General features: G+C 36.0%; 1 protein-coding gene and 1 non-coding gene across 3 annotated transcripts; both read left to right on the top strand.

Annotated features, from left to right (window-relative positions):
- The first annotated feature begins 16,967 nt into the window (after nt 1–16,967).
- LOC129063612 (small nucleolar RNA U3) lies at nt 16,968–17,183 on the top strand. Its single transcript, XR_008528384.1, has one exon. It is a non-coding gene; the product is annotated as a small nucleolar RNA U3 (small nucleolar RNA).
- Nucleotides 17,184–66,863: 49,680 nt separating this feature from the next.
- WASL (WASP like actin nucleation promoting factor) lies at nt 66,864–138,629 on the top strand. 2 transcript variants are annotated; one of them, XM_054564262.1, is made up of 12 exons: nt 66,864–67,267; nt 100,697–100,831; nt 102,872–102,958; nt 104,170–104,266; nt 111,016–111,039; nt 119,659–119,827; nt 120,977–121,019; nt 121,965–122,118; nt 122,982–122,999; nt 126,477–126,997; nt 131,311–131,419; nt 135,990–138,629. In XM_054564262.1, exons 1-12 carry the CDS (start codon nt 67,157–67,159, stop codon nt 136,049–136,051), a joined length of 1,530 nt encoding a protein of 509 aa, XP_054420237.1. In that variant the 5' UTR covers nt 66,864–67,156; the 3' UTR covers nt 136,052–138,629. The 2 variants fall into 2 exon arrangements, with proteins under 2 accessions (XP_054420237.1, XP_054420238.1); XM_054564263.1 differs by lacking the exon at nt 122,982–122,999.
- Nucleotides 138,630–144,179: the final 5,550 nt, after the last annotated feature.

Genomic DNA, 144,179 nt, shown 5'->3' with positions numbered 1-144,179 from the left:
AAGGAGCGAAGTGATTAAGAGCAGCAGCACCCCTAACCCTGCCCCCATGGACGTCGCAGAGTTTGCAGTTTTCACTGTTAGAGCTGTCTCCTTCCACGTAAGAGGAGGGAAGAAACCAGACGTGAGGGAGTTAAATGGCCCATTAGTGTTATAGTATACAATGAATAACAAACTCATGGTGGTGTTTAAGTTGTTTTTTATGTGGCAGACGTAATTTTTAAAAACATTTGTAAGATATATGGATATCTAGGCCTAATCTAGAGTTGCAGCTGAACAAGGGAAGAAAATGAGGCTTTTCTTAAAAACTGGAAATGTGAAAGAAAAATTCAGTAAATAAAAACCAAAGTAAATTTTTCACACAAACCCAGAGATATGCAAACTGGTTTTTATTTTTATAATTCTATCTACATGGATCTAAACCATCCTATATTGACAAGTTTTTGCTTGTATAGGGAACTGGAAAAAAAAGTATGAATGGATTGCCATATCTCCTTATTGAGGACTAAAAAAGTAAATCCAGGAACATGTCCTGTTGGAAATTAGCAGATATTGACATTTGAACAAATATTAATAAATGTAAACTTATTATTACATTTATTATTATATTATTTTATTTATTACATTATTATTATTAATAATGTAAAAATATCAAATGGTACTAACATTAAGTAATATCTTGCTTGCTATTTGAAATGCACTGACCTCAAAGGTTTGTTTCTTCATTGGTCTTTAAAAGACAGTATTTATCCTTGGAATTAGCACAGGCTGAAATAAAAAATATCTATCTAGATATGATATTAACCTGCTGTTGATTATGAATTTGGGTGCTATCATCTTTTCTCAGGTACATAAATAAACCTAAAAACATATTCCTTCTTTAACTCCATGATTTTCCCATGAAAAAAAATTTGGACTGTATTTTCACCAGTTAAATTCCAAATGAAACTTAGCTCTGTAATTATGTCCCTTCTAAATAGTTAGTTGAGCCAAATCCTGCCAAAGTATCTGCCCAGAACGCAAAGACTGTTTAATCATTGATGCATTGCAACCAAGAAAATCTCACCCTGAAATTATTAAGGTTCAAGTTATATGTTGAAATAATTTTATTATGTACATATTTTTTAAAATAAAAGAATCACAGGTTTTTCCCTGATGTAATAAACTCAGTGTCTTTTTAAGAGTATGCATTATTTTTTATGTTGTTCTTGCTGTCTTTATTCAATATATTAAATGCAGGAAAAAACACCAATCAAAATCATATATTAACTCTTGCAACATAAGACACCAGGTTTGTTCTGAAACTTGAATAAATCATGGGCTTTTCTATACACTGAATTTTTAAATAAACAACTTTGCATGATAATTTACTCTTTTAAATAAAAAAAAAGTAAATGATTGAGGCAACTGGCTTCATGAGGAATGCGTATTATGTCATGAGACGAACCTCTAACTCATCAGAGATGGCTTCGCTCCCTTCACTCTTCTCCAACCGTGAGATCATAATGAGATTCCCACCCCTGCCCCACCCCCAAAATAAAAGCAAACCTTTTTCTTATCTTTGTCTGGTATGCAGAGAAAACATTAAGAGCACCCACTATCCATAAATACTACTCTTTACCTCTCTCTTGTCATGACAGCATGTGTGGTATATGGACATATGTATAAAATAAGTTTTGACACCCTTGGAAAAAATATTTGTTAAACATCATACTACATCATCTGTTTAGAGACAAACATGCTAAAAATCCAAAATAGTATGTACTAATAAAACCCAGTTACAAGTTACCTTTTCTAGAAGATTTTAATCGTGTTTTTATGTAAATACATGTTATGGACTTCCAGCCAAGATGGACACATAGGTAGATACATTTTGCCTCCTCACACAACCAAAAGAAGGACAACACAAATTGAAAAACAAAAAAAAAAAAATAAACAGAACTGCCAGAAAATCCAACTGTATGTAAGTCTGACAACCAAGGAGCTAAAGAAGAAACATTCATCCAGACCAATAGAAGGGGTGGAGACAGGCAGCCGGGGTACAGAGGATGTGCAGAAAGGCGGTGAAGGAGGACTGGGCAGGTGAGGCGGCCCCTGGCAGATCGGGTGGTCCTGCATTTGCATGTGGATAAACTGGAAGAACAGCTGGGGAGTGAAACACACCATGCAATCCAGGGTTCCAGTGCAGGAAAAGAAAGCCTCTAAACCTCTGGCTGTAAAAGCCTGTGGGGGTTGCAGTGGCAGGAGAAACTCCCAGCCTCACAAGAAAGTCTGTTGGAGAGACCCACGGATAATAGAACATACACAAACCCACCAGAATCAGCACCAGAAGGGCCCAGTTTGCTTGTGGGCCCAAATGAAAGAACAGATCAAAGTTCCAGAAATGGAACAAAGTGATGAACAGATAGCCAACCTATCAGATGCACAGTTCAAAACACTGGTAATCTGGATGCTCACTGAATTGGTTCAGTATGGTCGCAAAATGGAGACAAAAGTCAAAGCTATGCAAAGTGAAATAAAGTAAATATACAGGCATCCAACAGTAAAGGAAAGGAAACTGGGACTCAAATCAATTATTGGGAGCAGAAGGAAGAGATAAACATTCAACCAGAACAGAATGAAGAAACAAGAATTCAAAAAAAATGAGGAGAGGCTTAGGAACCTCTGGGACAACTTTAAACGATCCAACATCAGAATCATAGGGGTGCTAGAAGGAGAAGACAAAGAACAAGAAATTGAAAAATTATTTGAAAAAATAACCAAGGAGAACTTCCCCAGTCCAGCCAAGGAAATAGATTTACAGGAGATCCAGGAAGCTCAGAGTCCCAAAGAAGCTGGATCCAAGGAAGCACACACCAAGGCACATCATAATTAAGTTACCCAAGAATAAAGATAAGGAGAGAATCTTAAAAGCAGCAAGAGAAAAGGAGACAGTTACCTACAAAGGAGTTCCCATAACACTATCAGCTGAGTTCTCAAAAGAAAACTTGCAGGCAAGAAGGGGCTGGCAAGAAGTTTTCAAAGTCATGAAAGGCAAGGACCTACATCCAAGATTACTCTCTCCAGCAAAGCTACCATTCAGAATGGAAGAGTCGACAAAAGTGCTTCCCACATAAGGTAAAGTTGAAGGAGTTCATCATCACCAAGCCCTTATTAAATGAAGTGTTAAAGGGGCATATCTAAGAAAAAGATCAAAAACTATGAACAGTAAAACAGAGGGGATGGGGAGAGGGAAGAATGGGAAAAAAGTTACAGGGAATAAGCAGCATAAGGAGTAGGTGCAAAATAGGCAGAGGGAGGTTAAAAATAGTATATGAAATGGAGAAGTCAAATAATTTATATGTACAACCCATGGACATGAAATAAGGGGGATGGGGGAATACTGGGGGGTGGAGTGGTATAGGGTTGAGGGGAATAAATGGGAGAAAAAATAAGAAGAAAAAAAGAAAAACAAATTCCTGGGTCTGAATCGCACATCACTATTGTTAGCATTATCATGGTGTTAATCTGTGTTTGCTGAAAAGCAAGGAACAAATTGGCTGCCTTGTGGATTTCTGCCAGGAAATGCAGGTAATCCATGGTGGCTGCTGGGTCCCCAGTAGATCTGGGGAAGGATATGAAGAAAAGAAGGAGTTGTTTATTAGTTAGTTTTTAAAAAAAATAAACTCAATATATGCACCTTCAAAAAAACAAGTTACATAATGTTATTATTATTATTATTAGAGAGAGGGGGGAGAAGGGAAGGACAAAGAGAGGGAAAGAAATATTGATGTAAGTGAAAAATATTAATTGATTGCTTTTTGTACATGTTCTGATCAGAAACAGAACCCACAACGTAGACACGTGCCCTGACGGAATCAAACTGGCAACCTTTTGGTTTATGAGATGACACCCAACCAACTGAGCCACTTTGGCCAGGTCATACAATATATTATAGTCTCTTGGCTATGGAAAACTTTTTACTTTGGTATATCTTGGTTCCCAGTACGTATTTTGTAATAAACTTCTACAGTAACAAAATTATGCATTATGAATAGTATGAATTTTTAAATATAATTAATTTTCCCCATGATATTTGTTTTTTATTCAACAAGTCTCTACCGAGTAGCTGATATGTTTCAGGTAGTGAGACAGGTCTATAGATGCCAACATAATTTTACACATTAGAAAAGTTGCAGATTCCTAAATGCAAGATAAAAAAAGAATCTAGATGACCCAGGGCATGGCAACGACTTTTTAAATAAAACATCAAAGACATAATCATTGATAGAAAGAATTGATAAACTGAGCTTCATTAAAATTAAAAACTTCTGCTCTGTGAAAGACAGTGTCAAGGGAATGAAAAGACAAGCAACAGGCTGGGAGAAAATATTTGCAGAAGACATTTGATGAAGATTATCCAAATTCCATAAAGAATACTTAAAATTCAACAATAAGGAAATGAAACACCTTATTAAAAGATGGACAAGAGATCTGAACACACACCTCCCTTGAAAAGATATACAGACGGAAAATAAGCATATAAAAAGATTCTCCACATCTCAGAAATGATACCAGGAAAATGCCAATGAAAACAACAATGAGAAACCACTACTCACCTAGCAGAATGGCCAACATCTGGAACACTGACAGCACCAAATGCTGCCTGGGACAGAGAGCAACAGAAATTCTCATTCTTTGCTGGTGGGACAGCAAAATGATACAGCCACTTTGGAAAATAGTTTGGCAATTTTTACAAAACTTATTATAGCAATTCTATTATAATATGATGCAGAAATTGTGTTCTTTAGCATTTAACCTGCATAAAGATATTTGTAGCAACTTTATTTACAATTGCCAAAACATGGAATCAACCAAGATGTTCTTCAGTAGGTGAATGAATGAATAAACTATGGAAAACATCCAGACAATGGAATATTATTCATCCTTAAAAAGAAATGAGCTATCAAGTCCTGAAGAGACATGGAGGAAACTTAAGTGCGTTTTATTAAGTGAAAGAAACCAATCTGAAAAGCTCCAACTATGTGACATCCTGAAAAAAAAGCAAATTTATGGGGACAGGAGACAGATCAGTGTTTTCTCCGGGGTTTGGAGGCAGGGAAGGATACCAGGGAGAGCGCATAGGATTTTTAGGGCGGTGAAACTATTCTGTATTATACTATAATAGTGGATTCATGACACTATACACTTTTCAACACCAACAGAACATGCAACCTCAAGAGTTAACCCTAATGTAAGCTATGGACTTTAGGTGATAATGATGTATCAATGTAGATTCATCAATTGTACAAGTCTTATCACCTGATGCAGGATGTCGTCAGAGGAAGAGACTGTGAAAGTCTAGAGGCAGGGTGTATGTGGAAACTACTTTCTGCTCAGTTTTGCTGTGAACTTAAAAATTCTTGAAAAAATAAGGTCTTTTTAAAAGCGGGGGGAGAGTTATAGATACAATTGTGATCACTGGAGCCATGTTTGCAATAAAGAAAACTAGAAAGAACATATATATGATTTTTTGAATAAAAAGCCACGTGTATGTGATTAATAAGTGGTTTGTTAAGTATATTATGCAATATATTACAGTAATTCCATCAAATAATGTGAAATAAATATTTTTCCAAGTTTCTAATTTTTTTAACTTTTCCTTATTTTGTCATCAAAGCTCCCATAAGACAAACGTCAGCTTTAAAGAGCCAATTGTAGATCGATGCCTCTCAAGTAATCATTTCCTGCTTCTCGCTGCAGCCACTGAGGTCTGCACTGACACCCGAGGGGCCCCCAGCGGCCTAGGAGCTGGCGGGAAGTGCCTAGAGAAAGGGGAGCAAAACACACCTCCATTTTCTCATGGCAGGTTTGTTCCCAACAGATGTATGCCCGAGGGAAAAGAAAAGAGTTAAATTTTTGTTAAACTTTGAATCTACTTTTATAAAGCTAGTGACTAATGTGTTAAAATCTGGTCATGGTGAGTAGGGAATGTGCAGACGAGCGCAGCTGTGAAGCCTTTGGTTTGATGTTCGTTTTAATCTCATGGCACGTGCTTCAATAAATTGGCTTGTCCAATAAGTTGTAAATGGAAGAGCAGTTTTTGGAAACAGCAATGAGGAGACACCTGCTCCTTCCCTGGCCAATGGGAGGTGACAGGTGAGAGAGAAAATAACCATCAATTAAGAAAGCCGCAGGGGGAAAGGTCCTGAAGATGGATAGCAGAGATAATCCCTCAACAGGGTGAATGTCTTTAATGCTACTGACGTGAAGATTTTAAAATGATTAAAATGATAGTGTTATGTTTATTTTACCACAATTTTTAAAAACTTTAAAAAAAAGTGCTGCGGGGGAAACAGAGAACAGCCAGTTTTCTGTTACAGCAAACAGAAGTTTAAATAAACTCCTAAAGAGGCCATTCAGAAAGGAGGTGTATGATCGAGGGGATTTTCTTGATTGCAGATTTTAAGTCACAGAGGACATAATGGGCAGGTTTGCTAGGGCAGGGAGGGATGGGAATTTGGTTCTATGAGAGGGTAGAGAGAGGAAAGTACATGTGATAAAAATAACCTGGGTGTTTGAGCTTTCTGCTTTAAAGTCATGATGGAATGAGTTCTGATGGATTCTTTTTTCAAATTTTATTTTTCAATTACAGTTTATATTCAATATTATTTCATTTGAGTTTCAGGTGCACAGCATAGGGCATAGACTGTCATATAATTTACAAAGTCATCCCCCAATATTTCAAGTACCCAGCTGGCACCATGCGTAGCTGTGACAGTATTATTGACTATATTAAAGGGAGGTTAATAATCAGTTCCAATTATAACCTCCTACTTGTAATTGGTATTTTAGATACCTTGTAATGAAAAGTATCAGGGAGTGAGGACATCATTTTGCCAACAGCATTTAGAGTTCTGTGAGCCCCATTTTCAATTCTGTCAAGGACAGTGTCAAAGGTGAGAAAGATACGGTTCTACCATGCTTTTCACCACACATTGTTCAACTGAATTGTGAACCAATTAAGATGGTTCTAAAGATGTGTGTGTGTGTGTGTGTGTGTGTGTGTGTGTGTGTGATTACATATAAGTTCAAATTCATGCGTAATCAGGAATTTCATTCTTTCCAGTCAATGAGAGCAAATGTTGTGATGTCTCCAGGACATCTTTTATATATAATGAGGATCCAGCATAAAATCACACTGGAGTTTACAACTTTAAACTAGCAAAGGTTTCTATCTATACCATACAGCCTCTTACAATGTGTTGTGGTGCGTTCCAGGCAAAGATGAAACTTTCTCTCAAGGTAGGTCCTGTTTACATGAAAGTTGGAGCTCTACTAAAGACACCCAGCACTAATAGAATTTTTAATCTGCAGCTTATTTATGGTTTTGATTTTCTCAGAGAGACAGAGACAGAGAGAGAGAGAAATAGTAGGTTTCTAAAAAGAAAGGGATATGTTGATTAAAACAGATTTGCCTTAAAAAAAAAAACAGCATTTTGCTCAAATTCACCCATATATCCAATATCTAATGAAATGATAAGCCAGGTCAAATTCAAATTATTTAAAATCCCCTACAAAAAAAGAAGCAATAAAAATTATTTTTAAAAGCTTATAAGATTTATAATGTCTTTAGAAATAGTAAGAAAATTGCTATTTATCATATAGGCTTTAAGTTGGGGGGGAGTACATGAACTGTTAAAGATAAACTGAGATATACTAAAATTTTTAAGAGTTTATTTGAGCAAAAAATTGAGTCAAATTGAGCTGCCCCAAAACAATAGTGGTTAGGAGCACTTCATTCACAGGCACTGGAAGAGAGACTTTCATACAGAAAAGCAGGAGAAAAGTAAAGAAATTATTAATTAGCTATAGCTTAAAATCTAGTAGCCTATTTGTGACTGGTTGTCCTTAGGTTTCAATTTTCTAATCTTGAGGCATTTACAGGCTTAGATTTAGGTTTGTTTACATAGGCTGCTATATCATTAGAACCACTTCAGTCTAATGACCTCTTTGTTTAATTAATTTAACAACATTAATATTATTTTCCCCCCAAAGGTCCAGGAGCAGAAGGAACAACCCCAGGACCAGCAAATAAAAGACTTCCTATGCAATAGCTGGGCTACACTAGTCCCTTACCCCGTAAATACGAGGAGCACGTGCCTGAGGATTTTACACCAAGCTGAAACCTTATAACTGATCAACTAAAAAGCAGTGGACTGAAAGTCCCAACCCTCTAATCACATGGTTGGTTCTCCTGGCAACTATGCCCTCATCCTGATATGCAATCCAAAAGTCACTTCACTTACCTAACAAAAGGCACCTTTATCACTAATATCACAGGAAAACCACAGGGTTTTAGGAGTTCTGTACTGGACCCAGTATATATTTCTCATTATAAATCACAGTATCTCAGGTGGATACATACTTTGGATTTCTATGTCTTTCTAGTTCATTGCTCCTTATATTTTATATAATATCCCTCTTTGCCTTTTATAATACAATAGTCCTTTGCTCTCTATGGTTTTGCTTCCTATGGTTTTAGTTACCCATGGTCAACCAAGGTCTGAAAATACTAAATGGAAAATTCCAGAAACGAACAATTCATAAGTTTTAAATGGCATGCCATTCTGACTAGTGTGATGAAATCTCCCCCTGTTCTGCCCCATCCTGTCTGGGACATAAACTATCCATTTTTCCAGCATCTCCATGCTGTATACGCTCCCTGCTCATTAGTCACTTAGTAGGTTATCAGATCCACTGTTGTGGTATAGGAATGCTTGTGTTCTAGTAGCTCTTATTTTGCTTAATTAGTAATGGCCACAAAGCACTAGAGCAGTAATATAGGCAATTCACATATGCGAAAGAGAAGCTGTAAAGTGCTTACTTTAAGTGAAAAGGTGAAAGTTCTAGACTTCAAAAAGAAAGGAAAAAATCATAAGCACTGAGCCTGGTAAGGTCTATGGTAAGAACAATCCATTCATGAAATTGGGAAGGAAAAATAGTAAAGGGTTAGTATAGTACAATAAAATATTCTGAGAGACCACATTCCCATAACTTTTATCACAGTATATTGTTATAATTATTCTATTTATTATTAGTTATTGTTGTTAATCTCTTACTATACCTGATCTAGAAATTAAGCTTTATCATAGGTATGTTGGAATAGGAAAAAGTACAGTGTATACAGGGCTTGCTACCACCTGCAGTTTCAGGCATTCACTCGGGGGTGGCGGGTCTTGAAACATAAGAGACTACTCTATGGATAAGGGGGAACTATGGTGTATCTTTCCCAAATCTTTTACTTCAAATCTATCTGTGTCATTTTATTCGAAATGTTTCTCTTATAGTATCATATAGTTGAGCCTTGCTTTTAAAATCCAGTCTGACCATTTCTGCCTTTTACCTGGTATATTTAGTCTGTATACATGTAATGTAATTATTAATATAGTTGATATTAAGATGTTGATATTGCTACTTATTTTCATTTTATATCTTCTTTTTTGTTAATCTATTGTGTTTTCTTGCCTTTTGGGAGTTAATTAAATTTTTTGTTGTTCAACTTTATTTCATTCACTGGCTTCTTAGTTATACTTCCTTTTTCTGTTGTTCATTTTAATTTATTCCAAAAAATATAAAAAAAGAATACAGGAGCAAAAATAAACAATGATACCCTGTTCAGACTACACTGGGGAAGAGTAGTGAGAGAACACTTCTCGCATTCATAGCAATAAACCTTGGTCAGTTGTCCAACAGGAGAGAAAATATGAATGAGTCTCTGCCACTTATTAACACACATGATCCCATACGAAATGTTTTCTATAATACAAATCCCTAGGAACATGTTGTTCATGTTCAGCAAAGGCAGTCTACCAAAATATATTTGGAAAATTCATAAAGCTTCAAATGACCAAGTTGTATGAATTTATACTAAGAAAATAGTACCACTCACAAAGATTTAACTCTAAGGATGTTCATCTTTGTGCTGTTTATAATAGTGAAAAGATGGAAGCCATATACATAATCAAGAATAGGGAACTGACTTAAGTATTTATATTCTGTCCATATATTAGATGATTGTGCTGCAATTCAAATGGTATAGATGTTTCTCATTGATATAGAAAATTATTTGTGACCTATTTTTAACTAAAATAAAAGCAGGTTATAAAAAATTAGCATAGTATGACCCCAATTGAATTTTCAAAATATACACACTATAGGTAAAAAATCTGAAATCATAATAATACCACAGTGTTCACAGTTGTTTGCTCTGATGTGATTTTTTTCTTTTTTCTCTTTTTTTAAGTATATTTTATTGATTATGCTATTGCAGTTGTCCCAATTTTTCTCCTATTGCTCTTCTCAGCCTGGTACCGCCCCCTCCCTCCAGCAATCCCCCTCCTAAATTCATGTCCATGAGTCACGTGTGTAAGTTCTTTGGCTTCTCCCTTTCTTATACTATTCATAACTTCCTCCTGTCTATTTTATTCCCACCAATTATGCTTCTTATTCCCTGCACCATTTCCCCATTCTTCCCCTTCCCCCTCCCAGCTGATAACCGTCCAAATCATCTCCATATCTGATTCTTTTCCTGTCCTGGTTCTTGCTTTGGTTTTGTTTTTGTTGCTTTTTTTTAGATTTAGTTGTTGAGAGTTGTAAATCTGTTGCCTTTTTAGTGTTCATAGTTTTAATCTTCTTCTTTTTCTTAAATAAGTCCCTTTAACATTTTCTGTAATAATGGCTTGATGGTGACTAACACCTTCAGCTTTACATTGTCTGGGTAGCGCTTTATCTGCCCTTCCATTCTAAATGACAGCTTTGCTGGATAGAGTAATCTAGGTTGCAGGTCCTTGATATTCATCACTTTGAATACTTCTTGCCTATCCCTCGTTGCCTGTAAAGTTTCTTTTGAGAAATCCGTTGATGGTCTTATGGGAACTCCTTTATAGGTAACCTTCTGATTGTCTCTTGCTGATTTTGTGATTCTCTTTATTTTTAGCCTTTGGCATTTTAATTGTGATGTGCCTTGGTATGGTCCTCTTTGGGTCCAACTTGTCTGAGATTCTTTGTGCCTCCTGGGCTTGTATGTCTATTTCCTTCACTAAAATAGGGAAGTTTTATTTCAATATTTTTTCAAGTAAGTTTTCAATTTCTTGATCTTCCCTTTCTCCTTCTGGCATCCCTGTGATTCAGATGTTGGCATGATTGGAACTGTCCCAGAGGTTCCTAAGCCTATCCTCATTTTTTTTTGAATTTTTGTTTCTTCTTTTTGTCCTGGTTGAATGTTCATCTCTTCCTTATGTTCTAAATCTTTGGTTTGAATCCTGTCTCCCTTCCCTTCTTTGTTGATTTCCTCTGGATTATTCTTTATTTCACTTAGTGTAACCTTCATTTCTTCCTTTCTTTTTCTTTTTCTTTTTCTTTTTTTTTTTTTTTGTTTTTCCATACTCAAAGGGTTCCCTGAGCATCCTGATCACCAGTGTTTTAAACTCTGCATCTGATAGGTTGGCTATCTCCATTTTGCTTAGTTCTTTTTTTCTGGGGTTTTGCTTATGCTCTTTCATTTGGGCCATATTTCTTTGTCTCCTCAATGTGGCAGCTTCCCTGTGTCTGTTTCTGTGTATTAGGTAGAGCTGTTTTTACTCCCACTCCCTGTCTTAGTCTGATGGCCTATGTAGAAAAGGCACCTATAAATCATGTGGGATGGAGCCTTAGGTAATTGCCAGGACAAGACAACATACTTCACCACTTTACTTTTGTGTGGGAGGGCTCAGAGAGAGGACAATGCCACCATCTGGCTGCTGGTGGTTCACCTGGCATTTGTCCTATTTCTGGTCACTTCACCCCCTTCCCGTGTGCAACTGGCACCCTTCCAGCGGCTGCCTTGGTGGTGAATCACGGAGTTGGTGGGTTTGCATACATTCTAAGACTGTGTTGGCCCTTTAAGCAGTGAAAACCCAGCAGTTTCTTCCATTGCCCCAACCCCCACTGGTTTTTACAGCCAGAGGTAATAGGGATCTATCTTCTTGGTGCTGGAACTCTGGGCTGAGTGGCCTGGCCTGGGCCTGGGATCTCTTACTCCCAAGGTATCCCTCCTTTTCGTTCTGCCACCACACTGCCTCTCCACCCATCTCAGAGACTCCAACCCTCCGACCCTTCTGGATGAATGAGTCTTCTTTAAATCCTTGGTTGTCAGACTTCCATACATCTTGATTTTCTGACAGTTCTGGACGTTACTAATTTTGAGACCTGGTTGTAATTCTTTCTCTGGTTGTGCAAGCCGGCAAAGCGTGTTTACCTACACCTCCATCTACACTGGAAGAGTTATACTTCTTTTTATTATGTCATTAATGGTTATTCTAGGACTATCAAAATGATTACTTAATTAATTAATCTATTCACAGTAAATATTGTTGCTATTCACACTTCACATTTCATACCTGACACTTTCTGCTTCCCATATTTTAACTTTCATTTTATATTTTATACTTTATACTTGACAAATGCAATAACCTTACAATAGCATACTTTCATTTACTCTCTTTCTTTTACTAATATAAGAATTAGGAAAAATAAAGTTAAATGGCCATTTTTAGAAAACATATTGCTTACATAGAAAACTCAAAAGGATCTATAAATTATTTGAAATAATAGGAGAGTTTAACAGATAGCTAGATATAAGATTAGTAGATAAAAGTCAGACATATTTTTATGCACTAGCAGCAAACAACTAGAAAGCATAATTAAAAAGAAAATTAAAAACTTGTACAAGACCACGACAAAGGAAATGTATTAATGTTTATTAAAATATAAGAGACCCAAGTAAATGGATTTCTGTCTTCTCCACATTGCCAGTTGCTTCACAGCACTGCTCCGGCTGCTTCCTGCTGTCCTGAGGCAGGAGATTAAGGAGTGGCTTGTCTCTGAGACCCTGCTTAGGAAACTCACCGTCACCCTTGGAAGTGAGACTAGATTGCATTTATAATTTGTAAAATCGTTATGCGTGAGGCAAAAGAATTCTAAGTGCTCGGTAAGAATCCACTGATGTAAAGAGATCAATGTCTCAGCTAAATCAAGTACCTTAGTAAATTCCAACAGCTGTAACAAAGTGCCATAGACTGTGTGGCTTATAAAGAGCAGATTCATTTCTCACAGTTGTGGAGGCTTGGAAGTCCAAGATCAGGAGGCCACCTCGGTCAGCTTGTGGTCAGGGCCCACTTCCGGATTGCAGAACGCCATCTTCATCTGCTTGTTGTATCCTCACAGGGAGAAAAAAAGGAAGAAAAAACCCTCTCAGGTCTGTTTTACAAGGGCACTAATCCCACACATGACCTAGTCACCTCCCAAAATCTCCACCTCCTAATACCGTACTCCCATCTCCAAATTCATACTCCCAATATATGAATTTGGGGGAGGGACACTACATTCAGCCCATTGGACCAAGATTTATAGAGATCCTAACACTATGATTTATTTAACAAACATTGACAGTTTAACACATTCTCGGCTCTGTGCTTGAACATCCCCTATGCCTAAGAAGCTCAAAGTCTAATGTGTATAGGGGGGTGTATGTGCATTGTATGCATCTGTGTATGCATATACTCACACATCTATGTGTGAGTGCACAGAATGGGGATGGAGGTAGGGCAAATATATATATCCTAATTAAAATACCAGGCAGAAGGGCATGAGTGCTATTTTTGTTTGTTTGTTTTTAAAAAGAGGCTGTTTTTAAATAAAATTAATCAATGATAATTGCATTAAATATAGAAAAATATAAAGAAAAATTAAAATTAATTGTATTTTTGATTACCCAAAAAGTAACATTTTTCTGTGAGTCATAAGGGCAATTCTCCACATGCACGTCCGTGTTTGTAGGGGTCAGAGCAGAGACTCTGCTCCACCAGAGGGGGCATCAGGCAGTCCAAACAGCTAGGCTCTGTGATTTCCTCCTGAAGATCCCTACACGGGAGAATGTTCAGGGACACTGGAGGGGAAGTCCAGACTACCATCTGATTTTCATGGAGCCCAGGGAGAAAATGTGAATCTTCAGGTTCCCGGAAGGAGAGGGGGCTGGAGGGAGATTACTGGAGGGAGATTACAAAAGAAGTGTAATATTCTTCACAGGTAGGAAGATTGAGCTCTAGCGTCCAAAAATTGGCAAGAATAGGTACCAGTGTGAGACTGGGCTTGACAATCTCCTGATCCCTCCATGGCAACTCCTTTCAAGAGCCTGTATGCTCGGGATAAAAGAGAACTGGGATATAGAACAAAGCACTTTCTTTCCTACTGCTATAGAGACTTACAATTTCCTCATGGAATTGAGAGAAATAGCAAGCTTTCCAGCACTTGGGTTGGGGGGCGATTAAGAGGATTGTATTAAGTGGTCTGAGGTAGGTTGGTAGCCACAGAGAAAAGGGCTGGAACAAAACCATTTAGCTCACCGTGACAATGGGTCTCAAAGCAACAGCAGTAGACACCTGGGCCGAAAGGCTGTAAAGTTCTCATTAAATGAGAATATTCTCCCTTCCTTTAGGACTCCACAAAGTAAAATTTGGAGATGGCAATTAAGTCAAAAACTTAGACTTCCTGCTAATCACATGTGAGGGGTCTCCACTGGGATTTGTGGTATTGCTACACACATGAAGCATTTATCCTCGATGGAGGGTAAAGTCAGGCAACATATGTGCATAACCACACTCACCATACATTTCTTTAAAAAAACTGTCGTGTCATATATGCCATGTATTACTGTGCTTCACATCTAGTGGTGGTGGTTTGTGAGGATAATCAGCCCAGTCACAGAAGGCAGACAGTTATGGTTTTTTTTTAAACATAGATACTATAGTAAGTGGGAGTAAATTGTGAACTATATATAAAGATAAAACAGGCATGAAATAACCTACACATCATAAGGAGTAAAATCTGATGCCCAGATATACCCAGAGTGTCATGTGAGTTCAAAACATGAAGACATCAAATGTGGGTAAGAAAATCTGGCTAAGCTTTAAGCTGGAAGTGATATTTAAGGCTTGAAGTATAAGCAGAAGTTGAACAGGCTGAAATTGCAAATGGATTCCAAATGGGATGAATGACAACAGGAAAGATATGAGGAAAAGGACAAAGGTTCTGTCCAAATGGTAACAGACTTTACTTTTTGAGGGGTAGATATACCAACATGGAAATGCCTAGCAGGCAGTTAGAGATTTTTCTAGAAAATGTAGAATTGGGAATCTGGGTCGAGGGGTTGGTTGATACAAATGAGGAAATGACTGACAGAGAAGAAATGAGAGAAACTTGAAGAGAGAAGTTTGAAAATCACTTCTAATTTAAGGACAGAAAATATCCAAAAACAGAAAGAAAAAACAAAAGTCATTGAGAGAATTGGGAGGAGAGTACGGTTCTTAAGCAACTGTAAACACTTAAGGAAGACGATGCGCTGTGGGAGATGAGAACCAAGACAAGACAATTTGCCCAAGACAGTAAGATGCTGAGCAATGACTTTCAGTAGAGCAACCTCAAAATACAAAGGGATTTCTGAGTAAATCAACTTAGTGAAGGTAGCATTCTTTAGGCTCCAGTACAGCCTCTGCGCCCTCTTGATATCTCTCTCCAAAGCTACTTCACCCAGAGTGGAGGGAGGATTCCTCCTCATCAGTGGATGCCCAGATGGAACAGGCCTCCCATCGTCAAATACTCAACTGAATTTACCCCTAAGAAGCTCAAAGAACAGACTGATACTAGCTCAAAGCCATAGTAATAATCAGGTGTAGATTTTGGTGTCTTTTAGCTCTGAGATACTAGGCGGGTCAGTTTTGACAGATTTAAGAGATGGGGTAATGCTGGCTACTATAATAGTATACAATTGTAGATGTTTCATAATCTAAAAAATATATTTGAAATGATACTGTATCTTTCATGAGTATTCATTAAACCATATTTTTTCAAGCAATTGAAAAATAGATATTTGTTAATATTTACTTTTGCTTTTAGCATCTTTTGTTTCTGTCTTGAAAGTTAAAGATTCAGTGCCATAGAAAGGACTATAACGTACTCAAAAATAACATATACTTAAGCTGTACTCTTTTGTAAGGAAGTCTTAAAAAAAGAAAAAAATGAAACAAAAACTTCCCAAGTTGGTCTTTAAAATTTGGGTGAGATTTTAAAATATAGATTAATAATAAATATAACACAAGAATATATAAAATAAAATAGATCCAACTTGATTTACTATCTAATAGATGTTTATTATCTAATTATTATCTAATAAAAGCACTATGTTAGTGGATGCAAAAGGGCAAAAGTTCAATTTAAATTTAATTAAAGAGAGGATTCTCAGAAAAGTCATCTTTAGATGATACATAAAAATGAAAAGAAGGCTTTCCTCTTTTTTAAAAATTCATTCTACCTGGAGATTATGAAAAGATTTACAGTACAGGGAGCCACAATGAAGAGAAAAATATGTTTAAATTTAATTTTCCAAAAGTCCATATGGACATTTAAAATTAGAATTATAGGGCAAAAGAAGTGATGATTGTTTTACATAATACCAGACATTTCTGCAACAAGCACCTAGGGAATCTTTATTTTTGAAAATATCAAGCATTACATTGGCTGCTTTGGAGATTACATGCTCTGTTTCTTTTCCCAATTTTACCGATCAGCTAAGTTACTTTGTCCCCAGGGGAGAAATTGAAGAGGCAGAGAAAAGATAACTACAGCTGCTTCTTCCTTACTATGCTTTAAATTCCTTCCCCTCCAGGACACAAAAACCACAGGGGGAAAAATGTATTCTCTTACCATTTATCTGTTGGGTAACCAAACATTCCAGTTTTCTGGGTACAGTCACGATTTGTCTACATGCCCTCAGGTGATTATTAGTACAGCAACTTTTAATTCTCAAAGCTTTCCCAATTAAGACAATAGGTTATATGGACACCCTACATATGTAGCAATTGGCCTATGTAGACTCTGGAAAAATATAATACTAAAAACAGAAATTTCAAGGAATCATTTCTCTAGTTTGTTACTACAGAAGTTCCTCCGAATGCATAGCATACTAGAAACCACAAGGAGGAGGAAGCACAGCGTTCTTCTCTCCTGAGCGTGAAGCTGGTTCTTGGTGTTGCTATTGCAGCCGCCATTTTCATTGGTGATCCATCTTGTCCTGCTCTGGGAGAGCAAGAGGACGAGGACACCATCTGAGTAAAATTTTAAAAAAATAGAAAAGAAAGAAAAAATTCATATTTCTATTTAGCCTATAAAATGGAGAAATATGAAATTTCAAAATATACAAAGTGTGTCAAAAGTAGGTTTACAGTTGTACATATGTAAAATAATACAATATTAATAAATAATAATACAAGGATGAACCCTGTGTTTCTCAAACTCACAACTGTAAACCTACTTTTGCCAAACCCTTTGTATTTATAAATCAAACATGCAATAAAATTGGTGATGTCAAGTAGAGATAATACTTTGATTTGTTAACATTGTGGACAAAAGATGGGCCACATATTAAACCCGAAAAGCTCAGGAGAGGCTTGTGTGGCAGCCTTACAAACTTAGAGACAGAAAAAAAAAACCACATAGGATGGTCTGAGCATTAAAATTCCTAAGTAAAAGCAGTCTGTCCAGGCAGTCACATCCTAGACCTGTAGCTTTCTTGACTAACAATCTTTACCTAAAGTGAGCCTTTCTATTGTCTTTTTGCATCTAAGATAACAACATATCTTTGAAATGTCAGAGTAATCTCCTCTTCTAGAACCCTCAGGGCACATACGCCAGGACACAGACCACAGAGCAGCTCATTATTTTCTTCTTCGAATATCATCTCTAACTGCTGTAAATGCTAATTATTATCTATTCTGTACCCAGCAATGTAAAAGAAGCATCCTTATACAATCTCAGAGATTTTCTCCACTTTGGTTTCTCCCTAATCTACCACCAATAAATATCATGTAACCCCCTTTAATTCTAATGTATAAAATAAGCTGTAAAACTGCCATTGTATGGAGCATTTTTTCAATTCCTTGAAATTTTGCTTCCTGCCATTTGTTGTTAACTTGGCTCAAGTAAATTCATAAAAATCCACTACAGGTTTTGGATGTTTCTTACATCAGTAACTTTATTCTTTATATATGAGAGCTAGTTTACACTGCTTAGTAATAAGAGTAGGGTTTTTTTTTTTTATTTAGTTGTAGAATTCTAATCATCTTCAATAAACCAATTTGTATTTTTTTACTCTTTCTCCCCATGAAAGGAAAGGGTTTTGGATAATCTTTCATTCACACTAACAAATACACTAAAATATTTAATCTATACTTGAGAGAATATTGAAGTCCATGTATAGAAAATAGACCAAAATTCCTTTTCTAGATTAATTTCCAACATTATGCACACCCCACTCAATTCTGCTTACAATAAAAAAATAATATTTTTAAAAATTTTAGTAGGTTTAATAAAATTACTTAAAGTGCCTCCATACAGAAACCAGAAGTGATGAGAAATAATATGAATAAATGCCTAAACTTATTTTATTCTCATTATCCAATAATACTTAAGAAAATGGGTGGTGGGTAAAGGAAAATTAGTGAAGCCTATTCTTCAAGGAATTTACAATCTAGTAATTGAAATAGACATAAATAACAATGCTGAATAATTATATTTCAAAATAACATTGAGATTTAAAATGGATAACTATTACACTAGAAAGAATTTAAAATGTAGAGAAAAGGAGTGATTGCATTCTAATTAGTTCATAGCAGATAATAGATTTATCTGATTTTTAAGTACCAAAAAAAACCCCACTATTTTTATTTCATAATGAATTCATGTACCAAAACAATATTCAGAAAAAATTCACAAGAAAATTGAAGTCAAAGAAAGACCTAGATTAGAAGATAGGACATTATTTGTAGAAAAAAAAAAGTCTGACAAAAAGAACAACAAAAACAACAAAACATAAAGCCAAAACAAATAAATGAAAAATGTAACAAAAGGATTCATAATTGGCTTTCAAAGTATTTTAAGTTCTAGGAAAACGAGCCTGCTGATAAGAGTTGGGAATTGAAAACATTGGCTAAAAAGAAGCTATGAAAATAAATATTTTTTTCTGTATTGCTTTTTAACAAGAAAATGTACAATGGAGAAACAATGTCTTCACATCAGGCAGTGAGGGAAATGAAGAGAATACACTGAATGTGAATTAGTCAGAGAGAAATAGCATCACTTTGGTATATGGCAGCCAGCATGTGTGCCTCCTCCAGAGACTCAAATAGTGAGAAGGAGGATGACAGATACCTCCCCTCTCTTTGGGTTCCTCTCACTTAAGAACTCCCAGCTCTAAGCCAGAGCAAACAACCAGAGAGGGAAAAATGCAGAGATTTATTCCCTTCACTCTCACTTTCTCACTCCCCTCATTTTCCCATAACTCCCACTAGTCTGAAAAGGAGTGTGTTTTGCCCCAGAGAGGCCCTGGCTCTCCCAGCTAGAAGCGGTGACAGCTGTCTCTCACCGAAGAGCTGTTTAGCTGAGTTTTGCTGAACTTATAAAATTCCTTATTGCATTAGAGTGTCTTGAATAAACAGAAGTTTGCAAATTTAAATATGAATACAGGTACCTCAAACCTACTGTAAGGAGTTCGTTCAGAAGTTGTCTTCAAGAAATGTAAGGAACTAGCACCATCTGCTGGGTGAGAACAAAAGAAAAATGTAAAGAATTGTTTCTTGAGAAACGTGTAATTGTGGGCACTTTAAAAATTATAATTGTCACAGATATATTCAAGTTTCCAAATAAAAGCTTTTTGAGAGATTAGGAAAGGAGACCTGAGGAATGAAATCCTTCTCAAAAAACAAAGACAAATAGAGCGTGTATGACTTTTCATAATACCATTTCTAATTGATGGCTGCACACAAGAAACCCAAGTGAATTGAAGTGACCTTTGGGAATAATGCCAGGGTTATTTACCACCTGAAAACTATCATTATCAAAGAACTGACTGTCTTGGTAATTTAAGAAAGTTTACACAGGCAAAGCCAAGGCCCTGCCTATAGGCCTCCAATTCACTTAATACTTAGTAAATGGCCAGCAGGGGGCCCACCCGTCATCACAGCCATTTATTGGCCAGTGTTGACACAACAAAAGAAATGTCCAAACCTGTATGTTTTTGTTTTGTTTTGTTTTGTTTTAGTTTACTTGAGCCAAAATGACAACATATGCTGGGAAGCAAAATCTCAACAGATTTTGGAAATGCTCTGCGCAATGGCAGTTTTGCAGCTTATTTTACATTAGTATCAAAGGAAGCTTGAGTAGGGTTGTATGTAATCCATTGGTGTCAAGTTAAGGAGGCAGGAGAAAGCATAGGAGAAAAATCTTTAGGATCGGATGAAAGGCAAAGTGCAGGCACACATACATCGGGGTCGGGGTTTGAGATAGTTAACAATTAACATTTACAGCACAGAGGTGGAATTAGGGAACAAGATAACAATGCGGGGAGGGAGGGTTCTGTGCTCTCCTGCTCTGTTGGCAGTTGTGCCTTTGAGGGATAGGAAAAGAAAATTATGCTGATATTTCAGACATTTTATTCTAGATACATTAGGACAACAGACAGAGCTCACTTAAGGTAAAGATTGACCTTTGCTAAGGAAGCTGTAGGCCTGGGATAAGACCACCCACCACAGCCTGCCCATTTAGAAATTTATGATCAGACCATCCTGTGTGGTTACTTTCCATCTCTGAGTTTTGAACCTGCCACGTGGCTCCCTTGTGCTTGTCAAATTAATTGCATAGCCCCTTTTTCTTTCGCACTGGCTTCAGAAATCAACGGCGAGATGTTTTGAAAAAGGCAAGAAAAATGAAAGTTTTCTGCTTTTCAGCTTTCAACTATATGGAGCACCTTTCACCTAACTGAGATGTTTTCAGGACATGAAGATTGTTTCCTTGAGAAATTAAGTCTGAAGTTCTATTTGGCCATTTTTGAAATGTTAACTTAGTGACATAGAACAGCAATGTAATGAACGTGTTCTTGAATCCCACTCTGACATCTGTACCCCAGCTTTGTCTGTGATGGGCAGCAGCAATGAGAGAACGATCGACCTGGAATGTACAAGAACACTCAGCAGAAACTGATATTGAAACCTCTTACAACATGTTACCAATCCATTTATCATCGAGCCTCATTCAGCCAGGCTTCTTCACGGGATTCTTTTCACCTAACCTTTTTCCTCTCTGGGTATTAAAACCATATTTATTTTATATTGTACTAATCAGTAGGTTTATGTTGTCAATAAAGATAACTTTAGGCCCAAAAGTTAAGAGCCCAGACTTTTGAAGCAGATTGCTTGATTTTTTTGATTGTTTGTTTGTTTTTTGAGATTCCATTACCCTCGCCCCCGCCCCCATTTCCCATTCCTCTCACCCTGGGAAACCACTGTGCAAACCATTGTAAAAAAGTTAGCTTGGCATAAAGATAAAATGTGTTTTATAGTCAACGTCTAGCAAGTATGTCAAATTTTTTTTTTTTTTTTTTTTGCAAAGCAAAAAAGACAAAAAACAAGTATTACATTTACTGAGAGTTTATTGTGTGGTAGACACTAGCTGCTTTAAGAAATATTTTTCACCAGGTCAAGGCTGAAACATGATTTGATGTCTTCTGTATGCCCCTAATATCACAACTTCCTGTCACAGAATGTTCCAGGAACTTTGTAGCCCTCACAGAATGCACTGAAACACCACAACGGACACCAGACGCATACCTTGCATGGAACTCAGGATATCTGTAGAAGAGACATGAAATCTGGTCCACATATTCTGTTCAAGCATCTACAACCAGTGCAGGGGACCAAGAGTCCCTGAAGGAAGTTGGCTTAGAATGGCACCTCAGAACCTGTAAAGAGATGTGGAAGTTCAGGTCTGGTTATTGATTATTGGTTATTGAATATTGTCTGAATGTCTGTGGGAGCAGTGGATTATCGATTACTGCTTGAATAGCAGAGGGAGTCGTGGTAGCAGGAGGCTACACTTGAACTTCCCTGACATTGTCCCCTGCCCCCTAAGCTTTAGCGTATTACAGAAGGAGAACACTGAGACGTAAGTGACAGATCTGTTTCTAGGGGCCTAGCTGTTGCAATATCTCTGATCATGAGACTCTAAAGAAGTTTTCCTACTGGCCAGATAGGGAGAGAGGCATGACATCAGCAGCCTAGGGGTAAGAGCAGAGAACATGAGAACAAAAGGCCCAAAGGCAAATGTCACCCCTGAGGCCTCCTGAACATGATAAATTAATGAAAGAAGCTGCTACAAAACGACCAAATTTTCTTCTAATCAAGCAGCTGTGGACTCAAAGCCTTGAGATTCACATTTATAATATTCCAAATATTATAAATGTGAAATATGTACATGTCCTAGCAGAAGATGCCTAAGACTGTATGGGTTCTGTGCATTTAACCTTCACAATTAACTTTACAGAAGAGCAGAGGCTGGGCGAGAGGTAATTTGCCTAAGTGCGTGGAGATAATTGGCAGCAGAGCCAAGTTGACACCAGAGCTGTCTGACTCCAAAAGCCAGGACCTTTCCCCTAAACCTTAAAACTTCTCAAGACATGGGAAATAAACTTCTCAATGGTGCATTATCAATAAACATTTATACTCGCAAGGGTGTCTAACCTGTGGCCCGTGGGCCACAAGTAGCTCAGGGGGGCTATGAATGTGACCCAACACAAAATCATAAATTCAGTTAAAACATAATGCGATTTTTTTTGTGATTACATGTCACAATGTATTTAATGTGTGGCTCAAGACAACTCTTCTTCCAGTGTGGCCCAGAGATACCAACAGGTTGGACACCCCTGATAGTGTTATAGTGTTTCCAAGACTAAGAATAATAAACATTTATAGATCTTAAGTGATTTGACTGTGCAAAAGTGTAATCGACTGAGAAATGTATCAGTATCTTGATATTTCTTACATCCTGTTTTTATCTAAGAAGGATGTCCAGGCCCTATGCCCTGCAGATTTCCCTAACCCTCAGAGTGAGAGTTCAGAGGAATCACCTCAAAGCCCTCAGCCAATCAAGGGATTAAAATGCAGTCCCAAAAGGGATGAAAACAGGTGGCTTCTGGAAAGTGTTCTGGGAATGTGGGAGGTATTTGTGAATTTGTTCAAGTGCTTGGACTCAACATGCTGAAGGAGACAAGTCTTTATATGAGAATGAATGTTTGAATACCTGTGAGAATAGACCTTAAATTCCGCTTCTTGAGCACCGAGTGGAAGATGCCTGTGGCTAAACTAAGTCAGCAGAGAACACTGTGGATAGATATCAGTCAGCCCACCCAAGGAGGCTTCTCCAGTGTGTGGCACAGAAGCAGTGCTGAACCACTGCTGAGCATTTAGAAGGCTGAGCTGCCATCCTTTTTTGTGAAGGTTGTATACTCAGGGGCTTCGCGTATCGCAACCAAATGGATCCAAGAGGGAAATGGCCATTGCTGTTGACCAATAACCAGGCCTTCCCCATTTCTCTTGGAAAATGTACAGCCCAGGGATTTTATAAACTCCTATGAGGATATCCTTAGTTAACAACTGGTATAAGACTTATTGTTGACCTTGATAAGCTGTGATTTGGAGATAGCTTTATATAGAAAATAAAAATCTGTGGCACCTCCTGCACCTTTCTCATATCTGTTATACATGCAGTAACCTACTTTCTATTCACACAACACATTACTAAAGTTTAGTATCATTCTCTTTTTATTGGTAAAGAAATTAGTTCTTAAAGGAGTTGAGTGACTTGCCCATGTTCACACAACTCATATTAAGTCTTTCTTAATATGAAGAATTGGGGCTTTTACCCTGACCAATCTTATAAAAATCACTGCAACACACCCTTACCCACATGCCCTGAAAAGTAATTCAAGGAGTCTGTCACCACAAGCTATATAAACAAATTGTTATTCAGCATAAATAGGATGTGTAGTAGAATCATTCTTAAAAAATACTTATTGATATTTTATTATGATAGAACATAACAGGGTCTTATGTAAACAGGTAGATCTTAAAATTTAGTTGGAGAGATAGAACATATTGATAAAGGAATATTTAAGTTTCAAGAGAGTGTTATAGATAATGAATAGTGGGTGGGGGGAAGATGGTTAGATAACACGACATCAGCTCCAATTCTGACATCAACTGGCCACTTTTAACTTCTTAAATTTTAAGATTCTTAATTTCTCTGTGCCTCGGATTGGCAGTTAGAAACTATTATTGATATTATTTCTCTTTTTTTCTCACAGGGTTTTTAACATTGTATGAGCAAAAATGTTTACAAAACTATCATGAACACAAATGAAAGATACTGTTTTCCCTCTTTTTATTAGTGCCGTATTTTCATGATTCATGATAACTACGATGATGAACTTTAGGTGGCAATTTGGCTAGGTTATAGCACCCAACTGTTTCATCGAACAGCATCTAGATGTTGCTGTGAAAGTATTTTTTGAATGTGAGTAACATTTAAATCAGTAAAGCAGATTATCTTTCATAATGTTGGTAGGATTCATCAAATCAGTTGAAGGGCTTAAGAGAAAAAACTGAGGTTCCCTGAAAAAAAATAAAATAAAAAAAGAATTCTTACTCCAGACTGATTCCAGACCCAAGACTACAACATTAAATCCTGCCAGAATTTCCAGCTTATTCATCAGCCCTCCAAATTTAAGACTCTACATTCCCCACAATCACATGAGCCAATTCTTTAAAATTTGAACTCTCTCTCTTCAACACACACACACACACACACACACACACACACACATATCCTATTGGTTCTGTTACAGTAGGCAATTAGTTAGATATTAACCAAAGGGGAGGAAATGAAAGGAACCAGATATCTGATTAAGCCTGATTAACTTTTACAGTAACCCCAGGGAGTTTGCCCAACTAACAGGAGGAGGGAGAAAATGGCACAAAGGAATTTCTTTCACTGAGTGCTTGTGCAGTAGAAGCCAAATGAGGTTGCAGAACTATGAGGGATATGCAGGTGACCATAAAGGGGGAGGGGACTAGCGTGGGAAAATCTGGGGAAAAGATCACATAGTATAAGGGCACAAGCCCCCAGGAAATCCAGGAAAGAGACTGGATGAGGGGGGGGCACCAGTTCAGGCCTGGGAAAAGACAGGAAGAGACTGGGTATTTTGGGGTGAGGGGAATCCTGCTCTTTTCCCAAACCTAAGGAAATGCATAAAAGTTGAATAAAAGCCCGTCTGTGGCAGCCTTGTGGGCTGGAGCACAGTGCCAATCACAGCCCAGATGCCGTGGAGCCTTGGTGGCAAACATACAGATGGGGAAATGAGGCACAGAGAAGTTAAGTAACTTACCCAAGGTCACATAGCTAAGGATTTTGATGCCAGCTCAAAGCAGCGACTGACCTAAACTACTGGAGCCTCGGGGGCTGGGGATGATGGCACTGCAGCTCCAGACCCTGACCCTCCTTGGCTTGGCACGGTCCCAGAGGCTGGACTTCTTATGCAGTGAGACAGAGCTGAACCATCTGGTCGAGGATGAGGCCCTGGGCATGGTGTGCCTGGGGGCAGGGAACACATTCTAGCCGCTGAGCGCTGGGGAAGCACCTTGTCAGTGCAGCAGGCAGCCTCTGCAAGGGCACCGGTGCCTGCACACTCTCCTTGAAGCACATGTGTCCTTGTCCTGAGCCATGCTTTTGCTTTCCTTTCTTCTAAACTCTAAGCATCCCCATGAGACTCGCAACCAGGGGAGCAGTGGGCCTTAAGGACTCTCCTTTTGCCTCTGTAACTTCCTTTCCTGAGTCTCCGCAGCCCAGTCCAGGCTTCCTCCCACTGTTGGGATCTGGCCTTTGTCTTTACTCTAACGAATCTTGCTACTATCACTTAAAGTCCTTCCACGTGTGTGTCCCTAAAATTTTGTTCTCATGGCACCACAAGAACCTATTTCTAGATCGTTTTATGCCAGACCTACCTCAGTCCCCATCTTCCGCTGGCAACAGTTCTGTGCCTGGAAAACCCTAAGACAATAGCTGTCCTTCATGAAGAACTTACTTTGACAAGAAAAATGTGGAAGGCAATCAGAAGAACTTTAGACAGTATAATTTATTCTCAACATATTTTCTGTTGGTCATTTTTTTTTACAGGAACACTTCCTGACTTTCCAGCTAAATCATGTCCCCAGCTAAATAAATGCTCTAAAAACATTTCATAATTTTCCTTCATAGAACTTATTACAACTTATAAATACATTTGTGTGATGCTGAACAGTCAATTTTTGAATGTTTATTAAGTAGCAAATAATAGAGTACGTGTCATAGTAGGATCTTCCATTATTCCAATGAAATATGTCCATAATATACCCAAGGAATAAGTACAAAGGAACAAGGATGTTTGCTGTTGTTTAGAATAGTTGATTTGCCTTGTGTGGCCTGAGTTTGTGCCTTTGCTCAAGGTTTTCCTTCCCTCCCAGTCATTTCTTGTGCAAATGGCATGTAGCCTGTTTGCTAAAGCAAAGTTTAATGATCCTTCTAAGCTGAAATGCCCATTTCCTCCAGCTCCAAGAGGTCACTAGTTCTTTTGACTCTGTTTCTCTTTCAGTAGTCACCACTTTATGTCCCGAATTACAGCCATTTGTGAGCTTGTGTTGTTTCTACTTCTCGAAATAACAATCTTCTTAAGGGTAGCAGTTACTGATAAATTATAGTTTTCATCAGAGCCAGCTATAGCTCCTTGCCTAAGATGACTTATTAAATATATGGTGAATAAGTAAATCTTTATGGTCATTTTTGTCTCTAGAGTTTAAGCTCTTCTTTCTAATTGTGCTATAACAAGTCCTATAATAATTTTGATCAAAGTGACTATAATCCTTTATGAATGGGAATGGTTTGCTAGTGAATATTTATTAGATAAGAAATGAAAACTGGCAGCATGAAACTTTAGCTATGAGCTTGAAAATTGGCTTGAAATGACATTTTAAATGAGTAAATTTTATAAAGAATGATAGGAAAGTCACACAGGCTTTCACGTGTACAGTGATGACTGTACAGTAACCAAGGTACCGTTCTCCTGTGAAAAGTTCTGATAGTTATTAGTAACGTAAAGTTACTGCTAAATAAGTAGCAAGAGCAAAGTACAAGTATCTGTATACCCATCAAATATTTCACTTTCAAAGATATTCCTCAGCCCTCAGTGAAAACTGTATACCTTTCATCTAAGTTCAGAACGCTTGACTAACCTCACATGACTTGAATAGACACAGTGACACAGAGGCAGAATGATTTTCCAGGGGTAAAATGCAAACTGAAACCTATTTTAGATCCCAGAATTTTAAAATTTTAATTTAGCTTGTTTGAAAAGCAATATTCCTTGTAACTCTAGGGGAAAATTCATCAAAATGGTATGGTTGGAGAACAGGGATTTGTTCTTGAGCTCTCTTCAACTTGTTTTCCATTTTAATGAATCTAAAAGTTCTTAAAACTAGAATTATTTTAAAAGATAAAAATAATAATCTACAATATACTCACTCAGTTTATTGATATAATATTTATTGATTGATAGATAATGTCCATGAAGAAAATATTGTTCTAACCATTAAGGAAATTACTGTCTTTTTGAAGGAGGTGGAAATACAGACAAAACCAAATCATAAATCTTGTTGTTTAAGGTTAGTTTTTGATTTCCCTGATGTCAATTCACCATAGTCAAATAAATGATCTCCTCTCTTATCTTGGACATGAAAAAGTGAGATCTGGTCTCTTTTTATATTGCAGTTGCCCCTTCCCACTAAGTAAACACAAAGAGAACTCTTCAGAAAGAAAGCTGAATTATTTGGGATTCACGCTGACTGAGGAAGTTTATACTGGATTACTGCAGAAGGGGAGTGAATAAAAGTTCCTGTTTGGAATTGAAGTGGAGGGTGACTGGGTCCTAGAGGTGATTTCCTGACCTGATTGGGTAGAGACTTGGGTTTTATTCCCACTCAGACTCCCAACAGGTGAGAGGAGCTCTGACAAGGAATGCATATAGGTGGCTGGTGGCTCACCCTCTATTGCTGAAGCCTTACAGGCCTTTGAGAAGGCCCCTTGCACTGCTGAGTTGAGCATGGAGGAAAAGTACTACACTAGCAACTGAGTAGCCTGCTTTTAAATAGGCCTACATTTAAATTGGGCTTGAACAATGGGCATGACAACTAGGCAACTAGATTCAAATCAAGAATCCTTTCTTCCATGATGATATAGGATGAACTATATTATGTTCCCCAGGAATCATGAGCAACCTCAAGGAAAGGCTCTCTAGTAATTAATACTAAACATGTTGACAAAGGTGTTCAGAGTGAGGTTTATTTTGATTTTTTTAAAATAAGATAATGTAACTTTTGTTTCACCCAAGTCTCATGGGGCAAATTCATGTCTCTTACTAGAGAACATATAGTGTGCTAGAGATCCTAATAGGAGAAAGCAACTACTGAATTTCTTTTATTTTAAAATTTGTTTGAACCCTTTAGTGTTTATCTACTGGAACATGTCTTAAAACACATACATATCTTTAAGATTCTACTTGATTTGCTTTTATTTTTAAGGAAAAAAAGCTAATATTTTAGCATCAAGAAAATATAATAATTCCTTGTAAGGAACTAAGGGTGAAAGGAAGACATCATAGAGAAGTCAATTTTTAAATTAACTCAAAAGATATGCGGTAAACAAAGTCGAGTAAAGACAGAATGTGTGTAGATAGAACTATGTAGAAAAAGCCTAATAAGTGCCAGAAAACCAGAGCATCCTTGGTAGGCAAATATTTTAACACCTCTTTTAGTCAATATATAAAAAATACTTGTCAAGCATTATCTAGAGGATATGAAAAATTATATTACTTAAAAAATGTACATAGAAACAAATTCTTTTACTGATTGACTGCTATTAGTCAAATAATAGCCAAGATTCTGGAAAAAAGGTGACCACTTTGTGGGACATATGTTCACAGATTAAAAATTTAAATAAAAAGATGGATCATGTCCTTATTCAGCAGCATTGTGACCTGCATTTTGGACTTTGGAATTTTGTAACTGCTTGTTTGCAAGAAAGCTCAGTGTAGATAGCTAATTCTATTGCAGCAAAGAAAGTTTCATTTGTATTTTATTTCTCTTCAAGGGCTTGCTCCTTTTGGAAGAAGTGAAACCAAAAATTTACATTTTGCCAAGGACAGCAGGTCAAAGCCACTATTATCTGGTGTGTGTGGGGGTTGGGGAGATGGCGAGAAACTTTCCTCTGTCACTCTAGGACCTTTTGGCTGGCCTGATATCAAACAGACATGAGACAGAGTAACAACAGAAAATGACCAAATTGATTTACATATATACATATGGGACCCCACATACAGGAGAGTTTCAGAGACAGAAAGTAAAAATGAAGTACATATGGCATTCTAAGCTAAGTTCAAGATATGGTGCCTTGGGACTTCAAAGGGAGAAAGGTCGTTCACAGACGATAAGGAAAGCAGATGTTCAGTAATTCAGTGTTTGCCCTGCCCTATAGATGGATCACACAAAGTTATTTCTGGTGATAACTCCTACTGGACAAGAATCCAGTTTACATTCTTTAAGGGAGAGGTAAAAATTTCCTCTAAACCCACAAAGTCTCAACTGCCTTCAGCTCAAAATATTATAATTCTTGAGCCAAGGTGGCATATCTTGGAAAGGCCTCTTAAGCCCTTCACTGGCAACATATTTTTAATGACATTTAGGGCTGTGCGGCACTTTTATAGGTTGGCACCCAACTGGGTTCATGTGGCCCACATCTTTATTTAGAGCTGAGTTCAAAAAATTTTGAGAAACAAGGATGTGTTCGTGGGAGGGATGGGGCATGAGGCACTGGAACAAACTACCCCTCCTCCTCTTAACAGGGACTGCGACTTTCTAATTCAAGGTAGAGATTCTTTTGTTTGTTCCAATAAATTAATATATTTAATTTTTAATAATTGTATATTCCACAAATATTAAAGTGAGTAAAAGAATGAAAGTAAACCATCCAGCTGGATTAGGTTAAAAAAACACATTATCTGCCTAGTTTTTATACTCCACAGAAAGGCTCCTATACAATGAACATGCTCTTAGTTGTTAATGGCGAAGGCCACAGCTCATATCTGACCCCTTCTAAGAGGTGAACCATAACAAAAGGGACAACCACATGATTGGACCCTGTGCCTGCAGGGCCCCTCCCACATCCTGGAAGGCTTCGGGTTTTCAACAGAGTTGGTAGCTGTTGTGAAAACTGGCGAATTCTAATCCAAGCAGTTATAGAGTTAAGGTAAGCACATTTATTTGTAGCAAAACACATGTAATGAAAGTCCTTTGGGATAAACATTCCTAAATAAAGTTGCTGAAACACTGTGGATTTTTAACCACAAAGTAATTCCCTGGTAATCAGTTTTGAATGCTGACAAGATTGTTTTCTTCCTGGTTTCTTATTTTTGACCTCTTTAATTCCCTTCTTTAGCAACAGTAAGAATATTCCAAAATAATTCTTTCCAAGGACACTGTCAGCAGCTGTGGAAGCTCTAAACTTCTGTTTTTATTTGGCATGCCATGAAGTGAGGTCAGGGTGGGGCTTATGTCAAACTTCCTAGTTGAATTAAGCAGTTTCTCAACTGGTGAAAACTGTAATATTTTCAATTGCCAACATCCCAAGAGTTTATAAAACTTACTAGGATATTGCTACTATGAAGTACTCAAAAATTCTGTGCTAAATTTCTGACTAATATGAAGGTTATAAATAGTTTGAACTCATTTATTTGTCAACTTATTTTTTTTATGTGTGTGTATTTTCTCTTAGTTTTTCTTGCTATCTTATTTTAACAATGACTTGTTAAATTCTTTAACAAATTAAAGAATTTGAAAAAATCAAAGCTAGGCATACTTTAAAATACCAAGATAATTATTTATTATACAGATGGGAAACTAAATAACATTCAAACCACAGAATTAAACCCTTTTACGAATAGACCTTTGCCATTACACGGCCCCCGGACATACACACATGCAGCAGCAGCAGCGGCAAGGTATGTTCCAGCAGAAATTCTTGCTAAAAAAATAAGATAAGTTCATATACACAGCTTATGACAATTATTTTATTGAAAGGGAGTAACCAAATACTATGTGCACAATGGTGATTCAGCATATTTTATTTCTTCAATGAGTCTTAACACACCTATGGAAGTTCTTCTTTAGGATCTTAAACACATGGCTGTCCAACACTGAAGTGTACTCACTCATGTCATAAAGTCATAGTAGTGAAAATCATAGGGAATCTCTCCAAAATCCTTAAATAGTATTTAAAGAGGTTTCATATTTGTTTCTCAATTATCTGTTTAAACCTGTATTTGTCCCTTATTACCCTAACCTATCCCCAGCAGCAGAAAACATGGACTTTTCTGGCACTGTTTCTTCATCCACACAATTCTTTTTGCTTAAAAATACTTCTACCCATTTGTGTCTATCAGCATTTTAATTTTCTCTACTCACATAGCTCCTCCTCAGTAAAAATCCTTTTCACTGACCTTGAGAACAACGGAGCAGTTATCCTCTCTGTTTTAATACCACTATGTTTGTGTTACAGCACTTAACGCAATCATGTGTGTTCCACCGCTGGATTAACTCCACCATCATTTATAGAATGTTGGAACTGTGACAAGAACTAGAAATACAATTTCAATACAACCAATTAACCAAAAATAAGGATAAAGGCCCTGTCTAGAAGAGGCAAACCAATCCATATACTTATATACAACTTAAGGATAAGAATCATGTCTAATTCATTTTTGAATTATCAGTAGTAGGCCATGGTTTGATGTATAAAAGACACACATGAATATTTATCAAAATTAATCAAACTGAATCAGAATCTCTCAGGGCTGAATCTCAGATTCCTTGATCATGAAGAAAAGAAAAACATTTCCTTAAGCAGGTATCTGTTAATGTCACTGCTAAACTCTAGAAATAAAGACAAAGAGGTTTATTACATAAAGATTTCATATTTATTTACATATGATAAAAAAGTAATTGCAATAATTAGCTACACATCTGGCCATGAAAAATTCAGAGTATGGTTGAACTAGTTTTAAGTGCATTCTGTAGTATGCTAATATGTATTGCAGGGATTAAGGAGTTCCACAAGGAATTAAATTTAGGAACAACTGAATTAAACAGAGTTAAACAAATTTCTTTATTTTATGACTTCTGATATTCTACAATGTGTTGTAAATGAGAGGGGGATGGACTATAATTAATTTCTCAAATTTATTTGACCAAGGTATCATTTCATCAATGAATACCTTATAAAGGATGATGGTGTAAATTATTCCCCAAACTGGGACACTTTTAAGAGTAAAAGAGAGAGCTGTTGATAATTATGCCAGGACAATAGATATAAATTGGGATTATGCTAGGCACTAGGCAAGCCAGGATGTATGGTCACATTAATCTTATGGGATTGGTTTTCTCTTGGACTATACTTTGAAAAAAAAACTAAATTCATATGGTCAAAGGATAAAATTATTTGTATATTAATATGCATCCAATATTAGCATTTGTGTTGGTAATAACAGCAAAAGGAAGATCATAAGACTATAAAAGGTAATTATATATTTTTATTTTTACAGCACAAGGATCCTCACCAATTTTATATCTATTTCCTTGAAATGGTATAATTTGAATGATGGTGGTGAAGATGTAGTTGTTGTTGGGGAAGAATGATACACAGTGGAATTCCTCACTTAGTTGAAATGACGACTGAAAAATGTTGACTTCTGTCCATAAGGCTATCCCACCCCAAATACTAGGATGCCGTAGATCAACAATGTCTTCTTTCTTCTACATTATGGGTTTTGACCATATGGTAAATGATTTCAACTATGGAAAGGCAGCAGTCTCTCAGGCTTTGGTGTGAATGGGGGAAAAAAACAAACAAACAAACAAAAAACACTCCCTAAGTGAGTCACTGTTTATAAAGTGACCCAATTTCTAGAGCAGTACTGTCCTTTAAAGTGTAATGAGAGCCACTATGTAATTTAAAATGTTCCGGTAGCCACTTATAAAATGTTTTAAAATAACAGGTAGAATTAGTTTCAATATTTTAAATTCATAGTAATATTATTTCAATATATAATCAACATACGAATGTAAATGAAATATTTTGTCTTTTGTCATACTACATCTTTAAAGCCTGGTGTGTATTTTACACTTACCATCCATCTTCATCCTTACTAGACACATTTGAAGTCCTCAGTAGCCACATATGGGTACCATTTTGGAGAGTCAGTGCTAGAACCTCTTAGATATTTTGTGTCTCACTGTCCAGATGATTTCATATATTCTTAGGTTATAAGTCTAAGAATGTTTTACTACTGAATGAATAAAAATAGGTAATGAAAATAATAGTAGCTGGCATTTCTTATTTTCCTATGTGTTAGCCATTGCATCAAATGTTATACATGCATTATTCTGATATCACCCTTGTGCCATCACTGTGAGATAATCACTATCTGTATCCCTATTTTATAAAGAGGAAACAAAGGCTCAGAGAGATTAAATAACTTAACCAACGTATTTAGCTGGTAAAATAAGGCAGTGTAAATATGGTGTATAAGAGCAAGGATGCTGTTCAGTGCCCTAGCCTCAAATTCCTGTTCAACCCATTATAAAATATGTTTTGGGACAAGTTATTTATAAAATAAACATAAGTTACTTTATATTATTGTTGGCAGGACTCAAAGACTACACTGAAGTAAGGATGTAGCCCAAAAATTGTCACATATTAAGCTCAATAAACATTGGCTTTGTTAGTATGTATATTATTCTGTTATTGTTGATGTTATTATAAAAATTATAAAGTAGCAGGGCCAGGAATCAAATTCAGGTCTACCTGATTTTAGGGCCTACACACTTAATGAGAATTTGCAATTTACATTCAAGCAACATATACTGTTAATTCCAAAAATAAAATAAAACTACTTTGTATGACAGTTTTCACTGTGTACTCAATGTGCTTTTACCATTTGCAAACTTTGAAAAGATGTTTCAAATGGTCAAAGAAATAGATAATGAATATTCATGTTGCCAAAACTGGCTAAAGTATATCAGTTTGAACTTTTAAGGAAAAGAGATTGCACATAAATCCAAGAAATTATAATTAACATGTTTCAAATAATTATGATAATTCAGGCAATTAAGCTTGATTCTCTCCTAAATCCTTCCATTAAAACTAAGTCTAGGAAATCAATATAACGGAGGAGTAAATAGAAGTCACATTGACCTCTTCCCAGGACCAATTTGGAATTACAAATAAATTGTGGAAAAATCACCTGGAACAAACAACTGAGCAAAAGCTAGAGAGGAGCCTTATAACCTCAGACAGACAGAAAAATCAGCATTAGCACAACCTAACTGGTAAGGAGTGTGGTATAAACTCAAGAAGGTGGGCGGGGCACCCACGGACAGCAGCACCAGAGCAATATTGAAAGCGCCCATGGGATCCCCCTGAGATGACCAAGGTCTAAAGCATAAGCAGGGATCTCCAGCCTAGAGCATCAGAGCCAAAAAAGTACACAAATAGCAGCCAGCTGCAAAAAGTAGCAGGGCTGCTCTCTGCCAGAGACAGGCAGCTGGAGACACAAAGAGCCTTTTAAAGGGCCAATGCATAAGTTTTTATTTGCAACCCCTTACCTTGGTCTCTGGCAAAAGCTGGGCACAGTGGGCTAGAGATGCCTGAGAGGAGACTAAGGAAGGAGGCTTTGGGGAAAGAACAGAGAGAGTAGCCGGTGGGATCCCAGTGCTGACTCATCCCCAATACGGCAGCAGCCATTTTGCTCAGGCAGACCACTCCCCTGAGTGGCAACAGTGTGAGAGGACACAATAGCCCCACCCCAGGAGGGATGCTTCCTGGCCCAGTGGTGCTAAAGTCTGACTGCTGAGTACAGAGGGGCAGCCACAGATAGTATATCTGGCTGAAAGGGGTGCAGAGTGGTCTAGAGACACTTGAGGAGAGACTGGAAATGGAGGATTTGGGAAAATACCTGAGAGAATAGCTCGAAGGATCCCAGCGCTGACTCCTCCCCCATACAGAAGCAGCCATCTAGCACAGGCAGATCACTTCCCTGAGTGGCAGCAGTGTGAGAGGACCCAATTATCCCACCCCCAGGAGGAACTCTGCCCCACCCTGACTGCTGAGTGCAGAATGACTAGATTAACAGCTGAAGGAGATAGTCACAGACAATAGATCCCTGGAAGTCTCAAACAGACTGCCTAAGGTCAGACAGGGTCACCATCTGACATCATCAGAGGCAGATCCAGAAAGAAAAAACAGGTCTCCTACCATAGAAGTTCACGCCACAAAGTCAGGAAATCAAGACAGGTCAATTTGAGGAGCAGAAGCAAAAGAGAAGAGTTTCACAAGTAATGGGAAGGCAAAGAAACACCCTCCAACTGAAGGGAAAGGAGGAATCCCCACAAAGAGAACTAAATGAAATAGAGGCACGTAAACTATCAGATATTGAGTTCAAAACAATGGTTCTAAGGAAGCTCAATGAGGTCAGTGAGCTCAGAGAGAATTACCAAAAACTACAGGAAAACTACGAGGAACTTACTGCAAACTATATCATCATGAAAAAGGACATAGAAACTCTCAACAAGAGGCAAGAGGAAATGAAGAATACAATTTATGAATTGAAGAACACAGCAGAAGGAACCAAAAGCAGGCTAGATGAAGCTGAGGGTCAAATCAGCGAGCTGAAGGATAAGGTAGAAAAAGCTCCCAGAAGGAGCAAGAAAATGAAAAAAGACAAAAAGAATGAAGAGACATTGAGGGAAATGCAGGACAACTGGAAACATAATAATATCGGTATAATAGGGATACTAGAAGGAGAAGAAGAAGAGCGAGGGATAGAGAACCTGTTTGAAAAAGTACTGATGGAAAAATTCCCTAAATGGAGGAGAGAAAAAGTCACACAAGTCCAGGAAGAACAGATGGTCCCTTTCAAGAGGAACACTATGAGGTCCACTCCAAGACACAGCCTAATTAAAATGGCAAATATCAAAGACAGAGAATCTTAAAGGCAGCAAAGGAGAAACAGGTAGTAACATACAAGGGAGCCCCCATAAGGCTAGCAGCTGACTTCTCAGCAGAAACACCACCAGCCAGAGGGAGTGGCAAGAAATATTCCAAGTCATGAAAAACAAAGGCCTGCACCCAAGACTGCTCTACCAAGCAAGGCTCTCAAAGTGGAAGGTGAAATAAGGAGTTTTCCAGACAAAAGAAGGCTAAAAGAATACACCTCCGCCAAACCAGCATTGCAAGATATGCTAAAGGGACCGCTTTAAGAAATTGAAGAAAAAGAGTCTATGAATACCCACTTCCTTTCACAGTCACCAATACTTGATATCACCAATATTTTTAATACTTATTATCTGATTGTGACAATGATGTGTTATTTTAATTGTTCCTTTATTATTTGTTGAAACTAAACCTGTTATTGTATAGTTCTTGCCTATTTCTATTATTTTTAAAAGCTTTAAATGACTTTTTGGTATTCTTTATCCATTTATCGATTAAAGGTTTGTAGAATTTTTTTCCTTAAAGAAAAACTATTAACCCTTTTTTAGCTGTGTTGCAAATACATTCTTATTCTATTACTTGTCCTTTAACTGTTTTTATACATATATTACTGTATAGTCTTAAGTGTTTAATATAGCCATATTGTCAATATTTTACTTTATAGCTTCTGCACTTGAATATTTTACTTCAGAGTGAGAAAAATATTATTTTAGGAGAAAATATATTTTCTCCTAAAACTTTTTAGATTCTAAATATTGATTTTTAACTCACCGAAATATCATTTGTATAGTATATGAAATAGGGCTCTATATTTGTTTTATTTCAAGTAATAGTAGTCCATGCACCTTATTTGTTGAATAAGCCTTATTTTCCCCATTGATTTGAAATATCAATTGAATCCTATATGACACTGTTAGACAGATATACACGGTTTTTTCTAGAATGCTCATTTAATTTCATTGACCTAATTGATTATTTATGTGTTGGTGTCATGTTGTTTTAATTGCTGATACTTTAGAATGGATTTAAATATTTTATAATGGATTTTGACATTTAAAAAAATAAATAAAATCAATCTGCAATTTAGAAAAAAGGGAAAAAAAGAAAGAAGGAACTCCTACCTTATGCGACACCATGGATGGAACTGGAGAATATTATGCTAAGTGAAATAAGCCAGTTGGTGAAAGACAAATACCATATGATTTCACATATAAGTGGAATCTATTCAATAAAATAAACTAATGAGCAAAATAAACCACAGGCATGGAAATATGGAGCAGACTGAAAGTGACCAGAAGGGAAGGGGGAGGAGGACAATGGTGGAAAGAAGTGGAAGGGACTAGACAAAGATCGTGTATGAATGACCCATGAACAACAGTGTGGGAATTGACTGTGGGAGCAGGTGGGTGGGTGGAGGAGAGGTGGGAGAGGGCAAAGGGGGAAGACTTGAGGCAACTGGAATAGAATAAACATGATTTTTTTAAAGAAAAGAAAAGAAAAATATATACATTAAAAAATTAAAATCACCTTTGAAAGGGAAGAAATTTCAGACCACCGATAAGATTCAGGAAAATATGATGGGGCAGCTGATAGTGGTTGGGAGAACTGTGTGAGGCCCCAAGTGACTACTTTGAAGGGGACTGATGTGTCATTGTCCTATGTACAATGTTCTTGTATCTTGTGTCTTCTTCAATAAATGCTTCTATTTTTCTTTTTGAAAAAAGTTTATTTAGAGATGAATGCTTTAAAAAACTTTTATTTTGAAAATCTTCAAAAATACTAAAATTAGGATTTTATACTGAAACCACAAATACCCATTATGCAGTTTCAACAATTAACAGCACAATTTCATTAATTTATACCCTCCCCACCATTGCCACCATCAGCGCCACTGTATTACTTTAAAACAAATTTCAGAGATCATATTATTTTACTTTTAAATATTACATACCTCTGAAAGATAAGAATTTTCTGTGGAAAAATCTCAGGCCTACACTGAAAAGTTCAAAAGATAGACTTAATCTAGGAATCTCACTTCCAATTTTTCCTCATTGCCACTGTTCTAAGAGATTTCCAGACTATAATACTGATACCAGCAGTTCATTTGGTCATGAATAATGGTCCTCAAGCTTTTTGTTCTTAAGGCCCCTTTACACACTCAAACTTATTGAGGTTCTCATAGAACTTTGATTTATATAAGTTATAACTATTGATGTTTATGATGTTAGAGATAAATATGAGATTTTTTAGAAATATTAATTTATTTTAAAATAACAAAGTTTAATTAAATGTGGAAATATAAATGTAACATATTAACATAAATAATATATTTGCATGGTAATAGCTTTATTTTCCAAAACAGAAGCAAACTAGTGAGAAAAGGGACATGGTTTTGCATTTTTACAAATAGAATTCATCTGGATTTTCATATCTATTTCTGCATTTAATATGTTGCAATATATTGTTTCTAGTGGAAGAACATGAAGCATAATTAAGTCAGGTAAGAATCATCATTATGGGCTAAAAATGTGAGAGAAAGTTTGAAGAGGGATAGAATATATAACTAGTCAAAATATCTCCCTTTTAATTATTTACAAATTACAAATTTGTATAAAATGGTAATTATTACAATTGCTGTTGTAATTTTACAGTGTAAAAACCTAGTGGACACCACCTTCAGCAAGGTGACATCACCAAAGTGGAAAATGACATCATGTTCCCCTGACACGATGCCAGAGAGTGTCAGAACATCATTTCTGTTGTACTCCTGTCAAAAGGTTGATAACCTGCATTTTATCTCTAGGAAATGCACATCAAAGGACACATTATAAAACAACTGGCCCGGACTCTTACAAATATCACTATAATGAAAGACAAGAAAAAAATGTATGGGGAAGTGCTCTGGATTAAGGGCAACCAAAAAAGACATGGCAATTAAATGTAATGCATGCTTCTGAAGTGTACCCTGGATTTGGGGGAAAATAACATAAAGACAATTGGCAAAATTTAAACGTGCATTTTGTAATAGATAATTCATGTTAAATTTCATGAATTGGAACATTGTACTATGATTTTATAAGAGAATGTCCTTGTTCTTAGGTACTACTAACTGAACTATTTTGAGGTAAAGAAGTATATTTTATGCAATTATCAAATGGTTCATGAAAAAATAACATGCATAGACAGATGACATAAAGAGGAATGAAGCACATGTGGCCAAACAAAAACAATCTATAGATTCAATGCAGTTCCTATCAAGATTCCAATGACATATTTCACAGAACTAGAACAAATATTTCAAAAATTCATATGGGACCACAAAAGGCCCCATAGAGCAACAGTGATAATAAGAAAGAAGAACAAAATTGGAGGAACCATGCTATCTAATATCAAACTATACTATAAGGCCATAGTAATCAAAACTGCATGGTATTGGCATAAAAACAGACACATAGATCAATGGAACACAATAGAGAGCCCAGGAATAAACCCACGCCATTATAGTTGATTAATGTTTGACAGAGGAAGCAAGAACATACAATGGGCTAAAGATCATTTATTCAATAAATGATACTGGGAAAATTGGATAGATATGAGCAAAAAAATGAAACTATGCTACTTCCTTATACCATACACAAGAATAAATTCAAAATGGATTAAAGATTTAAATCCTAGACCTGAAACCATAAAAATCCTAGAAGAAAACATAAGCAACAAAATCTCAGACATTGTTTGTAGCAATACTTTATCAGGAAACAATATTTTGTTTCCCTAGTCAAGGGAAACAAACAAAAAAATAAACAAATGGGGGTATATCAAACTTAAAAATTTTTGCACAGGAAAGAAAAATATTAACAAAATAAAAAGGTAACCACAGAATGGGAGAACATATTTGTTGATACATCTGATATGGGCTTACTATCCAAAATTTATAAAGAACTTACAAAACTCCACACCAAAAGGCAAACAACCCAATTAAGAAATGAACAAAGAGCCTGAATAGACAATTCTCCAAAGAGGACATATAGATGGCCAATAGACATGAAAGGATGCTAATGTCACTAATCATCAGAGAAATGCAAATTAAAAGCACAGTGAGATATCACCTGACACCTGTCAGAATAGCTATCATCAATAAGTTAATACACAAGTGCTGGCGAGGATGTGAACAAAGAGGAACCTTTTGCACTGTTGGTGGGAGTGCAGATCTGTGCAGCCACGGTGGAAAGCAGTGTGTAGAAAACTCAAAAAAATAAAAATGAATCTGCCTTTTGACCCAGAGATCCCACTTCTGGCAATATATCCAAAGGAACCCAAAACACCAATTCAAAAGAACGCAAGCACCCCTATGTTCATTGCAGCATTATTTACAATTGCCAAGGTATGGAAGCAACCCAAGTGTCCATCAGTAGATAAGTGGATAAAATCAACTGCGGGACATTTACACAGTGGAATACTATTTGGCTGTAAAAATAGTAGAAAGTTTTACCCTTTGCAACAATATGGATGGACCTGGAGAACATTATGCTAAGTGAAATAAGCCAGGCAGAGAAATACAAATACCATATTATTTCACTCATATATGGAATCTAATTATTCCACTGAACCAATGAGCAAAATAGAGACGGACTCATAGATAGAGAGCAGGATGACAGCAAAGGGGCAGAGGCTGGGGGGGAGGGATTGAACGAAAAGGAAAAAGGACTCACGGACATGGACGAGAGTGCAGTGACTGGCGGGAGGGGAGTACGTATGCGGGGACCAGATGGGAATGGGAAAATGCAAGAGAAATTATTTTTTAAAAGAATGTTAATAACCTGGGCTTCATTGTCAATAATCTGGAGGGTAATGAAAATATTGAAGGAGTTTTGAGTGGCTTGTGGAAAGATCTTATTTACATTTCAGAAAGATGCTATGACTGCAGAGATGACTGTGAATCAGAGGAAGAGAGAAAAGCATTTTTAGAAATAGACGTTCTTTTTGGCCCACTCTCCCGAAACGAGAATATTGAAAGTCATAATGCATGCAACTGGAGTTTTTATCTTTTTTTCAAAATCTACCTCTTCCTCAATCTCTTTCTATTATTGGAACTACAATGATCTTTCTCTCCTCCTTTACCTTACAGTCTTTTACCTTAAGCCCTTATATTCAATATATTGCTAAATCCTGTTGATTCTTTTCCTAGTATATTTCCCCATGATGGCTTTATAACAAGACAAAGAATCTCCACTGTATAATCCATTTTAAGCATATTTCTAAAATAAAACATTTATTAATCAATTATTCCTCACATTTGATCATGTAAATTTCTCACTCAAAACCATTAATAGTTCCCCACTGTCTACTGAATAATCGGACCCCAATATATTCCATTGTCATTGCTCAACACTCCTCTACCTGACTAATGTACCTCCCAAACAGGATTACAGCAGTTCATTACGTGATACACCCTGCTCTTTCCAGTCTTCATGCTTTTGGCCACATCGTTCACTAAACCTGAAATCTCTTCCCTGACTCATCCTACCACCTAGTTTTCCAGAACTGCCCAGCTTTAATGTTACCTTTTCTACAAAGTCATCCCTGGTGTCCTACAGGGAACTTCATAGTCAATTTTTTAAAAATATCTGACTTACGGTGCTGGTTCCCAAATGCCAGTCCACAAACATACTATTGGTGAAACAGGTCAGGATGAAATGAGATACAATGTGGCAAAATTTTATAAAGATAAATTTATTTTGTTTAAACTGCTGACCTTTAGTCTGATACCGTGTCCATCCTAACATTTAGTATTAAAATACCTTGTCTTTTTAATGACTATTTTTTTAATCCTTTGGAAGAAGGAGGAGGAGGAGGAGGAGAAAGAGAAGGAGAAGGAGAAGAAGAAGGAGGAGGAGAAGGAGAAGGAGAAGAAGAAGAAAACTTTATGTTTGTCATCTCAATTTTTAAGGGAAATTTCATTGGTCTATAAATCTAAAAGTCTGCATATCGCATTTGACCCTATGTGGTCACTTTTTTTTCCTTCAATCTCTTACCCTTATGAACACCAGTCAGTGATTATTACTGCATGAGACATGGTGGACATTGCAATGAGTCACCCAGATCATCCTTCCAGAAGGACTTGTTATCCCAGCTCCTGGGACAGATGTTGACAGATAGCGTACAGCTGCCAGCTCCTTCAAGATTGCTCTGACAATAGTGAACCAGCTTACCTTAGGTGATGGCCCTTTACCCATGGTTCATATCCAATGACCAATTGATGTCATCTTGGGAATATTCTGAAGGTCCACTTTAGTTCCAGAGGTTTTCCTGGGATGATCATAAACTGTTGTTGGGCCTTTGTCACAACTCAACTTCTCCTTCTGCCTTCTTCTGCTTCCTTCCCCGTCTTCGACAGATGTGGATCCCACAAATGCTCCTATAACCTAAACACTAAAACTCCATCTCAGCATTGTTTTTCTGTGGAAATCAACCTGCTTCTTTAAGTCTTCAAAATCCAAAACTATGATACTAGTCTTTGTATCCTCCTGAGAGCCTTACACTGTATCTTGAACATAGCAGATATCTGAACCAGTAAGGGAGGTTAATTAAGGTAGGCATATTTGATTGAACTTATAATTCTCCTTAAAAAGAAAAGAGGAAACAGACATAGGTGATGAACTAATCATTTGTGTTTCTTCACTGTGCCTATATCACAAAAATTTTTCCTTCAGTATTGATAAATTCTTATATTGGATGTATAAACTGATATGAGAAATACAATTAAAAAGGTTAAAATTATATGACATCCAGTTAGAAAGTTTCATAGGTCTCTAAAAAAAGAAATAAACTTTAGAACACATAAATTAGTGAAAGAATGAGGAAGCTCATAGAAACTTTACACAGGACAGAAACTTGGGCAACAGGGAACTAATGGACAATTTCCTCAGCTATGAATCTCCTCAGAATGAATCAACTTTTGTTTTGCTTATGGAGTAACTCCTCTTGAAACTCAAATTTCAGGGAAGAATTGTTTGATGGCCTGGTTTAGGTTACATGCTCACCTGTTCAAAGATGGCAAGGCACCTAGACTGACCATCCTACCAAGACTACTTACAACAGGAAAAGATATAGCTTCTCAAATGACAACTGAAATACTGTTAATAAAATAAGGGTGGTATAGGCCGGTGAACATGCCTGACATATACAAGTCTGTTACATGACATAAGCAAAATCCATCCTGAGAAACCAAGAGTCTCAGGATGAATCTAAGAAATACTGTAGCAGACAATGCTCAATAAATGTAAACAATATGCCCTATAGTTTCATACATGCAGACATGCTAAATAAGTGGAAATATATTAATAAGATAGATTTTTACCTTAAATAAACTAAAATATGAAAAATGTAGGTACTTAATGACATCACCATCAACAAAATAGAAAAACAACCCACTGAATGGTCAAACATATTCACTGAGGATATAGCAAGAATGTTGGTGGGAATGCAGCCTCTGTGGAAAGCAGTATGGAGATATCTCCAAAAAATTAAAAATAGAACTGCCTTATGGCCCAGCAATTCCACTTCTGAGAATTTATCTGAAAAAACCCAAAACACTAATTCTAAAGCTTGTATGCTCTCCTATGTTCACATGCTGCACTCCTATGTTGCAGCATAATTATAATCACTAAGATACGAAAGCATCCCAAGTGTCCATTGACAGAGGAGTGGATAAAACAACTATGGGACACTTACACAATGGAATACTACTTAGTCGTAAAAAAGAAGAAAATGTTACCCTTCGCAATAATATGGGTGGACCTAGAGACCATTGTGCTAAGTGAAATAAGCCAGCCAGAGAAAGACAAATACCACATGATTTCACGCATATGTGGAATCTAGTGAACAAACTGACCTAACAAGCAAAATAGAGACTGACTCAAATAGCAGGCTGACAGCTCTGGAAGGTAATTTAGGGGGAAAGGATTGAGGAAAAAGGACTCATTGACATGTACGACATTTACATTTTAAAAATTTAAAAAGTCTATGAAAATAAAATGAGGGCAGATTGCTTGAATTATTGAGATCATTATTTAATTTTTTTCTTTTTGATAATAGAAATTTGATTTTAAAATATGCTATTTTTATTATAGCAATGTAATATTTACAACACCTATGATTCTGGATGTGTTAAGTGGCTAATATAAGACTACATCTTATTTCTCTAAAATGAACCTTAATCGTACATGCTTTGTTCTTTTTCTATTGAATTTATTTACATATCTTTATGTAAGAGTTGCCAGGTAAAATACATAATGCCCAGTTAAATCTTTATTTCATATAAATAACAATAATTTTTTAGTACAAGCAATTCCAAATATTACATGTTATATACTTGCTACTTATTGTTTATCTGAAATTCAAATTTCACTGGGTGTCTTGCTTTTTATTCCCCTAAATCTGGCAACTCCGCTTTCCAGTGTACAACTGATGTTTTGTCCTATCTGACACTCATCTTCCCTACCATTTGTGTCTTAGTCAGTTCAAGCTGCTATAACAAAGTAACATTGAATGGGTGATGTATAAGTGGCAAAGATTTATTTCTCCCAGCCTGGAGACTGAAGTCAAAGACATATGCCAGCATGGTTGAGTTGCAGAAGGACCGTCTTTTGGGTAGCAGAGTGTTGACTTCTCTCACACAGAAAGAGCATGAGAGAGCTTCCTGGGGTCCATTTTATAAGGGTACTAGTTTTATGTATAAGGGTTCCACTCTCACGACCTAATTACCTACCAAAGACCCCAACTCCTAATACCATCTCATTGAAGGTTAGGACTTTAACTTAGAACTTGAGGCAGAGGACACAAACATTGAGTCCGTGGCAGCTGGTAACCCCATTGTTTTTCCTTTAGAAACTATCTACCTACAGTGTACACGATGGGGGTGGAACTGACCCATCACCCGCAGATGCATGATTCGAACTTTACTAATCAGAACACTGCAAATTCCACGCCACAGTGATTAGTTAAGTAATAAATTCTGATCAGGGCAGTGAGAGCCATACCTAAAAATGTTGCTATAGTTGTGGGAAAGAGAAGTTTGTTTGCTTTTTGCTGAAATTTATTTTGAAGCTGATAGGTGATAAGTCCTAGGGCCGCACGGAGCCAGTTACATGGAGAGAGCATACCCAAGAACTGTAGCTATGTAGAAATAAGGTGAAAAGTGAAAAATAAAAGGCTGAGACCTACTGACATTATTGACTGTCATTGTATGTGCATAAATGACCTGCTGACATTATATGTACATAAATACTTTGCATTTGATATCTACCACCTTTGGTTGAGTCCCTTTTAGGAAATATTTTGAGGCAACAAGAGGCATGTACAATAAAGTTATTAAATAGAAAATCTGAATCAAATATAGGGGAGCAGCATAAGCCAATCTTAAAAGTTAATACAGTTCAAAGGTTTTCAGTGTATAATATATGTACATCCCTGGGTAGTATGTGAGATTGTTTTATATTTATTTTAATGTGAATTAAAAATGTAGCTAGCACATCAAAACCAACTGTTTTTTAGAAAATAAATTTGTTAAGCACTGACCAAGTGGCTAAGTTGGCTGTAGCACCGTCTGTACACCAAAAGATTATGGATTTGATTCCCTGTGAGGGCACATACCTAAGTTTTTGGTTCAACCCCCGGTCATGGTGCATATGGGAGGCAATTGAACAATGTTTCTGTCTTCCTCTCTCTCTCTGTCTCTCTCTCTCTCTAAAACCTATGAACATATCCTCAGGTGAGGATTAGATAATAAATAAATAAACAAACAAACAAATAAATAAATAACTTTGTTAAGGTAAAAAATAATGATTTGATTAAAATTAGAATATAAACTATTCTTCTGGAAGTATGATGAAATGACAAACATCATGAAGGTATAATGCCAATGCCTGAAATTTTGAAAGCATTGATGTCATTGATATGATTGATCATTACATTTTACTCTGAGTATACTGGCAGCCTGAGGTAGAGCACATGGACCAGGTAGAAGTATGGGAAGAGAAGTACATTATTTTACAACTATCATGAGAAAAGAGAAACCATGTCAATACTTCTAGAGAGCCCATTCTCTACAACTAGATTCGGAAAGAAATTTCTCATTTAGCACTTTTTATAGAGAAACTATTAACTTATATTATTTAATAAAAATATCCTGAACAGTAGTTTTATAATCAATATAAAAATGAATTCATAATATATTTTCTTATTCTTCTATTAAAGTCAAGAATTTTTAAACTATAACAATGTATTTGATTCTACAAGAAGCTTACATTAATAAGTACCACCATGCAGCCTTCCAGGAATCTAATTTAATGAAAAAATAAAAGTTAGGTTATGTAGGGGTTTCAATGGAGAGCATTTCTATTGAAAACTTTCCTAAATCTCATGTATCTTACTGGGTTTTGAGAGTAGCTGAATAGCAAAAAAATATGGTTAATGTTCTCTGAGGTGGTTTTGGAACGCTGGTGTTCTATATGTCTAATTGAGGGCAGACTCATATGCTTTGAAAATCAAGGGAACAAAAAGGATTTTTGTTATTCAAAGAGTTCTATAGCAACTACAATTAGGAACTTTCTGATGAAAGGTAAGAGATCAACATAATGTCCCTCAGAACAGAATGTAAGTTATTAAAAATCCAAATTTAGTAGGCTTTTTCAATTAAGAACCGTAGGAATAGAAGTTGGAGAGTGAAAAATAAGAATCTATTTGTTGAAGAAAGAATAAGTAGTACAATGGAACAACAGCAACAACCAAATGAGAGAAACATTAGGAGCTGGCCTTAGAAAGCATATCTTTGAATGAAAATTCAAATAGCTTAAGGAAGGGTGAAATGATTAAAAAAACAAAAACCTGACTTAATAGGAGAGAGTGATAAACCGTATCCAGAAAATAAACCTCTTTGGGACAACGTTTTTCTATACTAAGGAAGCAGGAAGAGTATATTGTTTGCTATTTTTAAGTATGAAATATTTTCAATCATAGCCTTGGTTTAACTGAACATGAAGACTAAAATGAAAACTAGCACTGTTTCGGTAGCAAATGAGTTGACGAAATGCTGACCAGAGAAAGATGAACTACAAAAGCAGCTGTTCCTTTAAGTCTTAGTTTCTGATCATTTAAACATTTAAAAGTTATTTTTTCTTTTACTTGTATAAATATTTCCCATCTAATGGATTAATTTTGAAAAGACAAACCATTCATTAGCAGATATCATTTCTGAAAAAAAAATTATGAAAAGAAAGGGAATGAAGAGCAAAATATTAGAGTAAGAGGCCAGAAGTCCCTTGCTCACCACATTTCCCATAGAATGAGCAGATACTCAATACCTTTGATGTGCAAAAATCCCTAACATATTCTGTCCCTGCCAATTGCATACTGTCAGTTTCCCCCTTTACCTGCACTGAAGTGGTCCCTCTTCCCTATCCCTGCCCCAGCTTTCTTAGACAACAAGATTGTTCTACATAGGCAATATCATCCTTGGTTATTATCTTTCTTCACCTCAGAGTGACAATTTATTTTCATTATTTATCACTTGTAACTTTGTTAATTCAAAAGAAATAAAATGCAAGAACTTCCAGAAAAATATGTATTAATTTTTTTCTTGAGAAACTAACATTTTTTATTAAAAGATATTTTGAAGGATAAATAAAATGTTAAAATGTTTTGCTTCTAAGTATTTAATATTGCCTTTTACAGTAGAATAGTTTGGGGCAAAGCATGTTTAGAGTTGTTCACATGGCCTCATTTGGGGCACAGGCAGAAGAGAAGAAAAAGAGGTGACGGATAGAGAGTTAATAGGAGGTAAGATTGACCAGATATGGTGATTGGAGATTAGAGGGCAGGGCAGTGTGAGAGACAGATCAGGATGGTTTTGTGGTTTCTGATTGAAAAGAAGTAGATGGCAGTGTTATCCACTAAGATAGAGAACAGGGGAAGAGGAAAGAGGTGGATCAAAGATCGTGAGTTCAGGTTTATGCAGGATGACTTTGAGAGCTTACCAGTTGGAGCTGTAGCTCTAGGCCTCAGGAGAGAAGCCTGGAGAGATTTATAAATCACAAAGGTGACAGTAAAAGCCATGACCACTAATAGTGTCATTGATAAGGGCATAGGCTCTCTGACAAAAGACCAAGGTTGAATTCTTTTCTCTCACTGACCTTGTGCAAGTTGTGTAAATCTGAAAAGTGATGTTAACAATACCTCCTAGAAGGCAAGAATTAAATTAAATGAGACTATAAGGCACACAATAAGGTGTCCAGCATGTAGTTAAGTGCTTAGTAAATGCTAGCTTATATATCCTTATGAATAGGATTGACAAATTAGAATTAATCTATTCACTAAATCTTGTTAGGTCTATCACTATATTCAACACCAAAGAGGCAAAATGATAAAACTCTGGGTGGATCCATATTTAAGATGCAGAGCCCATAGAGAAAACAGTGAGTGAATGGTCACATAAGTAGGAGAGAAAGACAATGTCTTGATTGATAGTAGAGAGCCTTCAAGGAGGAGAAAATGTCAAATTCTACCAATATGCAATAACAAATCAATGTTTTGGGGGATTTAGTAATTACTAAGTCATTTGTGAACTTAGTCATTGAAATTGTGCTTGATGAGTGAAAGAGAAAGAAAAAATATAGGAATAATGAATGTAGATTACTCTTTTTAAAAGTATGGCTGTGAAGAGGAGAGATACAGATTAGTAACTAAACAATCAAGGTAGTTTTAATTTGAGAGATACTTGAGCATACTTATACACTGATCAGAAGGAGATGATGGAGAAACATATTTAAAATATGGAAAGGTAAATCATTGGTGGAGCAAGGTTACAGAGACCTATAGTGTACTGCAAAGCAGAAGGCTTTAGGAAGGGCAAAGCGCTGGGTGTCAGTGAGCACAGAGATACCAGACCTAATGGGTGCTTGAAGAATCTTTACTGTCACCTGAAGAATAGAAATCCAGTTGTCTGTTTTGTAAAAAAGTAAAAAGAAAAAGAAACATCCTAAATTCAATGATTCTTTTAAGAAAATTACAATACAAGAACCAGTGAATTTCTTCAGTATAAGTGATTTTAGTGGTCACCCTCTACCTCATTACGAAGTATTTAAGACACTATAATCAATAAATAATTAATTCAGCAATTCTGGATAAAATAATGAGCTTCACTTATAGCTGTCTCACTCCTACAACTATCCAAGATAGTTTTTCTGTTACTTTTTGAATTATCAGAGAAGGTCCCCGAGTATGAGTCTATGCTTTCAGAAAGAAATTTATAGTTTGTCGTTCTCCCTGGTTAATTTATCCAATGTTATCTAACAGTTTTTGAATTTCTCATACCTTTATCTGATGACAAAAATATATGCAATTACCTAGAGCATTGGTCAGAAAACTTTTTCTCTAAAGAGCCAGATAGTAAATATATGAGCTTTTGTGGGCCATATGGTTTCTTTTGCAACTATCAGCTTTGCCAGTGTAGCTTGAAAGTACTCAGAGATAACATTTAAACAAATGAACATGGCTGTGTTCCAATAAAACTTTATTTACCAATTTGGGTAACAGGACAGGTTGAGCCCAAGCCGTGTTTGCTAACCTCTGCCCTAAAGCATTCTCTAATCTCAGTAGATGCCAGATTTTTATTTTCTTTTATTTTTCAATATTATATTATTGAATTATAATATTATATTGGTCTCAGGTATACAACATAATGATTTGATATTTACATAACTTATGAAGTGATGCCCCTAATAAGTTTAGCAGCCATCTGACACCATGCATAGTTATTACAATATCGTTGACTATATTCCCTATTCTGTACTTCATATTCTCATGACTATTTTTATAACCAGCAATTTGTATTTCTTAATCCCTGCACCTCTGTCACCCACAACCCCAACTCCCTCCCATCTGGCAATCATCAATTTTTTCTCTGGATCTATTAGTTTGTTTCTATTTTGTTTGTTCATTTATTTTTATTTTTTAGATTCCATGTGCAAGTGAAATCATATGGTTGTTGTTTTTCTCTGTCTGACATATTTCACTTAGCATAGTACCCTCTAGGTTCATCCATATTGTCACAATAGCAAGAATTCATTCTTTTTATGGCTGAGTAATATACCTTCTGTGTGTGTGTGTCTATATATACATACACCACATCTTCTTTATCCATTTGTCTAAACAGATTCTAGATGTTAATAACTAGAAGCAATGTAATGCTGTTTCACTGCTACTTCAATCTTGAATATGAATAGCAGTTTCACTATATCTTGCCTCGTCACAGCCAGATAACCAATTTCAAATAATTCAATTTCCCTGATGATCTGTTGCCTGCAAGCACATTCAGGATACAAATTTCAGACTCACCTAATGTTTCTAATTCCAAGCAACAGAAACTGACCCTGGACAACCAAAGCAAGAGGGAATTTACTGGGAGGATATTGTGGGACTCACAGGTCAGCTCATTTCTCGTGTAGGTCAGCTCTCCTAGACTATGTTCCATTCCACTTGATATCATACTAACTCATGGCATAAAATAACATCACGCTGAAATGACCTGAGACTAGGGAGTTGCAAGTATTCCAGGTGAGTTGGTCAGATAAATGAATACTTGGGGAGATAAATACCATCAAATACAGGAGCCTGATACTTCAGGGATGCTTCTGGGGGACATGTAAAAAGGCCTCCTTCAAAATAAATTACATGTTACTATTCCTTTTGTGTCTTTCTAGTAACAGTGAGACTTGGTGGGCCTCTTTGAATTCTTATGGCTGTAAATGTGAGTGCCTTACTTCAATCTATTTCAAAACTATGTTGGAATGGAGCCAAGAATAAAATAAGTATCTCTAGTAAGTATAGGCTGAGGTAAAGTGGTCTGTCAGTTGTCCCTTATGACACAGTAGATCCAGTGGCACTTGGAAAGTCTGAGGAAGACTGGAATGCCGTATGGATCTGCATTAAAACAGGAAACTGTGACAGGATGGCACATTCTCCTTATGTGTGTCAGATCATTAGCATGTGTTTACATGAAGATACCAGCATTATGTAAGAACTGAGTCAACATGCCAAGTCATTTTTGATGCTTATTAGTTTTCCTCTTTCATTGATTCAAAGTTCCAGTCTAACTGAACATAATTTAAACATACAATAGCTTCAGTATAAAGAGTATCCAGGTGAAAATAAAAGTCCTACTATTCCACTGCTCATACCTTCATAACCATCTGTAAAGAGGATAAGTGGAAACATGAGAAAGCAAATACTTAACTTAATTTTTAAACCACTTATTCAAAGTAGTTTAAATGTTAATCAAGGATCTTTCTGTTGCAGGTAATAGAAATTCCCTGGAAGAAGCCAAAAAAGAGGATTTTATATAGAATTACAGAGTATTTCTCCGAATGTAAGAATAGGAAGTGAAACTGGCCTCCCAAAAGATGGAAACCAGGAATGGGACGGCTAGCAGGATGCAGGCTACTCTTCCTGTGCCTCTCTCTCTCTAGGGGTCATGTGGTCTCCCACAAATGCCTCTTTCTGTAAAGGTGCTTCCTTCTAATTTTTCTCTGTGAACTGTTTTACCTTTTCTCGTGTACACAGCAGAAAATGGCCGCCCCACATTTCTTGTGTTTATATCTCCTTAGTTCATGCAATGAGCATTCACTTACATCTAGAACATGTGATTCTCAGATCTCAGGAGACAAATTCAGTTGGCCTAGCAGACACTAGGTACTCACTCTGGTCCAATGTTCTATAGCCAGAAGGCAAGGTCACAAAATATACAATAATTGGGGCTGCCTCTACCTAGGGGCGTGGACATAAGCTTTTGTAGAAAAGTAGATATCTATTACAGGAAAATAGAGAAGAGTAAAGATGATATGTGGAATCCAGTTACAGGTAAATGATTTGAAGGCTAGTAATGAGCAGAAACCCTGAATGGAACAAGTACAATAAAAAGAAAATGAATCTGGAAATATGCTGCTATCTCTGAAGGATATATACACAGGGACTGGAAACTTAGGTGGACAAATACAACCTTTTAGTTATTTCAGCAAATATTGTACCTGTCCTTGAGAATTTGTTAACAAACCAATTTCTTGCCCTTCCTCTGCTCTGTTATGTATTTTGGGGGGTGGAGGATGACCCTTACAATGTAAAACTCTCAGCTTTCTAAGTCAGCTGACCTATAGCCTGGTACAGTCAGTGAGAGGCACGGGCAGTACCAGAGGACTAAAGCCAGGGAAATTTTCTCCTCTTTCTTGAGAGGGCTTTTTGACAGTAGATTTATCCCTCCATGGTCCTAGCTTCCACTCAATAAGCCAGCTGTGGTTCTAGATATTGCTAAGGTGACTTGGGCTCCATTTTTCCCCCTTGTGCCTCCAGCCTCAAAGCCATAGTGCAGGGGTGTCCAACCTGTGGCCTGTGGGCTGCATGCGGCCCAGGATGGCCATGAATGCAGCCCAACACAAAATCATAAATATACTTAAAACATTACGAGATTTTTTTGTGTGATTACATGTTGCAATGTGTTTAATGCATGGCCCAAGACAACTCTTCTTCTTCCAACGTGGCCCAGAGACTCCAAAAGGCTGGACACTCCTGCTACTGACTTTCTACTGTTGCCAATCTGTTTCTATAGTCTCCCAGCTTTTCAGCATTCCTATCTCCTGTTAGAACAATTTCCTGGATTAAATTCAATCTCTTAAAATATTAAAGTGATCTATGATTTCCTGGGTGGGCCATGACAAATACAAGTACCTCTGAGGTTTTTTTGATTGCCAAAGTTTCAATGAAGTCTCAGGGTACTACAGAGTCACAGCTGAAGGCAAGAATATAAACTTAAACTAATAAAAGCCTCTAGATGCTTTGGGGACTAACAAATCACAGGGTTGTTTGTTTGTTTGTTTGTTTGTTTTTTAACAACCCTGGTCATAAGTAAAATCAAGATTAAGTGATCGATAAACAAAAACAATTATTGGGCTTTGATGACAGGACAGTTTGTATCCGAGTATTATTTTTATTAAAATTGTCTCAGTATTGCCTTCCTCGCCCTGCTGAGCAGTGGCTATTGAGGCCTTTCACTTGCAGCTTATGCTTTGGAGTTGCCACTAGTCTATTCAGTGCTTTTGTAGGACTTAGCAAAAGGTCTCTCCTTTAAGTGCTAAGGTCCATGCACAATTTGGCCAACAAAGTGTGAACTAGATTTCAGCTCATACAAATCTAGATATTATCATTTGGCATGCTGTGAGTGCAATAGAAAAATCATGGATTTGGAAACCTTTCAGTAAAATGAACTTCAGACCCTGGAGTAGTCCATGCACCCAACTCCCTGATGCCGGGAGAGTTGCTGCTAATGGTTCACAGCTGCTCCCTTCTCCAGAAATTTGGCACTGTCTTGGCTATTGGGAGCCACCACCCAAACCAATGGCTGTGTAATAAATGACCTAAACTAGCTTATCTTCTCGCCTCAAGGTGACATTTCTGTGGAATTATTTATGCTCCACAGTCTCAGTGTCCAGGGATCAAGCTAAGGCTAACCTTAATCTGAGGCCTCTGAGATGTTATTTGCAGGGCTATTTCCTCTTCCCTGTGTAGTTTCCTTCATTAATTATGTTCATTATGTGTCTGAAGAACATGCTCTCAATAAATCATGTGTGCCTGAATCCATGTCTCAGGCTCTGCTTCTGACCAGTTTTAGGAAAACTGGTTTAACACAAACATTAATTGTGATTTTTTTTTTAATCTCTAGAGTAGAACAAATAAATAGATTCTGGAGATAAAGAGTTATAATTAAAGAATAAGTTCTATTCTGTAATCTAGTATTAAGATTTAGAGCTTCTTGGACCTTGGTTTTATTCTGGCTATAATCTCAGTTTGGTAGGTGTTAAGGGACTGAATGTTTGTGTCTTCCCGAAATTCCTATGTTGAAGCGATAACCACCAATATGACGGTATTTGGACATGGGGCCTTTGGGAGGTAGGTGGGGTTAGGTCATGAAAGCGTAGTCCTTAGGGTGGAAAAAAAAATTTGCTTTAATGATTATATTTTTTTCTTTTCTAGAAATTATTTTCTACCCCAAAGTCATGAAGGTATTCTACTTTGTTTTCTTCTCGAAGTTTTGGAGTTTTTGTTTTTACATTTATGCCTGTGATCTATCTCAATTTGATTTTTTTCTATGTTATGAAGTAAGCATTGAGTTCTTTATTAAAACAATAAAAAAAAACACATGTAGCTCTTCTACCAATGTTTGTTGGAAAAAAAACTAACCTTTCCTCATTGCATTTTTTTTGGCATCATTCTCCTTTATGTTTAATGTTACCTGCTAGCCCTATTATTGCTGTTTTTCTAATCACAGCATTTTATCCCTGATTATTCTTGTTTTTAGGAGTTTTACTATGATCTCCTTTGATGTGAATTTGCCTGTACTTATCTTATTTTAGGTGTTTCCTAAATTGGTGGCTTTTATTTTTTCCTTTTTTTGAGGAAGAGTCTTAGACATCATTTATTTGAATATTGCTTCTGGTCTTCCTTCTCTCATCTCTCTTTTTTGTTTGCCAATTATATATAGGTTGGAAATATTTCTCTTATACTGTTTTCTACATTTTTCATTCTTTTTGTCCCCTTTGTCCCTCAGTGAGGATATATTTTTTAAACTTATCTATCACTTTAATGCTTCAGCTTTGCTTTAGCTTTGTTTAATCTATTTTACACATCTATAGAGGTTTTTATTTCAGATGTTTTTTCTTAAATCCTGGAATTGTATTTTGTATTAATTAAAATTTTATGTTTAAGTTCTTTATATTTCCTTATTCTCCTACATACGTTATATCAGATATTTAATTGATATTGTACTATAAAAAATCCAAAATACAGAAAATTCACAAGAATATAACACTGAATGTTTTTATATCCTTCATATATATTTGTCAGTTGTTCATGCTTTGCTACATTTCTTTTGGTGCTCTGTGTGCTTCTGAGTATGTTCTTGTTGATTATTATTTATTATTTTGCTAACCCTCTTGAGAGTGAGTTGCAAATATAATCTTCTCATCCTGTAGTAGGTTGAATAGTGGCTCCATAAACTGTATGTCAGCCTAGAACCTCAAAATTATTACCTATTTGGAATAAAGTTCTTTGCAGATACAATTAAGGTGAAGATCTTGGAATGAAATTATCCTTGAATAGAATGGTCCCTAAATTCAATGAAGAATGTGCTTATAAGAGAGAAAAAGAGAAAACACCAGAGGAACTGGGAAAAAGGTCATGTGAAGATGTAGGAGTTACGTTGTAGCCAACTAAAGAAAACCAGGAGCAGCCAGAAGATGGAAGAAGCAAGAAAGTATTCACCCACAGAGCCTTTGGAAGGAGCATGGCCCTGCTGGAAACTTGATTTCAGGCTTCATGTTTCATAGAACCTTTAGAGAATAAATTTCTGTTGTTTTAAGCTAAAAAAAAAGATTTAGGGCTTCAATCTTAAAATAATAGGCAAATTTGTAATTATTAATGAAATGGCAAAATTTTATTTATTTATTTGTTTACTTATTTATTTATTTTTGGTGTTGGAAACTCAAGAACTGAGAGAACAGAGGAGGGAAATAAGTTTAAAACTTATTTTTAAGTTTTCAGACTATACATGTTTATATGTTGAAAGTACATATAAATATGGCTGAGTAGTTTGATCTAATATTCTTGAAAGTCTTTTTTTGTGGGAAATCCTTGAAATTTTTAGTTTTATTTAGGAGTAAGAGCTACCATTTACTGAGCAAACTTTAAGTGCTGGGCTTTGTTACATACATTATTTCAAGTTTACTCCCTATAACAATCTCATGAGAGAGGTATTATCTCCATTTTACAGAAGAAAAACTTAAGTACGGTGAAGTTAATTTGACCCCTGTAGAGCTGGGTCTTCAACATAGGCATGTCTGCTATAATGTCTGCTGTATTTTCATTAAATTACCCTGCTTCTCAATGAAACCTTAGACACAATTTATTCAATACCTGTTGCTGCTATGTAACAAACCAAACATATCCATATGTTCTGTTGTACTTTTTTCCTTTTCATTTGTAGACATAGGTGAATGAGGAATTTGAACTACATAATTGCTAAGGTCTCTTCCACCTCTGACACACTGACTCTAAGCAAAGATATTGAGCTAAATGACTTTCAAACAAGGAACAAGGAATTTATTCTAAAATGACCACTGACTCTGGCAAAATTATTTGAGAGTTCAATGTTTTTCTTTATCTATTAAAAACCTAATAATATTAAGTATTCGCCATAGAGAATTGAGAAGCATGACTCATTTAACAAATATCCAGCATTATACAAACTAGTTTTGAATATTAGATCAATAATTCCATGAAACTATAGTCACCAATTACCCATTCCTATTTGCTGAGGTAATTTATAATAGGATTTTTATACTCAGGGGCTCATAATTTTTACTGCTCCTTCCAATAGGTGGGCTTATAATAAGGCTTATATATTCATTTTTATACCACCAAAATGGTATTTGTAATAATGAAAAATAACATTGTTTACATTCTATTTTGCATTACCACTTTACTACTTACTTTTTTAAAATGCTGGATGTCTTTAAATCCAAAAAAAGAATGGGATTATATAAATTTGAGCTGAAAAAACCTTAGCAATCATTAATTCCTTCCTTTCATTTCACAGATCAGTAAATGGAAGCATTAAATTGAATGACTTCACTAAGATGGTGTGGGTAGTTAATATCAAAACTCAGATTAGAACAACTAGTCCCTGTTTGCACTGGCAGTTATTTGCCAGGTGTGAACAATGGACACATTGTATATGCAGATTCTACCCTAGCTAGGCCTTAAGGTGACAAGAATAAATCCCAATGGTTTCTACAAGTTTCCACCCCCAAAGGAACGGGATTCACATACAGTCGATATAACGCTGTGTGTTTTGCATACTGGGGAAGGTAAAGCCCCTGGATGTCCTCTTGAAGGTCAGCCCATCATAATCACCAGAAGAACTTTTTAGACATAGATTGATGGGTCCTATCCCCAGTGTTCCTGATTAACTTCCTGATTTGAGAGTGGGGCTAAAAATTTGTCGTTCCAACAAGTTCCCAGGTGATGCTACCGCTACCAATCAGTTGAGGGAATCACATTTTGAGAAACACTGGTCTGTCTTCCCCAGTCCCTAGGGATGGTCAGTCTTCTTTTTATCCTGTTTCTTGTTTTCACTCCAGTTTCCAATACTCTTGGGTACTGGACTTGCTTCCAGAGTTGCTTTCCCAAACTCAAGCCTTGGTTTACTGTACTGGCAATTGTATCAGGCTCAAAAATATTATTTGCAGAAATCCCTAACAATATACCCCACATTTCTCCTCTCAGACTGGGTCCCTGGATACCTAAGGCTGCTCAAGGAAAGAAAAAAATCACTACATGTTCTGTACTTGAATTAGTTTGTTGGGCCATGTAAGGTGGAGGCCACTGCAGTCTATTGTGTTAGACACAGCCCTTTCACTTACTCCCATTAGGCTGTATACAGATTTCTGCATGTTGCATTGATAATTTCTATCCAGATGCTTCAGAATCACCACATGCTTAGTACTATGTGGGAGAGTTTAGAAAAAACTGTAAGTTTTCTTGACTTGATTTCAGATTATGTCTAATTATCTTTGTACCTTATAAAAATATGTATATTGCTCTTTGAATCAGAGGCGATCATTTGACCTACAAATATACATTTATTATTGTATAGGTTCAATATTAAGAATATGAAGATGTAGAGGTAAATAAGGCCTGATCCCAACTCTTAAAGAACCTTCAGGTTAATGGGGGAGACAAACATTTAAAAATTATAATTTCCAACTCAGATATCTGTATATCACTGGTTTTGACATGTTATAATATATTAAAATGACATACTACAATTTTCTTTAATAGATCAACTAAGCAGCTATTCATAGATAAATGACATAAAAGTGTACAAACTTATAGTACCAGTCCTTTAAATCATGACTAGCTTTCCAAAGACAAATAACCTAGCTGATGTATAGGAAACAAAACAAAACACTGCTAGTTCTTACTAAATTTAAAAAAAAAAAAAGGATTAAAAAGACTGCTGACTCCCTAGGCAGAAATTTTTACAATTCTTTCATGAATGTAATATACATGTAATGCAGTACACAAAATACTATCACTGGTAAAACTGGAAAGCAAATTTATTTATGTTTAATTTATTATTGCTTTTTCTTTAAAAAGACTTCTTCCCAGTCACTTGATGGAAAGCAGAGTTTGCCACCCCAAAATATACATTTTGGGATATTATTTTAAGGTGGTTATTTAAAAAAACATAAAAGACTCATAAAACAAACATTGACCCTCTCTAAAAGAATTCATATACAAAACCCTGCTTAAAGGAAGGGAGCTATGTCACCTTAGTATCATAATATAAATTAAATGTGGCAGACAGGGAAAAACCAAGCAAAGCCTGTTTATAGACGTCCCTCTATGTCTAATGGATAAACACTTATTTACCAAATGTTTGCTCCTTCATCTACCTGTTAATTGCTGCTTTTCCTTTGAAGTTCCAGACTCTTGCTTCCCTTTCCTTGGTTCAGAATGACACATAACCTCAATTGCCCAATGTGTCCTCAGGTCTTACATTCTTACGGAACCCCTGTTATGTATGTTCATAATAAATTTGGTCATTTTCTCCTGTAAATCTGATTTGATCCTGTAATTTGATTATTAGTCCAGTCAAAAGAACTTAGAATGGTAGAAGGGAAATATTTTTCTGCCCTACACATTCAAGTCCCTAAAGTTCTTATTATCTGTTGCCATCCTCTCCCCAAACTGAATTAACTAGCTGCTCAGTGCCTATGAATAGCCTTTCTGTGTTCAGGGAATTTCTGACCTTATGAATCTGTAGGTTCCTAAATCTGAACCTGAAATCTCAGACTCTCTTGCAGCTAGGATACAAGTATGTGACTTTTCTCTAAACAGTGAAACCAATGGGCAACTGTGATTTTGAAGTACATAAAGAAGGTGACACAAGTAAACCATTCTGGCAAAGGTGGCAGGAGGCATACACAGCTTTTAGAAACCCAGAAGAAATTCTAGTTCCTAGTTCCCAACTTTAATAGTGAATTTATAGTGTTTGTGTCTAGAGATGAGAGTTCACTGGAGAAGTTCCAGGGTAAAACTCTGGGGTATTTTTCTAGTTGCATAGAGAATGAATCAGGAGGTATAACATTTGACGAACAGGCATTTGAGAGAGAGGAGACAAACTGAATGAAGAAAATAATGAGAAAATAGCACAAGAAAACATTCCAGCACTAAAATGCATGAGTTTTTAGATAGAAAGGGCCTTTGAAATATGCAGTACCATGAATGTAAAAAGATCCCAATAGGGTACATCATCAGATTTCATAATTCCATGAACAAACAAAAGATTCTAAAAACTTCTAGAGGCAATAAATAGTCATACACAGAGGATCAGAATCAAAACAAAAGTATCATATGTAAGCAGCAATTCAAAATTAGAAATCAATGAAATAGCATCTTCAAATTCAGAAGGACAGTGATTTTCAATCTGAAATTCTAAACCCTGTTAAACTATCAGTCAAGGGTAAGATCAGAGCCCTGGCCAGTGGCTCAGTTGGTTGAGCATCATCCCATGCAGCAAAAGGTTGCAGTCTGCATACTCAGGTTGCAAGTTCAATCCCCAGTCATGCTGTGTGCCACAGGCAACCAATCATTGTTTCTCTCTCATGTTGATATTTCTCTCTCTCTGTCTCTCTCTTTCTCTACCCTCATATATTCTCTGGTGAGGATTAAAATATTTTTTAAAAAACTTTTTTTAAAGGATGAGATTAGAATAAGACATGATCTGATATATGAAGTCTAAAAAATTTTACTTTCCATACATTTTTTTCTTAGGAAAAATTATATATCACCAAAACAATATATGAGGTCTGTCCATAAAATATCCAGCCATGTACTATGAAAATAGAGTTATATATTAAAGAAGATACAAGAAATCTTATACACAGGACAATGACACCTCAGTCCCCTTCAAAGTAGGCACCTTGGGACTTCACATAGTTCTCCCAGCACCTCTTCCACTGCTCAAAACACTGTAAAATCCTTTGTTGGAATCGCCATTAGAGGTCCATTGTATTTTCCTGAATCTCATTGACAATCTGAAATTTGGGAAAAGCCAGAAGTCTCAGGGCACCAAATCTGGGCTGCGGGGCGAGGGTTGCTGAGTCACCTGGGTGATTTGATGTTTCACTAAAAAACTCTGCAGATGTGATGCACAAGCAGGTACACCATCATGATGAAGCTGCCAGTCAGCTGTTGCCCATAGCTGAGGCTCTTTTTGTCATATTAAATCTCTCAACTGATGAAGAACATTGAGGTAGTACTCCTTATTAATTGTTTGGCCTGGAGGGGTGTACTCATGGTGGACAATCAAAAAACACAGTTAACATGGTCTTGATCTTGCTGCCACTTTGCTGAGCCTTCTTCAGGCATGGAGAACAAGGCTACTTCCATTGGGACAACTGAGCCTTCATTTACATATCATAGCCGTATACCCATGATTCATCTCTGGTTATGACATTCTTGAGGAAATCTGGTTCACTGGTAGAGGTTCGAATCAAGTCATAAGCAACTGCAGCATGATGTTCCTTCTGCTCTTGTAGCAGAAGCCACAGAACAAATTTTGCCATGACATGTTTCATGCCAAGATCATGCATCAAAATCTCAGACACATATAGTTTTTGGAATCCCCAGATCAGCTTCTGGTTCTCACTGTCAGTTGCCGACCTTTGTTGATTGCAGCCCGTACATGTTTAACATTTTCACGTGTTCTGCTTTTTGCAGGCTTTCCAGGATGTGTATCACTTTCAACAGGTTCTCGGCCATCTTTGAAGAGTCTGTGCCACACTTTTATTTGTGCTGCACTCATTGCCTCATCCCGGAAAGCCTTGTGAATCATCTGAATAGTTTCAGAGAGGAAAGTTCAAGCTTAATGCAAAATTTGATGCTGATTTCTTGCTCTACTCACTCATTTTGAATGCGATGGTGACACAGTACATATGCTCACTTAACAGCGTCTACCACCCCCACTGACTAGTATAGTGAAGTCATCATTGTTCACACGTGCACATTCCAGCCCACTCTCCTTGGCTGCCAGGTTACACTGATGTCGTGCAAACTGTTCCCATTACATTAACAATGGCTGGACTTTTTCTGGACACACCTCATCGTATACTACCAAAACAAGAGAATAAACCGAGATAAATAACATAGGATCCAAGAAATAGAGGGTACAACCCAGAATAGATATTAAGCAAAATCCCAGACAACAGCCATGTAGCTAAGACAGCAGGTCTAGATTAAGATAGTATGGTGGAGGGCCTTGGAAGATCCTTGATTAAACAAACAAACAAAAACATAAATGGATCTAATAGATTCCTGATACATTTGATTATGTGGAAATTTTATGGGGTGAAGAGTTTATAGTTGTTAAATAATACAGAAAAAATGAAAAAAACAAAAATATTGAGGATATAGCCAAGGGAGGAAAAAACAACAAAATTAACATGGCCACAGAATGTAAATATAATCTCAGTGCAATACTTGACTCATTAGAGAATACACTGTTCTATGTGAATGATTTAAACACAAATTGTGTTACAACTATCTTGAGTAAGGAGAAAAGGGGGAATGGTAGTTTAAAAGAGAGAAATTCTCACCATGTATAATAGAAAGCTAATAGATAATGCCTTAAATTGATCAAGCAATACACAGCAGCTTACCATATTATATAGAAATACATATATAAATACTAGAAGAGACTGTAAAGTAGATGTGTCTAGGCAGAGCAAATGGGGATAGAGAAGAAAGCACAAGTTTCTGTTTTTTGCTGTTGTTTTACGTTTTGTAATACTGTATTTTTAAAATTATGTGCATATATCACTTAATAAAACTGAAAATTGATTTTAAAAAAGTTAATGGTAGAGACTATATTTTTTACCCCAATACTTTGATTAAGATAATAGGGACATATGGCATCTTCAAATCGCCATGAGTATTCACACTCTCTGCTCCTCCATAACGTAAATTGGTCTTCGGCACATTATAATAAAGAAACCAGTGTTTTTTTCCCCCTATCATCTGGAATAATTAAACTGAGAGCCATTTAATATGCATTAAAGTTAAGAAGCAGAGGCGAGAAAATCAGTTGGCAGCATCTTGGGAACTATAACATACTTAATAACATACTTAGTTCTTCAAATTATTTCTTGAATAATGGAATGTATTAGGTATCTAGAGACTAGGCCATATAGTGGCAGTAACTATTACTGGTAAGTCACTAGCATGAGCATGAATTCAAGTCTCCACTAATATCAGTAAGAAACCAGAATGGATTGTAAATAAACTATGTATTCCAAAAAAATAAAGCCCTGAAGGGGCTCTGTGAAATTAATTAAAAATGGAGAGGGATTTTAGTTAATAAATAATAAGACATTGGACATTTAATTTGGGAAAACAAGTACTAGGACAAATTCTGTTAAACACTGCTATATACAACTTTTACATAAAAAAAAATGTGCAGAGGTATTTTACAGTGTGAACATTTTAAACCCATGACACTTTGAGGTTTCATGGGAGAAGTGACATTCATCCCTTGACATTTCCAGGCTTGCTGATGTTGTCTCTATAGTTCAGTTCTGCCACAGTCAAGCACTAATAGTCAAGTCAGTACCAGTAATTATGGGAACAATGGCTGCTGAATAGCTTAGATCCTTGGGTGCAACTCCCTCTACATTCCTCTACAGTGAAGGGTGTCATTTTAATTTTAATTAACATTAACTATGGGAACAGGGTGTTTCAGAGGAATTGTGACAGTAAATAATGACATTTGTAAAGAAAAGTGGATTATCAAAGGATCAGGAAAGAAGAAATGTGTAAGGCATAATGGTAACAGCGGGGAATGCATCTGAAAATTTGCCATTTCTATAAATAAGCTATCCTAATGTTTTCTATTAAAATGAGGAATTTACCTAAAAGGATCATAGCAAAGAAGAAAAGTATTAGAATAGATTCTAATTGAGTAAAAGAAAGTCAAATGAAAGAAATTAAACTTAAGAATTATCTTATTCTTAGTTATATTCATAAATAGTATATGCATTTTATATGTATATGAAGATAAAAATCCCCACAGTCTTCTTAACCTAGCATACAAACTTCCAGATACTTAGTTGAAAGGAAATAGAATCCTTCTTATTTCCTGGATCAAATTCAATCTCTCAAACTAGGTAAAAAGAATTTGAGATAAGAAAATAACTTTCCAAAGAAAACAGAGAGAAAGATGTCTTGTGTTCTGCCAAAGAGAAGATACGCTATCAGGAATGAAAGGAAGAAAGGACTTGCTAAAACTTTTCAAATAAATACACACAGTACTGCTTAGTCTCAGGATGAACATGGAAAAATAGAATGCTTGTACGCATGGTGAGGGAGATTACCCCAAATATTGCCAGTTCGCATGTTCCAAAGAGGAAGAAAGTCTTATTTTGATGTAGTGTTCTTGCTCGCAGGTTCTACGTTTTAAGAACAAGGAGCTGGAAAAAGCCTAGATAAATGCAAAAATAACAATGAAGGAGTAGGAAATAAGAACTTAAATTGCAATGTTGTGGACAAAATATCATATTTAAAATTTTGAAAAAAAATTTTGAGGGAAAAAAACGAAATGGTTTAGGCTTGAGTGGAAAAAAATGTATGGTGGTTATAAATTTCATCTTCATTTCTGAAGAAAAAAGAACCAGAAAAATAGAAAATTTCATTTAGAAATAGATAAGACATTTGAAATTTCCAGGAAACAAAAAAACTATTAAAACAACTACTGTCAGCTAACAAGAGGTTATGAAATGATTGGAACCCAATAGTTCTCAATTTGGGACAGATTCTTCAACATTCTCATAGCTACAGACTATTCACCCATCTTCTCACAACTCTTTTTTTTTTTTTACAACCCTCTTCCACATCTTTCAGTGGACTAAGTTTTACAGCTGACATTTTAGTATAAAAATTGCTATCTTCCAGTTGTTATTAATTAGAAACTACTATGATTCTGTCTCTAGATTTCTAGTTTTAAAGACTTTCTAATTTTGGTGTCCTGGGACATATAACCTATTGGCATAATATACAGTCTAATTAGAAATTCTGCTAACAAAGGAATTATAGCCCAAATTCATCACTATGTATTTGGAGAATTACATAGAATTCTAACTTTGAAGGATAGTTTTCAAAGTATGAGGCTTAGATACAACAAAGGTTAAAAAAAAAAATCCTGCTCTCTCCAGGTGGCTGGAACATCCGTCCTGTATACCAAAAGACTGCATGTTCAATTCCTGGACAGGGCATATACCTAGGTTGCGGGTTTGATCCCTAGTTGGAGCACGTACAGAAGGCAACCAATTGATGTTTCTCTCTTACACCGATCTCTCTTTCTTTCTCTCTCTCTGAAATCGATCGATAAACTATTCTTGGTTGAGGATTAAAAGTAAATAAATAAAAATTAAAAAAATAAAATTAGAAAAATCTTCATTTCAATGTGATCCTTTATCTAAGGGAAGGCAAAGCACACTATAGGTAATGATGGTCAATGACCAACAATAGTTGAGTAACCGTTATGTATCAGGTACTTTACATATGTTATCTTAGTTAATTTTACAACTTCAGAGTAGGCTTCTCCCCATTTATACTATACCTTTATTAAGTAAAAATTATTTTCTATTTTATGGATGAGGAAACTGAGACTCAGAAGCACTTTCTTGTCCAAAGTCTGTAAGTTTGTAAGTGGCAGAACAAGAACTTCAATTTAGGCCTGAAGCCTATACTTTTGTTACCATCCTGGTTAAGAAGTTCGAAAATACTAGGGATCTAATTTCTATCATTTCTCAAGAATGTGTAACTTTCCCAGTTACTGTGATTTTAATTTATAGGAACCTCAATTTTGATTCAAGAGACAAACTGCTGTAGTTTCTAGGTTTATTTTATTAGCTTTGTATTTCAGAGGAAACTCTAGGTTTACATTTCTACTATTGCCTTTCTAAACCTAATTACTTTGTAAAAAGTTCACTTGCTTTTGTCACCTTTTCCCTATCATCATTGATCAAGTTTAATTTTGAAATATATTTATTTTATGTGAGTTCTCCCAGGACTACATGATCTCATTTTCCTTTGCAGATTTATTCCTACTTTGCTAATTTCATTAAGAGCAGCTTTAATTTTAAATTTTTGTAATATTTTCAAAGGGCACTGATAATGGTTTATCAATCCCTATAATACTTATTAGATTCGTACTGGAAACTATCAGAGATGTTAAAATCAAATAATTTTACCAAATTTTATTTGGCATAGGATGGATGTCAAGTTTAACACATGGTAACTTTTTTATTGAAATTGAATAATTAGCAAACATGATGGTTAAAGTTTATGCAATAAATGCTTTTTAAAAAAAGATTTTATTATGTCTTTTAAGAGAGATGGGAAGGGAGGGGAAAAGAGAGAGAAACATCAATGTGTGGTTGCCTCTCAGGTGCCCCGTACTAGGGACCTAGCCTGCACCTCAGGTCTGTACCCTGACACGGAATCAAACCAGCAAACCTTCGGTTAGAAAGCCGGCGCTCAATCCACTGAGCAACACCAGCCAGGGCCAGTTAAATGCTTATTTGTTTAAGCTGATGTTTCCTCTATAATTCACTACTGTGGGTAGTATTTATATTTCCATATTCCACAACTTCGTTTCACAATAGTTTAGTATTTAATTTACTGAACAAAGAGGTTCATCTTAGTTAACTTTTAATATCCGGAGACATACAATTTTTTTTTAATCTTGAGATTTACTTCTAAGGATTAAACCAGATGTCATTTCCCTGTGTGACATTCCAAAATGGGCGCAATCATTCTGGATAAAAAGAAAACAAGGTCTTCGGGGTTTAAGAAAAACAAAAAGATGAGAAGGGAAAAAGGAATATTTTCCAATTCACAAGATTGGGGGGAAAATGTGTTCAGGACTCTTAAAGCAAAAGAGCTTGAGTTTAAATGTTACAAATACATTTACCCTAGGTAAAAGACAGTAGAAATCTTTTCTAAGTGCGTTTGTTTTTTGTAACATCCAGCAGCAAGATCTCTCTTTCACAATACTGGGTGAGGCCTGTTCGTTCCTGCACTCTCAGTACTGAAGTCTGGACGAAGTTTAAGAAACTCCAGGCACCTGCGGCTCTCTAGCCGCAACCCGCGAGGAGCACAGGGTAGCGCATCACTTCGCAGCGTTCTGTCTCCGGCTTCCAGACCTTTTCGCTTTGCGCTGTGAACGTCCGGCCTCTGAGCCCCAGAAATAAGAGCCATTCCAAGGAGGGGGGCCTGAGCACGCACCGACGCTTCCCAAAGGTGTACTTGTGTAAAACAGGGTACAGCGACTCCGCGGTAGAGATGAGCCTCTTCTCTCCAAGCAGCAGCAGATGGACCGGAGCATCCAAGGCACTACACCACAGAAGGGTCCTGCATCCGAGACCGCTGCCACCAGTCCCACCGTGCACCCCAAGCCTCTGCCGGAAGGGGGCGGGGCCTTGGGCCGTTGCGGCGAGACCTTCTGCACCAAGGATAGTTTCTCCCGGGCCGGGCCCGCAGCCTCGCGTTTCCGGCGCGCTCCCCCGCGTCCTGCGTCCTGTGGTCTCGCCCGCCCCCGCTGCCATGTTGGATTGTGCCGCCGCCGCCGCCGCCGCCACAGCCGCCGCAGCCGCGGGAGAAGGGTTGGAGGAGGAGTTGGGAGTTTAGCGCAGTCGCCAGAGAGTGTGAGGACAACGGCCATCCGGCCAGAGCTTAGCCTAGGGCAGCCGTCGTCGGCTCCTTCTTGCTCCTCCCCCCGGCGCCGGAGGAGTTGCGAGATGCTGAGCCTGTGACTCCCCTCCTCCCGTCTCTGTCACCGAGAAGGGGAACGAGCGCTCGCCCACTCGCCGGAGGAGACGGCCCTGGACGCAGCCCTGCCGGCGTAACCATGAGCTCTGGCCAGCAGCCGCCGCCGCGGAGGGTCACCAACGTGGGCTCCCTGCTGCTTACCCCGCAGGAGAATGAGTCCCTCTTCACCTTCCTCGGCAAGAAATGTGTGGTCAGTGGCTGAGACCCGCGTCACCGCCGCCGACGTTACCTCTCGGGCCCGGGCTTGAGGGCCGGGAAATGGGAGTGGGGAAGGAGGCGGGAGGGGTGCGGGGAGGGTCCGGCTGCCGGCCAGGCCTAGCCTCGGCCCTGTGTCGGCGCCCTGGCCTCGCTCCCCTAGGTGCGGGTAGTGCGGGCCGCGGCGGCCGGACGCAGCCTCCCAAAGCGGCCCGGGAGCGGGGAAGTGTTACCTCCGCAGGCCTGTCCTGGATCCCTGCTTGGCTGGGTCCGCACCCTTACTGCTGCTTCAAACTTTACTCTCAGGCCCCAGCGGGACTTTCTTCTTGCAAGAGCTGCTGGGTCTTAGTAACCTGGCTCCTGCCCTGGCCATCTCTTCGCTTCGTCTGGGAGTACCTTTCTTCACAATGCCAGAGCTTGCAGGAGTGGGTAGCTGGGGTAATCAAGGCCAGATATGAATGAAATGAACCATGAAGTGGTTTTCAATCCCCCTTTAGAATTTCGGGAGGGAATGAAGTGCATCGTTTCAGAACGGGGGCAGGAAATGCTACTGCTCTCCATTGAAGAGAAAGAGGGTTTATTTCTCAAGGAATCTTCCCCAAGGCCTGGTTTCTGCTCTTCCACTGATTTTTTTCTTTTCCATCCCCCCCCCCTTTTTTTTTTTTGCATTGCTGGGAGGAGGTGCTCCTTTCCCCACCAAGCTCAGGGGAACCGCAGCCTATAGTAGTAGTTCTTGGCCTTTTGGGGCCTGCGAATGATTCTTACGTTGGTGTGGTGCGGCCTGTTCCGACCTCAGATGGCTGTTTGGGAGCAAGCATTTCTGCTGTGGGAAGGGGAATGTGTGTTGTTGACGGAAGCATTCATTACATTGGCTGCTGGCACTTTGGGGGTGGGGAGGTTCTTCTGTGTGGTGTAGGCCTTGTCAAGCCGCATCTTACTGCGGTGGCCTGGTTGAACTGTGGTTGAGTTTGTTGAAACGCTGTTTGGTTCCCTTTCCTCCCCTCTTTGCTTGTAAGCACCTGCAGAGTATGTGCCACTGGAAGCCGACACACCTATAGAAATGTCAGCAGAGCAGTTTTACGACTTTGCATACTAGTGTTAAATATGTCAAAACTGGTACACCTGCTTAAGAAGTTAGGATTAGACAATTTCTGGAAAGCTACTGGATTAATTGTTAACTTTATAAGAGCCTGCTCTTTGTTTCTTGTCCCGACCAGTTGGAGATAGAAATCAGTACGTTCAATTCTGATGTGTTTCATATTTCAGAAGTTAGCCATTAAAGAACATACATTGAGTTTACTCATTAGAAGAATGAAATAAGAGGGGTGGCTTAAAATCAGAATATTTTGGGAACAATTTTAAAGGTAACCAAGTCCCCCCTCCTCCCGACCCCCAGCTTTTTAAACAAAGGAGAAAACTGAGCCAGTGAGCCCTAAGTCACACAGCAATTTAGTAATGTAACCAGAACTAGAAAACAGGACTCCTGATGCCTAGTCCGCTGTACTTTCCACTACATCATGTTGTCTTAGAAAGGTTTTTTCTTTCTTGTTATTGATTTATTCCTAAAAGTGGAGTTAAAAGAATAATCACCTTTGTTTAACCCAAAACTAATATAAAGTGTAAGTTCTTAAAGCAGCACTAATTTTTTCATATTTTCAATCTAGGAAAATCATCACTTTAAATGTTAAATTATCTGCAAATGAAAAATAATTAAAATACTGTTGGCTTATTACATTTGCTGTCAGAAAGGAAGTAGTTATATGTACTATGTTTTACATACCAGACACATTAGCTTTATGCAGGAAGGACATTACAAGTATACTGACTAATTGCTCTGTCTTACCTATAAGGTTTACTGGTTTCAATAAATGACAGATGTGGAAGAATACTGTGAAAAAGATAGTGTTGCTTACTGGTTAGTGTAAGTGGGTTGGCAAATAAGCTCTCTGTATTCAGTGCTCAATTTCTTTATGTCCTCTATTATTAATCAGCTTTACCTTTTGAATTTCTGTCATTTTAAACTACACTGTTACAGTTATGTGCCCTTCTGGTATGAAATTATTATGAAGATTAACTTTAAATTTGACGTTTCCAGTTATTAGAGAGTAAAGAAAGATTATTTTAATTTTTGGAACAATCATTTTTCCCTTTGCTAACTGCAGTTTTTTGGTACTTAAGATAATACTGAAATAAATTGTTTCACTTAAAAAATTCAGCAATAAGATCTACACGTCAGACTAAATTTGTTAAGGGAGTGTATTCCGAGGAGTAGTTACAATGCCAGCTCTCAGGTATTCACTTCTTGTACTCAACAAATAAGTAGTGAGTAACTAAATGTTGAGGTCAAAACCAAGGTTGACGCCTGCCCTCAAGGAGCTTTCTGTGTAAAAATGGGAAACAAATGTGTAAACTGATGAGTAAGTCAATACCTCAGAGTGATGTGTAAGAGGCTGCATATCACAATGGAAAATGTCTTGCTTTGTAGTCAGCAGAGTGAGGTTGAGACTCCTATGGTCACTTTGGTCAAGTTTCTTAAGCTCCCTGTCCTAGAATTGGCTTTCTTGTCTCTGAAAAAGGGGTTCTATACTATCTTATGAGAGTAGGGGTGTGGATTAGAAGGACTGTATGTAAATATATGGGTGCTATTATTTTTATAAAGATTTAAGGGACCAAAAGAGACAGTGAGTAAAAGCTTTTGAGAATGGGCTACACTTGGATATTTAAGATTAGTAGGTACTCCCCCCCGGGTTGATGAGAGGTATGAAATAGCTTGGAAAGTCAGGGGACCTACTAATATTGTGGTATGTTATGGAGCAGAGAGGTTTACTTCTTGGGTTCTCAAATTTAGGTATGCATTGGAATTATTTGGAGATTATATTAACAAATGCATATGGCTAGACTGAATTCCTAGATAATAATCAAATTCAGTAGGTCTGATGTGGAACTTGGTTATTTCTATTTTTAGCAGGCTTAACAGAAGACTATAATATGTATCAGAGTTTGAGAACAACTGCTGATATCCGCTGGCTCTTGATAGGGTAATCCTGAAATACATCGGAAATGTGAATAGGTTTTCCCTCAGTCTTTGTTCTGTATTTTGTGAGTTAAGGTTGAATTAAATTAAAGCACGCTATTTTAGTACAGCATTTCTCTAATCCCTAGGCTATCAATGTGTGTTTCATAGATGTAAGAGAGAGATACAGTTCAAGTATTGCAGTCGTTAGTGGGGAACTACAAGATAAAGATCTGACTTTTAGAAAGTTTGGGGAGAAAGGTGGAGGCACGAAAGAAGGTGGATTGAGGATTGTGGGAGTGCAGACAAAGGAGGTCAGATGAGTGTTTACAGTAGTCTATGTGAAATATGATGAGGGCCTGAATTAAGGCAGTGCTGGTGGGAATTCAAAGACAATTAAAAAGACTCCAGTAGGATTCCTTCCCCCTTAGATAATAAAGGGAGTTAGGGAAAGGAGCTGACATAAAGGCAAGTATAACCACCAGAAGGAGTATGCGGAACTCTCTCACTAGGTGAAAATATACTTAGGTGTTGTTTGAGACTGTATTCGTGATTGGTTTCATGGAGGAGGTAAATCTTAAGTAAATCTGTTGTTTTTGTCACAGTTTTTAAAAATAGATTTTGTGAAAGTTGAGATTTCATTCAAAGTTAGAGGTGATATATCAATATATGATCTGTACTTTCACATAAAGTAAGCAGTTCATTAGCTGGTAATATTTTCTAAGAACCATTAAGAAGGGTGAAACAATTATCAGGCCTTGTTTTATAGTTAGTTTTGTTGCCTTTCATGTAGTGTCATTTAACTTATTTTCTATAAAAAGCATGTGCTGTCTTGCCAAGTAGAGTTTAATATATAGTCATAAACAAGAAATCAGGTAAGAATTGGGAAAAATAAAATCTTATGTTAGCCCTCTGCAGCTGTCTCTGGTGTAGTAATGTTATTGCCAGTTACCTTTCCCTGCTATTTCACCTGGATTTTTTTTTTTGTTGTAAGATTTAGTGATACCATTTTTATTAACCAACTTTTAATCTTCATTTCCTTTAATTCCTCAGCACTTGTTTTCACTGGCTTCTATTCATTGGGTATTTATTTGTTTCTCTCACCTCTTATATAACTGTGGGATGTAAGACCTTATGCATGTGTGGTCTTCCATATAATTTTTGTATCATCTAGCTACAGACTGAATACTTACTGAGTTGTTTTAATGGCTAATGTATTACTTAGGAACTCATTCAGCATTTCTCATTGCTTGATCAGGTTGTTAAAACCTTCCATTAAGCCAGGGGGCGAAAGACAAATACCATATGATCTCACCTGTAAGCGGAACCTAACGAACAAAACAAAGATGTAAGGAAAATAAGACCAGCAACACTGAAAGAAAAAAGAAACCAACAGAGACAAGAGGGAAGAAGGGAGGGGTGGGTGGGGGAAAAGGAAGGGAAGGGGCAAGTCAGGGAACATATAGCAAGGACTCATTAAAAAAAAACAACCAAAAAAAAAAAACAAAACCCTCCCATTTCTAATGCAGATGGTATTTGGACTTAAGTCTTCATTTATTAGGAGAACAAAGTGGTTTAATGCTGCTATCAATATAGGTGATAACAGTAACTGTCCAACAGTTGCTTGTTTCTGCTCTAAATCCTTAAATAGGTCTAAAGGAAAGAGTGCCTAGAGGGATCATTGTGTTGAATGAAGGCATTTAGGGCTGGGAATGAATTTCACCTAGAGTAATGTGAAAGGAAAAAGGTTAAAAATTCATGGGATTTGGAATATACAAAGATGAGAAAATAATCATCTAGTATAGAGGAAAAAGACTACAAAAGAGTCGAAGAGGATCGACTGTAGTATAAGCACAGGACATTCAGAAAAGTCCAGCAGATCTGGGTTATAGATCCTGTTTCTTGTCCTTAGCTATATAACAGTGATTTTCAATCTTTTTCATCTCCTAGCACAAAAAACTAATTACTAAAATTCTGTGGCATACCCAAAAGTGTATTTTTTATCGATCTGACCAAAAAAATAGGTATAATTTTGATGTATTCACACGGGACAGCTGTTGTCGTGTTGGCTGTTCTCATTTTTTTATTTGATAATCTAAGGGAAAAGAGGTCAGTGACCCTGACTAAATGTTTTTGAAATTCTTGCAGCACACTGGTTGAAAATTGCTGCTCGACAATATAGGAAAATTTCTTAATCAGTATGAGCCTTAGTGTCTAGATTTGTAAAATGGACTTAGTTGAGGATTTTGAAAATAATGCAATAATGTATGTAAAGCACTTAGAATACCTGACACTTACGAGGTGTTCTGGGAGTTTGGAAAAGCATATGAAAGAATGTAGTCATTAGTACAGTACCATTCCTATTCCTGGCAGGAAGGTTTTGAAGTAAAATTTTGAACTCTATATTGCATTTGTTTTGATTTAGGTAAGCTAATTCTAATAATTTTATTTGAAGTCAGTTAATTATAGTCCCTGGCAGGATAGCTCAGTTGGTTAGACTCTAACTCTTAAAACCGTCGTCCTGATGTGTCAAGGTTGAGGGTTTGATCCCTGGTCAGGGCACATACAAGAATCAACCAATGAATGCATAAATAAGTGGAACAGCAAATAATTCTCTCTCTCACTCTCTCTGTCTCAAAAAAAAAAAAAAAAAATCAAAAAATAAGTTAATTATAGCATTTGTAAATCAGAGTTAGAGCAGCAGCTGAAACTAGATTCTGGAGAATTCTGGGCAGTTTTAGCCCCACTGGCTGCTGACCAAAAGGGAAAACAGGGATACTGGTATGAGTTAACAGTCGCTGGGTTTTAGTCTGTGCTCTGCCAGCAGTTAATTGTGAACGTGAACAAGAATTGCTACCTTCCTGCACCTCATTTTCCTAATCTGAAAATGAGGGCATGGACAGGTTAACACCAGTGTCTTCAGCCTTAAGGTTCTATCATTCTAACTATTCTAGAAGCCAGGAACTCTGTAGCAGGGAAAGAATACTCTGTTATTTTTGGCATATGTGTGTTTTGCACAATGGAAACACTAATAGTGTATATCTAAGTGAAAGGTAGGTAATCTCAAATCATTTCATTGTAAGTTCCCATTTATAACTCACCTTTTTTAAGCATCACAATTTAATAAACATTTTACTTTAAAAAGTCAGGCGAACATCGTTAAAAGGCATTAGTAATAGGATAGTCAGTCTTAACTAGTTTTGAATTATTATTATTCCTTGTAATTACAAGAAATTTTTGGCTTATTAGATGTATGGTGTCTTTTAATTAATATGGAGTGGTTTTTAACAGTTTCTCTTGTTGACCAGTTCCATCTAGAACTTTATTTCTTTCATGAAATTGTAAAAATGATATTTAGGTGATACATTTTGTTATTATTTAAGGTGGAAAAGATTTTAAGTTTTTAGTTTGTGTTAGACTCAATAGTTAAAGTGAACAGATTTGGTCATTTTAGAGACTGCTTCAAAGTTGAAGTTTAAAAGGCCAGATGGAGGTGAGCTTTGTATGAATTACTCTGTCTAGGAGTCATAGCTTTGATCCAATAGATAAGAACCCAGCATTATTAAAAGAGAGTTCCCCATCAAAATAAGAAGCTTCTGCACGACAAAAGAAAACATCAGCAAAATGAAAAGGGAGCCAACCATATGGGAAAATATATTTAATGATACATCAGATAGAGGTTTAATCTCCAAGATATATAAAGAACTCACTCGACTCCATTCCAAGAAGACAAACGATCCAATCAAAAAATGGGCAAAGGACCTGGGCAGACGCTTTTCTAAGGAGGAGATACAGAGGGCCCAGAGGCATTTGAAAGGATGCTCAGCATCACTAGCCATCAGAGAAATGCAGATCAAAACCACCATGAGGTACCACCTCCCACCGGTCAGAATGACCATCATAAACAGATCCACAAACAACAGGTGCTGGCGAGGCTGTGGAGAAAAGGGAACCCTAGTCCACTCTTGGTGGGAATGCAGACTGGTGCAACCACTGTGGAAAGCAGTGTGGAATTGCCTCAAAAAGCTGAAAATGGAACTGCCTTTTGATCCAGTGATTCCCATGCTGGGACTATACCCTAAGAACACCAAAACGCCAATACAAAAGAACCTATGCACCCCAATGTTCATAGCAGCACAATTTATAATAGCCAAGTGTTGGAAGCAACCTAAATGCCCATTAGTAGATGATTGAATCAAAAAGTAATGGTACATATACACAATGGAATACTATGCAGCAGAAAGAAAAAAAGAACTACTAAACTTCGCGACAGCATGGATGGAACTGGAGAGCATTATGCTAAGCGAAATAAGCCAGGGGGCAAAAGACAAATACCATATGATCTCACCTATAAGTGGAACCTAACCAACAATACAAAGATGCAAGGAAAATAAGACCAGCAACACTGAAAGGAAAAGAAATCAACAGAGACAAGAGGGAAAGGGGGGGGGGGTGGGGAAAAGGAAGGGAAGGGGAAAGTCAAGGAACATATAGCAAGGACTCATGGACAAAACCAAAAGGGAAGAGCTGAGGGAGGGAAGGAGGGAGGGGGCAAGGGAAAGTGGTGGGGGGTAAGCAGAGACAAATGTATTTGAAAAAAAATAAAATTTAAAAAAAGAGTTCCCTTTTACTGTAAAGGTTCTGAAAACAAAACAAGGTTATTCATTCTTGTCCACAGTAATATATATTAACTGTAAATATAATTTTTATTGGTGTAGGGCTGAACAGTCCGGTATTTTTAAGTGTTAAATATTGTTTAGTAATTAGAAGAATGTTTCAAATATATATGTAAATACAGCATAACAGAAGTATATTCTACTTTTATTTATCTTATCTATGTCGGTATTCTTAGTAGTAGAGGATTACATCCCTATACCGTCAATATAGGAGAATGAAATTAGGAAACATCAGTTTCATTTTGGAGTCAGTATGTTATAGAGGAATTGACCTTTTTTAAAAAGAGAACAAGTAATTGGGTGTACAGTAGGACTGAAAAGGCAAATCTAGGAAAAACCTCTTTAGAAAATAGAATCAAATGAAAGATTTACAGTAACTTTATATTTCAATTACTGTGATTATCTGTTAGTTTACTTTAATTGTCCTTCAAAGTCCTTAGCCCCTTAGTTCCTCTGCCATAGTGATTTTTTAAAATATATTTACTATAGAAATTTGTCCCTGTAAAATGAGTACTCATTAAATATCAGATACATTGGAACAAAAGGGAGATTAAGAAAGACATCTAGGAATATGACATACTGTTAAAAATGATATAAGGAGAGCCCTGGACAGGTGGCTCACTTGGTTGGAATGTTCCATACCAGATGGTTGCAGGTTCAATCCTAGATTGGGGCATGTACCTAGGTTGCAGGTTCGATTCCCCATTGGGACTCATACAGGAGGCAACTGATTGATGTTTCCCACACAGCAATGTTTTGCTCTCTCATTCCCTCTCCCTTCTTTGCTCTCTAAAATCAATAAATACATGCTTGCATGAGGATTTTTTAAAAATGATATGAGGAGGTAACAATGTTATGAGCCAAATTATACAGTTAAACCTTTACATTAGATTTGGAGAAGTTAAAATTATCTAGTATTTTAAATACTAAAATAGAGGTGAAGTTGTTTATTTATCATACCTCTGGTTCCAGTAATAAAAATTTTAAGTGAAATGCTCCCTTCAATATGGTCAGTACCTTTGTTTCCATAAAAATATGAGAGGATAACTAAATACCTAAGAAATTTTCATAGTAATGAACTGATTGATTTATAAGTATACATAAAGCTAGTCAGAAACTCAAATGATTTTCTTTCTTTTTATTAATGAAGCATCATCATGAGGAAATATGAAGACTTACTGAGTGTGTAACAACCTTCTAGTATCTTGAAGTACATGGAAGGTCTTCTTATTCTTTACTTGTTTACTGAACAGCTGGGGAACAAAAATCATTCACACACACACACACACACACACACACACAAATCTTTTACAAGCTAGTCTATAATAAAAATTTGAATAGAGAGGGAAGAGGTATTTAATACATCATTGTGGGAGTTGAAAATAAGGACCTTAAATGGCCTATAGAATTTATGCCATGAGCAAGGAAGCAGCTCAGTTAAAGTGCAGGGAAATGTGGAATCAGGTTTGGAGTAGAAAATTTGCATGGAGTATTTGGAAGTATTGAATAGACTAGACTGGCTTGGCTAGAGTTGAGAATGGTATTTGCTTGAGGAGATAGTGAACAATAAGGAACGGTATATTGAGTCTAGATTTCGGACAATCTTGAACTTCAGACTTAGAGGGTAAGCTTTAGTCCCTAAGCAGTAAGGAATCACAGAGATTACTGATTCAAAAAGTATTAAGACAGGAATGATCTAGAGAGGAGGAAAACTGGAAATTATAATTCATAATAGGAATGCTTTTAAAGTTTACTAAACACTTTTTTATTCATTATCTTAGGAGACCTGGCCTGGCTAAGGAACCTGAATTATAGTAGCATCTGGAACATAAAAAGAGTTAGGAGGGATATACTAAGCCCCTGTTCTTTGTGCACAAGGCAAGCACAAGGCATTTTAGAGTCAGAAACCCTAACAGCATTTTTTCCTATTGTGTCCAGGTGTGGTCTTTGAATACTCAGCATACGCCTACAGGCAACCACTACCAGTCAGTCCAGGTTCATAGTTGCCATTTCAAAGCTATATTCTAGGAAACATTGCAAAGAAAAAGTTGGCTTTTTTAATTTCAGATGACAACAGAACGTGTCAGTGGAAAATGGTTAGATAGTAAGAATTACAGGACTCGAGCTTTTGGAATCTTTTGCAGAGTGTTGTTATTGAGGCCTTGGGAGTGCAATTACATCTATGGTCGTGTCAGTGCAGGTCAGGATTACAGAGGGAGTCAGTCTAGCTCATATTTGACTCGGCCAGCATTTGAGAAGGATAGATTTCAGTGAGGAGTTGAAGGGGGAGAAAAGATGTTCTTTTTAATTTACCAGGAAAAAAATGGTATTATACATATTCTGTAATTTCAGTTTTTTCAGTTATGTTAATATATCTTTCATATTTCCACATCCGTTTATATCTGTTGCATACTTTTTATTACTACATCCTGTACTTTATGCATTTCTTATAACTTCTTAACCTCTATGGGTTAGTTTCCTAGGGCTGTCATAACAAAGTACCACAAACTGAGTCGCTTAAAACACAGATTTAATCTACTTCTGGAGGCCACAAGTCCATAATACAAGTGTCACAGGGTTGGTTCCTTCTGGAGGCACAGAGAGAGTCTGTCCCATACATCTCTCCTCGCATTTGCTAGGCAGTCCTTGATGTTTCTTGGCTCATAGATTCATGACTCTGATCTCTACCTATATAATCACATGGTGTTCTCTACTTGTCTGTCTCTGTGTTTTCTTTTCTTATAGGACACCAGCCCTTGGATTAGTGTCATCCCTGATGACTTCATCTTAACTTGGTTACATCTGCAAAGACCCTCTTTCCAAATAAAGTCACATTCACAAATACAGGGATTACGACTTCCACCTATCTTTTAGGGAGACACAGTTCCACTCATAACAATGGGTATGTTTACTTTCCAAGCTTTTGCTTTTAGAAGCAGTGCTATAATGAGCATTCAAATACATATACCTATGGATTCTTTCCAAGTATTTCTATAGAATATATTCTAAGAAATGAAGTTAAAGGGTATGGACATTAAAAATACTAATAAGTATGTCTAAATAGTCTTCCCAAATTGTTTTATATTCTCATCAACACTAGGATTTAAATTTTTACTGGTCAGAAAAATCTCATTGTTTGATTTGTAGTAAATTATCTTTTCCTGTCTGTTGGTCATTTATATTTCTTAGGTGAATTGACCATTCTTATCTTTAGACCATTTTTCTACTGGATTGTTTTTTCTTGGAGAACTTTAGGGATAATAATTACATTATAAATTACAGTATTTTTTGGCAGTTTATTTTTTGACAGACTTTTTGGTGTTTTTGATCATTACATAAATTTTTGTGTAGTTCAATGTAACCTTTTTATTATATCAGGTTTTTATTTAATACTGCCCTACGTAAATTACCAGATGTGTTTAGATTCATTTCTGCATTCTCTTCTACTTATTTATTTGCCAGTATGCAGAATTTTTAGTTAGCGTAAACTTTATAATGATATAGTTTACTTAGCGTTAATTCCTTACTTACCTTCCTTTTAAATATTTTCTATTTTTATATGCCTGTGCTTAGTATTTTTTCAAGCTCTTACTTTTCACCCCCATCCCTCACCAAAAAATATTTGCTTCAGTTTGGAATAGTATTGGATTTGTAGATTAATTTAGGAAAAACTGACATACTAAGGCTTCCCTTTGGAAAACAAGTTTTTTTTTTTTTTAAATCTTGCTTATTCTATTACATTTGTCTCAATTTTTCCCTCTTTATCCCCCTCCATCCATTCCACCCCCACCCCCTGCTCCCACAGTCAATTCCCACTCGGTTGTCCATGTCCATGGGTCATTCATACATGTTCTTTGTCTAGTCCCTTCCCCTTCTTTCCACCATTGTCCTCCTTCCCCATCCCCTCTGGTCACTTTCAGTCTGCTCCATGTTTCCATGCCTGTGGTTTATTTTGTTTTTTAGTTTATTTGGTTGAATAGCTTCCACTTAACAGGTGAGATCATACGGTATTTGTCTTTTGCCAACTGGCTTATTTCACTTAGCATAATATCGTCCAGTTCCTTCCATGTTGTTGCAAAAGGAAAACAAGTCTTTATTTACTCTTTAAATCTTACTTCATTGATTTACTTACTTCAAGTGAAGTAAAACACTTACTTCAGTGTTTTATAATTTTCTTATGTGTACTGACCATTAAAAATTTGAGTACAAAAGTAACCCAATTATACTCATTATTTAAAAGCACACATACACACACACAATGCACTGTACAGAGTTAAAAGTTAAAATACCCCTCTCTCATTTCCCAGTATAATTAGGGTCCATAGAAAGCTCTTAATAATTTCTTGTGACTCTTTTCCATCCTTTTTATATGCACATTGTATGTATGTATGTGCGTATGTGTGTGTTTCCCAATACAATTAGGTTCCATAGAAAGTTCTTTTTAATAGTTTGATGTGACTCTTTCCCATCCTTTTATATGCATATTATATGTATGTATGTGTATATATACATATGTATATGTGTATGCATATATAGGTCTGCCTGCATTATAACTAAAAAGGGTCATTTTCTGGGAAGCTTATATGAAATATATCTAGGTCTATCTCATGCTATTTTAAGCACATTTTTATTATGGAATCTTCTTTTAAACATATGCTAAGTAAAGTAGCATAATGAACCTACATAGTGTATTTTGTCATGTGTAATGCTCTCCCATGTATAATGTGCACCTGTGTTTTTGTGTGCATTATACATGGGATTATTATACCCATGGTATGTAATCATTATACTGAAGTATAATGCACATTCTTTTTCCTTCAAAAATTTGGGTAAAACAGTGCACATTATAATGGCAAAATACAGTATACCTACTGCCTGATATAAGTGGCTGTAAACATAGCTAATCTTGTTTGCTTTATAACCCTACCCACATTGTACTTTCCTGTTGTTTTTTTTAAAGATTTTATTTATTTATTTTCAGGCAGAGGGGAAGGAAGAGAGGGAGAAGAACATCAGTGTGTGATTGCCTCTTGCGCGCCCCCTACTGGGGACCTGGCCTGCCACCCAGGCATTTGCCCTGGCTGGGAATCCAACTGGTAACCCTTTGGTTTTGAGGCTGGCACTCAATCCACTGAGACACACCAACCAGAGCTACTTTCCTGTATTTTAAGTAAATCCCAGGCATATGACATTTTCCCCCCCCGCCATCAGTCTGGCTAGAGGTTTATTCATTTTATTTTATTTTTGTAATGTTTTTAATTTAATTGATTTCTGTTTTTCTTTTTTTCTATTTTATTGATTTCTGTCCTGATCTTTATTATTTCCTTCTGCTTAATTTAGGTTTAATTTGCTTTTCTTTTTCTAGTTTTTCTCAAGGTAGTAACTACTAAGGTAATTAATTTGAGACCTTTTTTATATTCCATTTTCTAATATAGATATTTAGTGCTATCTGTTGCTCCCTAAATACTGCTTTGGTGACATCTCACATATTGTGTTTTCATTTTTATTTTTTAAGTTACTTTCTCATTTTCCTTTTCATTTCTTTTTTTTTTTTTTTTAAGACTTTATTGATGTTTTGAGAGAAGGGAAGGGACAGAGAAAGAGGAGAGAAACATCAGTGTGTGGTTGCCTCTCAAGCACCCCCTACTGGGGACCTGGCCTGCAACCCAGGCATGTGTCCTGACTGAGAACTGAACTGGTAACCTTTTGGTTCATAGGCTAGCACTCAATCCACAGAGCCACACCAGCCCTGGTCCTTTTCATTTCTTTGACCCACTGGTTTTTAAAGATGCATGCAATTTAGTTTCAAGAAATTAAGGGATTTTCCAAGTGTCTTTATATTATCAATTTCTAACCTAATTCCATTATTTTTAGAAACTGTATGTTCCTCATGTACTTAAAAATATGTACTCCCAGTCTTGTTGGGAAGAGCATTCTGCAAATGTTAACTATAGCAAGTTGGTCAGTAGATTTTCTATTTGCTCTATCAATTATTGAAAGGGATACTGAATTTGTCTGCTGTAATTATAAATTTGTTTCTCCTTGAAGTTCTGTAGTTTTGCCTCATTTATTTTAGGTACATTAACATTTATAGTTATATTCTCTAAAAAAAAATTAGCCATCACGAAATGACTCCCTTTGTCTCTTACATACTTTGTTCTGAAATCAGTTTTGATATCGCTGTGGCCACGGAAGCTTTTTGATTAGTGCTGTAATAATTTTTGCATTCTCTTTTTTTTTTTTTTTCCACTTACAGTGGCTTTTCCATGGGCAGTACATAGTTAGTTCTTGCTTTTTAAACCCAATATGACAATATATAATTAATTTGGATAGTTAGACCTTTTACACGTAATGTGATTATTGATATGATATGATTAAGTTTAAATCTACTATCTGGCGGGTTTTCTCTTTGTCTCACATACTCTTTGTTCCCTCTCCCCTCTTTTTCTGCCTTTTAAATTGCTTTAGTATTTTTATTTCCTTTTAATCTTTTTTGTTTACCTGTTGTAATTTTTTTCTGTTTTGTAGTTACTTTATGGTTTACAGTATATATGTTTAACATTACAGTCTACTTTCAAAGGCTACTGTCACTTCACATTTAGTATAAGAACTTTAAAATAACATCATTCCATTTCTTCCCTATAGATCATTATGCTACTTTGTTGCCATATATTTTCTTCTTCATGTTACAGACTTCATGATAACATTGTCATCATTTTTGCTGTAAAGATTCAACTCATATGTTAGATTTATATGTAAATATTTTTCCTTTTTTGTGCTAATATAAATGGTATTTGTTTTTTAATTTCAAATCCCTGTTATTCATTGCTATATATAGAAAAGCAATTGACATTTGTATATTAATGATATATCCTACAACTTTGCTATCCTTGTTTATTTGTTCCAGGAGTTTTGTTGTTGTTTTAATTCCAGTTTGATTTCTTCCTTTCCAATGTATACTTTTACTTCCTTTTCTCCTTGCATTAGCTAAGACTTCCAGTACGGAGTTCGATAGGAGTGGTGAAAGGGTTCTTTGTTCCTTGCTGTTCCTGATATTGAGGCACAAAGCATCTAGTTTGTCACTATAAGTATGATGTTAGTTTTATGTTTTCATAGATGTTCTTTGTTAAGTTGAGGAAGTTCACTTCTATGTTTGCCGAGAGTTATTGTCATGGGTGTTGGATTATGTCAAATGCTTTTCTGCATAATAATTATATGATTATTTGATTATTTATGTTATATTTCCTCTACAATTTCTTGATGTGAAGGATTATGTCAGTTCATTTTTGAATGTTGAACCATATGTTGTATACCTGGGATAAATCCCACTTGATCATGGAATATAATTCTTTTCATATATCATTATCATTGGTTTCAACTTGCTAATACTTTGAAGATTTTGCATCCCTGTTCATGAGATGTATTTGTCTGTATTTTGTTGTTGTTGTTGTTCTATCTTTGTCTGGTTTTGGTATTGGGGTAACTCAGAATAGATATGGGGTGTTCCATCTGCTTCTGTCTTTTGGAGGAGATTGTAGAGAATTTGTATCATTTCCTCCTTAAATGTTTATTAAAATATATCAGTGAAACCATCTGGGCCTAGTGTTTTCTGTTTTGGAAGGTTATCCATTATAGATTGAATTTCTTTGCTAGATACAAGTTTATTCTGATTAGCTAACTTTCCTTGTAGGAATTTTGGTAGATTGTGCCCTTCAAAGAATCAGTTCATAACATCTTAAGTTTTAAAATTTGTGGGCATAGAGTTCTTCATAATATTTCTTTGCTATCCTTTTAACGTTTGTGGGAATAGTAGTGATGATACTCTTTCGTTTTTGTTATTTTTGTGTTCATTCTTTTTTCCTGTTTACCTTACCCTGTCCTAGAAATTTATCAGTTTTGGTGATTTTTTAAATTTTTCTGTTGATTTCCTGCTTTTGATGGCATTGATTTCTATAATTTTTTTTCTGCTTATTTTGGATTTAATTTGCTCATTTTCTAGTTTCCTATAGTAGATCCTTAGGTTATTGATTTTATGTAATTTTTTGTTGTGTTAATATATATTACATTTATATATAAATTTATGTATAAATTATATTTGTATATTTATAAATATACATAAATATATATTTGTTATAATATATTAAACATATATATAAATTTCCCTCTAAACACTGCTTTTGCTTCATCCCACAACCTTTGGTAAGTTATGTTTTCATTTAGGTCAAAATATTTTTAAATTTCTCTTAAGACTTTGACCCATGTGTTACTTAGAAGTATGTTTAATCCCCAGATATTTTGAAAATTTCCAGCTTTATTTAAAAATTGATTTCTGTTGTCTGAGACCACACTGTGTATGATTTCTATTCTTTGAAGTTTGTTGTGTTTTATGGCCCAGAATGTCATCTGTCTGGGTGATTATTCCACAAGATCTTGAGAAGAATATGTGTTCTGCTGTTACTGGATGAAGTAGTCTGTAAAGGTGAACAGGATCCAGCTGATTGATGAGTGGATGGTGTTTAGTTCAATTCACTATTTACTAATGTTCTGCCTGCTGGATCTGTCAGTTGCTGATAGAGGGGTATTGAAATCTCCAGCTAAAGTAATGAATTCATATGTTTCTCCTTGTAATTCTTTGAGCTTTTACTTCACGTGTTGTATTTTGATTCTTTTTTAAATGCATACACATTAAGGATCATTGTGTGTTCTTGGATAATTGACCCCTTTATGATGATGTTATACCCCTCTTTATCCCAGATAATTTTCCTTGCTCTGAAGCATGCTTTGCCCAAAATTAATATAGCTGCCCCAGATTTTTTTGATTAGTGTTAACATAATTTCCTTTATCCCTTTACTTTTAATTTACATGTCTTTATAATTAATATAGGTTTATTGTAGACAACATATAGTTGGATGTTTCTTTTAATCCACTCTTTCAATCTGTCATTTAATTGTGTTTTTAGACCATTTGCATTTAAAGTGATGATTGCTATAATTGTATTAATATTGACTGTATTTGTTCACTGTTTTTCATTCATTGCTCTGTTCTTTCTTTTTTCTTCCACTCTTTCTGCTTTATTTGGTTTTAATTGAGCATTTTATATAAGTCCATTTTCTCTCCTTTCCTAAGATGTCAGTTATACTCTTTAAAAAAATTTTGCCCTATGGTTTGCAGTGAACATATACAATCCATCTACATCCAGTAATAAATAACACTATATTTACTTCATGGGTAGTAGCAGTGCCTTTTGTAACAGAGAATTCCCGTTCCATCTCTTTATAACATTGCTGTTATTCATTTCACTTACCTATAAGCCATAACCACCAAATGCATCTACTTTTAATGTGCATATTGGCTACTAGGAAGTTTGAATTTGCTTATGTTTTTCACACTTTATTTCTATTGTACAGTGCAAATTTAGCAATTTGCAAAGTAATATGACATAAGTAGAAATCATCTATATAAATCCCATCACCCAAAACTGACTGACATTTTTGTCTATATCATTCTGGGATTGTTCTGCATGAACTACTGAATAATAAATGTATACATGTGCTTACTCTCAGTAAACATAACCTCTGCAAGCACAGGCATTACTTTTTTATTGATACTATTTCATTCAGTAAGTATATCATTTTCAGTGGGTACAGACGGATATACCAGTTCACCTGGGATGGACAGCATCACTACTCTTGTGCTTGGGGCCATTATTAAGTAAAATAAGGGTTATTTGAATTCAAGCCCTGTGATACTACGACAGTTGACCTGAAAAGCAAAATGGCTACTTAGTGACTAATGGGCAGCTAGTGCATAGAGCGTGGATGTGCTGGACAAAGGGATGATTTATATCCTGGTGTGATGAAGCTAAAATGAAAGTGGTATATTTGGGCTTCTGCAGATTATTTGGCTGCTCTAACACATACTGAGTTTATAGCAGGAGAAGATAGTGAAAGTTAATTGCCTCAGGTTAAGAAAAGGCTTGAATCCTTGCCAAAGAGTTTGGACCTTATTCTCATCAAATAGGAACCTATTGTTAACCTCAAAATATAAACACCTTTCAAAGTAAGAGGCAGCAAGCATCTATTTGAGATCAGTAAAACAGTTATTTGGGAAAGTACTAATTCATGCAGAAGCCCAAATCGTGTTCAAATTAGGAAACAAAGGCAATAGGTATTTATGAGAAAGGGAAGAGCAATTACATCAGTTGAAGGAGGGCATTTCTCTTGGTACAGATATCATAACATAATAATGTTAATTCTAAACAATGTTTTTAATATTCAGTCCAGTAGTCCTCAGTCAAGTTCTATAAGTACTTTCTTGTTATCTTTGCAAGTAGCTTTTTGGTACACAATGTTGCTTTAGGCCCATTCCAGAGGTTATTTCACCCTGTTTCACCATTCCAAAGATTCGAGGCATAATACATGGATGATGGTTCTGCTGGAATAGTGGCTCCAGCTCCATTTTAAAGTGGCTCTGTTTATATTGTTGTTTTCATTATTATGTTTTAAAGTATGAATCTATATATTAAAAGATAATTGTCAAGAAGAACTTATGGAAAATAAAATAGAGACAGAATGTCCTTTTATGTTGTTATACTTCAGGCCAAAGGAGGGTGTAAATTTCAGGTCTCATTTATACAGTTGTATACAATAGTATATAGTGAAAAAATATGTCCTTATTGATTTTCATTGAGCTCTCACAGGTATTAAAATATACGTAATATAAGTATAATATCAATAAAGGGGTGAGCCAAAGTAGGTTTACAATTGTGAGTATGCAGAACAGTTTATTCTTGTATTATTTTTGTATTAAAACTGTAAACCTACTTTTGCCTACCCCATATTTACTCTAAAAATGTGTACGTTGAGGTTCTTTTATTTCCTTTCTGTTATGTTTTTTTGTTTGTTTGTTTTTTGAGAGGGAAGGGTACAAGTAACAGAAACTAGTTCTGGCACTGGCTTGAGCAAAAAGGAATTTATTGACTACCAAATGATTGCATGGAACCCAAAACAGAATTGACAGTAGTGCTTTAGGAACAACAGGAGGCTAGGAAGCTCTGAGAACAACAGCAGGCCTCGTGGAACTTTTCTTAACTCCAGTTATCTCTTCCCCAAACCACTCAGTCCTGTGAACAAGTTTGGAAATCTAAATTCCCAGGAAAGAATGTTGGTTGACTAAACTTTGGAACAGAAGCTTGTTCCTGGAGAGAGGCATCAGGTCTCTAACATTAGAAGTATTAGGGGTAGGAGACATATATTGCCTGGTATGTAGTTTTATCATGTGTCTAAAAGCTAGTTAAAATCCTATTAAGATATAGTATATGATTATTTATTTGTTCTCACTGACCTAAACCTGCTTTAGATGCCATTGTTAAAAATATTTACTGCTATAGTGAGGTACTTTTTTAGTTCCAGCTCCAATACCAGATTTGCAGACAGTGAAGGTATAATGGTGCCTTTGTATTTTTGGAAACTTAGGATTTTTTTTCCTGTTGTTTTTTTTTTAATTCACTTGCTGAAAACAGAGGAACTACTACAGTTCTCTAATTACAGTCAGCCCTCCATATTCAAAGGTTCTGCATTCACTGATACAGAGAGCTAACTAAGGGACTTAAGCATCAAAGGATTTTGGTGTCTGTGTGGGACCACATCACCCTGGAACCAACCCCCATGGATATGGAGGGATATCTATACTGGTTACTGTAAGCTAGTACTAGAGCTTTAAAATGATCACTTGGAAATAATATAACAACTGATAAATCTAATAATATGAATATCATAATTAACATTCAGTGCATAGAGTACCAAGAAATTTTCAGAGCATTTTACATGTATTAACTAATTTAATCTTTATAATAACCCAAACTAAACTTAATAATATTATCCCCATTTCACAGATGGAGAAATTGAAAAGGAAGTTAATCGCTTAAACTCACAGAGCTAATAAGTGGTAGAATCCATCCCAGCGTCAGTGCTTTCGGTCCTCACAGTATTCTTCCCTGGGACCTCCCTGACTTTCTGCCCTCACCGTGTCCCCAGTCAGAATTCAAGGCTCCCTTCTTAGCCTTCCCACAACACTTTATTTCTGCTTTCATGTTGGTGATTATGTCATACTTTGTTATAGCTATTTTAAAATACATTTTTATATCTCCCTACTACATTTCCCCCTTTAAGATGGGGACCTTACTTAATTATCTATTTTCAGTACATAGTAAATATTTCCTAAATTGAATTTAATGTCCTATTCAAATTTAGTTTATGTTACCCATTTTGTGAATGAATATGATTTTGTTAATTCTTTTTATTATGGATAAGATTCCTTTGTCTGATGATCCCAACTTTGTCCTACCATGACCCTATAAATACCACATCTTGTTCTGAGAAGGTGTTTGTATAAAATCTCTTCTCTAGGACTTTCCAGAGCAGCACTGTCCAATAGAAATTTTTATGGTGATGTACATATTCTGCATCTGTGCTGTCTAAAGTAGTAGCCACCTGTGGCTATTGAGCATCTCAAATGTGACTACTGTTGCCAAGGAACTGAATTTCCAGCTTTAAATTTAAATAACTGTGTGTTACTAGTTACTACCTCATTAGACAGTGCAGCTCTGCAGAGCAGAAGGAAGAGTCCACAGCCTCTCAGCACCCACCCAATTGGCCACACAGATATGGACTTACCTGGAAAGGACAGTAAGTAACATCATAAAAGGTCTCCTTGACTCAAAGCGAATTAGTTCCCAAATAATTTACACATTAAAAAACAGAGAACATTCAAGTTATTAAATGAATACATGGGATCTAAGATTCACCCTTTCCATTTAAAGAGAACATCATTGACTTGTTTTGGTCTTTCCAGTGCATAATGTAATTTTATAGAATTGGTGGTGGTATATAAAATCCTCATATTCCCTCTTCACCCCCAAGTTCATGATTTATTGATGGTAAAAAATAACATTTTCTACCTTTTATTTTAATGTAGTTTAGTTTCCTTGTTCCTTTGTGGGTGTTGCAACCAAACATATAATTATGTGTATTTATTCAATTTTAGTAATAATAACAAGTTATAAGTGTTCATGCATTTTGAATAAAAATTACCTTCTGAAACTAGCAATATTGAGCTTTCTGAGAAAATATATGAAACCTGATTTATTAAATGTTACTTTTCACATTATTGACTAGATAATTATTAATGTTTTACACTACAATTTTAAGTCTGCAATTGTGAATAAAGTGCTAATCTTTTTTTTAAATTATCACATTTATCCATTTTTCCAGAAATGTGACCAAAATCATTCTTTAAAAAAAAAAATTGCTTTCATTTATGACATAGTCCCTCTCTTCTATTAACAGGATATTTCTGTACATGTATAATATAATTTTCTTTATAGTTCCACACATCTCCCATTTAATTTACCCTTTTATCCTATTTACTTGCTAATATTTTTCCCTGTATTTTTACTGTTGACACTATTGCAGGTATCCCTATTCTTCCTCCCACTCCCACAGTATTCCTGTGCTCCCACCCCTCAATCCCCTTTCCCTCTGGCTATCACCACACTGTTGTCTGTGTCCGTGGGTTATACATATACATTCTTTGGCTAATCCCTTAAAAACAACTCTAGAAAGGTTCTTGCCTCCCCCCTCCTTTTTTTCCCTGTCTTAATCCTTATGCATAATGTATGGGAGAGTCTCAAGTGTTCTACCTAATGTCCTCAGCCAGGTTGTACGTTGAATTTAAACTTACTTTCAGATTAGCCTTATCTTTGTATGTCCTTCCCCCACCTTTATTGTACATATGAAAGTTAAGCAAATGTGTTTATACATAATATGCACACACATTCCTGTGTCTTTAAAAGCTTAGATAATATGAGTTGCTACATATAGAATAACATGTATAGAAGACACAGCCAACTGAATTTTAAACTTGCTTAATCATGTGTAAGAGTCAAAAGACTCAAAGGACAGTTTGTGAAAGAAAGAATAGACTTTGATATTCATTACAGACATAGGCTACAGTTGCCAAAGTTTACTTTATTACTTTATGCCTTTAGACACTGTAGTATGCTATTTCCAGCAATGTTCACATTTAATTTTTAAAGGGAAACATTTAAAAACTACTAGAAATTCTTCCTGGGTTACAGTTCCTAGATCAGAAAGAATTTTTTTTCCCCCCTCCCAGACTCATAATGTGACTTGTATTGATCTTTTTCTTTCTTTTAGGTGTGTATTTCTCAAGTCAGTATTTACTCTTTTGAAAAGCTAAAGTATTTACCTGGTTGAAAAATCAAAAAATATTTAAAACAATTGAAAAGTTTCTCTTCCATCTTGTCCTACCTTTGCCCACTTCTTCCTTCCCTGACAAAGCACATGCACACAAACACAACCACTAGCAGCCAGCGGTTTCTAGTTTTCTGTGTCCCGTTCAAAAGGGCTTTTATGCATATTTAGGTAAATGCAAAGTGTGTATTCTTGTTCCTGCTTTTGTGCATAAATATTAGCATAGTATACTTTTCATTTTACATCTTGCTTTTTTTCTCTTATAACAAAGTATCTTGAGGATTTTTAAATTATTACTTAAAGAGCCTCTTCATTCTCTCTCTTTTTTTGCAGCTGTATAGTATTCTTTTGTATAGCTGAACTGTGGTTTAACTGAGCAGGTATTTCTCTTGATGATTTAGAAAATTCCACTTTCCTGAGTAATTTTGGATCATTTTAAGCTTCTAACAATTTGAATTAATAAATGTAGGATTTGAAACATTTTAATGGTTTTGATAGAAGTCTTTTGAAAAATGTGCTGCTTCTTTACCCTGGTTTAGTTAAATAAGCACATTACTGAACTTACTTTAATTCACATCTGCACTAGATCACCTATGTGAACATTTTGGGTACCATATATTTTTTTTATATTGTATTTCCTCCAAAGTCCATTGGCACTGTGAGATGCAAATTGCCTTATCCTGCTGTATCTTTTGTGTTTATTCATTTTGACCATGGTGAGACTTAACTTTTAGGGCTATTGTCAGCCAGTTATAGCTCCTTTCACACTGTATAGTATCTCTATGTAATATTTCTCACCCCTGCTAATTATCAGAAACTTACACCTCAGTATTTTGTAGGTTTGTTACTATTCCACGTAGGCAGCATCGTTTGAGCAATGCCTATGTTTTCTAAGTACATGGGCTGGACTGCAGAGAACTTAGGGCAGCTGTGCTGTGGAGCCACTCAACTGGGCTTCTTTCCAAGAGAGTTGTTATTAGTATCTGTGTGTATCTGTGTGTCCTAATGGGGAAACCCATGTACTAGCTGTACCAGATATCATACTTTTTCCTATTCCAAGCTTTTTGGGTTTTTTCCAACACATTTTAAATTTCTCAGCAGGTTTCCTTCTTGTCAACTTTGTGATGGTATATTTCATCTTATGCTAAAGAGCAGTTCCTGTTTGTTTAAAAAAAAGTTTAACTCAACCATTTGTGTAGTTTGAGAGAACCTAATTATCTGAAGTCTACTGACTTTTTTGAAGCAACTTTTTTGCTAAGACTTAGTGAAAAGAAGAACTGCTTCCTCTGATTTTGGTGACTGAAGCTGACCAAAGTGTCTTATTAGTCAAGCTCATGTTGTTAATCCTTTTTTTTGGGGGGGGGGGGGTCAAGGAGGGGGGAATCCCATAGGTGAAAACTGAGGTTTGTAAGGTGCCCAGTGTTAGTCAACTAAGAGGATGCTAAGAGATGGAGCATGGAATTCAAATGGAAGATTGGAATCTGAGAGAGGATAATGAGTTAGAGAAAGGCTGTCCCGTGTGTCTTCAGAATGGAATGAGACAGTTGAGAATGAGGCTGCACTTGCGTGTTTTTTTCTTACTAGGAACGCATTATTTCTCCCATCATTTTGCTGCTGTTCTGCACTGATCAGACCACATGCAAAATATCATCTACGTCAATTGTCAAGGATATCCCGACTGATAAGGAATTCATAAATAAGGTCAGATGAGGAAGGATCAAAATAAATTTCTGCTGAAAGAGTTGTTGGGGGGGGATACATCCCTGTGGAAGTAAAAAATATTATTGCCACTACACAGAAATAAGTATGCTCTAATTAGTGGAATAGTATAAATCTTTAGATTTGCATTATTGTAGCTACAGTACCTAGCACTGTGTTTATTACACAACAAATGCTCAACAGATATTTAAGTGAATGATTAAAGAATAAAATACCTGTAAGTGGAAATTGCCAGGAAAACGGGTTTAAGTTCAGTATTAAAAATTTTCCAACTGAACTGCACAACAGTAAGATAGTTTTTTTCCCCCTCAAGTTGTGAGCCCTGCATTACTGCACACATTCAGGCAAAAGCTCTGTAATAATTTATTAAGAATGTAATATGAAGGATTCTTAACATTGGATAGAAGATTGAGTATAAAGGAACCCACACACACATACACACATGCTCAGCCACAGTTTTCTTAAGTGGGTAAGGTCATTGTATGTGAAAAAGTTATTACATTCAGTTTGGTTTGGGAAAAGGAATATATTGATTTAGATGGTCCTTTTTCTTTATTTAGAGACAAAATTTTGTTGCTGTAACTGATGTATCATTTTCCCACCCCACAGTAAGTTTAATCCATGTTTTCTGGTCTGGAGCTTACACTATTTGGAGGCACTGTTTTAAAAAAAGAATCCAAAATTAAGTATAAAAATGAATGTTTATTTAGTATAAAAAAGATCACAACAAATAAAAAGTTGAGAAACATCACTGAATCCAAAAAATAGCTTACTACTTATTACAACTTACTACTATTAACACAATTGCTTCATGTTTTTTTTCCTACCTATTTTTGCTACATATTCTTGAATCACCTTTTTACATGACAGTAGTTTTATATTTTCTATAGAGAATCTTTCATCTTGCCTGAGGCTTGACAAACTATGGCCCATAGACCAAATCCAGCCTGCTTGTTTTTGTAAATAAAGTTTTATGGAAACATAAGCACCTCCAAATTATCTACAGCTGCTCGTATACCCCATAGCAGCAGAATGAAAAAACACACACAAAGCCAAAATATAAAGTGTCTGGCACTTTAGAGAACAAGACTCTGCTCTAGTACATTTGATCAGAATTTGTTTTTTATTATCAGTAGCTGTAAAACTGAAAGGAATTTTTTTAATCCAGTTACTGGTAATGACATCTGTAATTCCCTTCACTTTGCTTAGAGGGTGCCTCTTGTCTGGGGAATACTCCAGCTCTTTGATCTCAATTGCCTGAAAAACTGCCCCTTCCTCTCAAGTGCCTCTGAAGTCTGTCCGTGGTATGCCACGCCTAGTAGGAAGCTTGGCAGCGCTCGTTTAGTTCCCTGATTTTCCACCATTGTGCCATGGCACACTGGTGTGCCGCAAGAATTTTTAAAACGTGCAATACCTGACTAATCAGGGCAGTGACCTCTTTTCCCTTAGACTGTCAAATAAAAAGTAACAACAGCCATCCTGTGAAATCAGTCAAAATTAACACCAATTTATTTGTTAGATTGGCCAAAAATATATTTTTTGTTGTGCTACAGAATTTTAGTAATTAGTTTTTATGTGCTATGAGATGAAAAAGGTTGAAAATCACTGGTTTAGGTCCTTTTCCTTACAGTTAAAGATTGGGTCTATATTATGTGGTCCAAGAGGGGACAGGCTATTATTGCAGGGACTGGGCAGATGGAGAAGTGTAGTGCATCCTTGGTGGAAGTTACATTGTCGCCTTAGGGCATAGCTAGAGACAAGTGCCTTGGCATGAAGCTGATACTGCCACTACCTCATGTATCCCCAGAGGAGAACAAGCCAAGCCTTGCAAGGGGGTCTTCCAAGTAAAGGGCCCTGAAATTGACTTAATGGTAAATCTACCTGTGCTGCCAGGACAGGTAAGTTTCATCATTTGAAGTTTATTCACATACACTAGCAATCCTCTATTTTCCACCACCACCATAGTCAACCTTCCTCTTCCTTCCCCCAGAGTAGGTAAGAAACTTAAATCAAATGGGATCAGGAGAGGAATAAAATTTTATTAAGGGCGTATAGTTCTTGGAGAATCTTTTAGATGAGATAGGACAAAATTATGACAAATTAGGGACTGGGATGAATCAATGAGTAATATATGGCAAATATAAAACGAGCAGTTGAAGTGAAGGGACTGGATTACATGCTCATTCAGTTTATGGTAACATGGTTATCAGATGGTATTTGGCTCTAGGATTCAGTAATACCCAAATCCTGTCAGTGATCAAAGTACCTACTTTTCCATACTCTCATTCCGAACAGTTACTTGCACAGGCAAACGGTAAAAGAATATGTGTGTGTGTGTGTGTGTGTGTGTGTGTGTGTGTGTGTGTGTGTGTGTGTGTGTATTTAATTGTTTTCATTGCTGCTGCTACTATTATCAAGGCTTGGGTCTCAGCCAGTAATGTTAAACTTTGGTGAGCTGAGGTGTGGGAATCCTAGGGGAGCTCCTTCTCACCTTCATTCCCTGAAAATTCAAACCCAAGCTGCAGGCTTTATCACATTTCAGCTGATCTTGTAAGAGAGAGGCAGAGAAAAGTGAAAAAGAGGAAAGAGAAGAAAAACTCCTTTTAAACAGGTCCACTTAAGCTTCACAGAAGGGAGAGGCAGAAAAGAGCAAGCCATACCTCTGCGCTACCCTATAAACAATGTCCTTACCTTCTTACCAACATGACCCAGCCTATAAAGAGATCACCTTTATCTGTATATGATAGTCCTTCAAACAGAAAATTAAGAATACCTTTTGTAGTTTTAAAACCTATACAATTGTTTGCAGGTAATTTACAATTTTCTAAATGTATGAATTTAAATCACAGGCATTATATGATGAGACTGATGTATGGCTGTGAGTGATTTAGTGAGTGAGCCTACCCTGTTGCCAAGCACATACTTTTTAGCAAGGCTTTTGGATATGAAATAATGGTTCCAAAAAAGAGTAATGAGAGTGTACTCTAAAACTTTTATGATTTCTAGTTTAAAAGTTTTGGTAACTTAACTGGTAATTTTAAACATATGTCCAATGGAATATTGGAATAGAATGGAGGAAGGAACTAGAATCATCTATTATATTATTGCTCATTGTTTTTTAGTCTACTTAACAATCCTGTGCGTCTGTTAATTTATAGCCTCAAACAAACCACCTCAAAACTTCATGACTTAAAGGAGTATCAATTTTTTTTTAATCACAATTTCGTGGATTGACTTGGTGGTTAGTCTGTTCTTTCACTTAGGCTCACGCATGTAAATGAGCTGCCTTTAGGGACCTGGCCTCAGCAAGGATAGGTAGGATGACTGTGACTCTGCTTTCCATGTGGTCTTTCATGCCAAGTTTTAGGGCAGCACTTCCAAGAGGGCAAGCCAGAACATGCAAGCTTCTGCTTAGATTTCCTGAGATCCTATTGATTAAAGCAAGTAATTTGGCTGAACAAACTCAGGGCTAGTGGGAGAGGAGAGTGTACAAGCACTTGGTTACTGAGAGGCATTAAGAATCATTACAGGAATGATATACCACTGTACCATATCTCCAAACAAGGTTTCCAAACTATAGGTCGTTGTTTATATCTCTGTAAACCACACAGGTGGTCCATGTTTGATGTGACTTTAAGTCTGTAACTTCGTTCCATGCCACTAATCTCTTTCTCCTCCTCCACCCTACACAGCACCCAAAACTCCCCAGCATTTCCCCTTGGTTGGGTGTTTATTGATGTGCCTACCTAGAATGTTGTCTTCCCTCAATTTTGCTCACCAGGCATCCCTTTTCATCCTTCAGGTACATTGTCACTTTAGGGAAGCCTTCCCACTCTAGGTGGGTTTTACATTTTCCTTGCATACTCTTTATTTTTCCGTTACAGCATTAGTAATAGTTACTAATGCCTGCTCATTATAATACATGTTTCAGCGGGATTGTGTGTAATTGATTTTGTGTTCAACTCCACTTCTTTCACCCAACTTCACTTTCATTTCTTATAATGCTGTGTGCATAGTTGTCACTCAGTAAACGTTTGGTGAATGAATATGCCTGGCACAGTAGTTTTCTTAAATAACTACTAAAACCTAAAAGATTATTTGTGCTTGTTTTCCAAGACAGCAGCTGTTTTCTATCTAGCTCCATTTCCCTTCACTGTTGGAATTGTTTGTTACTTAAGGCTTTTGTCCTCTTCCTCTTCCAGTCCTCCAGCTTTGCTTTTTAAAAAGATAATCCATTAGTGTGGCCTCCTCTGTTTTTGATGTATTCTTCTTTTAATCTCTACCTTTATCTTTTTCTTGCTTTTTCTGCTTATTTCTCATTGTGGAAATTACCAGGTGATAAATATTCCTTCTTTACAGACTGAATTGTTTGTGTTTTCTTTTCCTGGATAATTTTCAGTAGTATTCTCCACTTAGGAGTTTTGTTTTTATATTTTAAATTGCTGGGTTTTATCTTGGGTTTTTTTCCCCCCTTAGGTTGACATGTAACTAAGGTGTTAGACTTTGTTTAGGAAATTGCTCCTTGAGATCTCTGCATAATAAAGTAATTATAAGAATTCCAACAATTTTTTTTTACCGTTATTATAATTCCTTTTATAATGTCATATCAGAATTCCATATTCAGGATAATAATGGGACATTTCATGTGAGTACTTTATTAGATCATCTAAGAACATATTACAAGATTAGCGTTTAGATGAGAAAACTTAGGATGGATGTTCCCAGAATAGGTTTTAGAAATTTGGGGACATACACCATATACACACAAACACATACACAAGCTGAAGTGTTTTGGCAATTAACCTAGGCCCTTATAATCATAAAACACTTTATATATTAAGTTTGCCAAAAATTTCATTTAGTTTTTTTCCATAAAATAAAGACACATTTTTCATTTTCACCAATAACTTTATTGATTTGGGTATTTTGAGTATGTTAGCTTTCTCCTACTATTGGCTTCTAAGTGGGTAGAGGCCAGGGGGGCTGCTAAACACCTCCCATTGCATAAGAATGCTCCACAGCGAAGAACTATTTGGCCAGAATGTCAGTTGTACCAGGAAACTTTGCGAACCACTTTTGACATGTTCGGTCAGTCACAGCACCTTCTCCATACACTGCACAAACCTTTTCTCGCATTTCAGTTGTATCTTTACCTTTCTTGAAATAATAAAGCATAATATGTCAAAAATGTTGCATATTTTCTTCCATTTTCAATAATATTAAAATTGCTGCACAAAAATTCACCAATTTTGGTTCTTTTTTTAACTGCACACTGATATGACAGCTGTCACAATACAATTTAAGAAAAGTGTTTTGAATGAAGTTAAAGACAATTAAGCACGACTAAAACCATCATACAGAAAAAACATAATGGACTTTTTGGCCAACCCAATATTAAGTCATCTGATTTTTATTTTCACATTCAGATATTTTGGATATTCATTGAAATTATATCTTAAAAAATTATTTCCCTTAACAATGGTATATTTTTATTGGATTACTAAAACAGTAATTCTTGCAGACAGTTACTTAGTATTAAGCCATTTTAATACTTGTGGGCAGTTGATTTTCAAGCAAGGATCTACAAATCCTGGTATTTTCCAGTCTTTGACCTTTCATTAGCTGATTCTATAATAAAGAACCTCTATTTCTCTAATGAAATCTTATTTAGACCTGTTATTTAATGTCCCTGTTTGGAAAATATGAAAGGGATTTTAACTGTAGAAGTGGTGGATGTTTGTGATTTCTTACTCAGGATGAGTTCCTTTTACGCAAGTGGGTGTACATAGAGAGGGAATGGGAGGAAGTGGCAGTGTTCTTAGTTTTGGGTCATTGTGGCAGTGGCTAATATATGTGGAGATAACAGTGGCTATGAGAGAGCCGCCTTCCCAAGACTGTGTTGGCTGTGGACGGAGACTGTCTTAATTTTAGTGAATCATTTGTGCTTTAAAATTGGTTCATTTCAAAATAATTTCATACAGAAAGTTTGCAAATAATGCACAAAGAACTCTTATACATTCTTAACCTCGATTTGTTAAATGTTTATGGCATTTTACCATGGTTCTCTCTCCATATATATACACATACTTTTTTATGAGTCTCTTGAGAGTAGGTTGCTGATATTATGCACCTTTATAATACTACAGGGTATGTATCCTAAAATCAAAGTCATTCTCTTATTATCATAATCAGAATCAGAAAATGCAGTTTTAATTTAACAAATATTTGCTTACTTGGGACAAAGGTGTAATGAAAGTATAGGCTTGGAAAACTTTTAGGTGCTTAAGGGAATTAAAGTGTATTTAATAGGTAATAAGTTAATACAGAAAATTATTCTGTTTTAGAATATGATGTGATGTAACTAGATTTGTATACAAGACACATGAAAAGGTATTTTAGAAACACGAAGGGAAAACAGACAGTAATTTCAACTTAGGGCATCAGGGAAATACTTCTTGGCTGGTGCAGAGTCAACCCAGGGGAGGTAAAAGCCCTGCCCAAGGACAGTGGGATGGGTTCCCATCCCGGAATTCATCCTCCATCTTAATTTGCCCTTGGCAGTGAAAGTTCTGAAGATGAATGTGTTACTGCAATAACAACTGTGATAACAGGATGTGTAAAATAGTCTGTACTTCCACAAAACTTGATATAGCACTGTTTTTCCTTTTAATTAACCAATTTTAAGCCTGACATTGTAGAACTAATAAGTAGATCTTTCCAATGTGCTTGTTCTTAGGCTGTTTTTCAAGAATACCTTCTTGATTATGAAGGACAAAGTAATGGAGTTGGTTAGCTGTAATTACTTTAAAGGAATGGAAGGAATGCTTTTAAAAACTTAATTAAGCCACTGTCAATCCAGAGTTGAAGGGATAGTCACTGTTTTTATTTCTAGCATTTTTATATTAAATTTTATGTGTGTAAGCTGTTCTTGCATTATCATTATTTTGAATTAATCAGAAAAGTCCTTATAAGGTGCTATGGTATATAATTTTCAGACTTTGCCAGTTTAGATAAGGAGTGAAATCAACATACTTAGACTGACAGAAGGCATAGCAAAATTTTGAAAATCCAGTTACTGAAAATTGCTTATGATTAGTTGAGTTCTTTAATATTAAAATTTTATAAACTGTTTTAGAATAAGGTTATAATGTCCACTATGATTGTGTAGAAAATTGTAAAACTGTTTCTTGAGTCTCTATTTCTTAAGCATATATTTTAAGGATTTGTTTTAAATTTATATTAATGTTTAAATGTGAATTTTTTAGTTTTGGGAATTTTTTAAGTTCATATAACATCTAGACAGTGTTTTACATTGTTAATATCTGGTCTTATGGCAAGGGGATTTCCATCATCGAAGTACAGGCTCTTTTAATAACACATTTTTTTTCTTTTGCAAGCTATTCTTGTTTTCTGGTTAAAAAGGAAAATAGAAGGATTTTTAGATCTCTTTAATGGTGTCTAGTTTCCTAATTGTTTTTCTTTATAGAAATGAATGCATTTTGGCAGCACCGTAGTCAAATGTGGCTGTAATTTATAGGAATTTTCTTTAAGAAACAAATTTTCTCATCTGATTTTTTAATTTTTCAGTCTCATCTCTTACATCATTGGGTAATTTTTCTGAAGTTTCTAATCCTAGGATTTAGGGTTAGAGAGCCTGTGGAGCTGCCATGCGGAGACTGTGTAATTGGGAAGAGCCCAGTTTGTTTTGAGCAGACCAAAGCCATAACCACATTCTTCAATCTCCTTTTTTAAACCCAATGTCCTAGTTTCTAAGCTATCTTTACAATTTTTTAATCGCTCTTGTGGACATTTTCCTGCAGTTTTGTGTCCTGTTAATGACTGCGAAATTCAGAGATGAGTTTGGTCTGCAAAAGTTAAAAACATAACATGGAAAACTGATATCTGGGAAGGTCTTTATGAAATTTCAATCCCTAACAGTATACTGATCTTAATTTTTGAGTGTGTTATTAGTAAAAAAAGATTTGTGTATATAATAGTTATTTGCAATCCTCTCATCAAAATGGGGAGGGGGGATTCCCTAGGCATAGCTAAGTAACCCAAAACTACATTATCTCAAAATCTTAATGTAGTCTATTTTTTATTACAATGTTCAATATTCATGGGATTGTTGTACCATGACTATTTAATCATATGTTATTTTTGGGTATTTAATGACCTTCTGTTTAAAAAACATAACTAATGTATACTCATGTAAATATTTTGTCTTTTTTACACATTAAAATACATGTTAGGTTATATTTTAAATTATTTCTAGTTTAGGAATGAAGTTATTGAATCAGAAAACTATCATTATTTTTATGGATTTGTAGATTCTGTACCAGTATATGTGCGTACCACTCTTAAAGAAACTAAGATCAGCCCTGGCTGGTGTGGCTCAGTGGATTGAGTTCCAGATTGCAAATCAGAGGTTGCCAGTTTGATTCCCAGTCAGGGCACATGCCTGGGATGTGGGCCAGGTTCGCCTTGGGGGCATGCAAGAGGCAACCACACATTGAGGTTTCTCTCTTTCTCCCTCCCTTCCCCTCTCTGAAAAAATACATGAATTTTTTAAAAAAAGAAACTTAAGATCAAATAGTTACATTCTAGATTATAATATAAAATAATTTAGAGTTAAATGAAAGTTTGCATTATTTTGTGATAGTCATGATAGAGGTGGCAACATGGTGAACTAGAAAATCTGAATGCTTTAGAAGGGGTGTCCAACCTTTTGGTATCTCTGGGCCACACTGGAAGAAGAGGAGCTGTCTTGGGCCACAGATTAAATGCACTGTGACACATAATCACAAAAAACATCTCATCATGTTTTAAGTGAATTTACGACTTTGTGTTGGGCCACATTCATAGCCATCCTAGGTTGCATGTGGCCCACAGGCCATGAGTTGGACACCCCTGCAGGGTATCCATTTCGTGTAATGAATGAGCTTCTCTCCTATGCATCCAAAAGGATACTAGTTAGATATATCCTTGAAAATTGGAGCAGCAAATCATTTTTCATATCTTCAGTAACTTTCAAGCTGTGTGGCCATGTGCAAACCACTTAAAATCTCTTGCCCCTGTTTTATTGTCTTAAAAAAGATGTTAGAACCTTTCTTTAAGCATGATATGTTCAGAGTGTCCAATGCTATAATTAGTAACCACATAGCATGCCTTCAAGTTTGACTTAGTACCTATACTAAAGTGGTTAACTGCTATATTGAAATCAGCCTTTACTAATACTACTACTAAATTGCTTGAATGTTCACTTATTGGAAAACAGTTTATTATAGGGAGTAAGAATGTAGGATTTGAATTCACAGACTATCTGCATTGGAACTTCAGTTTTGCCACTTAAGTTTGCAATATTGGCAAATTATTTATCCTCTTTAAAGCTGAATTTCTCAACCATAAAATGAGGACATAATAGTAATAAAAATTAAATGAAGTTATATTTGAAAGTGCTTAGCACATTTCAAGAATCAGCATTAGCTTTCAATAATTATTTTTAGTATAGCTATTGTGTATTTATTACTGCATAAGAAATTGCTTCAAAAGTAGTTACTTAAAATAATAATGACTTTATTATCGGTTTGGATTTTTTTTCTGTGAGTCAGGAATTCAGGAGCAGTTTAGCTGGGTTGTTCTGGTTGGTGGCTCTCATGAGGCGGCAGTCAAGATGTCAGCAGGGACTTAGTCAGTTGAATGTTATTTTGAACCTAATGGCTATACATTTTATATATTGCAGACTATGTCTTCAGCAGTGGTACAGTTATATGCAGCAGATCGGAATTGTATGTGGTCAAAGAAGTGCAGTGGTGTTGCTTGTCTTGTTAAGGACAATCCACAGAGATCTTATTTTTTAAGAATATATGATATCAAGGTGAGTTTTGTTTTGCTTCCCCTTTAAACTGTAGGTGATTAGGTTTTCTACCTCAATTATAATTTAGTATATATTTATCCCATATGTAATATGTAAATTATACTTTAATTAATATTACAAGAATGAAGCTTGGGTTTTGGTACTGAAGCATGGGCACTGAAGCCAAATGGGAACATGTCCTAAGCCAGAACATAAGTAGTTCCCTACTTTATCTTTCTACTGCCTTTATTTATTTTAAGCCGTTGGGTCTTAGGTTTTCCCCACGTTCTCTTCTTTTCCAGTGGTACTATTTTATTCCATCCTGTCTATTACAGACTAGCATATATAGTCCTTTTAAGGAACTACAAAAATATATTTTAGTTTGGTATGTACTGTCTTTTACTTCAGCCCAGGTTTAAAGCATTATACAGTCTCTGTTAATAATGTATTTTTGCTACCCATTTTTCCTTACGTTCTTTCTTAGCATAGGTATGTTCAGATTTTTATAGCTTCATATCCCTCACTCTGAATCATAAATCCACATTGTTCTAGTTCAGATGCCTTTTGTCAGGTATTCATCCTTTATAGTTTTTATAAAAGTAGTTCTCCTTTTGCTGAGATGAAGTTTCCACTTATATTTGAAAACCTGTTTCATAGTAAGCCTCTCTAGTATCTGTATGTGGTAGTATGTTTAATGGGATTATAATTACAGAAAACTGAAACTTACTTTGAACTCCTACCTGATACTTACGGTCAGATAGATTGTAGTCAAACTTTTTGCTTCTCTGGGCCCCAGCTTATTTCCTTGTAAAACAGGATAACCATCTGGGCCTGTTGCAAAGTATTTCCCCAGGATTAAATGAGATTTAAGTTACTGCACTTTATAAAGTAGTTCTTCTTAACATTCACATCCCCATACCCTAAGACAGCTGAGAGATGTGGCATACCCTTGTTACTAACAGTGGCTTACTATGGCAGTGATTCTGGGGACTGGGGAAACACAGGCGTAGTTTGAAAGAAATCTCTAAGTCCTTTGACAAACAGGGTGGGGCAAAAGTAGGTTTACCGTTGTCTGTATGAAAATAATAATAAATAATACAAGAATAAACTATGTTTTGCTTACAACTGTAAATCAACTTTTGCCCCACCCTGTATTTCTCATCACCAGTGAGAAGCACTGGATAGAAATGGAACACACATACAACTCCACTGAGAAAAAAGGAATTTGCTTATAGTGGCCATAATCTATGTACAGTGTTTTGTGAATATTTTAAAATTGTGGTGTAGGTATAACCTTGCATTTTCAAATTGGGCAGTGATTATATATCTCTAACCACTTATTTTCAATTGTAGATAACATCATTGCTGAATACTTGCAATTAGCCATCTTTGGTATTAAGGTTAATTATATTTCTTATACTAGGGCTGTAAATATGACAGTTACCTGTGGCTCTCTTAACCATACTTTAACCATGTGCATTCTAATCATTGGTTTCTTTCTGCATGTGATTGATACTACTTATACCAGTGTTTAATTGGGAGGCCACTCTGCAAAATTTGGGAATTCAAAGACTGTTAATGAGCAGCAGTACAGAAAAGGTATATTTGACACTCCAGCATCTGCAGAATTGAGAAAAAGAGCATGAAGTCTTCATGTAATATCTGAAAGCACAGTCTATAAATATTGTTGAAACTGTACATTGGTACCAGCGCATGTACAAAAGTGTCCTTTCTAACACTGTTCTAGTAATTGTTAGTTATGTAATTGAAAAAGTATAAATATATTTGGGGATGCTTGGCTTATAACATTATATCTTAGCATAATGATTTAAACACACCTTATATGTAGTTTTTATGAAAGAAACATTATCCATTGTTTACTGTTTTGTTACTAAGAAGTTACTGATTAAATTATATGATGTGTTATTTATTATGTATGTTTTATGCGTGTATGTAAAAGCTATTGTTGATATAAATAAGTCTCTTAATACTAGTCATCTGCTTTGTTTCATTCCTAGAGATTATCTTTTTGGTAACTCTTTTACTTTTACTTTTCTCTAGGATGGGAAATTATTGTGGGAACAGGAACTATACAATAACTTTGTATATAATAGTCCTAGAGGATATTTTCATACCTTTGCTGGAGATGTAAGTTGTATTTTTCTTTATTGCCCTGTTCAATGTAATTGCTTTAATATTTGCCTGTGGAAAGCATTTATGAGCTTTTTGTGTAAACATTGTATAAAAAATTATTTTACTTTTAAAAACTTCCTAGATATTATAGCTAAATCAGAAGAAATGGCTATGATTTTAAGGTCAAAAAGAAAATTTTTAAAAAGGACTGTAAATGTAATTTGCTATGTAGAAAAGAGGTTGATTTTTTTCTTAATATTATTTCTCTGTCTTTGGGTAGTTTAATTTCTCAGTGTGACTTTGGGCAAATAGATTAACCTCTGTGGGCTTAGTTTTCTTATGTATAAAAATAAGGTTTTAATTGTTTACTAATCCATGGTAATTTTTAAATATTAAATGTTTTATTACCATCCGAATTATTTTCTGAAAGAATAGGTCATGATCTAGAAGAGTGCTAAAATACAGCAAATGGGGGAGAAAACAATTTTTAAAATTTATTGCATATACTTGAGGAGAATATTAGAGGGATTTTTATACCATATTATTCACAGGGATTATCTGAGTAAATGGATTATAAATGAGTTTAATTATTTTTTGTTTTTCTATTTATATTTTGTAAATTTTCTACAATGAGAAAAAGAAGATTTAGATCAAATGATATATCTTTTCTGACAGTATTTTATTCTCTGTATGATTTTTCATATTTCTCTCGATAGAATATAATATATACATATATAAAAGTATGCATTAATTTCCATAATAAATATCAGTATGTTTCCATATTTTTAATAATTAACCTGAATTAAGGGTATAAGTTAAATAATGTATATAATTAAGCTGTAAAATAAAAACATAAACCAGTAAAGATTGAGTTGACCTGCATTTTACTAACTTTTCTAGTGTTTGTCTTTTCTAATCTGAATTATGTACAGAGCTCTACTGAAGGATCAAATTCAGTTTGCTATTTTGTTGTTGTTGAAGGCACTCAATTTAATATTTGAGTATCTGCCGTGATAGACAACTTTCTAATAGTAATCTTTTATTTTACCTTTTTATTTTTTGTCTTACTAAGTTATTCAGGTCGTAAAATGAGGTATCTGCTAAAAAAAATCAGGCTTTCCTTCTTCAGATATGTACCTCTGTTGAATATCAACTTTTTGGTTTTATAGAACTAAATTCATGTTTTTTTGTTGGTTTTTTTTTTTTTTTTTATGAAAATATTTTAGACTTGTCAAGTTGCTCTTAATTTTGCCAATGAAGAAGAAGCAAAAAAATTCCGAAAAGCAGTTACGGACTTGTTGAGTCGGCGACAAAGGAAATCTGGTAAACATTTATTTTTTAATTTCCTTGAAACAGGAGCTGGCAAACTAGGGCTTGCAGGACAAATCTGGTCCACTGCCTATTTTTGTAAGTAAAGGGGTTTTTTTGTAACATAACTATACTTATTGGGATATATATTGTCTATGACTGCTTTTTGTCACAGTGAAATTGGATAGTTATGACAAAAACTAAATGGCACAAAAAACCCAATATATTCACTGTCTGGCCATTTACCAAAAAAAGAAGTTGCTAATCCTTACCTTCAAAGGAATATTTTTATTAAGAATTAATATTTTTCAGATTTATTGAGGAACTCACTCAAATAACCTTTTTTAGAATTCCGTACATACTGACTTATAAATTTGCACTTTTATGGTATTATTTGTAACTTACATTTTTAAAAAATATTTTGTACTTTGTAAGCAGATACTTTAGGCAAACCTTGGAGCAAATAAATAAAGTTGCAAAAAAGATTTGTAAACATTGCCTTGTCTCTCTTTGTCCCTATAATTATAAATTAGGAAACAATGGGGATCATATTTAATGCATAAGACTCTGCTACTACATATAAAAAATTAGAAAATGACGCATTATAGTACAGAGCTTTCAATTTATTGGTATGGAACCATTTGACAACAGTGTGTCAGGCCTTTCTATTGTAAAGTAGAAGAGTGATTAAGAAATGTGAACCTCTCCAGAATCATCTTTTTTTTAATTATATTTTGTTGATTATGCTATTAGAATTGTCCCAATTTTTCCCTCTTTGCCACCCTCCGCCCAGCACCCCCCACTCCCTCAGGCAATGCCTACACCATTGTTCATGTCCATAGGTGATGCATGTAAGTTCTTTGGCTACTCCATTTCCTGTGCTGTACTTTACATCCCTGTGGCTACTCTGTTTAAGTACCCATTTGTACTTCTTAATCCCTCAGCTCTATACCCATTCCCCTACACTCTCCTCCCATCTGGCAAAAAGTGCTATTATCTATGATGCTGTCTCTCTTCTTGTTTGCTTAATTTGTTTTTTAGATTCAATTGTTGATAGGCATGTATTTATTGCCATTTTATTGTTCACAGTTTTGATCTTTTTCTTAAATAAGTCCCTTTAACACTTGATATAATAATGATTTGGTGATGATGAACTCCTTTAGTTGTTTTCTAGTCTTGGAAGCTCTGTATCTGCCTTTCAGTTCTAAATTATCGCTTTGCTGGGTAGAGCAGTCTTGGCTGTAGGTTCCTGCGTTTCATCACTTTGAATATTTCTTGCCATTCCCTTCCAGCCTGGAAAGTTTCTTTCAAGAAATCAGTGACAGTCTTATGGGAACCCTCCTGTAGGTAGTAACTTCTCTTGTTGCTTTTAAGATTCTCTCTTTATTTTTTACCTTTGGCATTTTAATTATGATGTGCCTTTGAGTGAGCCTCATTGCATCCACCTTATTTGGTACTCTCTGTGCTTCCTTTACTTGCATGTCTGTTTCCTTCACCAAATTAGGGAAGTTTTCTTTCATTATTTTTTAAAATAAATTTCCCATTTCTTGCTCTTTCTCTTCTCTTCCTGGCATCCCTTGGATGCGAATGTTGGAACACTTCAGGTTGTCCCAGAGGCTGCTTACACTATCCTCATTCTTTTTTTGGATTCTATTTTTCTACTTGTTTGTCTGATTGGTTATTTTTTGCTTCCTAATGTTACAAATCATTGCTTTGATTCTCAGCTTCATCCACTCTACTGTTGTTTCCCTGTAAATTATTCTTTATTTCAGTAAGCATATCCTTTATTTCTGACTGGATCTTTTTTATGCTGTTGAGGTCCTCACTTAGTTCCTTAAACATCGTTATAACCACTGTTTTGAACTTTGCATCTGATAGATTTCTTATCTCTATTTCGTTTAGTTCTTTTTCTGGAGTTTTCATCAGTTCTTTCATTTGAGCCATTTTTTTGGTCTCCTCATTTTGGCAGCCTCCCTGTGTTTATTTCTAAGTATTAGGAAGAGCTGCTTTGACTCTGTTTCTTGGTAGTGTGGCCTAATGTAGTATGTGTCCTATAGGGTCCAGGGGCAAAACCTCCCCTATCACCCAAGCTGGGTACTCAAGGTGCATCCTTCGTGTGGGTTTGAATACACCCTCCTCTTATGGTTGAACCTTGATTGCTGCTGGCAGATCAATGGGAGGGACTTAACCAGGCCAGTCAGATGCAAGGACTGACAGTGACCACTGTCCACCAACTTCCACTCCCTGTGGAGATGAGCTGTGCGGGGCAGGGGGTGGTTGTGCTCTGGCGTGCTCTGTAGCCGTCCACTGGGTGCGCAGGTGCTGGGGTTTCCTTGGTGGTGCAGGCCAAGGTCAGCCCCCACCTTTGTTTTGCCCGTGACCACGCTGCCCCGGCTATAAAGCAATCTGAGATGGCTGCTGATAGTGCTGTACCTGGGGCAACTTAGCAAGAGGTATGGGCACTTGGGGGCTCACTGAGGCCAGCTGTTGCTTTTTTAAAAGGATTTAGGAAATTGTGAAGTGTAAGCCAAGATCAGCTATTCATATGGAAAAGCCACTCTTAACAGCTGTAAGTTGGGTGGGATGGAGCCACAGGGGATCTAATATGGCAAATAGTATTAGCCAGGTGGATGGACATTCACACATGGCACCCATTTGCCAGCTCTGGCTCTATTGAGGGAGGGCTCAGAAAAGGGACAGTGGCCTCTGCCTGCCTTTCTGTTTGGGAGAAAGCTGTCCCCCAGTTCTCACCTTGATGCCAGACACTTCAGTTCTTTCCTGTGTGCCACTGATTCCTGTCAAGCTGCTACCCCAGTGCTAGAGCTCAGAGGGAGTGAGTTTGGGTAAGTCTGTGTATGGTTTCGTTAAGGGGAACTGCTTAGGACTCCAGAAATTTCTTCCATCGACTCAATCCTTGCTGGTTTTTGAAGCCAGAAGTTATGGGGACTTATCTTCCTGGCACTAGAACTTTGGGCTGGGGGGGCCTTGTGTGAAGCTGGTATTCCACTCCTAAAGATACCCCTCCAGGATTTTTATCCACCACATGTGGGTATCGGACCACCTCCTGCCAGTCTGGATGGATGTGGTTTCTTTAATTCTGAGGTTGTCAGACTTCCATTCAACTCAGCTTCTGACAGTTATGAGTGACAGTTTAATTGTAATTTTGATGTGGTTGTGGAAGGAGGCAAGCTGTGTTTTGCTTGTGCCGCCATCTGACTGGAAGTCCCCAGAATCATCATAAGCACATCAGTTGTAGGAGAAATAACAAATAGGAGTTTGTGAGTAAATAGATCCTCTACAAAACTAGCCATTCTTTTATACTCCTTGAAAAGTATTTCTATACATCCAGGGGTACATGTTACCCCAGTTTGAAGATCACTGTATTCAAGATTGTGCTTTACCAACTAGAGGAAATAAGCCATAAAAATGGAAGAAATTGGATCCAGAAAACAGGAATGTGAAAACATATTCCAGTTTATACATCTATATTGTTCTTTTAATGATTTTGCAAGTGAGAGATGAGGTGAAAATGAAAATAAAATTTTGCCTCACTTATTATATCCCACTTGTACTGAGGGAATAAGAGAATTATTAGAGACCTACTATTTTTGTCACTTCTTTTGGGGCTAAGACATTTGCCACTTAATTCCATATTAGGAAAGGATTTAATGCTATGGGATTACCTCTGGTTCAGTGCCTATGTTATGGTGATAGTCCAGGGACTCCCTGAGGTTCCTTTTAGTCAAAATACAGGGGTGGGCAAAAGTAAGTTTACAATTAATGAGTACACAAATGAGTTTATTCTGGTAATATGGGGTTGGCCAAAAAGTCCGTTTGCCTTTTTCTGTAAAGTAAAAGACACATGTTTCATTTTCACTAGTGATTTTATTGATTTGGATATTTTAATTATGTCAGCTATCTCCAACTATTGGCTTCTAGTGGGTAGAGGCCAGGGGTCCTGCTAAACATCTTCCAGTGCATAAGAATGCCCTGCGGAGAAGAACTAGTTGGCCAGAATGTCAGTAGTACCAAGAAACTTCGCAAACCACTTTTGGTATGTTCGATCAGTCATAGCACATTCTCCTTATACTGCACAAATCTCTTTTTGCATTTCGGTTGCATTTTTACTTTTCTTGAAATAATAAAGTATAATACACCAAAAATGTTGCATGTTTTCTTCCATTTTCAAAACTAAAATGGCTGCACAAAAATTCATCAATTTTTATTTTTTTAACTGTACACTGATACAACAGCTGTTGTAATACAATCTAACAGTTGTTTCGAATGAAGTTGAAGATGACTAAGCACTGTGAGAGCCATCGTATGGAAAAAGCAAAATGAACATTCAGGCCAACCCAATATTTATTAATTTTTGTATTATCTTCCTTAAAAGTAACTGTGTAAACCTACTTTTGTCCACCCTTGTATGTGACATTTTCAATATATAAAAGTAAAAAAAGCACTTTTTTTAAAAAGATTTTATTTATTTATTTTTAGACAGAGGGGAAGGGAGGGAGAAAAGGAGGGAGAGAAACATCAGTGTGGTTGCCTCACACACGTACCCCACTGGGTACTTGGCCTGTAACCCAGGCATGTGCCCTGAATGGGAATCGAACTGGCAGCCCTTTGGTTTGCAGGCCAACACTCAATCCACTGAACCACACTAGTCAGGGTAAACAAATACTTGTTAAAAAAATATAATAGTGACTTCAAAATTGGGAAGTCACTTAGTCTTACCCGGTACAAGAATTCTGCTCTATATAGTTCCTAAGCTTTTAAACATAGTATTTCAGAAGCAGAAAGATCACAGCATTAGGGAGGCAGCTGATTGATCATTGGGTAGCTCTTCCTGCTACCTCAAACTCCAGCCTCACTATTCTTTGACTTACATTTATGGGGTTCAACTTATGGAGCAACAGAGAATTAGTATATTTTATTTATCTCCCAGTAGACATTTAATATTGGTAGCCATTTATTCCATCTATTATGTACTTCCTGAACCTAACCAGTTCCATTTTCTTATTTTTCTCCTGAAGTTTATGGACCCATTATCCTGAGTGCACTGTGCTCTGAATTTACTATAGATATCTGTGTCTTCTTCCAATGGTCCTGTTTTGAATGGTCCAGCTTCAACAGTTATGTCCAGATTTGAACATCATACTCCAAAAGTAGTCTGGCTAGTACCACCATACTAAAATGTCCCTTGATTTAATTAAGCACTGTTCTGCTCATTTTTCTAGCTCCCATTCTTTGTTCAGCCATACCCTCCTCTTTTTTTACATGAATGCCTCTCAAGCCAGGATAGTGTCATGTATCTCAGTAATTGCATTTTAGAACTTAGACTCTCAACTTTATATTCATCTCAATGTATTTTCATATCTCGGTCGTCTTCAATGTAAGAAATATTTCCTCTCTGGACGCAGGGGTAACATCATCTTAGAAATTGTAGATTGACATTGATAGAATGTAATTACCTCACCTGTTTCAGAAAGTTACTTCATCACATCACCAGATGGAGTAATATATTTATATTTAGCATTGCCAGGGGGTTTTATGTGGGGTTTTTTTGGCTTTTTTTATTGTAATTTTCCATTACTATTTATTACCCTCTTAATTTTAGTTTATGAAAGTTTATAATCTATTTTATTTTATAATTTATGTGTATTTTATAATTCTGGAGAATTCTGTATTAGAAAATCTGTGGAAATTAGATTTAAAATTCTTCAGCTACTTTTGAACTTTGTAAAGCCAAAATTGTGTCAAACCTGGTATGTGAGAGTATGAATGGAAAGAGTCAATAAGACTTTTTATTTACTCCTACCTAATTGGCTATAGCTTTTTCGGTGTTTTTTCAGTTTGCCCCAGTGCTCAGACATCTCTGGGTATTCTCATTGCCGTTGTGCTTTCATTCTGTCCTGTAGCTTTGAATACTGTCTCTATGCTGATGACTCCCAAAGTTTCATATACACTACTGACCTCTCCCCAACCTTCAGATTGGTTGACATTAGTTGGGTGATGAGTACCCTTCAGACTTAGCATATGTGAGCAGAACACTTAATCCATGTTCCCCAGTCCCAGTCAGCCCTTTTTTTTTTCTTGCCTAGTCTTCCTCCTCTTAGCATTGGCTCCACCTCATCACTGGCTCACAATGGCCTCTCATAAATCCTGTCGTCAGTCACATTGGCTCTACCTTCAGAAACAGGTCCTAGATCTCTATCTCACCACCTGCTGCTATCACAATAATTAAAGCCACCATCATCTGTCATCTGGACTATTCAACTCCCTGACTAGTTTCCCTGCTGCCAGTCTGTGCCTTCTACTGTCTTTTTTTTCACATGTACCAGAGTAAACTTTTAAAACACATAGATTATATCATGTTACTTGCCCTTTTCAAGACCCTGTAAGAGCTTTCTATTATATGTAGGATGCAACCTAAGCTATTCCTTAACCATGGCCTTTGGGACCCTACATTATCCAGTCCCTGGCTTTCCTTTTAACTTATCTCCTTCCACTCCTCCTTTCTCTTACTTTAGTCCAGTTTTCATGATGTTCCTTTATGCTGTTTCCTCTTTGAGGCCTTTGAATATGTTGTTCCCTCTCTCACTTTATTCAGATGTCTGTTCAAATGTCAGTTTCTTCGAGAAGCCTTCTTGAACCACCTGTACATCAACTTAGGGATAAGACAGGTGTTTAGGTAAATTAATTTTTTATGTTGATATTTGTGTTACATATATCTAATATTCTTTTCATTTATTTTCTAACAGAGAAAAGACGAGAACCCCCAAACGGTAAGCTCTTTGATAATTATTCATCAAAAGATCTTATAGGTTAATCCTTGTAGAAACATCTATCATACATTAGTATTTGATATTTAATATCTTATGATCAGATATTAGAGATGAGATGAGATGATCTTATTATGATCAGATATCAGAAATGAGAATACAGTCTTATTATGTTCTCATTTTAAAATAACAGATGATAGATGAAGCTTAGAAAATGTACCATTTGTCTTTTTTCTAGGATGAAAAAATACTACATAGAGTGAAGATCATTACTATATCTTAATTCTGTATTTACAATTAAGTTTAGAAACTATATAATATAGTTTTACTATATTCCTTAAAGGAACTAAATTTTGCCTAGCATATTTGTTCATTTCTTACTTTTGATTTTATCTTTTTGTTGTATTGCAAAATATTATTTCATACTAGTAATATGAAACTAGCCCCTTTCAGAATGAGTACTATTATGATGGTATGGATTAGAATAATAGCTGCCCATAACCCTCCATAATTCAGTAATGAACACTTGAAGTATTATGGATTCATTTATTTAAGAAAACATTGTATATAGAAAATATTATCAAGATATAAATGACAAAGCCTCAGACCTCTGGAGCCAAGATTATCATCTGGACTCCATAAATCCTCCCTGAAATTATGTGCTAAATTTTGTAAATGGATATGATTTTTTTTCTCTGGGGATAGAATCCATGACTTTGATCACATTTAAATGGGATCCTTGACCTTCTAAAGGTAAATAACTATTACCCCAGGAGCCTTAATTATAATGGGGAATATAGCTGCTGCGTTTTAAAAGCACCTCAAATCCTCTCCTCAGAATTTAGAATAATTATTTGGGGAAACATTTAAAATAATAACAGTTCTTAATATATGACAACTATTAGTGATTGCTGGGGTTTTTTTCTTTTAAACAGTTACGTTGCCTGCTTATTTGTCCTTTAATTTCTTTTCAAATATAAAAACATGAACAAAATATTGTTGTATTAAATTTTGGATTATTTGCCTAACCAGTTTTATTTTTAAATGCCTGACTACCTTCAGTAGTACTTACCATGCGTCAAGTATTATGTACTTTGACTTCCTATTTTAAATGGAAAATTTAATGCTAAGTTTTTAGGGCTGCTGTGGAAATTAAATGAAGAACTTAAAGTGCATAGTGCTTAATAAATATTAGTTATCATGGTAAAGACAATAACAATAATAATAGCAGCTACTATTTAATGATCATTGACTAATTGCCAGGCACTCTCCAACAACCTTATGAAATAGCTCCTATTATCAGCATTTTATAGATGAGCAAGCTGGAACACAGGTAACTTGTTCAAGGTCACCTAACTAGTAAGTAGTGGAGAGGATTCAGTCTCAAGAGCTCTAACTCGAGTCTAGTCCCTTCCTTAATCACTGCTATGTCAATATTTTGAAGGAGAAACAGACCTAGGGAGAGAGGGTAGGTACCATGCCTCAGTTTATGCAGCTAGTATGTGGCAGAAGCAAAGGAAACAGAAGCAGCTGAGTCATTTCATCTGTGAACCTTTAAAGCAGTGTTGTAATTCTTTTTCCTTCATTTGTGCTCAATATTTTAATCTGTTTTTGAGTTCATTAAATTATTTTGCATTCTGTGAGGATATATCGAGTACCAGTGGGGAAGACTTCCTAGTGGTGTCCTTTATGGAAAAAGTAACCTGAGATTTCAAAGGGTAGATGTTGTACAAATAATACTATTAAAGGATGGAAATACTTTGTTTTATGAGCAATTTAATCTTTTCAATACTTACAAAATGTATTTATGAAGAAGTACCTAATCCATGAATAGATAGAATTTAGATATTCTTTTTTATGTGACAGTGGTATCTCAAAATTTTATTATCTCTACTGAGATACTCATAATTAATATAGCTTCTTCTGAGATTGAGCTTAGTTTTAAATCTTTAGATCTGTAATTCTGACTCTTTAGTGCAGTTGTTCCAAACATTTTTTCATTAAATAGAGTTTTAAAAAATAGAATCTTTAAAAGGCAAAATACACAGCACATATTGCCAATATTTGTATACTTATTTATCTAGAAAATATATGTAATATGGGATTGACATATTAAGTTGCAATAAATAGTGAAATAATTATTAATAGGAACTTTAAATTTTTTCTTGTGGTGGAGTTGGTCGTCTTGTTCTCCTAGTGCGCACGGAGACCCCTGTTTTGGAGGCAGCATGTTACTTTTCTGTATTTGGTACAATACCACTAGGTGGCAGTGGACACCTTAATTACCTTGCAGTGTTCCTGCTTAGTCTCAGATTCTCATTTAAGTTATCAGTGTAGCAGACATTTTCAAATTGTAACTATTAAAAAGACATTTTATGTAGAAGTAACATATATTCCTTAAGTGCACTTTGGGGTCTTCCTCAGTAACTCATAATCTGTACATCTTTTTTCATTCTTTATTGGTCAACCCTCACCCTTTAGCTTAGATGCTTGATTTGTTCTCAATTTCATGGGTGCTTGGCATCAGAGGCCTCTGGGCCAGTGGTATCTCAACTATGTTACCTTGGTGAGGGTTCCTGCTTTCTATTAGTCAGGGGGAAGACTTTAGTTTTTTAATTTTAAAACTAACTAGAAATGCTGTTTTTTGAAAATACTTAAAAAAACATTTCTGTGACAACTGTCCTTAATCATAAGGTAATTTGTCATTAGACTGTTTTTTTTTTTCCTTCAATAAAAAGGAAGGGAAATAGCCCCTTCCATTATGTATTTACTTAGTACATGTTCTTAGGATGAGTGTAATTTCATAAGTGTAATAATTAAATTAAACTGTATTAGAAATGATTGAAGAGTATCTCTGTGGCGAGATCTTCTATAAACTTATTAAAAAGTAACTCTGCCTTATACCATTTATCACTTTTTTTACTGTGTCACTTTTGAAACAAATATTTAATTAGGCTTTAGAACACCATTTTAAACTTATTTTCTGACACCTCCAAACTCTAAAGTAAATGACTATTGTCAGCTAAAGTAACCAAGGATCTTACCTCTTGAATTATAAGAAAACCTTTTTTCTAAATTTTGAAGGTTCTTGAATGATGAACTATTGGACTACATACTGAGAGAACTGATAAAATGATAAAGAAATAGGTATTTGTAGTGTTAGCATTATTAATCACTTTATGATTTGAAGTTTGTGTAGAAGGTGCAAGAGTTAATAGAAAGATTAGTGGTCCAGGAACCAAGATAAGAGTTCACCTTTGTCCTTGTCATTAATTGTGTAACGTTAGACAGGTCACCTGATGCTTCTTGTCCTTAGTTTTCATATATAAAATGAAACATTTAGAAAAAACTCTATAATATCCCAGCGAATAGTGATTTTTCTATACATGTCTTTAATCTGGATTTTTACATAGATTTAAAAAATGTTTTAGGGGTACTCAAGTAATCTATAGGTAATGACACTAAATAGCCAATGCCAGGGCTTTGTAACTGCATGGCTGATGTGTAACAATTTATCCATACCTGATTTTGGGGTAGAGGAAGAAGGGGAAACAGGGTGACTAAAATATGAGTTAAACTTTGTTACTCTACAAACCACTTACATTTTGTTTCTGTCCTCTTCATCCTTGAACTTTCTGCGAGGACGGATGGCTGAGTTATGTTCTTTAGTGAGTTACGAATTGTACTTACAAGAACTTTATTATTTCCTAGAAAAGAATTCAATAGCTTGGATAATTTAAGCTGTTAAAGTTAACTTTACCCAGCTCTTAACATTTAGAACATCCATTGTAAAATAGATTAAAAAGTTTTATATAAGTTAAAACAGCATAAAAATATTTTTATTTGCTTTTGTATAAAAACTACTTACAGTTGACCCTTGAACAACACCATTTGAACTGCTTGGGTCCTCTTACGGATTTTTTTCAATAAATACATGCAGTACAGTAAATATTTCTTTTTATTTTCTTAATATTTTCTTTTTCTCTACATTATTGTGAGAATACAGTATGTAAGATACATAACATACAAAATACGTATTAATTGACTATTTTTTGTTCATGGTAAGTCTTCTGATCAACAATAGCCTATTAGTAGGGGGAGGCAAATGCTATGCACAAATTTTTGACTGCACAGGGTCAACATGCTTAACCCTTGTGTTGCTCAAGGGCCAACAGTCTAGTTATTAATTTTGTTTTGTTTTAATGGTGATCTGGTGAACCAGGGTAGGGGGAAAAGTAGGTTTACAGTTTGTAAGTAATACAATTAATAAATAATAATACAAGACTAAACTGTATTGCATACTCACAACTATAAACCTACTTTTGCCTCACCCTGTAGTTGCTGTATGAACACATAGTTCAGGAAAGGGGGTGGTATGTATAAAGAGAGTGCCTAACTCTTGATACTCCTAAATCTTTCTTAAGTCAATGCTTAAATCCTATTCTGTTTATACTATTGAGTATCAAGTTAAGAGAGTACATAATAATTTGCAGTATCTTACTATGGACAGTGTTGCTTGTACTGATAGATAAAGATAAATTATAAGAAGAAAGAAAACAGAAAAGGGAGAATGAGAAGTAAAATCACATCACTGGATGAGTCTTTGAAGGTAGAGGTATGACCCCAGTTCAGCCATCTAACATGCGAATTCTAGTTATTCTCAGTAAATCCCCTTATTTTGTGAAACTATGGCAAACACAGAAATCTGGTATCTGAACAACTTTGAGGATCCCAGTCTTTACTGTTTCATAAGCCTTCTGTATTGGTTTTTGTTTTTCACTTTTAAATTAAATGTATTGGAGTGACATTGCTTAATAAAATGATACAGATTTTGCCCTGGCTGATGTGGCTCAGTGGATTGAGAGCCAGCCTGTGAACTGAACAGTTGCTGGTTCACTTCCCAGTCAGGGCACATGCCTGGATTGTGGACCAAGTCCTCAGTTGGGGGCTTGCAAGAGGCAACCAATTGATACAGCTATCGCACATTGATGTTTCTCTCCCTTTCTTCCTCCCTTTCCCTCTCTCTAGAAAGAAAGAAAATCTTTAAAAAAAATTGTATAAGTTTCAAGTGTAAATTCTATAATACATCATTTGTATATTGCATTGTGTGTTTACCACTCAATGTCACATCTCTTTTCATCACACCATATATTTGACCCCCTTTACCTTTTTACCTCTCCCCAACACCCCTTCCCTCTGGTAACCATCATAATGTTGTCTCTGTGAGTTTTTGTTTTTGTTTGTTCATTTGTTGCTTTTAGTTTGAATTCCCACATATGAGTAAAATCATATGGTTCTTGATTTTTTCTGGCTGATTTATTTCACTTAGCATAATATTCTCAGGATCCATCCATGTTGTCACAAGGGGCAGTATTTCATTTTCCCTTAAGGCTGAGAGTAGGATTCCATAGTATGTATGCACTACATCTTGCTTATCCAATTATCTATTGAAAGACACTGGTTGTTTCCATGTTGTGGCCACTGTGAATAATGCTGCAGTGAACATAGGGGTACATGTATCTTTGTTAATAAATGTATTTAGATGTTTGGGTAGATACCCAGAAGAGGGGTTGCTGGGTCATGCGGTAGCTCTGTTCTTGAAACTTTTGGGGGTATTTCCATACTGTTTTTAATAGAGGCCATACCAGTTTGCATCCCCACCAGCAGTTAATGAGAGTTCCTTTTTCTCTGCAACCTCTCCAACACTTGCTTATTGAACAGATAAACAATTTGGAAGGATATGCATTTATTACCCATTACTTGTCTTATTGATAGTAGCCATTCCAGCAGCTGTGAGGTGGTATCTCATTGCAGTTTTGATTACATTTCCCTAATAGACAATGAAGTTGGTCATCTTTTTAGCTGTTGATCTTTTGTATGTCTTGAAGGCAGGGGAAGTAAAAGCAAAAATAAATGAACTATATCAAACTCAAAAGCTTCTGCTCAACCAAAGAAACGCAACAAAACAAAAAGGCGGCCAATTGAATGGGAGAAGATATTTGAAAACAATACCTCTGATAAGGGGTTAAATCCAAAATATATAAAGAACTCACACAAATCAGGGGGGAAAAAAATCCAATTAAATGGGCAGAGGACTTGAACAGACACCTAACCTTTAAATCTTGATCCAGTTATTTTTTAAACTATTCTGTAATATACTAAATTAGCTTTCAATGACTTTACACTTATTATGCACTAGCTTCCATTTTTTTCCAAGAAGAATTTACTTTTGGCCAACATGAGTAACTTCCTATGGAATTTTGTAAAAAAAAATAAGTAGAATATTTAGACATTTGCAAGCTTTGAGTAGTAAGGGAAAATAGCTGAATTTTGGTGATATTAAACATACATGTTTTGCCAAATTGTTTACTTGTTTGATAAAGTGTCAGATGGCTTTCATAATTTTGCTATAGCTTTATTTCATCTTTAATTAGTAGAGAGAATAAAGGGTTATGTATATAATTTACCCAGGTAGGTAAATACTTTTCTTTTAGATAAATTTAGATACCTTTGAGGTTTTCAGCACAATTGAAGAATTACAACCAAATTGGCATTTAATGATTACTTAATATACATTAGCCCATAATTTCTTGGGGTTTCTATTTGCTATTCTGTGATTGTGGATTTTGGTCAGGTCCCCAAGACAACATCCACAGTTGGTGATTTGCTAGAAGGACTCACAGGACCTAGCATATGAGGTCTGTCCAGAAAGGTATCCAGCCATGTAATGTGAAAAGTAAAGACATTTATTGAAGAAGATACAAGATAAAAGAAACATTGTACATAGGACAATGACACCTCAGTCCCCTTCAAAGTAGGCACCTTGAGACCTCACAGAGTTCTCCCAGTCACCATCAGCTGCCCCGCTGTATTATCCTGAATCTCATCAAAGGTCTGAAATCTCTTCCCTTTCCAAGGTGGTTTTAGTTTTAGGAAAAGCCAGAAGTCACAGGGCACCAAATCTGGGCTGTAGGGAGGTTGAGTCACCTGGGTGAAGTCCAGAGACTTGTCATGAGTAGGCACATTATCATGATAAAGCTGCCAATCACCAGTTGCCCATAGCTGCAGCTTTCCAAATCATCAGAATGGTTTCCACAGAGGAATGTTAAGGTTTAACGTAAAATTTGACGTAGACTCATTGTTCTACTCACACAGTCATTTTGAATGCAACAGCCACAGTATGCATGCTTGGTCAGTGGTGTCTAAGAACACTGAACAATGACTAGTACAGTGAAGTTGTCATTGTTCACACACGTGCATTCCAGTCCACTCTGCTCAGCTGTTAGGTTACGTTGATGTCACGCAAACCATTCTCATTATATTAACAATGGCTGGACTCATGGCAAATATTTATTACAGTGAAAGGATATATAATAAAATCAACAATGGGAAAGGCACATAGGGTTAACCTTGGGGGAATTCATACAAGAATTCTCTCACCAAAGTCACAGGAAGTAAGCTTAATTTCTCCAGTAAAGAATTGTGAAAACACATGCGAAATGTTATCTAAAGAAGATTTTTAGAGCCTCAGTTTATTGTTAAAGACCAGGTGGCTAGTCACATAGGATGCTAATTACATATAATACATACCGAGATTCTAATCTCCCAGAAGGAAAGCAGCTGTTTAGTATAAACCACATTGTTACTACAAACAGTTTAGAAACAGTGAGCCAATCTTATCAGGGCATAATGAGAACCCTCTTGGAATCCAAGTTCACAGATACCAACTGAAGGCCAACCTTGTAAGCAGGCCTGCTGTGTTGCTGTTTTTCTGCATAGTGGTGATTATTTTATACAGCATTTTGAAAGATGTAATTAATCATCTTAGAGGACTTTGGTCTGTTAGGAGGTTTTGTTAGAGAATCATGTATTAAAATGGGACCTCTAAGGAACATGTGTTCCTATTCAGGTAGCTTTATAAGGAATTTTTAAGTTAAATACATTTTGTTCAGACTTTCATGCTTTTAAGACCAAGATTATTTTTTTGATTCATAAAACAGATTTTGTGCTGCATTTAGTGTAACTCTGTAAGATGCTATTAATAATATCTGAAGGTGCCTGAGATATATTTACTGTTGACACTGCTGAAAATGAGTGCTTTGAGAATTTTTTTCTTCTTAAATTTTTGAGCTCTATACTTTTCATAGTCAAAGTGTATGTATATATACTGATGGGGAAATACTACTGGACTTAAATATGGCAGTTTTAGGGGAAAAAAGCAATAATCGCCTAAGAACTTTTTTCCTCATAAAGTACTGAAATAAAAAAAAGTGGTAAGACTAGATATCTTCGTTAGATTTGAAAGTAGATGACTCACTTTCTTTTACTAATTTTATTATGTGGTAATATAAATTTACAGTCAGAATTTAATATTATGAAAATACAAGTATGTTTTGAAATAATGTGTCTATGCTAATGTGCTTAAGAATTTATTATAGGTTTTTAAAAATTTAGGCAGTTTTTTATTATTTATTAAAAAATAGCTAGAAAGTTTAAAATAGAAATAATTTATAATAATGAAATGCCCCTACTTCAGAAATAAAGACTTTCAAGTTATAAGTTATGATGGTAATACTTACCTTAAATTATATCCTTTACATATTATTTTTACTTTATTTACAGGTCCTAATCTACCCATGGCAACAGTTGACATAAAAAATCCAGAAATCACAACCAATAGGTTTTATAGTCAACAAGTCAACAATATCTCCCATACCAAAGAAAAGAAAAAAGGAAAAGCTAAAAAGAAGAGATTAACAAAGGCAGATATTGGAACACCAAGCAATTTCCAGTAAGACAGTTCTTTTGTTGTTTTTAACCTACTTTTTATTTATTCATCACGGCTCTTGTTAGAAAATTTACTTTTTGATAGGACCCTTACATTTATCACTTACATACCTTTTAGTTAGAGATTTTGTTGGAGTTTTATTTTGTTTTACTTTCTAAGTTATGTTTTATTCGTTAGGCTATTGTAGTTATCCCAACTTTTCCCCCTTTGTTCCCCTCCACCCCGCCCCCTCCTTTCCCTCAGGCAGTCCCCACACCATTGTTCATGTTCATGGGGTCATGTGTATAAGTTCTTTGGCTACCCAATTTCCTATACCATAAGAGGTTTTTTTGTTGTTTTAAGCTATTGCTCAGCGGACTTTCTGTGAGTCTTGCAGTTTATTTACTTTTTTACTCATTAGAAAAGAAAGATAGTTTTTTCTTTAATTGTTGGACATAAAAATGATTTCTCTTTTCTCTATAGAAAATGGTATTTGGCAATTGCTTAGAGGCATTGTCCTAGTGTGTTTGGGCTACTGCAATAGAATACCATACAATGGGTGGGTTATAAACAACAGAAATTTATTTCTTACAGTTTGGAGGCTGACAAGTTCAAGGCACTGGCAACATTTGGTGTCTAGTGAGGCCCCATTTCCTGGCTTATAGGTGTTTTTTTTTTGCTCTGCCTTCACATGTTAAGGCAGGGTGGGTGAGCTCTCTGGGGCCTGTTTTTTAAAGGCACTAATCTCATTCATGAGGTATCCATCCTCATGATGTAATCACTTCTTAAAATTCTCATCTCTTAGTACTGTCACATTGGGGATTAAGCTTTAACATATGAATATTTGGAGACAATCTAAAGCAGGCATTATTTTATTAGCTTATTACAAAATTCCTTTCCTCTCATATGTATAACACCTGTATTCTTATGTTCGTTTGACAATTAAGGAAATGAATGCTTGGAAAGATTGTGCAAAAATGTTAAGACTCTATTAGTAGCAGAGTCTGGTCTAGCATCCAGGTCTCCAGACAACTTGTGCAGTTTTTCCCTTAATATGGTTCTATCTATGAGAACTATCTATTAAGGCCAACAATTCACTGGGTGGATTGGATTTCATATATATCATGTTTTTCATGCCAATCGTGCATTTTTTTCCCCTATCTTCTACTTTAGGCACATTGGGCATGTTGGTTGGGATCCAAATACTGGCTTTGATGTAAGTATCTTTTCAAACCATAAACATTATTGTTCTAAATATGTGGGCATGTTGTGGCCTGTCTTTAGATTCTTCTTTTTAATATCTCATTTTTGTGAATTTTAGTGTTTATTTGAACGTGTATGTATGTACGTATACCACTGAGGTTTGAAACCATAGTGGTGGTCTATCATTCACAGCTAAGTCTCTAAAAGTTTTTGTATGCCTTGGCTTTATGTACTGTATAAGTAAAGTCCTTGTACTTTGAAAGCAAAAAGAAAGTTATTTCTGCTCAATATTTATTTCAGGAAAATAAATATATGCCAAATTATTGAAAATTACTATAATCAAGTTCCGAATACCCAATTGTTGACTTATCTTGATCTTTTCATTTTTTTTTTTTTTGGCAGTTTCATCGTTCATTAATTTATAGTACTGTGAGCAAAATAGATGAAACTTTAGGCAAAAAAAAGGCAAAAAGAAATATTCGTGATTGAGATTAAAAATCCTTTTGGTCGTTTTTGTTATAACTACAAAGTTAACTCCACAGGCACTGAGTTCCTCTTTGTGTTGGGCACTGGACAGGGTGCTTAGAGTGTGAGGTCTTGCCCTCAAATTTTCAAATTGATCTTTGGGTATTTATTTATTTATTTGTGGTTATAACCATGTCTTCTTTAGGATAAGGTGGAATAGGTGAGCATTAAATATATCTGAGTCATGAATGGGTTAGGGAAAAATCTAAATGAGATGCCCTAATTTTGAAGGCAAGGAATAAAAAAAATAAAATATAAAATCAGTTCTTACCTTTTTTTAATTAGAAAGCTTAATCAGCATATAAATAATGTAACCATGTTAAAATTTATAGTTAAAATAATTTCATAAAGAGCACAGATAAGAATTAAATTTTATTATGCTTGTTTTTAAAAAGTGGAATTTTATAGTTAGTAGTTATTTTATCTGTTGTAGCTGAATAATTTGGATCCAGAATTGAAGAATCTTTTTGATATGTGTGGAATCTCTGAGGCACAACTTAAAGACAGAGAAACATCAAAAGTCATATATGATTTTATTGAAAAAACAGGAGGTGTTGAAGCTGTTAAAAATGAACTACGAAGGCAAGGTAACTTTTTCTTTTATGTAGGAATTCTAATCTATTTTTCCTTATGAAACAAGCTCAGTTTTATTTAAGACAACCATGCACATTATTATGAACCTTCAATGTTTGAATTTATGCATAACTCATTGTTATAAATGCTTCCTCAGTAAGTCACAGATGATGGAAGGTCTTGAGGACACTTGTGTTTCTTGACTCTCTTTTTCTCCACTATTACCACTGACATTTACTTTATATACCACCAAATGATGCTCAGGGTCTCTCTGAGTTCTCCATATTTATAAGTCTAAATTATTGGTGACATTTATAAGACCATTCATACCACTATCCTTTCACCTGCATACCTGTAACTAAGAGTAGACTATATTAACCTGATTGGCTTTGTTTTTTTAAACTTTATTAAAACTGCTTGTCATTTTAGCTGTTTTTAAAGCATCAAAATAGGCGAGGCCTTTCCTCAGTGAAATTACCTAAAACAGTAACAACAGCAAAAAGGCATTAGAAAACAGCATTCGAAACAAAGTTAATTATTATCATACTCAAGAACCTTACTCCTAGTGTGGAACCTGTTAGACACCAAATAGTGATTTTTATAAGAGATAAATTTTTTTAGGAAAAGTAAAAAAGATACTTCTTTTTATTAAGAAAATATTGTCTAGGCAGAGCATATAATACTTTTAGAAATATGAAAGAATTAGAAGTTAATGAAGTCTGTAAAATCTATTGAATTAAATCTCTTAAAACTTAATTTTGTAAAATTACGTAATCAGGTTTATAAAAAGTACTAGACTTGTGATTTTCTGTATCTTCTTTGTGTGCACACATGCAATTGTCTGAAGTCCGTTAACTCATAATCATCTGCCCTTTAGGTCCACCACAATGGAGTGGTATGTATGTGCAATGTCATTTGACCCAGTGCCCTAAATTATGCATGGTGTGATGTGTTTATTTTCAGAGAAGCTGGGCTTCATTTATCCTGCCACCAGATCTGATATCCAGTGAGGTTTTCTGCCCTTTACTCAAACTAATGTTTTGTCCATGTAGATGCTTAAAGTAAAAAGAAAATTTATTTCTCTATGAGTCAGAGCTCATATTTTGTCTGTAATTTAGATAATTTTATTGGAATCCTGTGGGTTTTTTAAAACTCTGGTTAACCCATAGCAACCTTTGTTGTCTTTAATTACTTATTATACTTGTAGTGATTGCTTTTACTACTTGGCATTATTTAATATCCTATGTAAAACATACTTAAATTTTTATATTTGGGGCAGGGAAGGAAGACTAAACATGAACAGACTCACTCTATGAATCCTATAAATGTCTACTCAAAGTTGTCAGTATTCCCATAAATTTTAATTTGTGTTGAATAACATTTTTCTGTTTGCTTTATCTTGATGAGATTGCATGACAGCAGTTCTTTAATGTTTCCTGAATTGTATAATATTGCATTTAAGTATTATATTACTTTATACTTTTTGTTTATAATACCTATTAATATCAAATATCTAGAGGGTTATCTACCAATTACTCTTAATATTGATCTGCAAATTATTTATTTCTAAGTATATTGTTGTCCTTTCTTGATAGTGTACCATCAAGACAAAGTTTTTTCTGTAAATTTCAGTATTTTTGTTTTAACTAAGTTTTGATAGTAAAAATCTTTTTTATTTGATCTAAGAAATACTGTCATTCTGATTCTGCTGTTTGTGGTGACTCTTAGAGTTTTGAAAATCTCTAGAACATCAGACTTTTTCATAGTGTTGTGTGGTATCTGCTTAGCAGACATTTTGGGGCATATAAACCTAACTGACATTGAGTCTAGAATTAAATGTGATTTTAATTACTTAATTCACATTGTTGCCTTTCCTCACACCACAATATTTGGAAACACACCAAAACATTAAGGTGTTTCCAGTCACTTTTCAAGGTTAATAGAAATGCTAACCTTCTGCTATATGCAAAACTGGATGCAGCTGACCATTTATTCACTATAAATTTAGGCTCTTTTTTTCTCTGACCAATTTTTTTTAAATTGTTTAACTTTATTTTTATTTTTGACACTATTACAGATGTCCCCCTTCCCCCCCTTTGCCTACCCTCACCCCTAGAATTTTAAATTTTTATTGATTTTTTAAGATTTTATTTATTTTTAATTAATTAATTAATTTTTTCAAATACATTTGTCTCTGCCTACCCCCCACCACTTTCCCTTGCGCCCTCCCTCCCATCCTCCCTCTCTCCCTCAACTCTTCCCCTTTGGTTTTGTCCATGAGTCCTTGCTATATGTTCCTTGACTTTCCCCTTCCCTTCCCTTCCTTTTCCCCCCGCCCCCCCTCCCTCCTTCCCTCTTGTCTCTGAGCAATTATTTTTAATGGGTATTAGTGGGACCCCAAATTATTCCAATAAATATACTTACTGCAAGTTTAAAGGAACTTAACTTCTCCTTACTGAAGAAATATCATTTTACATACAGAAGATTATGGACACAAAGTCCTCAGTGAAACCAGGAGTGATGGCTGCTAAAACCTTATGTAGTAGACTAGGGTAGGTCCTTTCCCTCTTGATTAACAAACAACTAGATCATAAAAGTGCCAGTCTAGACACATATCATTAGTATTTGAAATATAAATTTTAAACTGACTAAAATGAAGTCTTTGTATCTGCTTGAAGGATTCGATGTACTGTCTTATTCAGGGAGTACATAAAATATATATATAATGTGTGTCTTTTTGGGTTTTGCCCTTTTTTACAAAATGTGTTAGAATAGTTCTCCTTGCTTTGGATCTAGTGAGAAAATTGGGCATACCCTAGCTGCAGCATCTAGACCTCCAGTGTACCTTACACCTTGAGTGTAAATCATAACAGCTTCCCTCAGTGGTGGCTGACAGCCAAGTAGAATAACTCTCCTGTTTTCAGCTATACGTGTTATTTTTAGTTATAAAAGTTTGTGTGCCAGGAGACAATACTCTTGTGTATATTGATTGGCCTTTCTGCATACTTCATCTAATGTTTATATTTGATAGCATATTTTTAATAGCACACTTTCCATGATTGCCCCAAATGAAACTGGAACATGCCATTTTATTTCCTTTGAAGAAAGTTTCTTTTTTCTCTTTGGTTGCATTATTGGTATTTGTAATTAAGGTAGGTATTTGTATAGATTGTAGAACTAGCCATCAATAATATATTGTAGTTTGTATAGCTGTAATGGATTCTAGGATTTCTCTAACCATAAAAATAGGTAATTTTTCTATTCAGTTTTTAAAAGGAATGAACAAATAATGAAGTTCATTATTATATAAATGTGTATACTGTTACTGTTGGTAAAGGCATGCCTCTAGAAATATAATAAATTTGTACTTTGAATTATTGTATCTTACACTTTCACTTAACTATAATAAGAATAAAACTATTGCCCTGGTTGGTGTGGCTCAGTGGATTGAGTGCCAGCTTGTGAACCAAAGGGTTGCCAGTTCAATTCCCAGCCAGGGCACATGGCTGGGATGCAGGCCAGGCCCCCACTAGGGGGCGTGCAAGAGGCGACCACACACTGTTGTTTCTCTTCTCTTTCTCCCTCTTTTCCCCTCTCCAAAAATAAATAAACTTAAAAAAATAACTTAAATTTTATAGCATATAGTAATTAAGTTAATTTGTTAATAGTTCTTGTCTCTTGAATAAATAGTTTAACATTTCAGTTGAGCAACCAGTCTTCCTAATGCCTTCACTAGAATTGCTGACCATCTTTTAGAAATATAGGACATTACATATTATATATTATTATGGTAATTGCATTATCTTTTTTATATTATATTCAATGTATTTATGAAAACATAGGACATAAAATACAAATGTAAATTAGGTGACAGCTGTACATTTTTAAAGGAACAATATTTGTGTTTAGCTTAGATTACTTTGAATAAATTCTAATAAGTTATGCTTCATTAGCTATTTAAATCTGAGTGTGAATTATTTTTATATAACTAAATATACGTGATTTTTTAAAAAAAGAAGATATCCATTCTTTTTATTAAAATGTAAAATAATCCTAATGGAAAATTTATTTTTTTATTTATTTTTGTTATTATTATATGAAAAAGTGTTTATTGCCTTACTTTCAGAAGTGGTGCTGATTCCTGAAAACTAAATTTTACTGTTTTAGCTAATACTTTTTCAAGAAACAACAGGAAGGTAATCTTTAAGTATACCCAAATAGAACTGTAAGATACCATCTGTGGTCAGATGTCTTTATAAAATAAAACAGAGGTGAGGCCTTTTTTTTTTAAACACATGTTGGAGTGAGTTAATTTTCCAGTATGATGTTTATGGGGAAAAACCATGCTTTTGTTTTTTTGTTTTTATTTCAGCACCACCACCTCCACCACCATCGAGGGGCGGGCCCCCTCCTCCTCCCCCCCCTCCACATAGCTCAGGCCCTCCTCCCCCTCCTGCCAGAGGAAGAGGTGCTCCTCCTCCACCACCTTCAAGAGCTCCCACTGCTGCTCCTCCGCCACCACCTCCGTCCAGGCCAGGTGCGGGAGCTCCTCCACCGCCGCCAAATAGGATGTACCCTCCTCCACCTCCAGCCCTTCCCTCCTCAGCACCTTCAGGGCCTCCGCCACCACCTCCACTTCTGCCGTTGGCAGGGTCGGCGGCACCACCCCCACCGCCTCCACCTCCACCACCACCTGGGCCACCTCCTCCCCCTGGCCTCCCTTCTGATGGTGACCATCAAGTTGCAACTCCTGCGGGAAACAAAGCAGCTCTTTTAGATCAAATTAGAGAGGGTGCTCAGCTAAAAAAAGTGGAACAGAACAGTCGACCGGTTTCCTGCTCTGGGAGGGATGCACTATTAGACCAGATTCGACAGGGTATTCAGCTGAAATCTGTAAGTAATCTGTTCTTTTTATACTGTTTGTCATTATGGAATTATAAATTAATTTGTAAGACATCTTTGAAAAATCTTTATTTTTTTTGCTTTTTCTCTTGGTATTCATTTTTTTAACCTATGAATTTCTGGTATTTTTATGTACCATAAAATGCAGAGATTTATACCTGTACTTCTGTAACCTATACTTCTATATTGAAATATCACCACAGAAAGTTCCCTCGTTTCTCTTTCCAGGTAGTCTTCCTCCCCAAAAGAATCACTGAGCTGGTTTCCATCACCATAGATTAGTTTTCCCTATTCTAGAACTGCATGTAAATGGAATTTTACACTATTTTTACAATTCATTTTTCTAGACTTTACTTTTAAAATAGTACTTTAGAGAAAAATCTTTATATTAAACTATGGAAAAGTAAAAATAGCCTAACTTGAAACCAATTTTGATTACCTGAGTAAATTCAGATTGGCAACCTCATGAAAACAAAACCATACTCTAAATCTTTTGTGTTTGTAAATTTAGATGAGTGGTGAATCAGACTCCACAGAAAATTGAGAGTTCTGATAGAGTTTCTGATAGCAGTGATGATAGATAATAGTGATGGCAGATAATTTTAAATTATCTGTATTGAATGAGATGATCATTTCATTTTCTAGAGCAGAGATTTAGCAAACTCTTTTCTTTAAAGGACTGGATAGTAAATAGCTTAGGGTTGAAGGTCGTGTGGCCTCTGTCACAACCACTCAACTCTGCTATTGTGCCACAAAAGCAGCAGCCAAACTCATATACTACAAAAGCAGCCACAAACAAATACATGAATGAGTGGTCGTGATTGTGTGGACACTGGAATTTGAATTTCCTATAAATTTTCAAATGTCACAAATACTCTATTTTGACTTTCTTTCATCTATTTAAATATGTAAATATTATTCTTAGCTTTAAGATTATTCAAAAACCGGGCAGGCTAGATTTGGCCCATGGTAGTTTGCTCACCCCTGTCCTGGAGCCCATCCTGCCTACATTCAGAACTTCCTCCGGGGAATTTATATGTAGTCTCTCAGTTCTAAGAGGAATATTTGCTCTGCCAGGCTTCAGATAGGTAATTGATGGTAGATTTATCTATACAGTAGGTGGAGATCAAAGATGGAGATTTTAATATAAAATTTTGGGGGGATGTAGGAAATTATAGCAACTTTCTCACAAGAGAAGAATGGATAGAGAACACAATAATTGAATGAAAACATTTAAACATTAGCATAGCACAAATTTAAGAAACTTCTGATTTTTAAAACGTTCTCTGGGTCTTTCGTAGACACGTATTCAGGCTGATGCTTAAATCAGCCTGTGAGCAATCATCCCTGCTCCCTCTTCCCATTTAGTTCACACTAAAGGTGCCTCAGAAGCAGGTAAAGAACTTTGAATATATTTTAGTGGGGAGAATTAGTGTCAAAATGACCATAGTTCAGATGAATAGCAGGTTTTAATAGTGTCATTTTCGTTCAGCTTTTGCCTTGTAATCTGTGTGTGTTTCTTTGTCACTCGTTCGCATCTTCTGCTCCTAACGTATTTGTTTTTCTTTTCTGGTTCCTCTCTTCTTTACAACCAACTTTTGCTTTTTTCTCTCATTTAATGAAAATAAGGTGTTTATTTTTAATAATATAATTGCGTCCTCTTATCTTAATTTAAACAGTTGGTGAGCTGTAGTTCCTAGTTATTCTTCCCATCTCCTTTTTTCATCCTAAACCCCTCACCACCCCTCAAAAAAAAAAAAAAAACCTATATATTGTTCTCTAAATTTCTTTTTAGAAAGATATTTTCCACTCTAAGTTGAGGATAGTAGGCCATTTTTATCCTAAATGATCACTTTCCTTTTGACTGTATTTGGAGTATTTTCATAAAGTGCAATCGGTGAATTATTTGGCATGTTGTACATGTAATCTGAATCTATAATTTCACTTTATGTAAAAAAAAAATCTGTGATTGAAATTTCTCTGGCTCTATTTCTTTAAATATTCTATATAAAATATCAATTTAGTCTGTGAATATGACTAACATAAAACCACAACTTTTCTTTAAAAAGCCAGCAAGAGGTATATAAATATTTACTTACATTCATTTTGAACTCCCTATTCATAGTACCTCAGAAAGCACCATACCAAGAAAGTGCTTTAGAAACTGTGTTTATGACAGTGCTGTGCTCCTGCCGTGCTCTTGGCTTTGTATCATCAGATTGCTCTGAAGGAATCGAAGTCATTCTCTTTGCGGCTGGTATACTTTTTTTAGTGCCTTTACTTCAGGTCAGAGTTCTGAAACTGTTACGTTTTTCATTTGTGGTGCTTCTATACCAGTAATAGTCTCTAAAAACCTGAGTACTGATGAATGAATCTGTATCTTCTTAAAAACTAATTTGAATATTTTTAAAAGTAAAAGATCTTGAAGTCCAGAAAGACAATGAGTATTCAGAGTTGTAAAGACTAAAATACAAAGTTTGCCCTAATAAAGTAATTTTTCTTTGGGCAATGATTCTTTTCTTTGTTTGTTTTAAAATACTCACTTGAGGACATGTTTATTGAGAGAGAGACATCAGTGTGAGAGAGAAGCATCAATCTGTTGCATTGGGTACTGGCCCCGACTGGGGATCAAACCTCAACCTTTTCAGTGGGTGGGGGGTGGTTTGGGGGAGGAGTCAGGGGAGAGGAGGGTGCTGCTCTGATCAACTGAGCCACACAGCCAGGGCTCGAAATTAGATATTTAAAGAGAGCCTGTGATGTCCTTTTTTTTTTTTCCTCCCCAAATATACTTTGTAGCAGAGAGAAGTTACTTTAGTTTGGGGTAGTTAGTTGGCTTGCGAGATAGGTACATTTTGGAAGCTACCCAGCTCATCCTCTCACAGGGGTGTCCAACCTTTGGGCATCTCTGGGCCACACTGAAAGAAGGGTTGTCTTTGGCCACACATTAAATACACAAACACTAACTTTTTTTTTTGATAGCAAAAAAAAAAGGTTTTAAGTAAATTTATGATTTTGTGTTGGGCTGCATTTGTAGCCATCCTGGGCCACATGCGGCCCACAGGCCATGTGTTGGACACCCAGAAGTTAATGCTGTGAGAAGGAGGTTCATTTTAAATTATTAATAAAGCTGAGCTTATGTAGGAGGACATAAGTCTCTTCAGTTGCTCTTAGGTATCTTAAGTGTGCTTAAGTATTACCTTAGTTTATAAAATGATGTCCTGTTTTAGTTTTATCAGCTCCGGCTTTATGTAAGGGAATAAACAGAAGTAACCCAGCTGCAAAGACATGTGTTTTTCAAGAATGAGTTCGAGTCTTACTCTAAATTTGGAAAGATATTGATGGTTATATGTGAGGGGAGGCCCCCCCAAAATGAGATTTTGTTCTGGAGGGGAGCAGGGGGAGAACACTTACCTAGTGGGGTGAGTGTCCTAGGAACCCAACGCTATTAGTGTACCAGCTGGCACTCTTTTCTTTTTTTTCTTTTTTCTTTTTTTTTAGGTTTTATTTATTTATTTTTAGAGAGGGGAAGGGAAGGAGAGAGGGAGAGAAACATCAGTGTGTGGTTGCCACTCACGTGCCCCCTCCTGGGGGACCTGCCCTAGACTGGGAATCAAACTGGTAACCTTTTGATTTGCAGGCCTGCAATCAATCCACTGAGCCACACCAGCCAGGGCTCTTTTGAAGACTCTTTAAACACGTTTGTCCATTTCATGATGGGTGTTTCACTAGCCCACCTGCCCCACACCACGCTGAGTGTTCACCAGTCTTTGACCAAAACTGGCATGACCCCTGTGCCCCACCCTTCCTATTCACCTGATCTTGCCCAGAGTGATGTTTTTGTTTCCCTGGATTAAAAAAGAAAAAAAGTCCTCAAAGGGAAACGTTTTGCCAATGTGGAAGGGGTGAAACAAAAAACAGCAGAGGCACTAAAAGGCATCAAAACTGATGAATTCAAAAGCTGTTTTGAGCAATGGAAAAAACATATCATAGGTGCATTGCATCAAATGGAGAGTACTTTGAAGGTGACTGAAATTTAAACGTGTAAGAATAAACACAATATTTTATAAATTCCATTTTTTGGGGGTTCCCCCCTCATATTAGAAGGAATGTAAATATATCTTGACTAATTATTTTAAGGCAATAGCTTATTTCTTATTTTAGTTAATCCTGTTTTGAGCGTGCTTGGTATTTTTATTTGTTTTGTTTTTCTTTTAACATAACTGATTCTAAGAAAGTAAGACTTTCTGGAGACAAAATTTTTGCAAAGGATTTATTATTGAATTTTGCTAACTTTCTTTTCAAAGGTAGCTGATGGCCAGGAGTCTACACCACCAACACCCGCACCCACTTCAGGAATTGTGGGTGCATTAATGGAAGTGATGCAGAAAAGGAGCAAAGCCATTCATTCTTCAGGTAGATTTGCATGTGTTCATATATTTTTAATACATTAGAACGCTTGAATTCTATTTTTCTTCCTGTTTTATGACTCAGTCTCCGCTCTCTTTTCCCTTTTGTTGAATAACTTATCGATGTGGATTCTAGGACGTATTTTTAAAAGTTGTCAACCACTATGACTAGTGTATCTAGTGCTTAATGGATGTCAGGACACCACAGCCATAACTATAATTTGGAAGAACGACTTTGGAAAAATGGCGATTTTGTTTCCTGTACTGAGCAATACTGACAGAATGCCTGGCAAACAACCTCTAAAAAGGCTTGAGATTCCTGGATCTCATTCCTAGCATTCCTGTGACATAGAAAATTTAGGAGTTTTCTGTGATTTGTGAGAGGTTAGAAAGAAACAAATTAGATAATTTACACTGTGTCTGGAGTTTGCTAAAGAGTTTTAGGGTTTTTTCCTACTCTCTTCTTTTGTCATTTCCTAAAAAGGTTTATGTGAATTAATTACTACCTATTCTGAGGTATATATGCACACCACAGGTAAATAAACAGTGCTCTCTTTGAAAGAGCAGGGATATGAGTTTTGATGACACAGGAATTGAGGTTTACTGAAAAGCTTCCCCAGTATGATGTACTAGAATGAGATCTTTGTTTTTATTAAATCTGTCACTTGTTCTCAATGGACCTCAATTTTCTTATTTGTCACATGGAGAGAATTCATAAATTCTATGATTGATATGAATATTAAATAAAATAATATGTAACACACAGATTGCCTAGCAATAATAGGTACTCAGTAAATGTTATTTTCCTTCTTTTTGTTTCTCTAATTGAGCAACATTCATTTTTCTTAAATTGACGTATTTGTTCCCATCATGTACTACAAAGATCGGCTAATTCAGTCCACAAATATTTATTGTGGAATGATTATAAAATTAAAAAACAACAAAAATTCTTGTCTTCATGGGACATGCATACTAGTGAGAGACAAACAATAAACAAAATAAATTAGATAAATATATAGCATGCTAAATGATGGTATGCATTATGCTAAGGAGAAATAGGGAATTACAGGCTTTGGGAGGAAGTTCATTTTGAAATAGAGTGATGAGGCCTAGCTATGGTGACAATTGAGAATATACCAGAAGCAGTTCAGGGAGGGAACCTTGTAGAAAGCTATCAAAATGTGCTCAGGTGTTAGGTGGCATAGCAGCAAGTGCAAAGTCCTTGAGGCTGAGAAACAACAAAGAAGTCATCACAGCTAGAACAAGGGAGGAAGGGAGAGAGTACTAAGGAACGAAAAACAAAAGGTAGTAGGGAGCCCAGTAGTAAGGCTTTGGAGGCCATGAATGTGATGGAAACCTACTGGAAGTTCTTAGCAGAGGGATGGCAGTGAGCTAAGGAAGAGATGATGGAGGTTTAAATCAGGTTGCTAGCACCAGTGAGAAGTGGTTGGACGGTAGTTATATTTTGAATGTGGAAGGATCACTGGGTTTACTGATGAAGTGGAAATGAGGTTTGAAAAGAATCCCAAGATTTTTGACTTGAGCAACTGAAAGGGTGAAATTTTCATTAACAGAGTGGGCAAAGATTTAGGAGGAACAGCAGGTTTGAAAGAAAAGATGAGAAGTTTGGTTTTATACATATTAAAGTTGAGATGCTTATTAAAATGTAAATGTAGATATGAGTAGTCATTTGATTATGAGTCTGGGATTCAGGGGCGAGGTCTGGACTGTTACTACAAATTTGCATGTCATTAATATATACATGGTATTTAAAGATACGGAACTGGATGAGATCAGCAAAGTAGTAGACATAAATAGAGCCAGTCTAATATGGTCTGGTCCTGGGGAATCTGGTATATTAGAGGCCAGAGTAAGAAATTTTGAAGGAAGATTAATTATCCTCTTGGTCAAATGTGTCTGATAGCTCAAGAAAATGAGAAGAGGCAATTAAGGTTTAGCTTTAGCAGTGGTGGGTCATTGGTGACCTGGAAGGCGCAGGATCAGTGGGTTCAAGAGGAATAGGGGATGGAAATGGAGGCTGGGTTTTGGGGACTGCCTGTCCTGCTTCTTTTACGGCTTAGTGTCAGTGAGGTTCCTGCCTGTAATTGGAATCGGTGGCTCAGCAGTACTTTGGTTGTATTTTTACAACCATTCCTTTAAAGATAATGATTAAAGGGCCTTTGTTTTTTCTAGACTTGTTTACTTCTCTGAATGTTTATTTAGAAAACATTCATCTGCTAGATTACATTCTTCTAATCAGCAGATAACCAAATTTTTCTTTTGAAAAATATGGCATTCTGACCTGTTTGGTGCTAATAAGTTACCTGAACTATTCTTTCAAGATAAAACAATTGATAGTGACATTACTATAAAAAAATAGGATTACATCATTGATAAGTGTTGGTTGAATATTTTTCTCACTCTACCTTTATGACCTGGTTGGGTGTCAGATAATATCCAGCAGTAGGTTGAACCTCTGTATTAAGTCTCAGTTTATCCACTTCTGCATCTCTCTCCACAATACCGAGGACACTTAAGAATTCTGTTAAAAATTACCTCTGTAGTAAATTTTTTAAGATATAAATAACCATAGATAGTAGCCGTGTTGATGTCATGAATATATAACATGGTTTTTACTTGTTTGGGGAACCATTTCTTTTAACTAATAATTGTTCCTATGGTGTAGTACCTGATGATAGAATTATTAACTACTTCCCCCTCACCGTAGATCCTAATAAATGCCTATATTTGTCACTGTAAATGCATGCATAGTTGGCTATACTTGATGCATTCCTCCAGGTGAACTTTGGGAAGAATGTCTAGTGAATTGCTTTTGGTAGCAAATTATTTCTTTTATTAGTAAACTCAACATAGAGGCTAACACGAAGTTGATTGAACTCCTTTCCAAATAAACTCTGTAACAATTTAGAGCTGACCATCAGACTAATGATAATTATTATTATTATTATTATTAAAGTAAACACTTAGTTTGGGGTCCAGGGAAGACATCTTTGCTCCTATTTGGCTTCTGTTAATTTCTAAGTCCTAATACTAGAGCTCAAGTACTTTGAAGAAGCCTTCAGACGATCTACTTTATAGTACAGTTGTTCAGCCACTGTCTCAAACTTGGCCTTCGTGGGTTTTATGAGGTATATAGTTTTTGAAATGTCATTAATTATGGAAAATTGGTATATAATGTAGAAGATTGCTCATAGAATTTGATGGCATCTTATTCATATTCAGCAAATACTTATTGAGCAGCTTCTGTGAAGCAATGTCCTGATGCTAAGGATTTGGTGATAAATAAGACAGGCAAGTCCCCACTCTTGTGGAGCTTATATTCTAGAGTGTGAAGACAAATCTGTAACAAAAGAATTTCAGGTAGTGGTGAATGTTATGAGGAAAATAAAATGGGATGGTTATACTTTACATAAGATAGTCAGGAAAGGCCTCCCTGAGGAACTGGTCTTTGAGTGAAGTTATATGATGAAAAGACTCAGCCAGAGAGAGGAATAGCTACTGCAAGGATAAATGTGGCATCTTTACGGGAAAAAAGAAGGCCATGGATCTAGCAACAGCGAATTGAAGGGGAGAGGGCATTATGAAAAAAGTTTTAGGAGACCAGAGAAACAATAACTGGACAAATCATATAGGGTCTTAAACAGTGAGGTAATGTCACATTTTATTCAAATAACAGTGGTCTGCCACTGGAGGACAAAAACATATTTTTAAAACTTAGAATTTAAATATCACTCCATTTCCTTTAAGGCAAATGGACTTTAGCGTTGCAATATCCACAACATGTGGTGGTGGTGGTGTGTGAGCAGTGGAAGTGGAGGAAAGGAACAGACTTGATGTATTAGATGCCGGGGGGGGGGGGGGTGAAAATAGAAACCAATAATAATTTCTAGGTTTTAGGCCTGAACACCTGAGAGAATGGTAATGGTCCAGGGGCAGACTAGACTGGTAGGGGAGAAGCAGGTTAGAAAAGGAGATAAAACTTTAGGAATCCACATAAAGAATACAAGAAAGTAGTTGAATTTGTGATACATGAGTCTAAAATTCAGAAAGACCAACCTAAGTGTGACTTTGCGTGTAAAGAAACACACAGGTTGGAATTTGTAACATAAATATTTGCCCTGGCTGTTGTGGCTCAGTGGATGGAATGCCGGCCTGCGAATGAAAGGGTCACCAGTTCGATTGCCGGTCTGGGACGCCTGGGTTGCGGGCCAGGTTCCCGGTGGGTGGTGCGTGAGAGGCAACCACACATTGATGTCCCCCGCCCCTGCCACTTCTTTCCTTCCCCTTTCTAAAAATAAATAAAATTTTTTTTAATTAAAAAAAATATTAAGGGACTAGAACCCAAGTCTTCTGACTCCTGTTCTCTCATCTTTAACTCACCATCAGACTCTTTAGATGTATGTTATTAGTTTCATTTTAAACTATCTTAGTAACTACATTCTTTCAGATATCAAATGCTTTGTATTTCAGAAGTTGAATAATTGGAAAAATCACCCAGGAAATATGTAATATTTGTACATAGGTTTTCATTGTTTGTCCTGATGATTTTGTTTTAGATGAAGATGAGGATGAAGATGACGAAGAAGACTTTGAAGACGATGATGAATGGGAAGATTGATCTATATATTATATATATATTTTTAAGATGAAATACTAAACACTACTTCTGTCTATGGATTCTGTAAAATTATCATGTAAATGTTCTACCAATTTGCTGTATATTTTTGTTGCCTTTTTTGCTTTTTTTTATTAATCTGTGCAATACCTCATTTAATCTGTAAAGGTTTGTCATAATCGTCTACAAAGCTACTCCCTGTTATTGTGTGCAAGTTTACACCAGGATGCTCACTTAATTTGTGAATATTTTTCATTCCATCAACAAGGGAGTTTAAATATTATATGTGAGATTGACAAAAACCTTAATGTAATTTAGTTATAATGCCAGAAGGAAAACACTATTTTCATACCCTACTTTTTCTGTACCTAAATTTTCTTATTAAAACCTAGTATAGCACTACATTCTTTTTTAAGTGATGCAGACCTTAGTTTACGTAGCCCCTTCATTTTGAACACAATGCTACATGAATGTTGAAGCTGATAGATTGCACAGTTCTCTAAACATCACTACATTGATGCAGTTTCTCAAATTTTAGCAATATGCTCTACATAAAATCACTACAGAGATGCTAATTGGGGAAATCAGTAACACACCTCTTATAGCAATACTGCCTGTTACTGTGTAGCAGTGGCATTTGGAGGCTGGAATCATAAGGAGCCCTTACATACCTGTGTTTGACTGAAGTTATTTTTATGCTATAGCAAATGTGGCAGGCTCTTTTTAGCAAAAATTTAAAAAATATTTTTGGTATTATTCTGAAATAAATGTTATTTAAATTATTGGAATTTGGGGTCACCTTGGGGATAATTTTCATATGAACTAAAGTAGGCTACGTTATGCTTTCTTCAATATTTGGTTAAGTATACTATAAAAATCAAACCATTATAAATGATATGAGATTAACAGTTTTTATTTTGCAGTTTATATGGAGTGAGGTATTAAAAAATAACAACCATAAAAATCTTACCTGATATTGAACCTACTATATATTTTTTTTTAATTTTTATAATTTCTCAAGGTCTTTGTCAAATGTCAGGTGAAGGGTTACATTTTTCTTATTATAAAGTTGGTTATCCCAATGTCAAATTTCTTGGAAAACGTAACTCAATGACACATTTTTTGTTTTTAGAAAAATAAATAAAATGTTAACAACCTGCACATTGTTATGTATACTAAATGATATGTTAAAGTTAGGGTTTCCTTGCCTCTCTACAATACACTAATCTGCTTAAAGGTGATTTTCATATTTATAACACTAATGATCATATCTATCTACTTTAAATTTTAGATAGAAAAATTATCTGATTTAAATACAGACATTTTTTTTTCTCACATCAAGTCATATGCAGAATGTAGTTCCAAATGTACTTCATTACTGTAGTCACCAAATCCAAGTAAAAGCTAATTAAGCTCTTTAGAATTATACCGACCAAAATCTAGTATTGGCATGATCTTGACAGGCTGGACCTGCAAGATGTGGCTTGAATTTTAACCAGTTATCACATACTCTCTAGTGATCATCTAGTTATAAGAAATAATTTAAAAGGTTTTGTTGCTGAAAGCAGTTAAGCGGTGCAGTAAAATAGTTAAGTTATTCAAAGAATGTTACCTTCCTTGCAAGAGTAATTTAAGGCCATGGGAAAAATTCTAGACTTTTTGTTCTTGCAAAAACAGCGCCCTCTGCTGCTGGAAACCTTTTTCTGCTTACTATAATTTTCATTGTGGCTTGAGCCTAGTTGAATCTTGTGTGGATGAGGCTTGACAATTACCAGTAAAATTAGGAATTTGTGCACATGGTAAATAGAATATATTTATTTTAAGTAATATTAAACAGTTTCCAGTTTTTTTGCAACATTATAAAAATTTTAAATATCCTAGGAATGTCTTTAAGGTAATGCCAGTTGAAGATCTCTTAACTTTTGGCCAAGGAATTCAGGGTTTCCAGCTTACTTTGGTATGATAAGTATCAGGAGCTGCTCTGAGCAGAGGCTATCGATTCTTTGAGTTGGAAACACAGTTTTAAACATGTAAGTTGGGTATAAAATTTGCCAAAGGTATTTGAGTTTATTCTTTCTCCTTAAAGAAAAAAATACTTTTTGTTCTTGTTGCACAAAGTCTAAATTACTGGTTGAAACACAGCAGCTGTGGAGTTGGGACCAGGCATGAAGACACAAATCTATAGATGTAAAGGTTGCATGTTTCAGCCCTCCACCACCTCACACTGTGGTCAGCACTGTATCTGTGCATTGTCTGGAAGCCTCCTATATATACTCTGGTTAAATGATTGTCTGACAGCCTTTGCATTTAACAAACTAGCATGAGGCTTTTTATATCTAAATGCTACGTGATAGACAATTTCAGCTAGCCACACATTGTATGTATGAGATTCATAAAGACTTTCAATCATTCATTTCCATTTATCAACTGAAATTTTGTTTAGTATGTGAATTTTTTTTTTCAAAATGTATAGTGACTAGGATGTTGCACAGGTGGCAATTCATCATGGAACATAATAAAATTAATTTGACCCAAATATATAAAATAGTGTGTTTTTGTTTATTGTTAAGAGATTAAAATGGGGGGAAAATTGTAACTATGCAGTACAGTAAGGGGCGCACAGCAGTGAATGGTGATGGTGGAAGTTTTCAGCAGATTGCATGCCCCGAGAGTTAGTGTGCCATTAAATAAACATGGGGAGCAAAAGAATGTTACACCCTGTTCTTCTGGGAGACGTGACAGCTGCTCAGCAGCTCCACGGAAGCCACTGCTGTGGTACAAAAAGCATTCCCGTAGCACAGTGAGACCGAAAGAAACTTTCACATAGCAAAAAGGTTGAAGTTTCTAAAGCATAATAATACTGGAATTTACTGGTAGTTTCAGTAAAAGCCAAATATAGACAGTCATGTGGAATTTAGATAGCTCTTAATAAATGGTACTGAAGATGGTGCTTGCTTTAAACAGGAAGCTCAGTTTTTGGTAAACAGAATTTTTTGTTCCACTGCCCCTGGCACAAGTTATGGAATCCAGTGTGTAGGATGTACAAAATGCCTTCTAAGAGCGTTAGCCAAATTTAACAGACATTTCAAGAATAATACATTCTGTTAAAAAGTTGTGTGTATCATACAAATGTGAACAATTAAGAATGTATTAACCAAACTTTACCAAAAGGTTTTAAAGAGAAAAGTGCCTCAGAATTGCTCTTGTGACATTATATTATTGAACCAACAGAGAAATTCCTGAAATAACTTACTCTTTTCTTAGGAATAGAGTTCTGAAAGGACAACTAGAGATAAGGCCTATTTATAGTACCATAGAAAATACTTCATGGAAAAGTTGAGAAATTTTACTTTGCGCACTTACTGACATTAACACCTCTTACTTCCAAATCACAGCATTCTCGTAATATCTTGGACTTTTATTCATGGATATTTTTTTAACTTTGCTTCTCATGAAGCCAGTGGGAAAAGCTGTAATAAATTGGCTGTTATGAATGTGATGAGAAACATGCCCTCTAGCTAATGGTAAGACCACCCATTATTTGTTAGTGATAGATGGTATCTTCCATTGCCATGAGGGAGCTCACTGAAAATATTGGCTTAATAACAAAACATGTCTAGATAAAGCAGCCATAATTTTTTTTTAAATACACATCAGTGGTCATACAAACTATTGATAGTGTTTAGTTTTACACTAGTTCACTGTAAATCTTAAAATGTGCACCACCATTAAGACTGACAGATCAAGATATGGATAGCACGCAATTATTTTGAGTAAAATATACAGGTGGTTTTAGTTGGATGTTTTTGGCGAATTTCTAGTAAGTTTGAAATGGCCCCTTAATTTTCAAATAACCACAAGATTTTCTTATACTTACCTTGGTAAGGATTTTTTAAAAACTTACGTTTAAGTCCAGTTTTATTTTTTAAAAGGTTTTTTGTTTGTTTTTTTTTTAATTTTTAGAGGGGAAGAGAGGAAGAAAGAGAGGGAGAGAAACATTGTGTGAAAAAAACGTTAGTGTGTGAGAAAAACATCGGTTGCCTCTCACATGTGCCCCAACTGGGAGACAGGGCCACAACCCAGGCATATATCCTGACCAGGAATCGAACCAACTGGTACAGACTTGCTTTGTGGGACGACGTTCAACCAACTGAGCCACACTGGTCAGGGCAGTAAGTCTGATTTTAACAGTATCAAATTGCATTATGGAACTTGAAGTTCCAAGTGTCACATTGACATTATTTTCTCTCAAATTGGTTGATGTATCTTGACCCAAATTGAGTTTTATCTTAGTTATTGATGTGTGAGGATTTTCATCAAGGCTTAAGTATAAGAATTTTTTAAGCAGTATCACCACATTTAAACAACTGTATTAAGACTACATGTGGGATGGGTATTAAAATACAGAGAGGAGTAAGATCAGTCCCCTCCCATCTTAAATCTAAAAATACTTATTTCACAACTGAAAGAGATCATTGAGTTATATCCAGCCTACTCGCATTTTGCATGTTCAGAGTGGTTGAGGGGCTTGCCTGGGGTTAGAAGGAGCTAATGTTAGAAGCCGAATCTGACTACCAATTTAGTTGCTTTTTATTAGGTACCTTAGTACTGTTTTATCCTTGTTTTCTGTACTTTTCTTCAATTATGGATAAATTGCAGATTTACTCTGTTTCTGAAAAACATGACTACGAATTTTACCCTTTCTCACATGTCATCTGGGTGTTGATAGAAACCACCAGCATCCTGTTCCTGTGTTGGCCTGAGAAGCCTGGCTTGCTCTGAGGATCCAGCCTCTGAGCCTAAAGCCTGTGTTCACGTTTTTGGCTCAGTGAGGGTGGCCTCCCCACACGGGTTATCACCAGATACTCCTGTCATTTAGTACTGGGTTGAAATGACATTGAACTTTTTATTCTACATCCAAATTACTTTTGTTTCTTGTAAATTGGCATTACCTTTATGTCAACCTAAGTATTTTGTAAACCCTTACAATAAATATGCCTGACAACAGCTGCACTGTCAATGACTGGGAGTTACTCCAAGGAGCAGGAGGAGAAACAGAACACTTTAAGTCCAACTTCCTGGTTTTCTTAGTAGCAGGAGAAGGGAGATTCTAATTTGGTTGCATGTACTTATACCCTTACTGGGAAAGAGGCGGGGGGAAAAAAACCATCTGGTGTCCGTGGTGTTGAAAGAAACGAGTGAAAAGAAAGGCATTATGTCCAATTAACTATAGGGAAATTATCATAACCTCTGAATCTGTAATTGTCTATCAGCCCCTTAAATCAGCTGCTGAACCTAAAAAATAAAAAACCTTTTTAAAAATGGTATGTATTTATTGGCTAGGATGAGAGTCTAAGGCAAAGAATAGAAAGGAAAAGAATTCGTGTTTGCAAGCAGAGTTTTAAGATTGGTGATTGGGAGAACACCAAGTAAAATTAAGTACATTAGAGTCTAAAGTTTGAAAAATGGAAACTAGGAAGTCCATGAAATAGCTTATTTGGGTTTTGTTTGTTGATCACGGATGTAAATGTAAAAGTGCCAACTTATTCTTAGTTGTGTATTTGGCTAAAGTCCAATCTACACCAGTTCATTCAAATGGAAGACTCAATTTTTTTTTCTTTTTTTAAAGACTTTTCTAAACTTTATTATGGGTATTTGCCAAAGGTGGTGATGTATTTAGCATTAATAGTTAAGTAATTATGAACAAGTCTAATTTACTAGTATAGTCCTAGAATTGGAATCATTTTCTTTTCAAGCCACTTGTAAACGGAACATCTTACAATTATGCGTCAGTGGCCTTCTTTGTCCATGGTGGAAGGCCTGGATGCCATAAAACATTTATAAGGACCTGCTGCCTAAAGACGTTAGAAAGTTCCAAGTAGATCCTGAGCCAGGTGATGGCTGTAAGTCTGTACCAGTGGCCAAAAGTTGTACAGCCAACATGACCGGGTCAGCCTGGCGTGATTTTAGACCAGTTACGCTATGCGAAATTTTCGGCAGCACCTGCGTCTGGTCAGCATATTTTTACCTTCCACTTTGATCACTTTGTTTTCCAGAACTCAAACAGAAAAATTGGTTTGATGCGAATCGCTATCATTTTACATTTCTTCATTTCCCAAATATCTAAATACCGAACATTCCACTGGTTATTCCAATAGCCTACTTAGCATAAGAGGAGTAGAGAAGAACAAATATATCGTGAGTTTGAATTCAGTCTTGATTTTGTAAAGATTTCTTATTGAATCGTGTTCAGCTGAACTCAAATGAGGTTTAGTGGGTTTTGGGGAAAGAAGATAACTTACAGGAAAAGAATGTGGTGGTATTCTTTCTACTGCATGGCTGGTTAACACTTCAACATAGCATTATCCTCGTATCTTGGCCTCGTTTGGGGTTATGATGTTAGATTTGCAGTAATGACCCAACACACAAACTGCTTAATGCTATTAATAAAAATGGCGTATTGCTGTGTTTTCATGTTGATCAGGTTTTCCATAGGAATGAGTCTTGGAAAAGCTGGAAAGGAATATTTTTTAAGAGTTTTGCCCAAGAAGCATTCAAATACACATGGTTTTTAAGTATTAATGGGAACTGGTGAATAAAAAGAGGAAAAGGGACATAAGCAAATGTTCTATCTTATGTTCCAAGTCTTCAGAAATTCACAGACATCTTTTCAGAGCTACTAGGTGAGAATGCGCTTGACCGCAAGTGTTATGCTAATGTCCCAACTAAACCAAACTATTTAGAATGATTACAGTTACTGTAAATTGAAGTGGATTCTCAAATAAAATCCCTCATTCCATCTACTAATATATTACTAAAATTAGGGTAATAGAGGAAATTCATGCGACCGCATAAAGCTAAGACCCACTGAGAAATCATGCTTTCTCTTCCTATCTGCCAGCTCCCTCGCAAGTTTTTGTAGTTTATTAAAATTACCTTGACATAGGCTAGGACAGAAGGTATGCTGAAGACTGGCTGTGAAAGAATGACAGAAAGGCACACATTGGTGCCAAAGGGAAGAAGGGCTAGAGACACCTTAGCACTAAATGTTGAAGATACTCGGTACCGGTAGCTGAGGAGGCCACGTGACCACTTCTTCACCCATCTGAGAGCACGCGGGCTGCTCCAACAGGTCACTGGAGAGGACAGCCTTGCAGCCACTTCATATAATTTGAGAAGTTATCTTTGTGGAACCATGTGTGGCCAGGAACATTTATATATAGGGTGGGGCAGAGTAGTTTATAGTTGTGAGTATGTGAGACAGAGTTTATTCTTGTATTATTATTTACTCATTATTGGATTATTTTCCATATGAACAACTGTAAACCTACTTTTGCCCCACCCTGTATACTGATATATTATGGAACCACCCTGACCAATGAAAACTAAGAACTTGCCCAGGTTCAAGAAGGAAGAATTAACGCAGAACTTCTTCACTGACTTAATGTAGATTGAAAAATACAATAGCATTTGGGCCATAGGTCATGATTCTTAGGAAGTTTACGTGACTACAGCCAGCAGCTAATGAAAAACAACTTAGGGGAAAACAGAAAAAGATAAGGAAAAGGTTTATATTTGTAATCATTACCTACAAGACTGACAAAGGATTCAGCTGTGAAAACTTCACCTAGTTTGAAGATTTGGTGACTGCAGACTGCTTAATGCAGGATTGTTAACAACAAGTTGCTGTATAATTTATCTCTAAATATGGCAAGAGTTTAAACCACTGATGTAATATAGGAAGTATGTACACACTTTAAGAGTTCTGCCAATGTTAACTCGCATTTCTCCATGGCTTTTGTTTTTATAATTGAGGGAAAGGACCAACCATTAGGCATGGAATTTTGGACACATACTAATCTCAATATCCAACACACTATGCAGTGAAATGTAGGTGCTGGCGACATTTAGACTGTCATCTACTTTTTCTGGAATAACTGGCTTGAATAAATGTGCACCTTATCAATGGTATAAATTGACTTACTGGAGTTGCTATGGCAAGTCTGGAGGAGCAAAAATAATGTTGTGTAAAGTTCAAAATGTAGACAGCTTATTCCCAAGTCGATTGGCTCCCAGGCCTGATTTCCCAGTGGCATTTTCCTCATAGTATCTCCCCAGAAGATAGAGACTA

Source organism: Pteronotus mesoamericanus, unplaced genomic scaffold (genome assembly GCF_021234165.1).
Source record: "Pteronotus mesoamericanus isolate MK-2021 breed Mesoamerican mustached bat unplaced genomic scaffold, CSHL_Meso_final scaffold_85, whole genome shotgun sequence".
Taxonomy (NCBI): Eukaryota; Metazoa; Chordata; class Mammalia; order Chiroptera; family Mormoopidae; genus Pteronotus; species Pteronotus mesoamericanus.
The sequence above is the reverse complement of the archived record's forward strand: the minus strand, read 5'-3'. Positions and strand labels throughout refer to the sequence as shown.

Bases quoted from the DNA above. Each gene is read 5' to 3' on its own strand.
- WASL (XM_054564262.1), top strand. From the start codon at position 67,157: ATGAGCTCTGGCCAGCAGCCGCCGCCGCGGAGGGTCACCAACGTGGGC. The intron at 100,832-102,871 runs GTGAGTTTTGTT...ACTTTTCTCTAG, and splicing joins TAAGAATATATGATATCAAG to GATGGGAAATTATTGTGGGA. The intron at 126,998-131,310 runs GTAAGTAATCTG...TTCTTTTCAAAG, and splicing joins AGGGTATTCAGCTGAAATCT to GTAGCTGATGGCCAGGAGTC.